General features: G+C 43.4%; 12 protein-coding genes and 1 long non-coding RNA gene across 23 annotated transcripts in view; 5 read left to right on the top strand and 8 right to left on the bottom strand.

Moving 5' to 3' along the window:
• Positions 1-4,481, bottom strand: part of LOC139573938 (keratinocyte differentiation factor 1-like) — a 6,027-nt gene extending 1,546 nt beyond the window's left edge. Inside the window, exons 1-3 of the mRNA XM_071397942.1 lie at positions 4,139-4,481; positions 2,466-3,586; positions 2,023-2,100 (exon numbers count right to left, since the gene is read on the bottom strand). Of these exons, the coding sequence (XP_071254043.1) occupies positions 2,023-2,100; positions 2,466-3,567 (1,180 nt within the window). The 5' untranslated portion in view covers positions 3,568-3,586; positions 4,139-4,481. The remainder of the gene's footprint in view (positions 1-2,022; positions 2,101-2,465; positions 3,587-4,138) is intronic.
• A 17,554-nt stretch (positions 4,482-22,035) lies between these two features.
• Positions 22,036-25,400, bottom strand: LOC139573936 (trophoblast glycoprotein-like). Its single transcript, XM_071397940.1, has 2 exons — positions 24,877-25,400; positions 22,036-24,137 (listed from the first exon to the last, which is right to left on the bottom strand). The coding sequence occupies exons 1-2, from the start codon at positions 25,134-25,136 to the stop codon at positions 23,123-23,125; spliced, it is 1,275 nt and encodes a 424-aa protein (XP_071254041.1). The 5' UTR covers positions 25,137-25,400; the 3' UTR covers positions 22,036-23,122.
• Positions 25,401-26,629: 1,229 nt separating this feature from the next.
• LOC139573937 (transmembrane protein 222-like) lies at positions 26,630-29,610 on the bottom strand. The gene is made up of 6 exons (XM_071397941.1): positions 29,375-29,610; positions 29,018-29,102; positions 28,865-28,896; positions 28,648-28,744; positions 28,276-28,406; positions 26,630-27,046 (listed from the first exon to the last, which is right to left on the bottom strand). The coding sequence occupies exons 1-6, from the start codon at positions 29,485-29,487 to the stop codon at positions 26,959-26,961; spliced, it is 546 nt and encodes a 181-aa protein (XP_071254042.1). The 5' UTR covers positions 29,488-29,610; the 3' UTR covers positions 26,630-26,958.
• A 2,041-nt stretch (positions 29,611-31,651) lies between these two features.
• On the bottom strand, positions 31,652-51,166 carry LOC139573930 (WD and tetratricopeptide repeats protein 1-like). Of its 3 annotated transcripts, XM_071397931.1 has the most exons (17): positions 51,142-51,166; positions 49,607-49,752; positions 45,344-45,481; positions 45,009-45,092; positions 44,835-44,881; positions 44,622-44,733; positions 44,338-44,525; positions 43,329-43,511; positions 42,900-42,994; positions 42,537-42,652; positions 42,260-42,332; positions 41,747-41,840; positions 41,404-41,574; positions 40,893-41,128; positions 40,466-40,634; positions 34,307-34,499; positions 31,652-33,832 (listed from the first exon to the last, which is right to left on the bottom strand). In XM_071397931.1, exons 3-17 carry the CDS (start codon positions 45,407-45,409, stop codon positions 33,629-33,631), a joined length of 2,031 nt encoding a protein of 676 aa, XP_071254032.1. In that variant the 5' UTR covers positions 45,410-45,481; positions 49,607-49,752; positions 51,142-51,166; the 3' UTR covers positions 31,652-33,628. The 3 variants fall into 3 exon arrangements, with proteins under 3 accessions (XP_071254032.1, XP_071254033.1, XP_071254031.1); XM_071397932.1 differs by lacking the exons at positions 49,607-49,752; positions 51,142-51,166 and adding an exon at positions 46,252-46,383; XM_071397930.1 differs by lacking the exons at positions 49,607-49,752; positions 51,142-51,166 and adding an exon at positions 45,968-46,241.
• LOC139573935 (uncharacterized) lies at positions 48,448-50,231 on the top strand. The gene is made up of 5 exons (XR_011674676.1): positions 48,448-48,631; positions 48,893-49,014; positions 49,097-49,151; positions 49,351-49,453; positions 49,541-50,231. It is a non-coding gene; the product is annotated as an uncharacterized lncRNA (long non-coding RNA).
• LOC139573929 (centrosomal protein of 85 kDa-like) lies at positions 50,310-62,658 on the top strand. Of its 2 annotated transcripts, XM_071397928.1 has the most exons (14): positions 50,310-50,516; positions 51,498-51,551; positions 52,071-52,202; positions 55,209-55,990; positions 56,238-56,371; positions 56,792-56,903; positions 57,032-57,211; positions 57,429-57,581; positions 57,800-57,954; positions 58,109-58,226; positions 58,382-58,432; positions 58,568-58,675; positions 59,027-59,258; positions 59,762-62,658. In XM_071397928.1, the coding sequence occupies exons 2-14, from the start codon at positions 51,503-51,505 to the stop codon at positions 59,923-59,925; spliced, it is 2,370 nt and encodes a 789-aa protein (XP_071254029.1). In that variant the 5' UTR covers positions 50,310-50,516; positions 51,498-51,502; the 3' UTR covers positions 59,926-62,658. The 2 variants fall into 2 exon arrangements, with proteins under 2 accessions (XP_071254029.1, XP_071254030.1); XM_071397929.1 differs by lacking the exons at positions 50,310-50,516; positions 51,498-51,551 and adding an exon at positions 54,182-54,419 and having other exon boundaries at positions 52,092-52,202.
• Positions 62,659-62,790: 132 nt separating this feature from the next.
• On the bottom strand, positions 62,791-82,593 carry LOC139573932 (UBX domain-containing protein 11-like). The gene is made up of 14 exons (XM_071397933.1): positions 76,841-82,593; positions 76,694-76,728; positions 76,092-76,214; positions 75,636-75,736; positions 71,280-71,334; positions 70,306-70,385; positions 69,850-69,973; positions 69,274-69,494; positions 68,880-68,957; positions 68,603-68,750; positions 68,185-68,288; positions 67,802-67,875; positions 67,517-67,666; positions 62,791-63,291 (listed from the first exon to the last, which is right to left on the bottom strand). Exons 1-14 carry the CDS (start codon positions 76,909-76,911, stop codon positions 63,153-63,155), a joined length of 1,503 nt encoding a protein of 500 aa, XP_071254034.1. The 5' UTR covers positions 76,912-82,593; the 3' UTR covers positions 62,791-63,152.
• A 129-nt stretch (positions 82,594-82,722) lies between these two features.
• Positions 82,723-95,059, top strand: LOC139573933 (uncharacterized). 3 transcript variants are annotated; one of them, XM_071397935.1, is made up of 14 exons: positions 82,723-82,854; positions 82,947-83,056; positions 84,304-84,422; positions 85,020-85,255; positions 87,459-87,582; positions 87,864-87,985; positions 88,654-88,740; positions 88,868-88,957; positions 89,530-89,618; positions 92,518-92,737; positions 92,862-92,984; positions 93,175-93,340; positions 94,161-94,249; positions 94,711-95,059. In XM_071397935.1, exons 2-14 carry the CDS (start codon positions 82,961-82,963, stop codon positions 94,797-94,799), a joined length of 1,650 nt encoding a protein of 549 aa, XP_071254036.1. In that variant the 5' UTR covers positions 82,723-82,854; positions 82,947-82,960; the 3' UTR covers positions 94,800-95,059. The 3 variants fall into 3 exon arrangements, with proteins under 3 accessions (XP_071254036.1, XP_071254035.1, XP_071254038.1); XM_071397934.1 differs by having other exon boundaries at positions 82,759-83,056; XM_071397937.1 differs by lacking the exons at positions 82,723-82,854; positions 82,947-83,056 and adding an exon at positions 83,358-83,484.
• A 131-nt stretch (positions 95,060-95,190) lies between these two features.
• LOC139573934 (uncharacterized) lies at positions 95,191-102,167 on the top strand. 2 transcript variants are annotated; one of them, XM_071397939.1, is made up of 6 exons: positions 95,191-95,545; positions 96,030-96,088; positions 96,358-96,773; positions 97,394-97,472; positions 99,519-99,662; positions 100,639-102,167. In XM_071397939.1, the coding sequence occupies exons 2-6, from the start codon at positions 96,078-96,080 to the stop codon at positions 100,658-100,660; spliced, it is 672 nt and encodes a 223-aa protein (XP_071254040.1). In that variant the 5' UTR covers positions 95,191-95,545; positions 96,030-96,077; the 3' UTR covers positions 100,661-102,167. The 2 variants fall into 2 exon arrangements, with proteins under 2 accessions (XP_071254040.1, XP_071254039.1); XM_071397938.1 differs by having other exon boundaries at positions 95,191-96,088.
• A 1,893-nt stretch (positions 102,168-104,060) lies between these two features.
• Positions 104,061-113,065, bottom strand: LOC139573928 (COP9 signalosome complex subunit 7a-like). Of its 2 annotated transcripts, none has more exons than XM_071397926.1 (8): positions 112,924-113,065; positions 111,463-111,636; positions 111,233-111,308; positions 110,129-110,217; positions 108,793-108,995; positions 108,315-108,420; positions 107,314-107,483; positions 104,061-104,621 (listed from the first exon to the last, which is right to left on the bottom strand). In XM_071397926.1, exons 1-8 carry the CDS (start codon positions 113,020-113,022, stop codon positions 104,582-104,584), a joined length of 957 nt encoding a protein of 318 aa, XP_071254027.1. In that variant the 5' UTR covers positions 113,023-113,065; the 3' UTR covers positions 104,061-104,581. The 2 variants fall into 2 exon arrangements, with proteins under 2 accessions (XP_071254027.1, XP_071254028.1); XM_071397927.1 differs by having other exon boundaries at positions 111,463-111,585; positions 112,924-113,053.
• A 6,247-nt stretch (positions 113,066-119,312) lies between these two features.
• Positions 119,313-126,417, bottom strand: LOC139573926 (CD209 antigen-like protein C). 3 transcript variants are annotated; one of them, XM_071397921.1, is made up of 6 exons: positions 126,024-126,417; positions 125,306-125,416; positions 121,422-121,553; positions 120,645-120,796; positions 120,448-120,569; positions 119,313-120,139 (listed from the first exon to the last, which is right to left on the bottom strand). In XM_071397921.1, exons 1-6 carry the CDS (start codon positions 126,106-126,108, stop codon positions 119,977-119,979), a joined length of 765 nt encoding a protein of 254 aa, XP_071254022.1. In that variant the 5' UTR covers positions 126,109-126,417; the 3' UTR covers positions 119,313-119,976. The 3 variants fall into 3 exon arrangements, with proteins under 3 accessions (XP_071254022.1, XP_071254023.1, XP_071254025.1); XM_071397922.1 differs by lacking the exon at positions 126,024-126,417 and adding an exon at positions 125,627-125,654; XM_071397924.1 differs by lacking the exon at positions 125,306-125,416 and having other exon boundaries at positions 126,024-126,256.
• An 860-nt stretch (positions 126,418-127,277) lies between these two features.
• LOC139573927 (C-type lectin domain family 4 member E-like) lies at positions 127,278-133,429 on the top strand. Its single transcript, XM_071397925.1, has 5 exons — positions 127,278-127,537; positions 127,932-128,180; positions 131,645-131,802; positions 131,923-132,044; positions 132,925-133,429. Exons 1-5 carry the CDS (start codon positions 127,513-127,515, stop codon positions 133,091-133,093), a joined length of 723 nt encoding a protein of 240 aa, XP_071254026.1. The 5' UTR covers positions 127,278-127,512; the 3' UTR covers positions 133,094-133,429.
• A 1,569-nt stretch (positions 133,430-134,998) lies between these two features.
• LOC139573925 (T-cell surface glycoprotein CD4-like) overlaps positions 134,999-139,556 on the bottom strand; it is a 17,934-nt gene continuing 13,376 nt past the window's right edge. Inside the window, exons 3-11 of one of the 2 annotated variants that reach the window (XM_071397920.1) lie at positions 139,421-139,491; positions 139,135-139,287; positions 138,585-138,740; positions 138,059-138,319; positions 137,475-137,873; positions 136,534-136,791; positions 135,867-135,973; positions 135,690-135,739; positions 134,999-135,261 (exon numbers count right to left, since the gene is read on the bottom strand). In XM_071397920.1, coding sequence (XP_071254021.1) covers positions 135,231-135,261; positions 135,690-135,739; positions 135,867-135,973; positions 136,534-136,791; positions 137,475-137,873; positions 138,059-138,319; positions 138,585-138,740; positions 139,135-139,287; positions 139,421-139,491 — 1,486 coding nt within the window. In that variant the 3' untranslated portion in view covers positions 134,999-135,230. Of the gene's footprint in view, positions 135,262-135,689; positions 135,740-135,866; positions 135,974-136,487; positions 136,792-137,474; positions 137,874-138,058; positions 138,320-138,584; positions 138,741-139,134; positions 139,288-139,420; positions 139,492-139,556 lie in introns of both variants that reach the window. The other variant, XM_071397919.1, reaches the window with a different exon arrangement.

Genomic DNA, 139,556 nt, shown 5'->3' with positions numbered 1-139,556 from the left:
CTCAGCTACCATGACTTACCGGAACAGTCAGCCCAGAGGTTAGGCCTACTACCTCTGCTGCCTGCCGCATAGAATCCATGGTTGTGTTCATCAGGGCACGCAGCTAGAAACATTTTAAAACCTTTTGCAATGGAAAATGAGCGTTTCTAACAAGTCTAGCTAGTCCTTCCCTGTTCCAGTCCGTTTTCTTCAGTTTGGTGCCTAAATGAACACTGCCCAGGACAAGTAAAGATAACCATTCCATGAGCCACAACAAGGAAACAATGTGTTATTGTTCTGAAAACATGTATTGGATCAGATATGGGAGAGTATTTCCAGCTTAGAACAATAACACTGAAATGCTACAGAACCCACCATATTGTAAATAGACGCTGGCTCAGATTCAAGTTATACAGTGCATTCGGAAAGTACCCAGACCCCTTGAATTTTTCCACTTTGTCACGTTATTCTAAAACTGATCAAATTGTTTAATTCCTCCCCTCAAATCTACACACAATACTCCATAATGACAAAACAGGTTTTTAGAAATATTTGCTAATTCATAAACAGTAATATCACATTTACAATAAGTTTTCAGATCCTTTACTCAGTTCTGTGTTGAAGCACCTTTGGCAGCAAGTCTTCTAGGGTATGACGCTGCAAGATTGGGGAATAATATCAAAATACAGATGTGCCATTCTTCTCTGCAGATCCTCTCAAGCTCTGTCAGGTTGGATGGGGAGCGTAGCTGCACAGCTATTTTCAGGTCTCTCCAGAGATGTTCGATCGGGTTCAAGTCTGGGCTCTGGCTGAACCACTCAAGGATATTCAGAGACTTGTCCCGAAGCCACTCCTGCGTTGTCTTGGCTGTGTGCTTAGGGTTGTTGTCTTGTTGGAAGTTGAACCGTTGCCCAAGTCTGAGGTCCTGAGCGCTCTGGAGCAGGTTTTCATCAAGTATCTCTCTGTACTTTGCTCTGTTCATCTTTCCCTCGATCCTGACTAGTCTCCCAGTCCCTTCCGCTGAAAAACATCCCCACAGCATGATGCTGCCACCACCATGCTTCACCGTAGGGAGGTGCCAGGTTTCCTCCTGATGGGACTCTTGGCATTCAGGCCAAAGTGTTCATTCTTGGTTTCATCAGACCAGAGAATCTTGTTTCTCATGGTCAGAATCCTTTAGGTGCCTTTCGGCAAACGCCAAGCGGGCTGTCATGTGCCTTTTACTCAGGAGTGGCTTCCGACTGGCCACTACCATAAAAGGCCTGATAGGTGGAGTATTGTAGAGATGGTTGTCCTTCTGGAGCTCTGTCAGAGTGACCATCGGGTTCTTGGTCACCTTCCCTTCTCCCGATCAGTTTGGCCGGGCGGCAAGCTGTAGGAAGAGTCCTTCCAACTCATGGCTTTGTTTTTGCTCTGACATGTACATTTCAACTGTGGGACCTTATATAGAGGTGTGTGCCCTCCCAAATCATGTCCATAGGTGGACTCCAATCAAGTTGTAGAAACATCTCAGGAATGATCAATGGAAACAGGATGCACCTGAGCTCAATTTAGAGTCAAATAGCAAACGGTCGGAATACTTGTGTAATTAATGTTTTTTTGTTTTAATACATTTCTAAAAACGTGTTTCTGCTTTGTCATTATGGGGTATTGTGTGTAGATTGATGAGGAAAAACATTGCATTTAATCAATCTTAGAATAAGGCTGTAACGTAACAAAATGTGGAAAAAAGGGAAGGGGTCTGAATACTTTCCGAATGCACTGGATCTTATACAGTACACCATCTATGGTATAGGGAAGTACAGGGTCTTGATATAGTAGTAGTCTAAATACTGTAAAATAAGCGGCAAACAATGTTACTGTACGAGCAGGTTTGGCCTAGACTAGCTAGGCTAGGGCACGTTTTCTAAAAGCATCACAGAGGAGTGCTGATCTAGGATCAGGTACCCCATGTCCTAGAAATCTCATTCATTATGATATAAAAATACTAAACTGATCCTATATCAGCCCTCCTACTGTGAATTCCTATCCAGAAGTACTTACTTATTCCACTGTAGTGCCTCATCTTCCTGGCTAGTTCGTCCGACCGTGTCAGCTCCGACACTTTCACCTCAGGCTCCACTGTGGTAAAAATGCAATGTAGTGTTACTCAAACATAGATGTATATGAATGAATAGAAAAGGGAGACTCAATGATGCCGAAGAGGTGAGACAAACACTAGCGCACCAAAAGCATTTCAGCAGAGTCATCTATGGAGACTATGATTATAGTTTTGGTATGCAACATAAACATGTGAAGTAAGAATAGGGGAAAGTGGGTGGTTAAATGGGAAAGTAATTCATTGTTGTAATTCAAAGAATTCATTGTTGGATTTTCTGACTTAAATTGAAAGACAACACTTTGTCACCCTTATTCTCTCAAGACTCTCAATACCTGAAATGCACTAGTTATTTTGAATGTATAGATGAATGTTGTAACCCTCTTACTCTCACTGCTGTTAAAGGTGTACGTCATTGTTTCATTGCCACTGTCAGGAAGGAGGGTCCCTCGGTCGTTCCTCCCGTTTGCTCGCGGCTGCTGGTGCACTGGCTCCTGGGCCTGGGAGTTTGAGTTTTTGTTCTTCTTGCCTTTGCGCGTGCTGATGCGGATGACGCCGTGCACCAGCCTGCACTCTGCCTCCCGCTGCTCCAGGTTGTAGTCCTGAGCAATGCTGCAGATCAGCTCGCTGATCTCATTGGTCTTCCTTGAGAACGACGAGTCCGATGTGCACTTGGCCAGTTGGTCGATCTGGTGCAGCGCGTAGAGCTCTAGAAGTTTCTTAGTGATGAGCGAGTCAATGTCCGTGCCGCTGTCGCTCAGGTCGTCCAGATCCAGGTCCTCCCGGGAGTAGATGGTGCTGGTGTTGCTGACGGGACGCTGGCTGTCGCCCTTGCCGCCCGTACGCGTCCGCTTGGGGCCCGACGACGAGGTGGGATAGACCACCGTCTGGCCCCCGATGCGGACGTCCTTGTAGCGGAAGCTGTCACTAGGAGGCAGATTGGAGGGCTGCTTGGAAGGCTTGATGCTGGGCTCCATAGGGATGCCGCAGGTGGGGTTGGACACGGACACGCCGTTGGGGGGGTGGGGCTGCTCAGGGTCAGCCTTGCCGGGGTGGTCCGTGGAGCTCTCGTTGTTGACAGGCAGACAGAGATCCCGGCTGCCACAGAAGCCACAGGTGAGGACACAGCAGAGGAGAGCCTTGCAGCCACTCCAGCCCATAGAGGCACAGGAGCCACATGCATTTGTGCTCTGGGGTGAGTCCGCTGAGCCAGGGATGAACCCCAGTGTCTCTGACCCCCGCCCGCTGACGTGTCGTGTTGGGGGGGTTCCTCTGCGGCATTGCTGGCCCTCAGAGTAACGGGTGTGGTCACCATTATACTGTTCCCGTGTGTTGTGGTCGGCATGGGGGTCCTTGTAGGACTCTTGGCTGGCGGTGCTGTCTCTAGAGATGGTGCGGCCCTGCTTGTAGCCGTCAGCCCTGGTGCTGTGTCCCCTGTGCTGTTTGTCGTGGCGGGACTTCTGAGGAGCCCCTGTGCTGTGGCCAGGCATGGCTCAAAGCACCCGGGACCTTTCAATATGATGGGAACAATGGAATATAAACACTTTATAGTCATATCTAAACACAGTAATTATTATGCTTACTAATCATCTCTTTTGCCAGTCACAGTCACATGAATCATTTCCTGTTGCAACAAGTAGACTATTGACGCCAAACATTGAACTAATACTCTATTTTGAGATACAGCCTATAGATAGTTGTTGTAGGCTACTTTGCAGATATATGCTTTAATCGTGCAATTGGAGAGAATGCCATAGGAAAAAGTCAAATTCTGATATCTTTCAAGTCAATCTAAATCGCGTATAAATTTGGCCTGTGGAAGTGTCACAACGACTTTGTTTTGGATACATTTTCCGTGCGTGCTCTGTCTATTTTGATCGGGAGGCTACCCAGGTATAATACCTTTGTAGGTTAATCAAAAAATTGGAAAGCTTGTTAAATATGACTTTTCAAAAAGCAAACACGTCATCTATAAGGTCACTTTATGTCGGGCTAGAGTTAAGCTTGTTCGAAATTAGGATACGCTTCTTCATACGGTGAACATTTGAGACGTTAACTTACCGCATAAATCGCTTGGGTTACTTTTGGCAACTCTTGACGCCGATAAAATTACGGAAGTCCGTAAGGAAAACGTTCTTTCTTTGGGTCGAGTTGGTGTGTATCGGTTTCTCAACTCTCCACCTGTGTTTTCTTCACAACAAAGTCAGCCGATTTCAAGACATGTAGCTAGCTACCAACCCTATCCACTGAAGACTAAGCTTCTTTTGGTAAATTCCACAGTGTTCTGTTCCTTCGTCTCCCCGTGTAGGTTATTACCTGCGGCTACAGGTAAATCCAAATTCTACAACACCCACCCAGAGGGAAGACGTGACGATCTGAAATGTTCAAAATAAAAGTCCCCCACGTAATAGTAGAACATGTCAATAAACTAATAATTGCCTAAACATGAACAATATAAATATTTAAGTGACATTTGCAATACATGTGTGTTTTAAAACATGTTCCAAGGCCAAGTAAATAGCCCCAATGCAAATCACTGTATATGGAATATTATTGGCGTGTAAAACAGACTATTCTAGGTGCCACAGTAAAAAATACTCAGTAGGGTCTGTGGAATGTAGGCTATATATGGTGTCTTTTCATGGGGCTCTGAATAATACAGAGTGTTGCTGGCCTTTTACTCCACCCATTCCATTGCCCACAATAAGAATCACTCCGCCCTCAAACTCAACTCTGGACCTCGAAGCTAGCTCCACTGCTTGTTTTCATTGTCAGGGACCGATTTAGACCTGGCACAACAGGTGGGTGCAATTAGTTATCAAGTAGAACAGAAAACCAGAGCAAAATCTAGTTCTAGGTGTCGCAATACAAATACTGTAGGGAATACTCAGTAGGGTCTGTAGAATCCATATATGGTGTCATTTCATGGGGCTCTGAATAATACGGAGTGTTACTGGACTTTTACTAAGGCCAATACACTGGCCACAATGCAAATCACTGTATATGCATTACATAAGGGCTCATAGAGAAAAAAGTATCATTTGTGCTGATGTAAAAGTGGAGTGGGGAGTACTCAGTAGGGTCTGGGCAATCTATATGTTGTATCATTTCATGGGGTACTGAATAATATGCAGTGTTGCTGGACTTTTACTGTGGTCAAACATTTTAAAATGGGTTGCCTGAACACTATGCGGTACAAATATAGCACTGTACTGGAGAAACTATTATTTGTGCCGATGTTTCATTTTTAAGTTTTTCTTTCAGTAATTGTAGTGACTTGATTTCAGCAGAATCCCAGAAGTTATTTGTGCGTTGTTCAGATGTTATGTTCCTCAACAGTGGTGTATCTACCACATCTGTTCTGAGCAGCCAAACAGCGGAGGTCGGCATTGGCTGTTAATTCCTTGTGCACCTTATATGCGGCAGTATTATAAAATTACAATGCAAGTTTCTCCCTCTATGGAGCTATAAAAAATTTTTTTTAAATATATGTCTGAAAATGTATGATGTTGAAAATGTACTACACAGTAAGGATTCTACTCTTTAATCTTTCCTGCTAATAGGCCTACCCATGAGAACGTTTTGAAATACCTACCACTTCTCTCCGAATGGATCCTCTCCCATTCATCACAAGTCAATGTAAACACATCATTATTTGGAGTGGTATGCCTGAATTTGGAGTGGTATGCCTGAATCCAAATCCAATTTGCCTCATCTGAAAAAACACATTTCAGTGTATCCTCGCTTATTTCGACATCAACCTCTCCAGTTACATGCTGCTCATCTAATTACGTTTTGTCATAGAGCTTAATATTTCCTCATCTGATAAACCTTTACCACAACTTTCTGGGTGGGTTGCACCAATATGGATTAACTCTTAAACTGGGTTAAATCAAGGTTGATCTATTAAACCTGTTGCACCAAATGTTAAAGCTAGTTTTAAATTAATCCTAGTTAAATTAAATCCTTCCTCTAATCTAAGTTTAGTTTTCACTTTAAACCTAGATCAATTTTAAGCCTGTTGCTCAATGAATTAAAAATAATATATCAACTTAGATTGGAGATTAATTCTAAACAGCCACTTGAGGTGGTTTAACCTGATAAAATGGCAGCATATCTACTGTGGAGAGTTCCTCAGAGAATAATTAGAGACAGGTTTAATCCTGTTGAGTTTTATGATAATTAACTCATTATTAGTAGGCTATTTACATGCACATTTTGTACAACAATTGAATTGGAGTTCATGATATGCCCAGACTTGGTACGGATGATGATTTTATGCAACATGCTGTAACGGGCCTGATAACGGTAAGATTGTAGTGAAGTAGCATTAACATTAGTTTTAACATGCATTATACACAGTACATTTGAAAGTGTTAAATCAACAAGTGTTAAATTTAACACTGTCAGCAAGTACATATGGTTCCTGTCACGCCCTGACCTTAGTTCCCTTTTTATGTCTCTATTTTGGTTTGGTCAGGACGTGAATTGGGGTGGGCATTCTATGTTTTGTTCTATGTTTTGTATTTCTAGGTGTTTGGCCTGGTGTGGTTCTCAATCAGAGGCAGCTGTCTATCGTTGTCTCTGATTGAGAACCATACTTAGGTAGCCTCATTCCCATCTGTGCTTGGTGGGTAATTGTATTTCTGTTTAGTGTTTGTTTCACCTTGCAGGACTGTTTCGGGTTTTCCTTTTGTTATTTTTGTATTCAGTGTTCAGTTCCTTAAAATAAATATGAACACGTATCCCGCTGCATTTTGGTCACCTTCTTCCCGGGACGATCGTTACAGTCCCACTCTACACAGAGTACAAAGTACACTGATCAAAGTGTTACATTTCTAGTGTTGATTTAACACTGAGGAGTGCAAAAAGTTAACACTCTACTATACTGGCCGGTGTTGATAAACATTTAACACTAAAAGGTAATCAACACTTTGAGTGTTATAGTGATACTTGCTAGTGTTGATCTACGATGACTCCTATTAGAGTAAAAATGTGTTTACTCTATTCAGTGTTAATGTATTTACTCTTCCCCCAAGTAAAAGGAAATTATATTTTGTAAAAGCACTTGGAATTTAACAATAAACTCAAGCAAAGCTGTTTCAACATTCAAATATGTTTATTATGACCAAACCATAAGTCTCAGCCCTGGCTTAAACTGTCATAAAGTGACAGTAGAATGTAGTCAAAAGAATCCCCTGCTCCATTTGACACGAGAAAATCAATAGGTTTGTTGGAAAATGCTGATATTTACATTAAAAACAAATATGTTTCTCACAACCTAACCATACGTAACAGCCCTGGCTTAAACTGTTATCAAGTGACAGTAGGGGGCAATGTAGTCAAAAAAATCCCTTGCTCCATATGACATGAGCAAATTTGTGGTACATGATGTAATTTACAGGAAATACCACGCATGGTGGACTTTGCTTCAAAACAACTTTAAATGCATACAAATGATCATCAAAACAAAGTTTCAAGAGCTGACCCATCCAAAAAAACATTTTCCTCTTTCTGAACAAAAGCCTTCATTTTGTAAAATACTGGCATTTCAATGACTACTTCACCATATATGACCAAATCAAGACGATATTTTGTACCATTGTGCTTTACCCATTTAACTGACAAAACATTTGTGTGCACCGAGACATTCAACTTGGCAGCAATCTCTTGGCTTTCTTTCAGGTCATTGAGCCTTGACATCTTTCCTGGACCTATAGGTAGTCTCTCCTGACTGAAAGTTTCCCAATTATATGCCATGTAATTTTGGTGTTTCTTGGCTAAGCTCATAATGACATTCTTAAAACTCTTCAGTTGCTTTTTAAAGAAATTATGTTTTGCCTTGTAGCGCATACACCGCGAGTGAAGAATGGGCCCAGTATTCCTTATACAACGGGGATAATGTATCATGAAGTGGTGTTTCGGTAACAGACTTCTATCTGGAAACAAATACTTGAAAAGCCTATGATGTTCAGCAATTAAGTGCTTCAGATAGATAGTCATGCCCTCTGTTAGTATAGAAGAAAACACAATATTTACAATTTGTAGTAGTAACAGAAGCAGCTGCCAGTATTTATCATCTTTCTCTACCAGATCACCAAATATCAATGGCAAATTACAGAGAAGACACCAAGACTGAATAGCATTTAGACCCCAATCATTGCTCCCATCATCCAATTTGACTGCAGGTGGATGATTCCTCCTCTCTGTGTAGCCATAGTTACATGAATGAACTCTACATTACACATCTTTAGCAGTCACAAAGTTGCTTGTATATACTGTAACACAAGTTTTTACCTCAAATGGTGCACCTCCTAAAATATAATGCATTATATCAACATAAAAATTGTCTGTAATATTTAAGTACTGCAGAGAGTTCAATAAGCAAGCATGCTTCACACCGTAAACATGAGGTAGTGTTACGTTTGACTGAATAGTTTGACAATTTTCTTAATTTTAAATCTGGATCAGTAAATCTATGATTAACGGTTTTTAACTATGATTAGTGACATGTTGCACCAATATAAGAGGTATTTCGTGAGTTGAAACGAAGTAGCTGGCCGATTTGACAAATGAGGCCACAAAGTTGCTGTTCATTGATAAAATATTAACAATGTAAGGTTAGAACTACGGCAACTCCATCGTGAAATGTTCTCATGGGTTGGCTGATTTGAAATAAAATCCGTTATTTGCCAGAACTAAAACCTCATTCGTTAGCTAACGTTAGCTACTGTAGCTAGCTAGTTTATTAATTAACTGAGCTAGATAGCATAAAATATTATTTATTTTTGTCATTACTTAACGTTATTTATTCATTTATTTTTGTCCGTTAGCCACCTGATCATGGCACTTCAAAAAAGTTCACAATTCTCCGCTTATGAAAAAAAATAACCCCCTTCATAACCCCTATGATGACGACGGACAACTCGACCCACCAATATTTATTTAGTAAGCATAAATAACTGGTAAAGATTAATGCCTATAATAATGCACGTTAAAACTAACGTTAATGCAACTTCACTACAATGTTACCGTTATCAGGCCCGTTACAGCATGTTGCATAACATCATCACTCGTATCAAGGCTGGGCATATCATAAACCCCAATTTAGTTGTTGTACAAAATGGGCACGTAAATAGCCTACTAATAATGAGTTAATTATCATAACACTCAACAGGATTCAACCTGTCTCTAATTATTCTCTAAGGAACTCTGTCGTTTTGGCACTGCCTTTAGCGCAAGGCAAGAGTGCATGGAAGTTGTGTATGGAATGGCAATTTATTTCACGCTAGGGTAAGCAACAAAAAAAGTGTTACGGGTTTAGTTTTTCCAACGGATATTCAACACAAAAAAAGTCAATTCATTTATTGTTTTGGAATTAATTTAACATGCAGGACGCAATGTAGGCATTACAAGAAAGGCTGTTCGACAGGCTGTTTGACACAGCCCCCTGAAAACGGAACTGTCACGGCTGTTGAATGAAGTGGACCACGGTGCAGCTTGGTGAGCGTACATTTTAACTTTATTATTATGACGCCGACAAAACAATAAACAATACAAAACAAACCGTGAAGTTTAAGGCTATGTGCCACAAACAAAGTCAACTTCCCACCAAGACAGGTGGGAAAAAGGGCTACCTAAGTATGGTTCTCTTTCAGAGACAACGATAGACAGCTGTCCCTGATTGAGAACCCTACCCTGCCAAAACATAGAAATACAAATAATAGAACGAAAGAACATAGAATAACCACCCCAAATCACACCCTAACCCAACCAAATAGAGACATAAAAAGGATCTCTAAGGTCAGGGCGTGACAGTACCCCCCCAGGTTTTGTGACTCCGGCCACAAAACCTGAACCTATAGGGGAGGGTCTGGGTGGGCATCTATCCACGGTGGCGGCTCAGGTGCGCGACGCAGACCCCGCTCCACCACTGGTGTAAGAAAAACTTTGATGCTCATATATGCTTGAAGCCAAGATAAGCCTTTATATCTATGCATTAGCCTTTAGTAACAAAAGGCAAAGCAAATGAACATTATATTACAAGTGTGTTTGCAGTATGTTGCTTCTGGCATGCCATACTAATGTTTCCACATACAGCCAAGAAAACAGGAACTGGGTCAACCGCAGAGGTCTAAGGGACTTCATCTTGTGATGACATATCTGCTGATGCCTGGAAGACACACAGACACACACACCCCACCCACGCACATTCACACTCAAACACAGAGAACCACACACACCGCATTAATACCTAATAGAGCTTCTAGGGATCCTAAGCTTATCAACATTGTGTACATGCAAGCTGTTTCGCAAATCAAAACAGACATTAAGCAAGGGATATTCAGGAACATGGCAACAACAACCTTGGGCCAATAAGCGGGGACTACGCCCGGACCAGGACCAATCCCAAGACCAGGACTCCTAGAATCAACCTACTTTTTGTATTGTATAAAACATGTATACTACCTGTTTTAGGGGCTCTCTTTTCTGACTCCCTCAGAGTTCTAAGAACAGAGCCCGTATACGCTGTACCAAATACTTTTACTCTGAATAAACTGCTGATTGTTAAACTTCAACTCCTCGTCTGAACCGATCCTTGACCGACTCGCTCACCTGAACACCTCACCTTTTATCAACACTGGCTCCCCCCACTTTGGTGGCACCTCTGGTGCGGGGACTCTCGTAGCGGGCCCCGGACTGGGCACCCTCGTAGCGGGCCCCGGACTGAGCACCCTCGTTGCGGGCCCCGGACTGGGCACCCTCGTTGCGGGCCCCGGACTGGGCACCCTCGTTGCGGGCCCCGGACTGGGCACTGTTGCTGGGGGCCCCGGACTGGGTACCGTCGCTGGGGGCCCCGGACTGGAGACCGTCGCTGGAGGCTCCGGACTGGAGACCGTCAACCGTCGCTGGAGGCTCCGGACTGGAGAAAGTCGCTGGAGGCTCCGGACTGGAGACCGTCGCTGGAGGCTCCGGACTGGAGACCGTCGACCGTCGCTGGAGGCTCCGGACTGGAGAACGTCGCTGGAGGCTCCGGACTGGAGACAGTCGCTGGAGGCTCCGGACTGGAGACAGTCGCTGGAGGCTCCGGACTGGAGACAGTCGCTGGAGGCTCCGGACTGGAGAAAGTCGCTGGAGGCTCCGGACTGGAGAAAGTCGCTGGAGAAAGTCGCTGGAGGCTCCAGTCCGGAGAAAGTCGCTGGAGGCTCCGGACTGGAGACCGCCGCAGGATGCTCCGGACTGGAGACCGTCGCTGGATGCTCCGGACTGGAGACCGTCGCTGGAGGCTCCGGACTGGAGAACGTCGCTGGAGGCTTCTTGCCATGGATCATCACTGGAGGCTTCGTGCCATGACTCCTCACTGGAGGCTTCGTGCCATGGATCATCACTGGAGGCTTCGTGCCATGGATCATCACTGGAGGCTTCATGCCATGGATCATCACTGGAGGCTTCGTGCCATGGATCATCACTGGAGGCTTCTTGCCATGGATCATCACTGGAGGAACATATTTGGTTAGTAGAACCCCAACGGAGTATTTTCCACCCAAGTTTATTTGAGACAGATAATAACGTTTTCTCTTTACCAGTGTGTGTTCTAGCAATGTCTAAAATATGAAATCACATTAATATGCTTTTGGGCCACATATTTGGCTGACAGCGACAACATAACATGCTAAAATGGTAGCTGTCCATGGTGCTGATATGTGTCTCACTGTTCAAATGTCAACATAAAGCTTCCTATGACCTGGCTTTTTGTATTTTAGGGACTGTAGTGAGTAGACTGGACCCTGGTTTTATGGACACACAATCAATCATTGTACAGTGCTATATTTGTACCGTACAGTGTCCAGGTAACCCAGTTTAAGCTGTTTGACCACAGTAAAAGTCCAGCAACACTCCATATTATTCAGAGCCCATGAAATGACACCCTATAGATTCTATTGACCCCACTGAGTATTCCCTACAGTACTTTTACTGCGGCACCTAGAATAGTTTTTGCTCTGTAAGCCAATATGTATTCCATATACAGTGATTCACATTGTGGTCACTGGAATGGGTGGAGTAAAAGTCCAGCAACACTCTGTATTTTTCAGAGCCTCGTGAAATAACACCATATATAGATTCTACAGACCCTACTGAGTCCTCCTGACCCCACTTTTACATAAGGCACAAATAATTGTTCTTCCTGTACAGTACTATATATGTACCATATAGTGTCCAGGCACCCCATTTTAAGCTGACCATAGTTCAAACTCATCTGATTTGTATTCTAGGGTCTCTGGTTAGTAAGTAGACTGGACCAATCAATAGTTTGTTCTGTACAGTGCAATTTGTTTTTTCAATACAAAGAAAATACAGTTACTTTTCTTAAACAAAATTGCATTCTTCAACAATAGTACCAGTAAATAAACTAGAATCCTACTATCAAAATAATTATATATTAAAAAAAAAAAATGTAATTGTTGATTTTTTTTACAAGTAGGCTATTATTATGTTCTTGATATTAATTTACTTAAGCTCCAACCATTTCTCAATGTGCTCCACCTTATAGTTTTCTTTATCTTATATAAAGTAGTAATTCTCTTTAGTTTTGTCTTTAGTTTTCCCCCATGTAATTATAATTTTAATTGTATGCACTATGCAAAGCTGCAAAAATATTGATTTCGTATCATACACATAGCGTTTTACCGTGGACTTTTATTTTGAAGGCAAAATCCGAAAACCGGAAGTCTAAATGCTAAATGCCATGATGCCAATCACAGAGTTTCTAAACCCAGAGGTGCAACATCGCGAGACTTCTGGGAACGCCCCAGAAACAGACCAAACAGACCAGGCCGGGGTTTGGGGTTTAAGAAGTCAATGAGAGAAGTGGAACATTCTTCCTTAGTTGTTAATAACGTCTGTACTAGTTGGACATGTTATTACTCCAACCTCGTGAAAGTGGAAAACTAACACGTTGTCATTTTTGGCAAAAACTACTTTATATCAAATGTCATGTGATGTGTATCTACACTACCGGTAAAACGTTTTTGAACACCTACTCATTCAAGGGTTTTTCTTTATTTTGACTCTTTTCTACCTTGTAAAATAATAGTGAACACATCAAAAATATGAAATAACACATATGGAATCATGTAGTAACCAAAAAAGTGTTAAACAAATCCAAATATATGTTACATTTGAGATTCTTCAAATAGCCACCCTTTGCCTTTGATGACAGCATTGCACAGTCTTGGCATTCTCTCAAACAGCTTCATGAGGTAGTCACCTGGAATGCATTTAAATTAACAGGTGTGCCTTTCCCTAAAGTTATTTTGTGGAATTTCTTTCCTTCTTAATGCGTTTGAGCAAATCATTTGTGTTGTGACAAGGTAGGGGGGTATACAGAAGATAACCCTATTTGGTAAAAGACCAAGTCCATATTACGGCAAGAACAACTCAAATAAGCAAAGAGAAACGACAGTCCATCATTACTTTAAGACATGAAGGTCAGTCAATACGGAAAAGGTCAAGAACTTTGAAAGTTTCTTCAAGTGCAGTCGCAAAAACCAACAAGCGCTATGATGAAACTGGCTCTCATGAGGACTGCCACAGGAATAGAAGACCCAGAGTTACCGCTGCTGCAGAGGATAAGTTCATTAGAGTTACCAGCCTCAGAAATTGCAGCCCAAATAAATGCTTCACAGAGTTCAAGTGACAGACACATCTCAACATCAACTGTTCAGAGGAGACCGTGTGAATCAGGCCTTCATGGTCGAATTGCTACAAAGAAACCACTAGTAAAGGACACCAACAATAAGAAGAGACTTGCGTGGGCCAAGAAACACGAGCAATGGACATCAGACCGGTGAAAATGTGTCCTTTGGTCTGGAGTCCAAATTGGAGATTTTTGGTTCCAACCGCCGTGTCTTTGTGAGACGTGGTGTGGGTGAACGGATGATCTCTGCATGTGTATTTCCCACCGTAAATCATGGAGGAGGTAGTGTTATGGTGTGGGGTTGCTTTGTGGTGACACTGTCTGTGATTTATTTAGAATTCAAGGCACACTTAACCAGAATGGCTACCACAGCATTCTGCAGTGATACGCCATCCCATCTGGTTTGGGTCTATCATTTGTTTTTCAACAGGACAATGATCCAACACGCTGCATCAGGTGACCTGGCCTCCACAATCCCCCGATCTCAATCAAATTGAGATGGTTTGGGATGAGTTGAACCGCAGGGTGAAGGAAAAGCAGCCAACAAGTGCTCAGCATATGTGGGAACTCCTTCAAGACTGTTGGAAAAGCATTCCAGGTGAAGATGGTTGAGAGAATGCCAAGATTGTGCAAAGCTGTCATCAAGGCAAAGGGTGGCTATTTGAAGAAACTCAAATATAAAATATATATTTTTATTTTTTAGATTTGTTTAACACTTTTTTGGTTACTACATGATTCCATATGTGTTACTTCGTAGTGTTGATGTCTTCACTATTATTCTACAATGTAGAAAATAGTAAAAATAAAGAAAAACCCTTGAATGAGTAGGTGTTCAAAAACTTTTGACCGGTAGTGTATGCATGAGTTTAGCTAGCCAACATCGCCATGACGTCGCCTACAAGTGTGATCAGGGATTTCTATTGGAGAAGCAGTTTTAGCCTATCTTCATACTGTACTGTCTTTGCGCTAATGAGGTGAAGTCCACAGTATGAGTCATAATACCCATAAAACCTAGCGGTCAAACAGGGAAATGGTTTCAATTGTTTTTCCACCATTCATTTTTCCCATAGGGGATTTTATAAACACTTAAAATAAGAGCTGTGTTTCCTGTAGGCTTACCATGGCGTGAAGTGTAAATCTCTCTAGGATAAGGTTACTTTTATCAATATATTTGCCTGTATTTATCCCCCAAAAATGAAATGCTAATTAGCTTCTAATGTGGCTACCATAATCTACAAATGCCATGATGATCTGGACGAGACTGCCAAATCAAGGCAACGGTAAGAATCTCTGGATTAACTATCTAAGTGTAGTAATGAATAAATTGGCAAAATTGCTTAAAAAATTTACAATTCTGTGAACTGTCTTGTGCAAGTTATAAATTAACACAATACCTGTTAGCAAAGGTGTCAGTTAGACTTGCAGGAGCTTGCAGGGATTTGTAGTTTTGCACGATGTGTACTTTGATGCTAATTAGCATTTAAGAGTCTGAGAGTAAAGAAAGCTGAAAATATTGATAAAAGTCACCTTGTCCAAGAGAGATTTGCATGGTTATCAAAACATCACACCAGAGTAAGCCTACACGAAACACACCCTAATTTTAAGCCTTTCTAAATTATTATGTTCTTGTGGTCAATTTGCAGTCTCAAATCAAATCTTATTTGTCACATGTGTTGAATACAACAGTGAAATGCTTACTTACAGGCCCTTAACCAACAATGCAGTTTTAAGAAAAATAAGTGTTAAGTAAAAAATAGATAAGTAAAGTGACTATGCATAGATAATAAACAGAGAGTAGCAGCAGCGTAAAAGAGGGGGGTGGGGGCAATGCAAATAGGCTGGGTAGCCATTTGATTAGCTGTTCAGGAGTCTAATGGCTTGGGGGTAGAAGCTGTTAAAAAGCTTTTTGGACCTAGACTTGGAGCTCCGGTACTGCTTGCCGTGCGGTAGTTACAAACATATTTGTAATTATGTTCTGGCCCCCCCGACGTTCGCTCCAGAAAAAGTCGGCCCGTGGCTGAATCTAGTTGACGATCCCTGACCTACAATATTATGTTTTTCTAAGTAGTGAGGACAGTATGGAGCAGGCAATGTAGCAAAGTAATCTTTACATGTTCTACTTTTCTTAAATGTATACTGAACAAAAATATAAATGCAACATACAACAATTTCAAAGATTTGACTGAGTTACATAAAAGGAAATCAGTCAATTTAAATAAATTCATTAGGACCAAATCTATTGATTTCACATGGCTGGGCAGGGGCGCAGCCATGGGTGAGCCTGGGAGGGCATAGGTCCACCCACTTGGGAACCAGGCCGGGCAGGGGAGCAGCCATTGGTGAGCCTGGGAGGGCATAGGTCCACCCACTTGGGAACCAGGCCGGGCAGGGGCGCAGCCATGGGTGAGCCTGGGAGGGCATAGGTCCACCCACTTGGGAACCAGGCCGGGCAGGGGAGCAGCCATTGGTGAGCCTGGGAGGGCATAGGTCCATACACTGGGGAGCCAGGCCCAACCAATCATAATTAGTTTTTCCCCACGAAAGGGCTTTATTACAGAAAAAAATACTCATCAGCACCCCCCCTCCCCATTAACAGGAATGTAAACAAATTTGTGCACAAAAATTGAGATAAATAAGCTTTTTGTGTGTATGGAACATTTCTGGGATCTTTTATTTCAGCTCATGAAACATGGGACCAACACTTTACATGTTGCGTTTATATTTTTGATCAGTATAGTTTTGTAATTGACTAAAACAAGCAGACAACAAGAAAATTGCTTTTGAAAGAGGTCAAGTTTTTGCTGTGAACCAATGGGGTAACCTAGGTGACCACAGGTTGTTTCCCCCACCGGCGGGAAGGGTCACGATGTTCTATCTAATACCGACTGAGTCTATCCCAGCTGCACTTGGATAGGGAGAAACTCATCAAAAAACACAAGAACAGACAAACTCTTCTCCTTCCTGCCATTTACCACGCAATTAATTGTACGTGCATCGACCACTCCATGAATCTTATTCCATAGAGCAAAGTCAAATTCTTCCGCTACTCCAGAAATGGCAGGTGCCCTGCTTCGAAGATCAAAGCACGACACATCATATTCATCAGTTCCAGTGAGATCCAACAGACGTTTCTTCTGATCAACAGATACACAAGAAATCAAAACAAGCCCACTTCTCGTGATTTTACTTTACCCATTGCTGTCTTCACCAGTTCCGATATTTTTTATATTTGAGTCATTTAGCAGACACTGTTATTCAAAGCAACTTAGTGGGTGGGTACATATTTGTCGTTTTTCCCCACACTCGTCCCCCATGGGAATCAAACCCACAATCCTGGCGTGGCAAGCGCCATGCTCTACCAACTGAGCCGCACGGGATCACTAAGTTGGGGTCCACACGGATCCACTAAGTTGGGGATATCTTGTTAACCCCCAAAACACATTCCTACTAGATACTATGGGGTATCTGAGGGACTAGACACATTTACCACAACAACTTTCCTCCCCTTTCCATTATTTTGGACAAAAGTCCACTCATCCTTTTTTCCACCGCCCTCATATTCAAGCTCCACATCCGTTTCCGCCATTTCGCAGTGTGTCGGCCACCAGGCGGATATCTATTCATATGACATGTTTATCATCCAGTGGTCGGCGCAATTTGCAAAGTATCTGACCAGAGATCTACTGATATGTGTAGCATCAGAGATATGGAACACCCAGTGTCACTTGAAATAAATACATTTCAGTCAAGAAATAATTAAACGTGGAAATTAAATAGAAAAATAGAAAATGCAACACAAAAATAAATAAATAGCCTCGACCGATCAATTGGAAAATAAATTCTGAAATGGAAAATAAAATACACAAATAAATAAATACATAAATTGAAGATTATACATGGAAATAGATGGTTCAATCATTTTATTAATTTCCGTTTTTATTTTATTATATTGAAGGTTTTCCTTATACTATTCCAATCATAATGCCTCAAACTATATATATTTTTTAAAGTAATTTAAAACCTAAACAATTTAGCACACATTTAAGGGCAAACAAAAAGTAGATTTTATTAGCAAAAATTGAATGTCTTATATTAGTAATCTGGATAAAATACTGTTTAGTATAAAAGGTCTTGAAATTCTGACCCTCAATAGCTCAGGGTTGTCAATTACAGTTGAAGTCGGAAGTTTACATACACTTAGGTTGGAGTCATTAAAACTCATTTTTTAACCACTCCACAAATTTCTTGTTAACAAACTATAGTTTTGGCAAGTCGGTTAGGACATCTACTTTGTGGATGACAAAAGTCGTTTTTTCCAACAATTGTTTACAGACAGATTATTTAATTTATAATTCACTGTATCGCAATTCCAGTGGGTAAAAAGTTTGCATACATTAAGTTGACTGTGCCTTTAAACAGCTTGAAAAATTCCAGAAAATGATGTCATTGCTTTAGAAGCTTCTGATAGGCTAATTGACATCATTTGAGTCAATTGGAGGTGTATTTGTGGATGTATTTCAAACGTAGTGCCTCTTTGCTTGACGTGATGGGGAAAACTAAAGAAATCAGCCAAGACCACAGAAAAAAATTTGTAGACCTCCACAAGTCTGGTTCATCCTTGGGAGCAATTTTCAATCGCCTGAAGGTACCACGTTCATCTGTACAAACAATAGTACGCAAGTATGAACACCATGGGAACACGCAGCCGTCACACCGCTCAAGAAGGAGACGCGTTCTGTCTCCTAGAGATGAACGTACTTTGGTGCGAAAAGTGCAAATCAATCCCAGAACAACAGCAAAGGACCTTGTGAAGATGCTGGAGGAAACAGGTACAAAAGTACCTATATCCACAGTAAAATGAGTCCTATATCGACATAACCTGATAGGCAGCTCAGCAAGGAAGAAGCCACTGCTCCAAAACCACCATAAAAAAGCCAGACTACGGTTTGCAACTGCACATGGGGACAAAGATCGTACTTTTTGGAGAAATGTCCTCTGGTCTGATGAAACAAAAATAGAACTGTTTGGCCATAATGACCATCATTATGTTTGGAGGAAAAAGGGGCAAGCCGAAGAACAACATCCCAACCGTAAAGCACGGGGTGGCAGCATCATGTGGGGGTCCTCTGCTGCAGGAGGGACTGGTGCACTTCACAAAATAGATGGCATCATGAGGCAGGAAAATTATGTGGATATATTGAGGCAACATCTCAAGACATCAGTCAGGAAGTTAAAGCTTGGTTGCAAATGGGTCTTTCAAATGGACAATGACCCCAAGCATACTTCCAAAGTTGTGGCAAAATGGCTTAAGGACAACAAAGTCAAGGTATTGGAGTGGCCATCACAAAGCCCTGACCTCAATCCTATAGAAAATCTGTGGGCAGAACTGAAAAAGCGCGTGTGAGCAAGGAGGCCTTACAAACCTGACTCAGTTACACCAGCTCTGTCAAGAGGAATGGGCCAAAATTCACCCAACTTATTGTGGGAAGCTTGTGGAAGGCTACCTGAAACGTTTGACCCAAGTTATACAATTTAAAGGCAATGCTACCAAATACTAATTGAGTGTATGTAAACTTCTGACCCACTGAGAATGTGATGAAAGAAATGAAAGCTGAAATAAATAATTCTCTTACTATTATTCTGACATTTCACATTCTTAAAATAAAGTGGTGATCCTAACTGACATAAGACAGGGACATTTTACTGGGATTAAATGTCAGGAATTGTGAACTCAGAAACTGAGTTGAAATGTATTTGGCTAAGGTGTATGTAAACTTCCAACTTCAACTGTATCAGTAGGTTGGTGAGTGCCTCCCCTTCTTTGTGTGGCCCCTCTTCTTTGTGGAGCAATGGGAGGTTGATGCTGGTTTGACTTCCCACTCAACTCTATTCTGCTTTTCCTGTCCACCAAACTCTGACACGTCCAATATCTTAGGAAGTGAAGAAAAACGCATGGCTTAAGTCTTGGTAGAAACCATAGCTATATATAAAGTGCAGTTTTTCATTCATCTTGTTGCCTTTCCACTGGACTTGGACGTCAATTCAATGTTAGTTCAACATAATTTCATTGGAATGACGTAGAAACAATTTTGATTGAACCAATGTGTCCCCAGTGGGTTGCTACCAAAGTATTGTGCCATCTTATGGCCTTTCAAAGACTTCCTCATACCCCCAGTGCCCTTCACATCGCTGTACCTGTAGAAGCCATCTGAAGCTGGTCAGGCCTATGCCACCCAACACACAGAAGATCTGCCCAAGCTTATGAACAGAGGCCCCAAATACACATCGTTCGGCCTCCTATTGATTTCTCCAACTTTCCTCCTCCAGACAGGTCTGCTCGATCCTGCTCTCTCCCCACTCCCAAGCTCAGTTAGTCGGGTAAGAGGTTTTCCAAACATGGCTCCAAACCTGGGTGTATTAGCATCTCTGATGGTATGGTGAGATCTTTGTCCGGTGGTGGACTGTGTCATTGTCCAGTGTTCGTAGATGTTTTTCAGAGCTGGCTGCGTGTCTATGTTGATAGGAGGGGTGCTGGCTCATTGCTTCAGGATCAAGGGGGGCATCAGGGGTTTAAAATGCCTAAACATCTGTAAAGCAAAAACACCCACCCAGATAACAATACTGACAAACTTAATTTCGGAGTCAAACTTCAAAGTAATTTGTCTATAACGAAGTACAAATTGAAAAAGCAACCTTCCCTCAGGCAATTTGTGATGTTCATTTTGTTTGATTGGACTCTTGGAATTGGGTTGTTGTGGCGCTGCAATACAGTGTCACAGAAGGCAACATGCCATCCCTTTTTATAGATATGACCATAGAATTAGTGACCTAATTATATGGTCATTTCTAACAGAGACATAGTATAGACTCATGCCAGTAGAGGGCACCCTCATACATTTGACTGATTTGACCCAAACGGGTTCGATTCCTGAAGAGTACCTTTTTTTTTTAACCCTGGCCTAAACCCACTATTGGAGCTAGTCGCACAATAATAGCCATGCCTCAGCCTAAAAGTGGCAGAACTTATGTATATTTTTCACTTTACTGCATTAAATAACTGATGTGAGTGGAGCTTGCTGGTGTAAAACGGCTGCCTGGCAAATGTAGCTGGTGTGGTGAGGTGATCTTATTCCTTGGTAAAAAGGGTGAAAAGGAACTGTTTAAACACATTCAATGTCTATATCATAGATTTCTGTTTCCAATTCAAATAAAGGTGTAATGCACCTCCAGTAGCTGAACAATCATAGAGCAAAACATGGGCTCATCAGTCACGTAAAACCATTGAAACGCTTCCAGGTCATGTTTGCTTTGAGCTTACGAACCTTTTATCTCCTCTCCTTTTTTGTGCTGACTTTCTGTAGGTTATGACCCTCTCTTCCAACAAATAATGAGTGAGCCGGGAGGAATGCGCTGGCTCTTCTGCTCCAACTGCATGTAATTAGAGGACTGGCTTTGACCTTACTCTCAGTGCATGGTTAATCTCAGTCCATTTACTGTCTTCAGTAGAGTGCATGTAGACCTTGCTGGGATTATTGATGATAGCCAGCGTTTCCAGGTGTTTTAGAAATCCTGCCCGTGCGCACAACGTCCTACTTACACCTGCATCATTTTGACAGCAACCGAGGCCTGTCACTAGTGTACCCGTGCAATACGTCACTTGCCTTGGGATGACTGTGCATATGTACTTTTAGCTGAAGATACCACTTAATAAATGACACCATTTCAAAGACGGACATGACATCCTTGAAAACATGATCATACTTTACAGGTGTGTAGCAAGCAATCAATCTGTAAAACGGTTTGCACTTTACATTACTGCAACCACGCATCAGACATCATTTTGTGCTGTCATATAATAAGATCACTAAAATATGCTTACTGAATAGATAAACTCACACACACCAGAGCCAGTAGCATTGAGGTGGAGATTAATATCTACTGTCAGTGTTGCTTTGGTCAATAGCAATCATTAGTTATAAAGTCCTGCAACTAAACTCACACACAGGATAGAGAGATGCACCGATACCTGCAGAGCCAGCAGGTGCAACTCTGACTAGCATCCTTCATCTTGTCCCACTTTCCTCCTACAGACACACTTAATCATCTCCCTTTCCCCATCCGCTCTAAGCAGGAGAATCACGCTAGCCCTACACATAGTAACAGAACTGGGCAATGGAGCAGTGGTCATTCCAACAGCTCCCTGTAGAGTTGTAAAGTTACTTCAAGACTAAATGGAAACTTACTGCATATGTGATTTGGATAACATTTTGAAAACATGTTTTTATTGAGCACCACAAAGGGGTTTTACAATTGTTTCATTTCAATTATCTTACATAACACTGGTAAGTTATGCACATGAATTTATACACCACACTAGATCCTGCTTCATCACTTCAATACCATATAACTTCTGCACTCTGGAAATATGTGCCCTTTCTTTCTTGCCCTGTCACGTCTGGTTACAAAGTCAGTTAAGGACGAAAATATGACTTCGTGCAGTGTAGAATCATTCAATCTTCCCAAAAGAGTAGACATTCAAGGTTAGTTTTGCAGTCAAGACCCTTCAGATAGGCTATATTGCTTTGGTTCCATCTAGATATGTCAATAAGACCCACAAAGTATAATATAATAATACATACAACACCAAAGACAGATAGCAACTTGGTTAAATCTATGCAAGTTAGTAAAAATGAGGCCACAGCAAGAGAGGCATCAGGGCTATGCAGGTACAACGAAGCCCGGCTGTTCACACTTAAAATAGGCTCTCCATTAAATAGCATAATTACATCACTTATGTAAGCATAAGTGCTTACTTATGCTTACTTAAGTTATGAAATTATATTCAACATATTGTACAGAAATGTATGATACAGGTAAGTCCCTCACAAATGTGTGCAGGGTTGGGCAGAAACTGATTATATGTAATCTGATTACAAAAGAAAATGTACTTTTAATCAGTTATGTTACCAGCCAAAAATATCAGATTACAGATGCTTTTGAAAAACTAGATGATTACTTTCAAATTCATAAAGGATGTTTGCTGTTTTCTCAATGACATTTAATTCAGCATTGATACAAGAACAGGTTTAAATTAGTTCCACCAGAGCAAGTCTGACCACAAGTCAGAGACCACTATGATGACACACCAAATGTGTGTGTATGGATCATTTTTGTCTAATAAGGGGAAAGTAAACCAATTTACATTAGAGTTTGGGTAATCCAAAAGTTACGTTACTGATTACAATTTGACAGGTAACTAGTAACTAACAGATTACATTTAGAAAGTAACCTACCCAACCCTGAATGCAAGTTCACTCCAGTCCAGTTCCATTCCAGGAAATGAGGAATTACAAATCCACCGAGATGGAGCCTGGTTTGAGCTGTGTGTCTGAGGGGATCTGAACTAAACAGGTGTCAGTGGGTAGCTGTGATAAGCGGTTATCTGAGGGAGCCTGTCCAAAACTACCGTTTGTCGGTGGCTTCTCTTCGACTCTGACGTCTTTTGAGAGGTATTCCCGGCGGGGGTCAGTGTCGATCTCATAGCGGTGGTGATACCCCTCCAACACTTCATGGCAGGCATCTCGCGTCTCCACCACCCACTTTTTAATACCTTGACGGTTGAGGTAGAGCACAAAGAGGAAGACCATGCCCACAAAGCCCAGCACCAGACCTAGGAGGACGTAGGAGGTCTGCAGGGAGAGGTCGCCCACCTCGTCTCTGATTCCGACCAGAGGTGGTGAAGTGGCATGGCATCCGATAACCTGGACCCCGAGCTCTCGCAGGGGCCTGTCCTGAAACTCCCAGGGTGAGGCGCAGGTCAGGGCCTCTGCATCCCCCACCTGAGCCCAGGAGCTCTTAAGCCACACAGCAAAGTCTTGGATCTCACATGTGCAGACATAGGGGTTGTGGCTCAGCAGGATGCGGGGGGCTTGCCCCAGCCTTTCCAGCTCCCCCAGAGCATCACCTCGGAACGCCCTGAAAGAGTTGCGGGTCAAGTCAAGCAGCTCCAGGCGGCGCAGGCCAAAGAAGGTGCCGTTGTAGACCGATGCTAGGGAGTTGTTACCAAGGAAGAGGTGCTGCAGGCTGGGGAGGTGGGAGAACATCCCTGGGGGTAGGAAGACCAGGCGGTTCCCGGAGAGGTCTAGGCTGAGCAACCCTCCTAGGCCTCCCCAGCGCAGTGCGGTGGTGAGATCACTCAGTGAGGTGTAGTTATAGAGGGAACGGCTAAGGTTGAGCTCCTTTAGAGGACTCCCTGGGATGTTGAGGGCTTCAGGGTGGATGAGAGTCAGATGGTTGCAGCTCATGTCCAGGGAGCGCAGGTAGGAAAGGGTAGAGAAGCTGTGGGACGCAACCTCTGTGATCCTGGGAAGACAGATGGACCATGTTTACAGTCCCCAAAACGCATATTGGACTCGGAAGTAATGTTTGCTGAATTATTGTCATGCTCAAATAGTGTATTTAAATATTTCTTAAGTTGGTGTGATGGCATTCAGGAGAACATGGAATAATACTTTTATTGTAGTTTAGAATCATAACTCAAATCTTCAGAAATGTATAGGCTAGTAAATATGCATATGTCTCAATGGTTGAAAATGTTGAATCTCTGCAACGGCAAGAACACAATTTTCTTAATTTTATTCATATATTTTTTCCCCCTGCTATTTCTCCCCAATTTTGTGATATCCAATTAGTAGTTATAGTCTTGTCCCATTTCTGAAACTCCTGTTCGGACTCGGGAGAGGCGAAGGTCGAGAGCCATGCATCCTCCAAAACACGACCCTGCCAAGCCGTACTGCTTCTTGACAGACTGCTCGCTTAACCCGGAAGCCAGCCGCACCAATGTGTCGGAGGAAACACTGTACAACTGGCAACCAGTGTCAGCTTGCAGACGCCCGGACCCCCACAAGGAGTCACTAGAGCGCGTTGGGACAAGGACATCCCAGCCGGCCAAACCCTCCCCTAACCCGGACGACGCTGGGCCAATTGTGTGCCACCTCATGGGTCTCCAGGTCATGGCTGGCTGTGACACAGCCTGGGATTGACCCCTGGTCTGTAGTGAAACATCAGAACACAATTCTCTTTGATGAGAATATTTACTCACCTATTGTTGCTCAAAATTATGGTAGTGACATTTTTCAGTTCTTGAAATGTCTCTGATCCAATTCTGAATATATTGTGTCCTGTGATGATCACATTCCTTGTGTATCCTGGAATATATTGTGGTATGGCGCGAAGGTCCTTGGAAACGCATTTCACTGTGTGCGTGCCAGCAAAGCATTGGCAGCCTGATGGACACTCCAAGCACTGGTGGGGCGCACAGAGTAGCGCACCAAAAAGTACAAGGATTACCAAATTATGCATAACTCAACAGAAACGTTATAAACTGATAAATACCAGAATATGTAGAAGGAGCAGTTGACGGTGAGTCATATTACGCCGTGTCATGCACATCAAGGAGTAAAAAAAACTCAAGACTCCGGTATAACGAGGTGTTAGCCTTTCTTTAGATGGGTGCCAAATGATAGCCCAGTGGTTTGTGTCTGCATTGAGTGAGAAGGATGTTTCGTCTGCTGAGCAAGAGGACCGGCGAATTGTTAGCTTGACTTGAAATACCGGCGCAGAATCAAGGAGAGGAACAGTGAACGTTTTTTAAAGGCACAGACACGAAAAATATTATACTACACAGAAGAGTAGACCTCTGTGGTGTCTTTGTGTGATATGATTTAACAGTTCATAAACAATGAACAAGTAGGCTATTTATATTTGTTCCAATAAATAACAACACAAAACAGATGGTAGTGCCCACGGCCCAGTACATATCATAATTTGGGCGGTGCTTATATTTGTCCTGTTACACACAAGTGTGTAATGGAAATGTTTTTTGGGTGGCATATGCCAACTCCCCTGAGACACCCGCAGGGAGTGGGGGGTCACGGCCAGGGTCGCCATTGTCCAGCGCCCCTGGAGCAATTAAGGTTAAGTGCCTTGCTGAAAGGCACAGCGACAGATTTGTTTTTCTCCTTGTGGTTCCGGTATTCGAACCCAACGTTCTAAGCTCGGGGCTACGTGCCGCCCTCACTCGGGCCGAGCTCCCTGTCATCCAGGACCTCAATAGCAGGCAGTTAATGACTCCAGACATCCAAGTCATAGACTGTTCTCTCTGCTACAATACGGAAAGCGGTACCGATGTACCAAGTCTGGAACCAACAGGACCCTGAACAGCTTCTACCCCCAAGCCATAAGACTGTTAAATAGTTCAGTTAAATAAATAACTACCCAGACTATCTGCATTGACCCAATTTTTGCATTAACTTTTTTGACTGATCACATACGCTGTTGCAACTGTTTATTATCTATCCTGTTGCCTAGCCACTTTATTCCTAGTTATATGTACATATCTACCTCAATTACCTCGTACCCCTGCACATCGACTCTGTACTGCTACCCCATAGCAAGGTTAGCGTTACGCTGTATTTATTATAACTTTTCTATATTTTCTGTCTCTCTGCATTGATGGGAAGCATTTCACTGTTAGTCTACACCTGTTGTTTACGAAGCATGACAAATACAATTTGATTTGACTTTAGTAGCCTATGGTATAGCGTATTGCCCATCATTTCTGTAATTCTATCGAATGAGTGGTCATGATTATGGACTACTGTACAGTATATTAACATTCCCAAGCATGTTGCTTCAGAGAACCTATTGCATGAAAAACGAACACTGTCTGATAAAATACAGTAAACAATTACAAAGTAAAATGATGTTGAGTGTGTATTAGCTGGGGGTCATTTAAGAGTGACGGGTGGCCCACACTGGTTAAATGGGGTTTAGGGATCAGTAAGAGAGACCAATTTGAATTTATGACCGTAGACAATATATTTACATTTAAATTATCGTCATTTAGCAGATGCTATATCAGTTCTATATCTATGGTTATGACTATCCCAAGCCAAACATTTATTGATATGACATTCCTTTCTGAATCTAGTAAAAGGAACTTCAAAACATGCCAGAACAGCTGGACATAACTGCCTTCATGAGTGTGAATATTACTACTGCACAAAGAAGTGTTCCATCGAAACGTTTATTCTTCTTCTTTCACTTTGATGATGACAACGCAGCAGGAAAATCCCTTGTATTATCTCTCCACTCCATCTCCCTCTCCGTGTCCCTTGCGTGGTCAGCGCAGGTTGAGCGTTAGGATGAAGGTGACGAGGGCTCCAGTCAACATAAGGAAGGGCAGCCAGGTCTTGAGGAACGACACACAGCTGGGGAAGGACAGAGGGAAAGAGAGAGAGCACAGTGAGAGTAGTAATGACAGTCATTAAATCCTCACATTTCAGCTGTTTGTCAAAAACACAAGGCATTTGTCATCTATACTGCCCTACAAAGGCAAAACGCAGTAACTACACTTTTTGGAGGTCAAAATTGAATTAAGACTGAAATCAGGCATTGTAGTATCTATCTATTATCAATTATGTTCCGTTTCAGAGAAAGTTTGAGTTAGAAATTTGCAGTAACTACAAAATCCAAGGAAAAACCAAGGAAAACCGCAGTAACTGAAGTTACTGCACTTTGGCTTTGTTCCACCATGTTTTGACTGCAGTTACCTACTCTGCCATACAAAGAGCAGTAACTACGCAACAGTGAAACTGAGAAAAATGGCTTTAAAGTTTATTTGCTGTCCAGACAAATATGTTGTAGGTAGATAAGTGATAATGCGCTGATGTATTATCTTATTCTGAAGTAATTGTTTATGCATATCAATGACCACTGATTTCCCTAAGTCAAATATATATATTTTTAGATCTAAACATTCTATGTGATGAAACAATCCTTACCTTATTGCAAAAGAAATGCTTGAGGGTTGCGTTTTGGCTTTTGTAGGGCAGTATATAGAGACAGGTAAGGAAGTGCAGTCGGTTAAATTTCCCAGAAGCCAGGGTAACCTTGTATCCCCCCCCCCCCCCCCCCCCCCCCGATTCAGCAGCAGGAGTGGGAGCCCCGGCAGAGTTGATGTGGTGATGAGGGGGCCACATCTAGCAATGATGAATTACACGGCGCCCCACTGCTTAAGGACGTGGTGCCCTCGGACGATAATGTGGATGCTGCACAAAGCAGTGGCCTTAGCTCCCTATGTGGGTCGGGGGAGAATAATGAGGGGGTTTCTCAACATCATATGTTTCCCCGTGTCTGGAGCTCCTCTGTCCCTCCTGCAGAGCGTTGCCTGCTGGCAGGTGCATGCTTGCTTGCTCGGTGATGCTATTTTGCATAGTTTGCTTCTGCCCATTTCATCAGCATGTCTGATTCTAGTCCTTCCACACCAGTTAGTCAAATGATCCAGAGGTACCGCACATACACATAGAGTGATTGGTCAGTCAGAATGATGCTTTGTGAGTGGCAAGTATTGTTGTACAGAAGGTTCAGTGTTCACGGTTACGACAGGAATGAGCATACTCTGTTACATACAGTACCTCTTCATTGCATGGTATCTCACCTGACATGCTTGCCATGGATAAGGGACTGCAGGCAAAGGTTGACCATGTTCCAGGACGTTCTGTTGTCGTAACGCATGAGGTTAAGGGCCAGGGCCACGTGGGAGTGGCAGTTATCACAGCAGAGGTTGTGCTACAAGAGATAGAGGAAGAAGGCTAGTCAGGTCTAACTCTAGGCGTTTTTGTCAATATCGCTACAATTGGCCTTTACAATCACTGTACAAAACATGTACATATAAATACCTTTACCCTTTACTGAAGATGTTCAATAGGCCTTTTTTGGAGAAGTTCAATAGAACCTAGGAAGGAAATATAATTCCACTACTAGACCTTTCTGTCTGTCTGTCTTATTATGACACTGTCAATGTTCATACCGGCCTGCATTTGTACTCCTCCGATGCATCGTGCACTGCCTTGTCCCAGGCAGATGAGCCAGTGCCACACACCTTATCAACATCAAGCTTCCAGTACCTGTTAAGAGACAAGCAATGCCGCAGATACCTTACTACGTAACTGCAATGCCTGCATGTCAATTTTGAGCACAATATGCCAGGCCTAGCTCCAAGCATTGAACGAACAAAGCCAACTTACTTTGTTGGTCTTCCAAAGGCCATATTATCTTCCTGAAAGGAAAGATGGGAAATTTTGAGGAACAATCGAAACAGATGGTCCGATAATAACATTAGGCTTATGCACATAAAGCTGTAGGGCTACCGTCATAGTGCATGATCTGCATATACTCACAGACACTAAGTACGATCCAGCGAAGTCTCTTATCACGCCTGCAGAAGTACAGATCCCCATGTGACCAATGAAGGGAAGCAACCACCTGAACAAAACAGAGGTACGGCACTGTATTGGGGGGTCCTGGGAATAAAGATTGCGTGTATATTATAGGGCATCTAACGGTATGGGCATTTTAATTCCAGCCCACATAGTATTTGGAAATTCACTAGCTATAATGCAAGCTAGTGATTTAAATGTCCAAAATATGTGATAGCCTACATGACCATTGATGTTTATCAACATGATCGGTCACGTAAATAGTGTCTCCATTTCGGATGGTGAGAGCAAAAGAAAACCGGAAAAGTGGCTACTCACGACAGTATTGGAATAGGTGTCCAAACGATACAATAAGGATAACGGCTGTTTTTCCGGTCTATTTTTTCGAAACCCCCGTGATAATTAATCATTATATCTATTTCGTCCGCCATCAATAATTTTGACACTGCGGTAGCCTGGCGCTGCTAAACTGACAGCGCGAAAATGCGTAGGCGCTTAAGACGGCCGCGTTCCAGACCGTCTGCAAAGCAGTCACGCACCAAATCTCACAAAGCCAGCCTGGATATTAATTAAATGCCCAATGCAGACGTTTTTATATCAATATCAAATAATTTCTTGGTAACAGTTAAGTACCTTAGATTTCCATTAAAATGGGGAAATGGCAAAAAACTACTTCTCAAAGGTCCAATGTGAAGAAGCCGAATGTGGTGGTCCTGAGCTGGCACGGTTACACGTGGTCTGCGGTTGTGAGGCCGGTTCGACATCCTGACAAATTTTATAAAACGACGTTGGAGGCAGTTTATTGTAGCGAAATGAAGATTACATTCCATGGCAACAGCTCTGGTGGATTTTCCTGAAGACTGCATGTCAATTGCATGCTCCCTTGAAATTTTAGACATCTGTAGCATTGTGTTGTGTGACAAAACTGCACATTTTAGAGTGGCCTTTTATTGTCACCAGCACATGGTGCACCTTGTCATACTTGAATAAAAGGAAATATTCCTTAATAGAAAATTACAAAAGTCCCCGAGTACAATACAACTTGAGTAAAAGTATTTGGTTTCAAATATACTGAGGTATTAAAAGTCAATGGAATTTCTAAAATGTACTTAAGAATCAAAAGTAAAAGTATAAACCCTTTCAAATTCCTTATATTGGGCAAACCAGATGGAACAATGTTCATTTTTTATTGACGCATAGCCAGGGGCACACTCCAACACACAATTTACATATGAAGCATTTGTGTTTAGTGAGGCCGCCAGATCGGAGGCAGTAGGGATGACCAGGGATGTTCACTTGATAAGTGAATTGGACCATTTTCCTGTCAAAATTAAAATAGTACTTTTGGGAGTCAGAGAAAATGTTTGGAGTAAAAAGTACATTATTTTCTTGGCTGTGTTCTTAGGCAAAATTGTGAGTGAGCCCACTCCCTTGGCTGAGAAGCAACCCCACACATGAATGGTATCAGGATGCTTTACTGTTGGCATGACACAGGACTGATGGTAGCGCTCACCTTGTCTTCTCCGGACAAGCTTTTTTCCAGATGCCCCAAACAATCGGAAAGGGGATTCATCAGAGAAAATGACTTTACCCCAGTCCTCAACAGTCCAATCCCTGTACCTTTTGCAGAATATCAGTCTGTCCCTGATGTTTTTCCTGGAGAGAAGTGGCTTCTTTGCTGCCCTTCTTGACACCAGGCCATCCTACAAAAGTCTTCACCCCACTGTGCGTGCAGATGCACTCACACCTGTCTGCTGCCATTCCTGAGCAAGCTCTGTCCTGGTGGTGCCCCGAACCCGCAGCTGAATCACCTTTAGGAGACGGTCCTGGCGTTTGCTGGACTTTCTTGGGCGCCCTGAAGCCTTCTTCACAACAATTGAACCACTCTCCTTGAAGTTCTTGATGATCCGATAAATGGTTGATTTAGGTGCAATCTTACTGGCAGCAATATCCTTGCCTGTGAAGCCCTTTTTGTGCAAAGCAATGATGACGGCACATGGTTCCTTGCAGGTAACCATGGTTGACAGAGGAAGAACAATGATTCCAAGCACCACCCTCCTTTTGAAGCTTCCAGTCTGTTATTCAACCTCAATCAGCATGACAGAGTGATCTCCAGCCTTGTCCTCGTCAACACTCACACCTGTGTTAACGAGAGAATCACTGTCAGCTGGTCCTTTGTGGCAGGGCTGAAATGCAGTGGAAATATTTTTGGGCGATTCAGTTCATTTGCATGGCAAAGTGGGACTTTGCAATTAATCATAACATTCTGGAGTATATGAAAATTGCCATCATACAAACTGAGGCAGCAGACTGTGAAAATTAATATTTGTGTTATTCTCAAAACTTTTGGCCACGACTGTAGTAAAAATTGGCTAAATAGTAAAGTACAGATACCCCAAACTACTTAATTACTTTTAAATATTTTTACTTCAGTACTTTACACCACTGCTGAATGGATAGTTGTGGATCTGTGTGTAGCCTATATTTCTGCACCTGGAACAGTGTGCAGGTGGAAAACATTAGTAATACATTCCAAATCGTCATTACCCTGGTTAAATACAGGTCGGAGGTGAAACACAAACTCAAGACAAGTGGTTCAACAATATTAGACCTCTTTTATTTTTCTCTTGCAGTAAACTTTGTCATTGGATTTTTCCCAAAGAAAAATGAAAAAAATAAAAAAATGTCTTAAATTATTTTTTAACAAAGAAATTATACATGGAAGCCTAGTGTTAGAGGACTCCATCCTTAGGTTTTCTTTGAATCCACGTCATCAGTGAGCTGGAGGTTTGCTGGTCGGCCAGAGGACCTAGAGGCTCATTGTCCAAATTTGCCCTTTACAATGTTACCTTTAGACAAAATCTCATAACCTCATAAGCAAAACTCCAACTGCAGCAGAGGACTCATGCTGGGTCCAAAGCTAAAGGAAGGGAAAAATCCCTATCCCATTCTTCCCCAAAAACTTTCTGGGGAAAGCTGAAAGTGCTCGTGTAGGGATCCTGAACCCCAAAAGACACCAAATGGATAGCGTCTATGAAATTGCCTCTATGCCATGCATGAGTGATATTAGGACTGGTGCTATTGCCCTAGGATAGTGAAACACCCTTCTCTCTTCATCACTTTCCCTCTCTCTGTTCAGAGCGTCAGTCCAACATAGGTTAACTTTCCCATAATTCCCAGGTTTTCTAGAAATACTGGTTGAAAGATTCCCGATTTCGTGCTTATTCCATCCGAATCCCGGTTATCTACCGACCGGGATATCTCGAAAAAGTGGGACATTTGTGGAAATGACCAGAATTTTGCAACCTTTAGTACAACAAAGTTCGACAGATTTTCTGACCAATCAACACCTGACTATCAATTAAATCAAACCCTTAAACGTAACCCCACACACAACCCTCCTTTAGAATTATCCGTCTCTACATCGTTATCAACAAATGACAGAGGAGCAAATGTCTAAGTGTTGGAGAAAATGTAAGGAGCTACCGCTTCAGTTTGACAGCTTTGTCTTAACCTACATAATAAAAGTAAAAGGGAAACATTTTGCATACCTGTCAATAAAATAGGCATATAGAGCCACAAGAAGAACTTCTCAACAACAGACAAAGCAAAATGCAACATGGATCCTTGGCCATTTTTTACTCTCAAAACTTAGAACAAATGCAGAGAAAAACATTATTTTTTGTTGTTGTTGCCAGACCGAGTTTAAAAGAAACAAGGTGCACAATCCTATCAACACATTTAATTTGAGTTGGAGAAACACTTCAAGACTGGGTAACACTTAAAGTCAAGACTTCTTGTGCTCTGTTCCTGTTGACCAATATTCCAAAAACTTTAAAAAAGGATTGTAAATCAAAAACTTTAAGTAGAGACTTTCAGAGCTGGAAAGGGGCTGGGTGTGACCTCTTATACTCCAATTGAAAAGCCCACTAGAGATGAAACAAAGCAACTTCCTGTGGCCTCATATCATCCTCCAATGAGGACACTGACTATTGGGGCCTCGCTTTGACCTCTAACCTCTGAGCCGTCTGCAGGCTACACTACCAGAGGCCGGGGGCTTCTGCTTGTAGTGTTTCCCTCCAACGGGCTCCTTCTTGAAGAGGGTTTAGAAGTGGTTGACTCCTAGCTCATAGTGAGAGATTGGGGAGTGATGGAGTGCTCTCCTCTTCTTTACTGTATAGGCCCAATAACCCCAGCTTTGGAGCAACGGAGGGAGAGGCCGAGGTGATGTCGTTGGCGTTCTTTAAAAAAAGGTGAAAGGTCGTCGTCGTCACCCCCGTGGAATCCCCTCGCCAAACTTGTTTCCTCCAATCCTGCCTCGGCATGTGAAAGAGGAGGGCAGTGCATAGTGCAGAGCTGTGACATGACATTCACTCAATGTTGCTTTCGTTTTAGAGGGGTGAATGAAACATTGACAAACGGAATATCGATGGTGCTTTTTCCCCCCTCCTCACAGACACACACACACAGACGTACACACACACAGACAGCCTCAGGGTTTGGGAGGGGGTAGGGGAGGAGTGCCTTGCGTCCTGCTGCCTCCATACTGTATGTGGTGTTGGGCCCGCTAGTCTAGCTGGGCCGGCACTGCACCTGGCCGTCTGAGCTGTCCTCATCGTCCGAGCCCTCTGGCCCGTGGCCGCCGAGGCCCGTGATGCGGTAACCCATGTTGAGCAGCATGACCTCCAGGGGGTCGGCATTCATACGCCGCTGGTTGGCTGCAGCGGCGCCCTCCATGTCCTCCACCACGCGCCCGTTCCCACTCTCACTCTCCGTCTGGATGACAGAGGGGAAAAGGATGGAGAGAAAGAAAGGTAAGAAAAGGGTTAACTTCTGGTGTATTGTAAAGTCAGCCTTGTTTTAAATATATATATATATTTTTTTTTTACATCAGACTACTACAAAAGGAGGCCATAGGAAAGGATAGATCATACTGCAGCCTCAATTGTGACAATCCAATAACCAGATGTACTACTGTGTTTATTTATTGCATAATCCTTGATAGTTTTTAATGCATGTATTGGCAGTAAAAAAATGTTTTGCAACAAATACATTCAATCAAAGAATCAATCATGTTAGTGATTGAATGGATTGCTTTTTAAATGCATCTACTCTATGTATAGTGTCCTTGGTGCTGAGCTGTTTTTGTACATCCTGTTTATTGCTGTATGTAGCCTACCATTCCACACATAAGAAGTTTGCTCATTGGGAAAATTAAGTTATTTGAATTTAATAATTGTTGTTAATGACCTCCGGCCTGGGGTTCCAGAGCCGCACCACAGGGTCGATGCCGCTGGTAGCCAGGAAGCAGTAACTGGGGTGAGGCTGCAGGCAGTTGACTATGGACTCGTCCCCCTGGAGGATCCGCACCAGGTTAGCAGTCTCCTTCTCCCAGATGAAAAAGGAGCCGTCGTCGGAGCCGCTCACAATGTACTGGCCTTTACTGTGGGTGGGGGGGGATTATATATACACACACTAAACAAAAATACAAACGCAACAATCCCAAAGATTTTACTGAGTTACAGAACATATAAGGAAAATCAGCCAATTTAAATAAATTAATTTGGCCCTAATCTATAGATTTCACATGACTGGGAATAGATATGCATCTGTTAAATAGATATGCATCTAAAAATAAAAATAAAGTAGGGGCGTGGATCAGAAAACCAGTCAGTATCTGGTGTGACCACCATTTGCCTCATGCAACGCGACACATCTCCTTCGTATGGTTGATCAGGCTGTTGATTGTGACCTGTGGAATATTGTCCCACTCCTCTTCAATGATTGTGCGAAGTTGCTGGATATAGGCGGCAACTGAAACAATCTGTCGTACACGTCGATCCAGAGCATCCCAAACGTGCTCAACGGGTGACATGTCTGGTGAGTATGCAGGCCATGAAGAACTGGGACATTTTCAGCTTTCAGGAATTGTGTACAGATCCTTGCAACATGTGGCCGTGCGTTATCATTCTGAAACATGAGGTGATGGCAGCGGAGGAATGGCACAATGGGCTTCAAGATCTGTGCATTCAAACTGCCATAAATAAAAATGCAATTGTATTCGTCATCCATAGCTTAAGCCTGCCCATACCATAACCCCACCTCCACTATGGGGCACTCTGTTCACAACGTTGACGTCAGCAAACCGCTTGCCCACATGACGCCATACACATGGTCAGTGCCTGGGAGGCCAGTTGGACGTACTGCCAAATTCTCAAAATCGAGAGAGCCGTCTTATGGTAGAGAAATGAACATTAGAGAAATGAACATTTTATTATCTGGCAACAGCTCTGGTGGACATTCCTGCAGTCAGCATGCCAATTGCATGCTCCATGCACATTTTAGAGTGGCCTTTTAATGTCCCCAGCACAAGGTGCACTTGTGTAATGATCATGCGGTTTAATCAGCTTCTTGATATGCCACACCTGTCAGATGGATGGACTTTCTTGGCAAAGGAGAAATGCTCACTCAGGGATGTAAATACATTTGTGCAATTTTTGGTTGTGGAGAAATACGCTTTATGTGCGTATGAAACATTTCTGGGATCTTTTATTTCAGCTCATGAAACATAGGACCAACACTTTACATGTTGCGTTTATATTTTTGAAAGGGAGAGAGTCAACTATTAAACCTTGTCATTGTTTCATACTGCACACAGGTGGCAGACATTTCCGTAACATTTCATTTGAAGGGTACTTAAATAAGGACTTCATAACGCATTCATAATCAAAACATTCATAAGCAGTACATGAGCATTCTTTCATTCTTATGTCAACTACCACAATTTGAGTTCTTCAGGAGGCACCAAAGTTTCTATAGAACAGCATCATGTGTTTTCTTTAAAAGGTCTAAAAAATGATGTTGTACACTTATATACAGTGCATATGAAAAGTATTTAGACACCTTCCCCTTTTCCATATTTTGTTACATTACAGCCTTATTCTAAAATGAATTTAAAAAAAATACAAAATCCTCAGTCTACACATAATACCCCATAAAGACAAAGCGAAATACCTTTTACATAAGTATTCAGACCCTTTGCTTATGAGACTCGAAATTTAGCTCAGGTGCATCCTGTTTCAATTGATCATCCTTGATATGCTTCTACAACTTGATCGGAGTACACCTGTGATAAATTATATTGATTGGACATGATTTAGAAAGGCACACTCATTTTGGGGAATATTCAGAGGTGGAAAGTTTCTGTGGGAATATATGGGAATTAACGGAAATATATGCAAATTAATATTAATACCATTTAAAATTTAGATGTTTTTTGCATTGGATATGTTTACCATATCATATGGAGACAGACACAAACCTTTTACCTTATCATAAGTAGACAATTGCAAATTATTAAATCCTTCCAATAGAAAAATAATAATAAATGGTTACGAATTTAACTTAAAATAAGTTGACTCTTCACATGGAATGATTTCATGGAACAACAAAAAAAGGGAATATTGAATGATCCCCAATGATCCATCACATCTCCCAAAAACTTTTCAACATACATCTGTAAAATTATAGTCTAGAACCTAAAGCTTTGGTTGTCTTCCTCTCAGGCTTCCATGTCTTCTCCCCGGACCTCCTCAATGTCCACCTCTTGAACATCAGACTCTGAGGCCTCATCTTCACTGTCACTTTCCAACCTTGTTGAGGATGGCTCTGTCAGGCTCAAAAAGCCTCACATTTTCCCGGATGGCCACCAATTTTTCAACACTTGTATTGGTCAGCCTGTTGCGTGCTTTGGTGTGTGTGTTCCCAAACAAGGACCAGTTGCCCTCTGAGGCGGCTGATGTTGGTGGGATTTGGAGGATGATGGAGGCAACAGGGGAAAGAGCCTCAGATCCACAAAGTCCCTTCCACCAGGAGGCTGATGAGATATTGGCACGACTGCCATATTGCATCTCCATCCCAAAGCCCTTACTTGGAAGTGTACTTCGCCAGACTGCCAAGAACCTTGCCCTCATCCAGGCCAAGGTGGCGAGACACGCTAGTGATGACACCATAGGCCTTGTTGATCTCTGCACCAGACAGGATGCTCTTGCCAGCATACTTGGTGTCCAACATATACGCTGCGGCGTGTATGGGCTTCAGGCAGAAGTCTTTACGCTTTCTGATGCATTTCAGAACTGCAGTTTCCTCTGCTTGGAGCAACAGTGAAGTGTGCAGGGCAGTACGGATTTCTTCTCTTAAATCTGCAAACAGAGTCTGAACATCAGACAGGGTGGCATTGTCTCCCTCAGTCCGTGCAATGGCTACTGCTATAGGTTTCAGGAGTTTCAGGCTGCTTACCACTCTCTCCCAAAATACATCATCCAGGAGGATCCTCTTGATGGGGCTGTCCATATGGGTATACTGTGATAGGGCCATTTCTTGGAGAGACTTCGTTCCCTCAAGGAGACTGTCAAACATGATGACAACACCACCCCAATGGGTGTTGCTGGGCAGCTTCAATGTGGTGCTCTTATTCTTCTCACTTTTCTTGGTGAGGTAGATTGCTGCTATAACTTGATGACCCTTCACATACCTAACCATTTCCTTGGCTCTCTTGTAGAGTGTATCCATTGTTTCCAGTGCCATGATGTCCTTGAGGAGAAGATTCAATGCACGAGCAGCACAGCCAATGGGTGTGATGTGAGGGTAGGACTCCTCCACTTTAGACCAAGCAGCCTTCATGTTCGCAGCATTGTCTGTCACCAGTGCAAATACCTTCTGTGGTCCAAGGTCATTGATGACTGCCTTCAGCTCATCTGCAATGTAGAGACCAGTGTGTCTGTTGTCCCTTGTGTCTGTGCTCTTGTAGAATACTGGTTGAGGGGTTGAGATGATGTAGTTAATTATTCCTTGCCCACGAACATTCAACCGCCAATCAGAGATGATTGCAATAAAGTCTGCTTTCTCTATGATTTGCTTGACCATCACTTGAACTCTGTTGAACTCTGCATCCAGCAAATGAGTAGATAAAGCCTGTCTGGTTGGAGGGGTGTATGCTGAGCGGAGAACATTCAGAAATCTCTTCCAATACCTGTGAGCATCAGAGGTGAACCAGTTGCATACACAGCTCAAGCAAGACATTCATAAGCATTTCTCTGACTACGTTCCTCCATTGAGTCAAAAAAACTTCTGATTCCTGTTGCTATCGATAAGGTGTCTGATTCATAATTTTCACCTCGAATAGAAGTAGAGGGACTTTTGTCAGAGGTTGCTTGTTGTGAGCGCTGAGGGAACTATATGCACTTGGCCAGATGATTCTACATCTTTGTTGCATTTTTCACATGATTTGGCACAGTATTTGCAAATGTACACCGCTTTTCCTTCTACATTAGCTGCAGTGGAATTTCTCCACACATCACATAGTGCCCGTGGCATTTTCCTGTAAAGATTATAAAAAAATGAGTAAAAAAACTAACAAACACAATTCCATGTACAGATAAATAGTTAAGCAGTTAGATTAAAAAACTCCTTTGTAAGATAAATATTTTAAAATGAAACATATGGAAACAGGTGAATTAACACTCCTCAGTTAGCAGGATCAATCAAACTAAAACCCATATGGTAGCAAAAACTAACTAGCAGAAATTTTTAACAAGTTAGAAATTATTTTAAAAAACACTGTTTTAGGCTACTATTTACTAGTTAACAAAAAATCATATAGGTCATAAAATATATTCACCCCACCCAGTATTATAATCAAAACTTACCAGAAAGCATGTAGTCCTTGGCTCAGACAGTGTAGTAGTGTGGGCTCAATAGCATCTCATTAGTGTGCAAGATCTTGAGAATCAGCTGTACACGTGATGGAAGAATGCACTGTGCATGCAGAGGGTTGCAATTCCATTGAATTGTGGATAGTTGCCTTATGGGTATCCCACAAAAAAAGGTTCACTGTTATAAGCTAACTTTTTTGATTAATTTAAGCAAAATTCCCCAAATTCACGGGCTTAACGTCCCATGGGAAAATTCCGTAAATTTACCGGAAAGTTTCTGACCCTTCACAACCGTACACACACCTGTCTATACGGTCCCACAGTTGACAGTGCATGTCAGAGCAAAAACCAAGCCATGAGGTTGAAGGAATTGTCCGTAGAGCTCCGATACAGGATTGTGTCGAGGCACAGATCTGGGGAAGGTTACCAAAAAATGTCTGCAGCATTGAATGTCTCCAAGAACACAGTGGCCTCCATCATTCTTAATTGGAACAAGTTTGGAACCACCAAGACTCTTCCTAGAGCTGGTTGCCTGGCCAAATTGAGCAATCGGGGGAGAAGGGCCTTGGTCAGGGAGGTGACCAAGAACCCGATGGTCACTCTGACAGAGCTCCAGAGTTCCTCTGTGGAGATGGGAGAACCTTCCAGAAGGACAACCATCTCCGCAGGACTCCACCAATCAGGCCTTTATGGTAGAGTGGCCAGACGGAAGCCACTCTTCAGTAAAAGGCACATGACAGCCTGCTTGCCAAAAGGCATCTAAACAAGATTCTCTGGTCTGATGAAACCAAGATTGAACACTTTGGCCTGAATGTCAAGTCTAGAGGAAATCTGGCACCATCCCTACAGTGAAGCATGGTGGTGGAAGCATCAGGGACTGGGAGACTAATCAGGATCGAGGGAAAGATGAACGGAGCAAAGTACAGAGAGATCCTTGATGAAAACCTGCTCCTGAGCACTCAGGACCTCAGACTGGGGCGAAGGTTCACTTTCCAACAGGACAACGACCCTAAGCACACAGCCAAGACAACGCAGGAGTGGCTTCGGGACAAGTCTCTGAATGTCCTTGAGTGGCCCAGCCAGAGCTCGGACTTGAACCTGATCTAACATCTCTGGAGACCTGAAAATAGCTATGCAGCTACGCTCACCATCCAACTTGACAGATCTTGAGGATCTGCAGAGAATGGTAGAAACTCCCCAAATATAGGGTTGCCAAGATTGTAGCATCATACTCAAGAAGACTTGAGGCTGTAATCACTGCCAAAGTTGCTTCAACAAAGTACTGAGTGAAGGGTCTGAATACTTATGTAAATGCGATGTTATTTTTATTTATTTTTTACATTTGCAAAAATGTCTAAACCTGTTTTTGATTGGTCATTACGGGGTATTGTGTGTAGATTGATGATGCATTTATTTATTTAAAAAAATCTATTTTAGAGTAAACCTGTAACGTAACAAAATGTGATAAAGTGAAGGGGTCTGAATACTTTCCGAATGCACTGCATCCTCCCAAAAATGTAACGGGGAAACATAACCAACGTTTTAGAACGCAGTGTCTTCTTCAGGGTTGACTATATATTAGCTAGCACCTCTACAAAATAAGTGCGCGCCGTCAGCTCATGTTTTATTTTAGGTCAACAACTAATATTAACATAGTGTTTTTAGAATGTATCAGTGTCTAAAATGCTCCACTGACCTGCCAAAGAAGTTGGCCTCCTTGATGTCTGTGGTGGTGTTACAATGACCACAGTAGCGGTGTTTGTAGTCGTAGCTGCGCTCTCTCAAGACGACCTCGTCTTCCGGGATGGACTCCTTCCTGCTGAACGTGTGGAAGCGGATTGAGCTGTTGCCCTTTTTGTCCTCAGCTACAAAACAGACACGACATGGAAATAAACCAAAAAATATCCGTACTGTATTCATTTGCACAATTGCCCTTGTGGAATACATAAGGTATTTTGAATTGAATCAACATCATATAAAAACACATATTGTAAGTCAATGTGGAAAGGTGATGGTGAAGTCAGAGGTCAGCCAAAATCACACTTTATTTGTGGGGGGAAACAGACGATTACCCAACCCAACATCACCCTTCTCATCACCCAACCCAACATCACCCTTCTCACCAGAGTCCATCTTGGAGAAGAGGGCGGCCTTGATATCCTTATCTAGGGCGTCGCAGGCGCTGCTGTGGGCTTGCTCAGGGAACTTCACCTTGAAGTCATCCAAGCACTCCAGAGCCTCGGCCACGTACTTCAGCTCAAAGAGGCAGCGTGCCAGCCGGAAGTGGGCCTTCAGGTGCCCAGGGTTGAGGGACAGGGCTTTCAGACAATCCCTCAGCGCATCATAGTGGTCACCGTCCCTGGGGGAGAGAGAGAACACATCACACACACACAACAGTAAATACCACACAGTCACACACACACACATGTACCAGCATAGTGGTAAACCGCTTTAAACGTGATGAAACAAGGACGTTATATCTGAACTCAAAGTGTTTTTGTTTTTCGTTGCGAAACATTTTGCTACAGTATGCCCTACTGAACATGACCATGTTCTGTAACCGGAGAAACACAGAAGGAGAGTAAACAAGGCTAATGGGTTAGCTCGGGCTCTAGGTCGAAAAAGCTGCCTTACCACTTGCGCTTCATGTAGGCGGCAGCGCGGTTCCCATACAGCATGGCGTTGTGGCTGGCCTCGTGGATGCCCAGACTGTAGAACTGGATGGCCTGCGTCCACTGCTGCCGCGCAAACGCCTCATTGGCCTGCTGCTTTATCCGCTCCAAGTGAGGCGGCAGCTCGCCAGAACTAGGGAAGAAAGATGAGGACGAGATGAAAAAGTGATAAGAGAGAAACTAGGGATGTCACCCCCCCGCCCCATACGGTAGTGTTTCTATAAATACACTGGGGCTAGGCTGTTGCTAAATGTAACATGTGGGTGAAAAAGAACGATTAAAATCAAACACGAGAAAAAGATTACCCAGAGAAAACTTGGCTTTCTGTGAATCGAAGTCGGCTGGCTGGCAAGTGAATTCCATTTGACACACCGTTGGTTGTCTTTCCATTCTGAACATCTGTTGGGATATCAAGATTTTAGAAATCCCCATACAGTTCTGGGCATTACAAAGTTATACTGCAGCACAGTAAAGAACATTTGCCGCAAAGTGGATGTAACTGCACCGACAGGAACATTTTTCAAAAATGCATTTTATTACATGGTTACATCATTGTCAAGTGATTGATAATGACCTTGGTGGTTGATGTCACCCTGCGAGAGAGTAATTTGTCACATAGACAATGTACCTTGATATAGATTGCTGCTGCAAGGCATTTTGAAGAATTCACTTTTTAATGCCCAGATCTGTATATAAACTATGGGCAAAGTTTCAGCGAGCAACTGCACCCCTCCATTGGTCATAAATAATACATTCTGTATATGTCATTTTAATGACCAAATACTGTAGTAAGCTTTGGGCTATTTCCATAGTTATACCTGTTATTTGGCACTTTTTGGGAAGCAGATAGGTGTACGGCTTCTGTTTGAACGTCAAGTCAAATAGATACACCTGCAGACAAGCGAAAACACAAGTTACCCTTTTGAACCAACCACAGGTAATCATGAACTTTAATGATTTGGTTTGAGAGTTAAAGTACTATGCTTGTTGGAATTCAAACCTGACAATCTGAGAAAGAGATGGATTTTTGCCTAGTGAGCTTGACCTGGAGGTTTTAACTTCTAGGACGTTTCCTCTTCTAGGAAGCAGTCTTACCTGTTCTCCTCCCATGTTAACTAGCAGCTCGGTGCCGTCGGGGCTGAAGGTGACGTAGGTGGCCACTAGGACCCTCAGGCGGTTATTGTAGTCAGGGAGCTTCACTGGCAGGTGCCCTGAGGTAACGGATCAAGGAGAAGAAGTTGGGTGAGAGGCATACAGAATCACCTTACCTGTCCCACTAGTTTAGTTCCATATAGTGCAAATGACTGTGTTATAACCCACACATTGTCCATGTGTGTTTTTACTGTTTATAATACATTGTAGATACTGTATGGGCTTCATAGAAAGTGTTCACAACAGTTTTTTTTAAAAATACATTTGGTGCAATAAGCCAAACCATACGATCCCACACACACACACCTGCGACATAATACTGCCCCGCTCCGTCTGGGATGGGCTTCTGCCTGTCGCAGAACGTGTGCACTCCTGCCGATGTGCTCTGACTCGCAGACTTCCTGTGAATGGAAGTGGAGGAGAGAAACATAAATGATTAACAAATCATGCTCCATCTGTGTATATAAGAAGTCTCAAAGCTGAGAAAATAACATCGGTATGACTGATGATAGCCCAGAGTAGTAGGGAGACACATTAGACGTTCTATCCAATAGTCGTGCATATTCCTTACGTGATATGAAATTATAACTATTCAATTAAACTCTAATTTGACAGTCAGGCAGTGAGAGCTAAATCCTAACTTCAGACTTGAGATGACTTGGACTTTCAGGTCAATGGAAACATGAGTCACATGCATCGATCTCAAGTTAGGATTCGAGCCTGACTACTACACACCTGTGGTTGTGGATCATGCGCATGTCATAGAGGCGTACAAAGGGCCCGTTGGCCCCCACTGCTAGGTAGTTATTATTTTGCGGGTTCACAGCCAAACACTTGGCCTCCACCAGCTGACCACAGTATTCCGTCAGGTCGATGAGCACTTCTGAACGCTTACTGCTCTCCCTCAGGTCATATTGCCTAAAATAGTAGTAGAAGAAAGCACATCATGAGGACATCAATCATCTCCAGAGAGTCAGAACTAAGCTCTTTAAAATATTGTTTGTTATGAATTCTACTCAAATACTAGACTTTTGCAAGGTTTAATTGCAAGGTTTAATTAAAACTGCAATTTGTGTCCAAAGCCAGCTTGCTCAAAAAGAAACTACTAACTACTATACTCTGTACGTGGGAGACATATTTTGAGGTTGTAGACTACTGGCTCGGTTAGTCAAAAACAAAAACACAAGCCACGATTGCAACATTGGCCCTTTGAGTCATAAGCAGCAAGGAGGCAGTCAGGCAGCAGGCAGTCAGGCAGTGACGTAGAGTAAAATACTAAAGCCCCCCCCCATCATTAACTTCCTGTGTCTGAGCTGACCCCCTTATGGGAACCATAGCCTGAAGCCAACCACCCATCTGCAGTAGTCCCCCAATGCCCACTGCACACCTGAGCTTTGAAGGGTAGTTAAAGGGTATTCTCTGGAGATACATTAACCTCCAAGACAGTGTGTGATGGAAGTGCTGCTGGAGGCATGTGGCCACAGAGACCCAGAGAAGAAGTCCCTGGGAGAGCCAAGGAACTGGTAGGGAACAGCTTGAGGTAAGAAAGGGGCTCATGGCATAATACTTCCATTCCAACCTTACTGTTTCATGTCATCTTTTCACCTTCGATATTCTACTACAAGCCAGTAGAAATGACATGATGCATCTGACAATGTATCTGACACAGTGTCACCTTAACCAATGAACATCTTTGGATGCGACAAGGATGCTCCAATGGTTAGCTAGCTACTGGGGCTCTGACCTGATGATGCCGTCCTCCGCAGCACTCCAGAAGGTGTTAGGCCACATGGGGGCCGTAGCAATGCGCTTGACGCGGTTGGTGTGGTCAGAGAACATGTGGATGGTCTCCTTGACCGCCACGTCGTGCACGTGAACCTTGGTGTCCGCTGCACCCGTCACGAGGATACGGTCACCTGAGTGAGGGAGAAACTGCAAGTGGGGGACGGGAAAAAGGGAGAGGATAAAATAAGAAAGAAGCTTAATTTCTACACACAGACTTTCCCATCAAGCAGTTTCTGTTTTTACCTTCACAGAGAAGATGTTTGCTGCATGCCCTGTGTGCATAGTGGTGAGCTTCTTGTGTTTGAAGGGGTCCCAGATGATGCAATGTTGGTCATCTGAGCCCGATGCCAGCAGACTACATAGAACAAGAGTAAACATTACAGATAGGCCAACATAAATGTAGAAGTGTTAAATATGGTCATTTAAATAGAACCCTGGTTTCAGCTCAGGACTTACTCTCCCTGTTCGTTCCATTCCAGGCAGTTCACACACCCAGTGTGGCCCTGTTGACACAACAGATACAGGCTGTCAGATTGGCAAAGGCATTAATGTTGTATGTGTGCAGTAACACACACACACACACACACACACACACACACACACACACACACAACAACACACACACATCACCTGCAACTCTGCCTCCAGTCCAAGTCTACTGATGAAGGGGTCTGTGACATGATACTGCCTTTGGAAGCCCAATGCTCTCTTGTCCTGCAGACATTAAGGCAAAACATCACCTGTCTCTCCCCAAAATTTCCTGTCTCACTCTATCCAACATAATTAAAGCATTTCAGTGAATAGTAGTGTTCATTATTGAATAGATTGTAATGCAGATTGCATTTCAGAGTTGTTGATTTTGCTCATGTATCCTGAAATGAAAATATGAAAATGTTCAATTCTGTGGGAATTAGTTAGGGCAGTTTGTTTATTTCATAAAAACAGGCTTAAAACATTGGACTCACCCTGATCTGCCTGTGCAGGATGTCTCTGGTGATGTTCACAGCAGACATGGCCTCACAGCAAGTCATAGAGCACGGACTAGAGGTGCAGGGTCCGAGGGTCAAAGGTCAGATGGCATCTGCACAGTCTCTGGGAATGGGCTGCAATTTGAGAAATAGAATAGAACGGACAACACACAATGAACAAATATAATTAATGTGCAAACATCGATGTTTGTTTCTCTACTAGGTACATCAGTCAATGGACACTGGAGTAATTTACACCTAAATTGATGAGGGGTTCCCAAGTGTTTGAGGTTTAAATACTGAAACATAACTGTTAGCTAACTAGAACAACAACTGGTTATATCTAAACTAGCCAAGCGGTGGTCTTCAGACAGCTATGTACACAAAATTCCTTCCTAATACTAGCCATTGCGACTGGTGATGTTTACATTAGCCAATTAACGTTAACAGTAGCTAGCTGGATTAGCTGCTGGGAAGCTAGCTACCAATAGCCAATAACAACAAGCCGTATACGCACAGTGACAGCAGTCTAGGTTGGCCTCCCAAAAATACAGACATACAGATACAGCTCCGTCATCTTAACTAGATATTTCTAGCATTCCCTAAAAAAAAGCGTTGTACCTGTGTCGTCTGGGCTTCAATTCGAAATCGTTACAAATCTTTGCCCAAGTTTCCAGATAACGATAGAGCCAGCTATCCAGCCAGTTACTGTCTGAGCTACAGTAGCTAGCTACCTGAGCTAACGTGAGATTATTTAGTCAAGAAACAGGGAATTCTCTATGCTCTAGTTCTCTATCTAGCACTTTAGCTACTCCTTACCAATGAAAGTCAAACTGTAACAAGAGCGCTACATATGACATATTTTGGTAAGAATTTACAAGTGTTGACTGTCAATGCTTACTTACATGGGTTTATCAACTGACTGAACCCTCCCACTACCCTTACGTGAAATAGCTGACGTGAACTAGCCTTTGGATATGAATTTTAGGAAGAAAATTATGAGTACACCACTCTGTGAATTGCCCCGCTGTTTTTCTTCGTCGCACGACTGTACTGTTGAGTGACAGGTCAATTCCACAAATTAAAAAGTTGCAAAAATCCTTTGCATGTTTTTTTTTTTTTCGCAAGTGGTGTAAAGTATTTAAGTAAAAATACTTTAAAGTACTACTTAAGTATTTTGGGGGGGATATTTGTACTTTACCATTTATATTTTTGACATCTTTTACTTTTACTTCACTACATTCATAATGAAAATTATGTACTTTTTACTCCATACATTTTCCCTGTCAAGCAAAAGTACTTGTTACATTTTGAATGCTTAGCAGGACAGAAAAACATCCCTGGTTATCCCTACTGCCTCTGATCTGGTGGACTGGCTAAACACAAATGCTTAATTTGTAAATGATGTTAAGTGTTTGAGTGCACCTGTCTATCTGTAAATTTTAAAAATCATGAACATTGTACATCTGGTTTGCTTAATATAAGGAATTTGACATTATTTATACTTTTACTTTTGATACTTAAGTATATTTTAGCAATTACATTTACTTTTGATACTTTAGTATATTTAAAACCAAATACTTAGACTTTTACTCAAGTAGTATTTTACTGTGTGACTTTTACTTTTCTATTAAGGTATCTTTACTTTTACTCAAGTATGAAAATTGGATACTTTATCCATGTCTGTATTTTTCTACTTATTAACCTAATGCAATATGAGATCAGCAATGACATTCAGCACTGTTTTCCTGGTGAGATGTATGAAGGAGTGTGGCCTGTGGGACAAAATAATGAATTAATAATAAATTAATCCTGAAATAATTCATAAAATAATAGATATATCCTGATACATATGTAAATGTAAATCAGGATATATAAATGTATCAAGACAGTCGTGAAGAGGTCACAACAAAGCCTATCCCCCCCTCAGGAAACTAAAAAGATTTGGCATGGGTCCTCAGATCCTCAAAAGGTTCTACAGCTGCAACATCGAGAGCATCCTGACTGGTTGCATCACTGCCTGGTACGGCAACTGCTCGGCCTCTGACCGCAAGGCACTACAGAGGGTAGTGCGTACGGCCCAGTACATCACTGGGACTAAGCTGCCTGCCATCCAGGACCTCTACAACAGGCGGTGTCAGAGGAAAGCCCTAAAAATTGTCCAAGACTCCACCCACCCCAGTCATAGAATGTTCTCTCTACTACCGCATGACAAGCGGTACCGGAGCACCAAGTCTAGGACCAAAAGGCTTCTCAACAGTTTTTACCCCCAAGCCATAAGACTCCTGAACAAGTAATCAAATGGCTACCCAGACTATTTGCATTGCCCCCCCACCAACCCCTCATTTACGCTGCTGCTACTCTCTGTTTATCATATATACATAGTCACTTTAACTATACATTCATGTACATACTACCTTAATTAGCCCGACTAACCGGTGCCCCCACACAATGACTACCTGGACTATCTGCATTGTGTCCCGCCAACACCTCTTTTACACTACTGCTACTCTCTGTTAATCATATATGCATAGTCACTTTAACCATACCTACATGTACATACTACCTAATTAGCCCGACTAACTGGTGCCTGTATATAGCCTCGCTACAGTTATTTTTCACTGTCTTTTTACTGTTGCTTTTATTTCTTTACTTATCTACTGTTCACTTAATACCTATTTTTTACTTAAAAATCACACTGTAAGTAAGCATTTCACTGTAAGGTCTACTACACCTGTTGTATTCGGCACACGTGTCAAATAAACTGATTTGATTTGAAATGGTATTTCATTACTCTCAATCATGATATCACTGTATGTCAGTGAGACTGGTCCAGTGGCATGGACAATCGTCTCATAAAGTGGAAAGCCCCTGCAGACATTCACCAGTGCTCACCGTTGTATCAACATTATGATATCAGATCAGTGCAGATGAGGAGAGGAAGCTGTTTTAGAGTATTGACTTTTTGAAATAGAGAAGCAAAGAACTCAGCTTCGCGGAAGTCACAGGTGAACCTTGCTGCTGTGCAATTAACATAACAACCAAAGAGGTAGTGCTGAATTTCCCCAAACTTCTTTGCAGCTTATATTTATTACAGCTGACGGTCTGTCTTGGTGAGGCAAAGTGTTCAGTTCACAAGCTGGAGACAGGCATCCAAGGGTAAGCACCCATTCTATGGATGTTCAACTTCTTAGAGAAATTCTGAATGTGTGATTTAACCCTTGGCAAAGCTTGGCACAGAGGCTTCTTCTACACACTCTGAAGAAGGCATAGCAGCCAAAACGCGTACGTATGTGGTTTTAATTATCCTTGTGGACATGACAAGATCATAAAGGCATTAACTTACATCAAAAATGAGGAGTGACATGGTATTTCTTCAAATATGAACATTTTATCATGAGTCATCCAAAGACTACCTTCAAAATGTTTTGTACACCTGTTTTCACCCAGGCAGCACTCTCCGCCTCCAATTCTATGATTGATTTGTTGTGCCATAAACTGAAACTTGGAACTAAGTGTGCTTTTTTCTTCTTCTGTGTATGTCAGGAAGTCAATGCCATGGTTCTGGAGACTGTGTGGAGACTATTGTCACCAGTGCAGTGGAGTCTGTGTCTTCTATCCCTTCTGCTTCCCATAGTATCAATGATATGTGCGATCCGTTCAAAAAGGTAATACTTCTTCCTGTATTATGGCCCTTTATGAGCATTTCTTTTAGGTATTGCTGACATCCTGTCTGCATTCTTCCATTAGTAGAAAGACGTCCAGGTTGTCATTGGCTGAAATGGGACCGATCTCTGGTGAAAGGGTCAGTGTACAAAATACCTGGGAATGTACCATTCACCTTACCAATTCATTTACATTACCATTGACTGTTGTTTGTGGATGTCCTGCTCCAGAAAATAGTACAACTTAATGTAAAGCTGGAATTCAAATGTATGGAATAATCAAACTGAACTGAAACCAATGGCTCCCTCTGCTGATACGTATATGATTGCTCATTGCAGCCCCCAGATTCAATTGAGGTCAGGACCAAAGAACTAAGGAAGAACATCATTGGACCAGCATCCTCAAAAAGAAAGTCAACCCTGTCCCAAAGAGAACACAGAGGTCAGAGTCAGTTGTTCATCACACTTGGAGTTGGACATATTTCCCCACATCACACTCAGCTCACTGTTTATGTTTCACTCTATGCAGGGTCTTTCCCAGGACAGGACACCCCAAGGCCGGTGAAGAAGGGTTTGAGGCAGTTGCCTCCCTTACCTGAGATGGAGAAGACCAGTGTCCGACGACACAGCAGCTACACTGGGTCCGTAGTGTATGACGTTGTCGCCACAGAGGTTTGTAATCCATGGCCCACTACAGACAACAAGGCTTCTCAACAACAGACAGCAGACGGCAGCAACCACCTGGAGGAGGTAGATGAAAAGGGGGAAGTTCCGTTCCCTGTCTATGCCGAAGTCAACAAAACCAAAGTTTGCTCGAACTCATCAAGACGTTCACCACTGTATGCCAAAGTGAACAAGACTAGCTCCCGGACTGTGAAATCTTAACTACTGTTCTGCAGTGACTGATAATAAGTCAACACTGTGACTGACATGTCCTCCAAATGCTAAATAGTCTACTGTGTTTTATGCCAAAAGTTTATTTGAGATAATTGCTTTAAATTACAAGAATTAGATTGGCAACGGATGGCAAGTGTAATCCAATAGATAACACAAGTAAAAAGTATCACTCACTCAGAGTCAAATGCATAAATTCGTTTTGTTCTTTCTGAAATGTTTATATGCGTATGTTTCTCAGGCCCACAATGCTACAAAGACACAGAAATGACTTATGTTGTAATTTACTTGAGTCTCAAGACAATAAATTACGTTTGTTTGCTCTATGTTCAATAATTCTACTGCACAATCTACCAATTCTATCATAATCAGATCAACGGACTACGCCTGACAAATGGAACGTTCCCATGTTTCCCTTCTATTTTAAAATGGGCAGGAAGCACTCTGAAGTTGCTAGCAGCTTGTAGTGTTGTTTGAGTCAAATCAGAGACGGTTAGCTAGCTAAACTCTAGAACAGCAGCTGGCAGAGGAGAACGAATTCTTGACCCGAAATTACACATGTACTAATCTCGGCACACTCAAGGAGTTCATTTTCAAGTATTGCAGAAAAGGTAGGTTTAGGTGACGAAGTTCTGTTACGCTGTCACTATGTGTTGCTAACGTTACTGATGGTTAATGTTATGTCATTAACGCAATTTAGCTAACTAACGTTGTTCGATTTTGTATTGAGCTGGCTAGCTAATATTTGCTAGGCTATACAGCCTACTAGCTTATCTAGCTAGCTTGTTTAATAAAAAGTTAAAGCACAATATACATTTAAGTTAGCTAGCCATCGACTTTATATTACAGTTGCGTTAGGTAGGTAACAGTAGGTAGTTAACTATCTAGTTAGTGTCCATGCTATTCTTTCCCCCCATTGAAGTTAACATTTTACAATGGTTAAGGTAGGGTTTAGTGTATGCACGTCCCAAGGATCCCGGATAGCACTGACCGTGTTCGGTATGTAACGTTATTTAGCTAACCAATAGACCAATATCTAACTGGCATAAGCTATATCTAGGTAGATAGAAAGCGAGATCTGTGTGGCGAACTTAATTAGAGTTAGCTAATTAGCTCTTAAATTCAGTTTAGACTCTCTCACACCCCTCCATTAAACCACTCAAGCCCCCGTTATGTAATTTCGAGGTGAGTGTTCTTGCCATCACAGTTGATCTGCGTCTGCCCAGAAATACTCACTGAAATTCCTGATGTGGCTGTGGCTCTACTTTGTAGTCTCTTGAGCAATTGCTGTGATATTATATAACAAGGGGGAGGGAAGGGCTTGTGTTTTGTTCCTTCCTATACTTTTCTCTCACTGTTCTGCACATCACATTGCTCTAGGGCTAGAACATTTGTCCACTCAAGGAACAGGTTCAGCAGGACACAACGTTTTGAAACATCCAGATATAAATATGTTATGTAGAACAAACATGCATCTCCAACATGTAGAACAAGGAGTCATGTTGGCTCTATTAATGGCATTTCTATCTGCAACTGAATGTGGCCCAGAACTTCACACAGATGTTCATATTATCACTCTCTTTTCTTGACAGATGACATGAGTGGAATGACCACCTCACAGAGATACCTGGAGTCTAAGCTGACAGGTAAAGCTTCCCAGTCTAAACAGTTTGCGCCTATATTATGACATCTTGGTCTTTGGCAGGTTTTTTCCGGCTGTTCGTGCACACTACATTTTTTTCTTGAGTCAAGTTCAAGTTTGGTAGCAAGAATTCACTTGAGAAATACTGCACCCCACAAAAGAAATGCATAACTAAGATGTCCTCGGCAAAAACGTCAAAACAAATGACAGTTTTCTTGATTTATCTTAGATTTAATAAAGACTATTTTGAGGAAGGGTTTCTGGAAATGTTGCTACGGTGGCTCAAGTGGGACAAACAACAATTTTGCCTTCTCGTTTTTTTAGTTTTTTTTTAAGCAGAGGTCTTTAGGGAGTATGAGAACACATTGTCATTTAGCCTAACCAAGTTCTGCTTGGAGCAAACAGAACCTATGTAGCTGTGCGGGCGCCTTTAGCCTCATCAAAATGAAGGGGGGGGGGGATGCTATTAGTGTCACCTTGCGGATGTTGGTTGTGCTTTTCACACATCATGTATGCGTTCCAGCTGGGTTTCCTGACATGGAGTGGCAGACGCCAGCTGTGTCTGAGAAGTTCCAGAGCCACTTTGGCCGCCGGCCTGGGACAGCGGACAGTGGGGACACGGGGCTAGGCGCCACCCCATCTGACAGCACAGAAGGTGAGAACGTTCCCCCCCTGCTCTGACTTCCTGGCGGGTACTACCACAGCACCCATGCTTATTATGCAACATGTCGTATAGCTCAGTTCTGAAACACCCCCCCACACAGCCGTACAAACTGTTCTCTATGTTCACGGTGGTGAGTAATGTTAGTTACACTGCTGATGGCTGACTAGCTCACATGTTAAATGTGTTATAAAAGTTACCTTTTTTGTTCAGATTGGCCTCTGTGAATATCAATTTGAAATGCCTTAGTTTCAGAGATGCCAGACATTCAGAGAGTTGGAAAACAATCATCAGGTGTATGAGGCGATTATCATGTTTGTTGGCCTAATCGCAAAGCTGTCGTCAGATAAGCCCAAAATCTCAAGGTATGTGTGACTCTCCGGACTTTCATTTAAGTCATTCAGCAGACTCTCTTACCCAGAGCGACTTACAGGAACAATTTGTCTGGGGGATTCGAACCAGTGGCCTTTAGGTTACTGGTCCAACACTCTTAACCGCTAGGGTACCTGCCGCCCTACCTACCATATCAACTTCAGAGCAGTCGATGTGAATGAAAAGGAGAAATCCACAGCAGGTTGCTGTTTTCTCTCTGTGACTGTTAAGTTTGGAACAAGGGGTCGGAGGTCAGCATCCTCTATGTTGTTGCGTATAGCCTATTTATAGGCAGGGTGATGTGCTCATGATCCTTGGATGCTCAGGAGATTTACGAGGGTATATTACATTCCTTTACCAGGTGGCTCTGCCAACCTAATTGGGGGGTTAGGGGGGGTGGAATGCTAGGACTGGACGGCTAAATGGAAACTCTGAATCCTTGCCCCCTTTTTCTTTGCTGAGTGATGCATGTAATGATCACAGATTAGCTGCACCCGATGGGGTTTAAATTAGAACATAATTTGGGAAGTACTAGGACTGGAGGTGTATGTACTGTCCGTATGCCCAAGTGAAGGTGAGACTGGAGTGCTTTATTGGTATGTCTGTGTGTGTTTGCCTGTGGTAAGCCTATTTGTGAGTCTCTAGTTTTTTTTTTCTTCTAATAATTGGGCGTGAGTCCATTAAACTATTGTAATAACGCCATGCCATCTGCATTCACAATTAAACACTAAAAGGAGAATTGCATTTAACGAGACGCTTCTATTTGGGCCCAACTGTCAAGCAAGCTAGTGCCGCTGATACACCCATGCTGTAACTGATAACAGTGCTTAGCAACATGAGTCTTGACCCCATCAACTCCCTTACTCCATTCTAAACCGTCAAAGGAAAGGGTCAGTGTGGACATAGTGTAGTGTCAGAGAGTTCAAAGGTCAGTCTGACAGGTCATCCTTCATGTGTTGTTTTTGGGGCCCTGGATGAAGTTGTTTGCTCTTTGAATGCACCTGATTGTATCCTACTTTCCAACTGTATTTCTATTTGTGTTACATTTATGTTTTGGTCACAGTTATTCCGGTACTGCTGGAGTAGCATATATTTGCCGAATTAGGTTTTGAGTGAGCTTATAAACCATTACCTGCTGGAGAATTAACTCTCAACTTCAATTCCACGTAGGCCTAGTTTGTTCTCCCTCAAAGCGTCAGAGCTGTTTGGACTTGTCCTAGCCAGACAGACTCATGAATCAGTCGAGCATCGAGGGCACCTGAACATTTTAATTTGAAGAATGTTTTCACTGGAAGAGCCTCTGTCTTTGCCAGTTCCTTCCCGTTGTGTGCTAACTAATTTGTTATTTTCCAATGCCTTTCCTAAGCACGGCTCTGTCCAAAATGAGACGCGCCATTTTGGGGGGGATGTTTTTAGCCTCCCTCTCATTGTTTTTAGTCTCGCTTTTGGGGTGTACTCATGTGACGTGCATGGGACGGTGGGAGAGGGCTAGGCGCTTAAATAAGCAGCCAGCACAGCTCACTCTGTAACCTGAGAGTGGGGCTATAAATACCCCTAACCTTTCCTGCCTGTGTCTGTTTGTGTGTGATTGCTCTGTACAGGGCAACCTGGCTTGGTTATTCTCTAGGACAATGTTCCCTGAAAGGAACAAGGCCTTCCTGCCTTCGACACTACACTGCTGTCAGCCTAGAACCTTCGAGCCTCCAGAAAAAAAATGCATTGGAAGGAATTCGGCAACAGCATTAAACATCTTGCTGCTGCAGCTCACCCCTTCCGCTGGGCTGTTAAAAAATGTCACGTCTAATAACACGGTTCTCCCAGTGTCGGACTGAGTGCCAGGTGAGCAGTGCTCTGTCGGTTTCTCTTTAAATAGCTGTAATGAAGTAGGGCTTGTGTATGGGGTCTGCTGTTAGCTGTCACACAGGCCTAGTTGTTGTTGTTTTTTTACTAGTTTCCAGTGCTTTAAACGCAGATGTTTCTTAATTTGAAAACTGATGTGTCTAACGGTTTCCATTTCAAAATATAGCTTTGTGGCCATTATGACACAATCAAAATGAGGTGCTTCTTTGGTGTGTAGTCTAATGATCTGAGGTTAGGCTATTTGCCTGTCTGTTCTTGCATGTGGTAAGGAGGTTCGTGAATGAATGGTCTTTTCTGTCGGCAATGAATAAAAGCAAACATGACTGTCTTGTTAAGATTTATTTGAATTACACTGCCCTTTTTAAAAATGCATTGGAATGGACCAGGGACATTCCCTAAGACGCATGTTCTAGTGGCTAAGGTCTACTTACCAGATCAGTCAGTACTAGTGGTGTCACCTGGGCCACCCACTTACCCCAGTCACGGTGATATGAAGCATACTACACACCGTCTGAAAATAGTGTGGCTGGTGTTGGGTATGTACACCATGCCAACTCTCTGTAAAGGAATCTTAAGCCAGAGATTGTTTGGAGAAAGGAATAGCTGTACTCTGTTTTCAAGGCCATTCACTGAATTCAATTCCACCTGAGCGGCAGTTTTTGTTCACCACTTCCCAGTGAAAGCAAAGTACCTTTTTATTGTTACTAAATGAATGCTGCTTCAAATTCGTGCCCAACTCTAACAGTTCCTTTCTCTTACCCCTCCCAGATTTGTGCAGTTCCAGCAGCAGCCCCTCGTTCCAGCCCATCCGCAGTCCGATTCCCATCCCCACTGCCCATGTCATGCCTTCCACGGCCGGACCACCGGCCTCCAATCCCCGGCCCTGTTCCCAGGAAGATTCCCAGGCTTCTGCCTCCTCGGGCTCCCGAACCTCCGGTGGAACCTCCAACTCGAAGTCGTCCTCCCTCTCCAAATCAGCCTCTTCACCCAACCTGGACATGGCACAAGGCGGCGCGGGGCGTGCCGACCCCACCGGGCCCAAGCCGGACTGCCTGAGCCGCTACCGCAGCCTCGTGAACGGACTAGACCACTCTCTGTTCCCCTCGGGGGACCACTCTTGCATGGATGAGGGCCAGAGGTTTGACATGCCCACCATGGAGCCCACAATGAACCAATCTGCTCTGCTGGCAGGCTATTGCCCCGACGTCCGACTCAGGCTCCAGATGACCAGTCTGGGGGAGACTCCCGAGGGCAACAGGGAGGCCTACAGGGGTGCCATGGAGCACTCGTACAAGGCTCTCCCCGAGACAAGGCCGGGGGTCCCCGGCGCTCCAGACCCCTACAGCCAGAGGAGCAGCCAGCCAGGTGGAACTGGGCCTGGGTCAGCAGGTGTGTACCCCGGCTCTCTGTATCTGCAGACCCAGGCTCTGCTGAGGGAGGCCAAGGCCTATGAACCCATGCTGCAGGAGAGATGCAGCGAGTTGCCCAGCTGGCAACAGCAGCACAAGCAGCAGCTGGAGAGTCTCCGCATGCAAGTGGAGCAGATGCAGGTGAGCTGAGCATTTGGACCAAAGAACAGCTAGCGTTGACTGACCCCATTTCACTCTGGAGTACACATGTAGTTCTCAACATTAGACCTGCTCAAAATGCCAATGTTAGGACAACGGAAAACATTTTAAGTGAGGAAAGTGGTTGAATGTTGCCAAATTTAGAGAAGATGGCCTCCTTGGTGATAAAGCTGTTCGGTGTTGTTTATAGTTGAGTCGGGCATGTCCAATACGTTGTGTGTTTGTGCAGATGATGACTGCTGGAGTGGGCCAGTACCCGGCTCTCTACTCCACCCCCTCCATGCCACCAGAGACCAGGAAGTGGGACGAGGTGATCAAAGCCAACGAGAGCATTCTGAAGGAGAAGCAGCTCGCCATAGAGAGGTACACACCTATTACCTCAGATTGAAATGGTAACCAAACTCACTCCGGCGCTGCTTGAACAAAAGAACCAGGTGCGCGACTGCGCGGTAATCCCAAGAAAGTATTCCTTACCCCAGGACACTTCAACTGGTGACTGTCCAGGAATATAAGGGAAAAAGTGCCTGCATAGATCTGTTTTTTTGGGGGGGGCAAACTGGCTTACGTTCTGGCATAGCACGCCTTCAGAGCCTTGGGTAGGCTGAAAATAAGCCCTGATCCATGAAGACGCTCCTTTAAAGTGTCCTGGGGTAAGGGATATCTAATGCCCTACCCAGAAAAGCAAAATATTTTCTATACACTTACAACGAACGGGCAGTATTGTAGTGTGTGTGTGGTATCTGACCATGTCACTGGGGTTCACTCTGGGCTGTGTTGTTGTAGACAGAAGCAGCAGATGTCTCAGCTGGAGCTGCGGGAGAGCGAGCTGCAGGTCCACGGCGCCCTGCTCGGCCGCGGCGCTCCGTACGGCGACATGTGTCTGCTCCGTCTGCAGGTGAGCTGAACACACTCGCACGTTCTTTCGCATTTTTCGTCTCTCTTATCCAGAGCCACACACAGACTTCAGGAGCTGATACTGCACGACCACGGATGACCTCGAAGTCTTTCCTGTGTGTCTTCCAGGAGGCTCAGAGGGAGAACGCCTTCCTACGGGCCCAGTTTGCAGAGCGCGGTGACTGCGCCGCCCACGAGGAGGCAGAGCGCCGCCTCGGTGCCGTGGATGCGGAGACGCGGCGTCTGAACGATGCGCTGAGGGAGACTGGCGAGAGGCACGCCGAGGAGATGAAGAAGCAGGAGGAGAGGGTGAGAAGCTGAGCGTCGGGCCACAACATCCCACTGCTACATTGATAGTCCAGTTGCTAATTATATAAACTGATTCCCTTTTCGAATTACACCACGTGACAGTTATTTCATGTGACTTAATAACTGGGTGGGTGTGTGTGGTGTTGCAGTCGGGAATTTTTCTATTTATAAAAATGTGACCGTTATTCCGTACTTGACGTTGTGTGTGTGTGTGTAGATTCGCAACCGGGACAAGCACATCAACAGCCTGAAGAAGAAGTGCCAGAAGGAGGCAGAGCAGAACCGAGAGAAGCAGCAGCGCATCGAGACTCTGGAGCGCTACCTCGCTGACCTGCCCACTATGGAGGACTACCAGGGCCAGAGCAAACAGGTGAAAACCAGCACAGACTGCATTACACACACACATACCTTAATCTCGCTCGATACAACTACGTCCTACCTCGTCAAAATGACTGGATGCTTCTACGGCCACGTCCCAGGTCGTCTTTTTATTGCTGACTGGCGATCGCGTTCACTGTCTCAGGAATCACATTAATAAGATGTAGAAATCTTCTGATATTCGCAGCGTGTGTTGTGTGCGATCTTTAGCTGAAGGAGGTGGAGCAGCGGGCGTTCCAGCTGCAGGGCCGGGTCAGAGAGCTGGAGGTGTGTCTGGAGGAAGCTCGCTCACACACCCGGGAGAAGGACACCCAGCTGGAGGAGCAGAGACGCAGGGAGAGGGAGCTGCTCACCACTGTCACCAGGTACACACACACACACACACACAGCTATACACTCATTCTGACATGATCGCATACCAGGTGTACACACGTACTCATTTTAACATGCATGCATATTTGTATAACCTACTTTGTTTGTATAATGACCTGTTTTGGTAATTAGTTTTGTGTGTGTCAGTTTACAAGAGCGGGTGCAGGAGGGCCTGGAGGACGGGGCAAGGTTACCCTCCCTGGATGTAGAGAAACTCAGAGGGGAGAACAGCAGCCTGAGAGAAGAACAGCAGAGACTTAAAAAGGCCAGTCTTTTCATCTTGTTCCTTCTTTCTTGGCCTACTTCAGCTTTTACATTGGACATTTCACCGGTACCTTACATTCTGAAATGTTGCGCTGCTTTTTGTGGTTGTCGTCTAGTGCTGGTTCTAAAACGTTCCGTTCTTCTCTCTTTCTCCAGGTCATAGAGAAGCAGCTGAGGATGATGACGAAACTGGGCACCCAGATCGTAGTACGTGATACGAATTGAATCTGTTTACACCTTGGATGATACCTCTATTAGTAACCTATATGGTCTTACTAGCCATGCCTAACCCATATCCAACCTCTGGTGTGTGTGTGTGTGTGTGTGTGTGTGTGTGTGTAGACCCTGGAGGAGCAGGTGTCTCAGGAGGAGAGCAGCTCCCATGCTCTGAGAGAGGAGGTTTGTTCTAAAGAGCAGGGTTTGCTCCAGCTCCACACAGCCATGAAGGAGGTGAGATGCTAGGACAGGACTACACCGCTACTGGAAATAATGCTCTGTTCCATGTTCTGAGTGGAATTGTCTTGAGAACCTCCAGAGCTCATGTTCTGTCCTAATGCATAAAATGATGAACTGGACAACAGGTTCAATACTTATTCATTAACCATGCACATAAGTATGGAAATTGAACCTTTGGAGTGCTGTAACTGTAAAAAAAATATATATATTTTACACGCTGTATCTATGACGATTCTCCAGCACCCAACTATTTTTAGGTGTAGGAAGAACTATGAGTTGAATATGTTGCCTATTTCTGTCATTCCTAACGGTGTGTTTTCTGTGTATTCCCAACTGTCGGCCCAGAACCAGGAACTAACGGAGCAGAACCTGACCCTCCATGAGCGTCTGGAGGACTCGGAGAAGGTGAACCTGGACCGGACGTCGTCCTCGCTGCGGCCGCCCGGGGACCGCCTCACCCAGCGTCTTCACGGGGAGATGGCCTCATGCCTCTGCGACCTGCGCTCCCTCTGCAACGTCCTGACCCAGCGGTCACAGGGCCGAGACCCCAACCTCTCGCTGCTGCTTGGCGTTTCCTGTGAGTGATGACCACCGCGCCGCTACAGGGTTTAGTATCATTTAAAGAAAAAAAAGGCTGCTGCTATTTTTCCACTTAATCAGTTGTAGCTTGAGCGATGGTAAAAGTCAAAGATGAATGTTTGATCAATTTAAGTGTTGCAGCCACAGAATACTTCCAGCTATATACATGTGTAACATGGTTCGTTTTTCAAGTGTTGTAATACGTTGTCATCATACTTCCAGGTCCTGTCACCTAATCCTGAAAATGTTTGGTTATTTAAAGGGGGGGGGGTAATATGTGTGTGTGTGTGTGTATATATATATACACACACACACAAAATTATATTAGTGTTTTTTAGGATGAATTTACTTCTGCCAGATGCCTTATGTTTTTGTGCTGAAAACCATTTGCGCTACATTTTTGCCAATTGAAGACCGTTCAAAAACTAACAGGCTACATTCTGAGAGAAAAAAAAAAAGTCACTTTCACAGTGTGTAGTAACGGTTTTTTCTTCTCCCCAGCTCCCCCGCCCATGGCAGAGCAGGTGGAGGACTGGCTGAGTCCTGAGGTCCTCCAGAGGAAGTTGACTGAAGCCCAGCAGCTGCGTCGTGATGTGGAGGAGCTCCGCACCACCATCTCAGACCGCTATGCCCAGGACATGGGAGAGAACTGCATTACCCAGTAGCCCCAGCTGCTAGCCTCTCTAAAACAGACTGAACCATCAGGCTAATGGGATCAGGCTTCCATATTGGCCTTGCTTCTTCTACTCTCTTCATTGAGTATGAACTGGAATCTCATGTTGGCCCTTTGGGGAAGGAATCCTTGATCAGGTCATGCATTTCAGTCAAAGGGCTTACGGTGGAAGAACTGTTCTCAAACCAGTGTGTTTTTTGATTTTATAAATGTTTTACTGATGCGTTTTGTCTTTGTGTTGTCAAAGATGCCCTCCGCTCTTTTTATGACACACATACAGTGGGGCAAAAAAGTATTTAGTCAGCCACCAATTGTGCAAGTTCTCCCACTTAAATAGATGAGAGAGGCCTGTAATTTTCATCATAGGTACACTTCAACTATGACAGACATAATGAGGGAAATAAATCCAGAAAATCACACTAGGATTTTTTTATGAATTTATTTGCAAATTATGGTGGAAAATAAGTATTTGGTCAATAACAAAAGTTTATCTCAATACTTTGTTATATACCCTTTGTTGGCAATGACAGAGGTGACGATACATGGCCCCATTCATTCTTTCCTTTACACGGATCAGTCGTCCTGGTCCCTTTGCAGAAAAACAGCCCCAAAGCATGATGTTTCCACCCCCATGCTTTACAGTAGGTATGGTGTTCTTTGGATGCAACTCAGCATTCTTTGTCCTCCAAACACGACGAGTTGAGTTTTTACCAAAAAGTTATATTTTGGTTTCATCTGACATTCTCCCAATCTTCTTCTGGATCATCCAAATGCTCTCTAGCAAACTTCAGACGGGCCTGGACATGTACTTGCTTAAGAAGGGGGACACGTCTGACACTGCAGGATTTGAGTCCTTGGCGGCGTAGTGTGTTACTGATGGTAGGCTTTGTTACTTTGGTCCCAGCTCTCTGCAGGTCATTCACTAGGTCCCCCCGTGTGGTTCTGGGATTTTTGCTCACCGTTCTTGTGATCATTTTGACCCCACGGGGTGAGATCTTGCGTGGAGCCCCAGATCGAGGGAGATTATCAGTGGTCTGTATGTCTTCCATTTCCTAATAATTGCTCCCACAGTTGATTTCTTCAAACCAAGCTGCTTACCTATTGCAGATTCAGTCTTCCCAGCCTGGTGCAGGTCTACAATTTTGTTTCTGGTGTCCTTTGACAGCTCTTTGGTCTTGGCCATAGTGGAGTTTGGAGTGTGACTGTTTGAGGTTGTGGACAGGTGTCTTTTATACTGATAACAAGTTCAAACAGGTGCCATTAATACAGGTAACGAGTGGAGGACAGAGGAGCCTCTTAAAGAAGAAGTTACAGGTCTGTGAGAGCCAGAAATCTTGCTTGTTTGTAGGTGACCAAATACTTATTTTCCACCATAATTTGCAAATAAATTCATTAAAAATCCTACAATGTGATTTTCTAGATTTTCTTTTCTAATTTTGTCTGTCATAGTTGAAGTGTACCTATGATGAAAATTACAGGCCTCTCATCTTTTTAAGTGGGAGAACTTGCACAATTGATGGCTGACTAAATACTTTTTTGCCCCACTGTAGATGGGGGTTGTTATCTTTTTTCAATAAATAACACTTATTATTTAAATCTTCCCTCTGGGGAAATGTTGGATGTGGTTGACAATCAACTGAAAATATTTTATTCTGTTTTTTGAGTGATTCAACGGAATGTTACTAACCCACCATTATTTAAAATGGTACATTTGTAGCATTGAAGTCTGGCGTGCGAGTGGCTGTTAACAGTGGTAGGGCTAATACTGAAAAGACATTCTGTCAGCATTATAACTGAGATATTGTTTAGATACATCTGTCCCGTCTGTACAATAGCACAGTTTTTTTTAAATCATGTTTGCAGATATCTCTCAGGTAGTGGGCTTGCTTTGATGATCAATCTGTAGATCAAAAATGTTAAGGTTCTGCGCTTTTGCTATCGTCACCAGTTAAATTTGCTAGTGTCTTTCTTTCTCAAAACTTTACTTATTTTAGTGTTTCAGCCAACAGAGCAACTCAATACATTCCTTTAAACATTGCTTCGTGGGTTGTCCTCTAAGAAGACGATATCTCCGTCACAGCTAGTTATGGGGATAACGGTCTGTGACAATGAGGACTGAAGCCATTTTACACACTCCTTAACAGTATTTGTGGTACTGGTTTGTTGGTAAGGGTCTGTTCAGTCTTACAGAGCAACATACTGTAATCTAACAGGTGAGTCCCTGTGCCTACTTTGTCCTTATACACTGTGTTCACTTTGGTGCCCATATCTGTACTAGCAAAATGTCTCTATGCCATCCGTGTGGATAGTATTATTTTATTTCCATCTAATAGCAAGAAATGTTTTGGTTTCAAATGAATAACTTAACTAATGGATGTCAGTATTTTGCCATGAAAAAAAGAGTGCGACATGACTAAACACTAACTTTCATCTAGTTTGTTTCGGTGTTCGAAGAGCAAAAAAAAGTGGTTTAATTTATTGATGGAACGTCACGTCAAATGCTTTCCTTCAGTTGACGAACATCATGACACTAAGTTGGGACAGACATTTGGATGTCTAACATTGTCTAGATGAGACTAATGTGAGTTCTCATTTGAGCTTTAACAAAGTTAGACAAACTTGCCTTATGTCAAATATTTTGCAAAAATGTAAATGTTTATATTGAATATATTTTTATCCTTTAATTCTATTTACACATTTTAGAAATAAAGTTTGTTTTCAATAAGTTGGCTTGGTGATCTCCACATGATGAATTGTAATTTACTTTGATTAAAATCCTTACATTTTAAAGGTAGAGTCAGCGATATGACGTAGATGCATAGTGGGCCACTTTTCCGCAACAACTAAGATCATTGGCGCGCCAGGCTAAACGTCTCTGCTCTTTTGGTTCCTAAGAGTGTGAAGCGAACCCATGCCCATGTACAAATACTGTGTGTGTGAGAGCGAAGTCTTGCATCTTGCTCATGCAATGTTATTTTGCGAACTCTACCTTTTTTAAGCAGTCATGGTTCAAGGTGAATTATCTACATCAATAATTATGCAAGTGCTCCTATGGAAATTAGGATTTTCCCATGTCATGATGATCCTGAAAAGGATAGTTCTGTAAGTGTTGGCACACCCTAGTGTCACATCCCTATCAGATCTGAATATACATGTTTATGAAAGTAAATGCAGTATTTTATAACCACGAGGAGAGTGACAGGGCGATTTGTTGTTCTGTCATTGAGGGACTGGCCTAGTCCTAAGCAGCAGAGCAGCATTGGGAGTGAGCCCACAGGAGAGGAGTGTCTGAGAGTCCTCATTGTAACAGCACTGTGGGAACGCACTGATGATGTCATATGCTGTGGCATCTGTCCATCTGAAATTGTGAGAGAGAGAGAGAGTTGATAGTGATGGCATAGCACAGGACTGGGCTTTCATAACATGTCAAACAGACTGGGATGTGGCTTTGTTCTGCTATGCAGATTTTTTGTCACTGATCATTTGGACAAATCGCGATTCCCATTTAGAGGAGTGGATACTTTGCTAGCCTCGTTAGTACATTTTCAAGCACGTCTCCCCCGAGAATTTAATCAAGCATCTGACGCAATTATGCCAGATATATATTTTAAATGTAAGGGGTGGATCAGCTTTAATATTGCAACTAGATTGTGACTTTTATCAATGTAATTGTCTGCATTTCCCCATTTTTTTAACATTTATTTTTATAAATAGTGCCAGTCAAAAGTTTGAACACACCTACTCATTCAAGGGTTTTTCTCTCTTTTTTACTTTGTAGAATAATAGTGAAGTCATCTAAACTATGAAATAACACATATGGAATCAAAAAGTGTTAAACGTCAAAATATATTTTAGATTCTTCAAAGTACCCTTTGCTTTGACAGCTTTGCACACACTTGGCATTCTCTCAACTAGCTTCACCTGGAATACTTTTCCAATAGTCTTGAAGGAGTTCCCACATATGCTGAGCACTTGTTGGCTGCTTATCCTTCACTCTGCGGTCCAACTCATCCCAAACCATCTCAATTTGGTTGAGGTCAGGTGATTGTGGAGGCCAGGTCATCTGATGCGTCACTCTCCTTCTTGGTCAAATTTCCCTTACACAGCCTGGAGGTGTGTTGAGTCATTGTCCTGTTGAAAAACAAGTCCTAAAAGCACGAACCAGATGGGATGGCATATCGCTGCAGAATGCTGTGGTAGCCATGCTGGTTAAGTGTGCCTTGAATTCTAAATAAATCACAGATTTATCACAGACAATGTCACCAGCAAAGCACCCCCACACTCCTCCATGCTTCATGGTGGGAACCACACAGGCAGAGATAATACGTTCACCTACTCTGTGTCTCACAAAGACACGATAGTTGAACCAAAAATCTCAAATTTGGACTCAGCAGACCAAAGGACAGATTTCTACCGGTCTAATGTCCATTGCTCGTGTTTCTTGACCCAAGCAAATCTCTTCTTATTGGTGTCCTTTTAGTAGTGGTTTCTTTGCTGCAATTTGACCATGAAGGCCTGATCCTCTGAACAGTTGATGCTGAGATGTGTCTCTTACTTGAACTCTGAAGCATTTATTTGGGCTGCAATTTCTGAGGCTGGTAACGCTAATTAACTTATCCTCTACAGCAGAGGTAACTCTGGGTCTTCCTTTCCTGTGGTGGTCATCATGAGAGCCAGTTTCATCATAGTGCTTGATGTTTTTTGCGACTGCACTTGAAGAAACGTTCAAAGTTCGTAATTTTCTTTATTGACTGACCTTCATGTCTTCAAGTAAAGATGGACTGTCATTTTTCTTTGCTTATTTGAGCTGTTTTTGCCATAATATGTACTTTTACCAAATATGGCTATCTTATGTATACACCCCACCTTGTCACAATACAACTAATTGGCTCAAATGTATTAAGAAGGAAAGAAATTCCACAAATTAACTTTCAACAAGGCACACCTGTTAATTGAAATGCATTCCAGGTGACTACCTCATGGTTTAGAGAATGCCATGAGTGTGCAAATCTGTCATAAAGGCAAAGTGTAGCTACTTTGAAGAACCTAAAATATATTTTGATTTGTTTAACACTTTTTTGGTTACTACATGATTCCATATGTGTTATTTCATAGTTTTGATGTCTTCATCATTATTCTACAATGTAGAAAATAGTACAAATAAAGAAAAACCCTTGAATGAGTAGGTGTCAACTTTTGACTGGTACTGTATATGTTATCTTATATATATATACACATACTACCGTTTAAAGTTTGGGGTCACTTAGAAATGTCCTTGTTTTATAAAAAGAAAATCATTTTTTTTGTCCATTTGAATAACATCAAATTGATCAGAAATACAGTGTAGACATTGTTAATGTTGTAAATTACTTTTGTAGCTGGAAATGGCTTTTTCTTTCCTTAATTTTTTTAATGGAATATCTACGTAGGCATACAGAGGCCCATTATCAGCATCCATCACTCCTGTGTTCCAATGGCACGATGTGTTAGCTAATCCAAGTTTCTTTTAAAAGGCAAATTGATCATTAGAAAACCCTTTCGCAATTATGTTAGCACAGCTGAAAACTGTTATGATTTAAAGAAGCAATAACACTGGCCTTTTAGACTAGTTGAGTATCTGGAGCATCAGCATTTGTGGGTTCGATTACAGATTCAAAATGGCCAGAAACTAAGAACTTTCTTCTGAAACTCATCAGTCTATTCTTGTTTTGAATACTTATTTACGTAAGTATTCAGACCCTTTGCTATGAGACTCGAAATTGAGCTCAGGTGCATCCTGTTTCCATTGATCATCCTTGATGTTTCTACAACTTGATTGGAGTCCACCTGTGGTAAATTCATTTGGTTGGACATGGTTTGGAAAGGCACACACCTGTCTATATAAGGCCCTACTGTTGACAGTGCATGTCAGGGCAAAAACCAAGCCATGAGGTCTAAGGAAATGTCCGTAGAGCTCCGAGACAGGATTGTGTCGAGGCACAGATCTGGGGAAGGGTACCAAAACATTTCTGCAGCATTGAAAGTCCCCAAGAACACAGAGGCCTCCATCATTCTTAAATGGAACAAGTTTGGAACCACCAAGACTCTTTCTAGAGCTGGCCGCCCAGCCAAACTGAGCAATCGGGGAGAAGGGCCTTGGTCAGGGAGGTGACTTAGAACCCGATGGAACTCTGGAGCTCTGTCAGACTGACCAGAGTAGAATTCCTCTATGGAGATGGGAGAACCTTCCAGAAGGAAAACCATCTCTGCAGCACTCTACCAATCAGGCCTTTTATGGTAGAGTGGCCAGACTGAAGCCACTCCTCAGTAAAAGGCACATCACAGCCCACTTGGAGTTTGCAAAAGGCACCTAAAGACTCTCAGACCATGAGAAACAAGATTCTCTGGTCTGATGAAACCAAGATTCTACTCTTTGGCCTGAATGCCAAGCGTCACTTCGAGGATACCTGGCACCATCCCTACGGTGAAGCGTGGTGGCAGCATCATGCTGTGGGGATGTTTTTCAGCGGCAGGGACTGGGAGACTAGTCAGGATCGAGGCTAAGATGAATGGGGCAAAGTACAGAGATATCCTTAATGAAAGCCTGCTCCAGAGGGCTCAGAACCTCAGACTGGGGCGAAGGTTCACCTTCCAACAGGACAACGATCCTAAGCCCACAGCCAAAACAACGCATGACTGGCTTCGGGACAAGCCTCTGAATGTGGTCCAGCCAGAGCCCGGGCTTGAACACGATCGAACATCTCTTGAGACCTAAAAATAGCTGTGCCGCAACGGTCCCCCATTCAACCTGACAAAGCTTGAGAGGATCTGCAGAGAAGAATGGGAAAAACTCCCCAAATACAGATGTGCCAAGCTTGTAGCGTCATACCCAAGAAGACTCGAGGCTGTAATCGCTGCCAAAGATGCTTCAACAAAGTACTAAGGGTCTGAATACTTATGTAAATGTTGTAATCTAGTTTTATTTCTTTTTTAAATTAGATTTTTTTATCCTGTTTTTGCTTTTTCATTATGGGGTATTGTGTATAGATTGATGAGTGAAAACAAAAACAATTTAATCCATTTTAGGATAAGGCTGTAACGTAACCAAATGTTGAAAAACTCAAGGGGTATGAATACTTTCCGAAGGCACTGTATATCTTTCTACTGTTGCAAGAATTTTGTATAATTTAAATTGAAAAACTTGTAAGTTTTGAATCTGGTGTTATTTTGTGTATCAGTTCATAAACCATGTGCAATGGAATCGGTACATCGAAAATCTCTTCCCAACTATTTTGCAATCTGTATGGCACAGCTGTCAATTTTTGGGTCCTTAAATGATATACTTTTTTTATTTATCACAATTTTTCTTTAACCTATTTTGGTCTTTAACCTATTGTGGACTTTAATGCAGGGTCGACAGACATGTTCCTTACTTTCTCCCCCTTCCATTTGCCTCTTCCATTTTTGCGGAATGCAAGATTTTAGTTCTGGGTGTCCGAGATTAACATGACCCAAAAGTCACTATGACTGAGATGAAGTACTGTGAATGTGACGGACTTCCTGGGCAAAATACTCTGCACAGCATTTTGTGGCTCCCAACCCACCTGTGCTTGTCCAGATACTGGCGCAGATGACCTATGGTCTCTGAGAAACGCATTTTCATGATGTAAGTGTGCTCGCCATCCTCTGACTTCACCCTCAGTGTGGTGACATCACGGGCCGAGTTGGGGGGATCAGTCTCGTGCAACTCCAACCTGAGTTAGAGTAGAGAGAACAGGTTCATAACCCACATTAGCAAATGTGTGTCCCTCTTCCAGGGTCTCCTCTGTCACAAGGCCCCCTAGTGGTGGAAGTGAAAGTATTGTGAATAGTTCTAGACACCTGCATACCTCTCTTTCATGGCCTGTAGCTCTGGTGTGTCTATGAGGGTCACAGCATGGCTGTTTGAAGCATCAGAAGAGCCCTAAACACAAGACACAGGCATTTACTAGCATATAGTATACGCATGTCCATCATCTACAGGTATATCATCTACAGGGGCGGCAGGTAGCCTAGTGGTTAGAGCGTTGGACTAGTAACCGGAAGGTTGCAAGATCGAATCCCCGAGCTGACAAGGTAAAAATCTGTTGTTCTGCCCCTGAACAAGGCAGTTAGCCCACTGTTCCTAGGCCGTCATTGAAAATAAGAATTTGTTCTTAACTGACTTGCCTAGTTAAATAAAGGTAAAATAAAAAATAAATATGCAGAAACATGCAACAGATCTCAGTCTCACCTGCAGACTGGCTTTCACGGAGTCCCTGATGTCAATCACTCTACCAGCCTTCACCACCACCTTGGGCAGCCTGTTCAGGAATTGGTCCATTGTCAGTTTTCTGCCTGTGGGTAAGTCAATGTTCAAGCCAGCGCAAAAGAGGCTTGGGCTGAATCTCAAGTGATATACATATAGTTGAACCAACTTCAAGTATGAAATTCAATTATTTCATTGATTCCTTGCGTCCTCTCCTCACCTCCTCAAAGAAGATCCAAGGTTTCTCCCCATCTCATGCATGTTCAGGAGGAGGCGAGGTGAGAAGACTCGAGGAATCCCAAAAAATACAATTGAGATTCCACCCCTGCAGTTGGTTCAACTAGAGTGTAAAGTGTAGCATGTGTTTTTGGAAACAAATTAAAGCGATACAGAGGGGACCGACCGGGTATCTGGGAGACGGTACAGTAGGCGTGTTCTAAGCTGTCTGTTGATTTCTCCCCCTTTGTGCATCCAACCACAGCCTGCCCCTTCCCAGGGAACTCCGCCCACGGTCGCCTCTCTTGGAACTCCTCCTCTCGCCTGTCGTGAACCTGTGTACACCAAAAGAGGACGTCCCACTACTCACCACAAAACAAACAGGAAATACATTGTCCATGTAGTCAGTTTTCCTACCGTAAGCACATTTGAAATGCACACAAAGCACACACACACACACACACCTGAAAGGGCACCCCATCTGCAAACCTGTCCTGTAGCTCAGAAGGGAAGTATCCGTCCATCAGGTCTTGCATGCACTGCTGCAAAGTCATGAGCGGCAGGATGTCAGACACATTGGACTGAGATACGAACTGAGCTTTCTGTACTTATTCTGTCTGCTACAATCTGAGAGAGAGTCAATATGTGGAAACATTGAAATCAAAGAATCTTCAGTGAAAATGTATCTAAAGTCATGCCTGGTTCAAATATCTAGTCTGTTTCAGTACCTGGTCTAGGTGTGTTGTACTCTCTCGTAATAATCATAACAGTAGCTGATTTGGTTCTGGGTGCTGAGATTATGTACTGACTAGCCAGTCGGAGTGTAGTGAGTATTCCCTACATAGTCTCTGTCTGTACCTGTGTGCTGGCTTCCTGGTAAGAGCGGAAGGGCCCATTGAACATGAAGATGCCATTGCTGTAGAGCCGTAGTGGAATGAGGTGCTGCTGGGCCAGCTGTGCCCCTCTGGACGTGACCCTGACGTAGGACTCTCCCTCCCCAGCCAGGATGTTCAACTGCTGGATGTTCTGGAGCACCAGGTCAAAGTTTATCTGGAAGTTCCTCCTGGCCACAGAGGTCTCTGCAAAACACAGGCCACCATAATAAGTGAATGCATAATTAAAGATTTTCTGTTTGAAAATCATCCAGGCATCACATGAGCACAGCTCGTGAAACTTTAACTGGTGCTTTGAAACAATGGCAGCTCCTTTGTACTGTTGGAAATTACCGTTTGAAGATGTGATTTGATTAGATTAGGTTTTACTTGGCTGCCTGTTAAGGAGGGTGTACTGTTACAGCATGTTCAGATAGAAATATATCATGTAGAAAGAATATGATTGCCTGTCAGATCGAATAGGGAATCTTAGCAGATCTATTCATTATATTTCTATCTGCAACATAAGGCTCAGCACTTAATAACTCCCTGGTTCCTTTACCTGGTTGCCACACCCTTTTCTCGGAGCTCTGGGTCTGCTCAGCTTCCTCTACTTCCTGTTGACTGGCTGTGTCGCGCTCCTCTCCGCTCCCCACCCAGATCATGCCGTAGTCGTTCAGAAACCGCTGAGTGGGAGAAAAAACCCACTGTGAGTTTCAAGAAAACTTTGCAGTGACATCAGTTAAAGAGGTGAACTAAACTATATAGAGCAGACTTCGAGATGACTCAACCACCACAACTCAACTTCTCTGTTATACTGTATGTAGAAAAGTTCAAGTCTAAATTGGACATGCACTGACTTCATAAGATATATTGTAAATCACACAGACACATGTTAGTGCTTCTATGGCTTTCAATACTGTGTGGTCCATCTATGTCTGTGCAATGTACCAAACTGATAGCTGAGGACCAAAAAAAACATTGCTCCGTCGTATCACCATGGCGATGATGGTCTTACCTCCATCTCCGATACCTGGCCCTGAAGCCTGTGGCATGTTTTTATGAGATCATCCTCTCTGCACCTATCACTGTTTTTCTCTAAAAACCACAGAAACAGAATGTTTTGGTTATCCAAACGTAACTTGTTCCATACTCTTAATATCTTTTATTTTCACTTAACAGAGATGAGAGGGAGATGACAGAGGTAGAGAACACTGTATAGGCCTACATGGGGCTGTATTTCTATAAATACATGAATACTAGGCCTACATGGGGCTGTATTTCTATAAATACATGCATACTAGGCCTACATGGGGCTGTATTTCTATAAATACATGAATACTAGGCCTACATGGGGCTGTATTTCTATAAATACATGCATACTAGGCCTACATGGGGCTGTATTTCTATAAATACATGCATACTAGGCCTACATGGGGCTGTATTTCTATAAATACATGAATACTAGGCCTACATGGGGCTATATTTCTATAAATACATGAATACTAGGCCTACATGGGGCTGTATTTCTATACATACATGCATACTAGGCCTACATGGGGCTGTATTTCTATAAATACATGCATACTAGGCCTACATGGGGCTGTATTTCTATAAATACATGCATACTAGGCCTACATGGGGCTGTATTTCTATAAATACATGAATACTAGGCCTACATGGGGCTATATTTCTATAAATACATGAATACTAGGCCTACATGGGGCTGTATTTCTATAAATACATGCATACTAGGCCTACATGGGGCTGTATTTCTATAAATACATGCATACTAGGCCTACATGGGGCTGTATTTCTATAAATACATGCATACTAGGCCTACATGGGGCTGTATTTCTATAAATACATGAATACTAGGCCTACATGGGGCTATATTTCTATAAATACATGCATACTAGGCCTACGTGTGTTGTGACTGGAGCTCTGTGGTTCCAGAACTGTAATATATATACGGTAGGCTGAAATAATTACCTGTTGACTTCTGAAGAAGCTTAATTTTCTCCTCCAGAGCTGTAATTGTTTTCTCCTTCAAATAGAAAATCACAAAATAAACATACAGTGGGGAGAACAAGTATTTGATACACTGCCGATTTTGCAGGTTTTCCTACTTACAAAGCATGTAGAGGTCTGTCATTTTTATCATAGGTACACTTCAACTGTGAGAGACGGAATCTAAAACAAAAATCCAGAAAATCACATTGTATGATTTTTAAGTAATTAATTTGCATTTTATTGCATGACATAAGTATTTGATCACCTACCAACCAGTAAGAATTCCGGCTCTCACAGACCTGTTAGTTTTTCTTTAAGAAGCCCTCCTGTTCTCCACTCATTACCTGTATTAACTGCACCTGTTTGAACTCGTTACCTGTATAAAAGACACCTGTCCACACACTCAATCAAACAGACTCCAACCTCTCCACAATGGCCAAGACCAGAGAGCTGTGTAAGGACATCAGGGATAAATTGTAGACCTGTACAAGGCTGGGATGGGCTACAGGACAATAGCCAAGCAGCTTGGTGAGAAGGCAACAACTGTTGGCACAATTATTAGAAAATGGAAGAAGTTCAAGATGACGGTCAATCACCCTCGGTCTGGGGCTCCATGCAAGATCTCACCTCGTGGGGCATCAATGATCATGAGGAATGTGAGGGATCAGCCCAGAACTACACGGCAGGACCTGGTCAATGACCTGAAGAGAGCTGGGACCACAGTCTCAAAGAAAACCATTAGTAACACACTACGCCGTCATGGATTAAAATCCTGCAGCGCACGCAAGGTCCCCCTGCTCAAGCCAGCGCATGTCCAGGCCCGTCTGAAGTTTGCCAATGACCATCTGGATGATCCAGAGGAGGAATGGGAGAAGGTCATGTGGTCTGATGAGACAAAAATAGAGCTTTTTGGTCTAAACTCCACTCGCCGTGTTTGGAGGAATAGAAGGATGAGTACAACCCCAAGACCACCATCCCAACCGTGAAGCATGGAGGTGGAAACATCATTCTTTGGGGATGCTTTTCTGCAAAGGGGACAGGACGACTGCACCGTATTGAGGGGAGGATGGATGGGGCCATGTATCGCGAGATCTTGACCAACAACCTCCTTCCCTCAGTAAGAGCATTGAAGATGGGTCGTGGCTGGGTCTTCCAGCATGACAACGACCCGAAACACACAGCCAGGGCAACTAAGGAGTGGCTCCGTAAGAAGCATCTCAAGGTCCTGGAGTGGCCTAGCCAGTCTCCAGACCTGAACCCAATAGAAAATCTTTGGAGGGAGCCGAAAGTCCGTATTGCCCAGCGACAGCCCCGAAACCTGAAGGATCTGGAGAAGGTCTGTATGGAGGAGTGGGCCAAAATCCCTGCTGCAGTGTGTGCAAACCTGGTCAAGAACTACAGGAAACGTATGATCTCTGTAATTGCAAACTAAGGTTTCTGTACCAAATATTCAGTTCTGCTTTTCTGATGTATCAAATACTTATGTCATGCAATAAAATGCAAATTAATTACTTAAAAATCATACAATGTGATTTTCTGGATTTTTGTTTTAGATTCCTTCTCTCACAGTTGAAGTGTACCTATGATAAAAATTACAGACCTCTACATGCTTTGTAAGTAGGAAAACCTGCAAAATTGTCAGTGTATCAAATACTTGTTCTCCCCACTGTAGATATGTTGTCAAGTCAATAACTTGGTCTGTACATATATCAATGTTTGGGCATGTACTTCATGCATAGAATACTAGCCGGATGTGTATAGACCACTACTGTCTGTAGTATCTGTTTTCAGTGTTGGGGAAGCTACTCTGAAAATATAGTTTACCAAGCTACCAATTACTTCACACTGGAAGAAGTTGAGCTCCAGTAAAGCTGCCTTTAAGAGAAATATAGTTTGTTTAACTGAAGCTACTTTGAAAAAGTAGTTCACTACATCAAAACTGCCTTGTAAAAAAGTATTATATCTAAGTCTGAAAAGTCATATAAATGTACTGGGTTGAAAAATATATACAATGCATTCGGAAAGTATTCAGACCCCATTACTTCTTCCACATTTTGTTACATTACAGCCTTATTCTAAAATGTATTAAATTGCTTTTTTCCCCTCAATCTACACACAATACCCCATAAAGACAAAGCAAAATTGTAGCAAATGTATTTAAAAACGTGTAACTGAAATATCACATTTACATAAGTATTCAGACCCTTTACTCAGTACTTTGTTGAAGCACCTTTGGCAGCGATTACAGCCTTGAGTCTTCTTGCGTATGACACTACAAGCTTGGCACACCTGTAGAGTTTCTCCCATTCTTCTCTGTAGATCCTCTCAAGCTCTGTCAGGTTGGATGGGGAGGGTCGCTGCACAGCTATTTTCAGGTCTCTCCAGAGATGTTCGATTGGTTTCAAGTCCGGGCTCTGGCTGGGCCACACAAGGACATTCAGAGACTTGTCCTGAAGCCACTCCTGCGATGTCTTGGCTGTGTGCTTAGGGTTGTTGTCCTGTTGGAAGGTGAACCGTTGACCCAGTCTTATGTCCTGAGCGCACACAGCATGATGCTGCCACCATCATGCTTTACCGTAGGGATGGTGCCAGGTTTCCTCCATACGTGACTCTTGGAATTCAGGCCAAATAGTTCAATCTTGGATTCAGCAGACCAAAGAATCTTGTTCCTCATGGTCTGAGAGTCCTTTAGGTGCCTTTTGGCAAACTCCAAGCGGCTGTCATGTGCCTTTGACTGAGGAGTGGCTTCAGTCTGGCCACTCTACTATAAAGGCCTGATTGGTGGAGTGTTGCAGAGATGGTTGTCCTTCTGGAAGGTTCTCCCATCTCCACAGAGGAACTCTGGAGCTCTGTCAGAGTGATCATCGGGTTCTTGGTCACCTCTCTGACCAACACCCTTCTCCCCCTACTAATAAGTTTGGCCGGGTGGCCAGCTCTAGGAAGAGTCTTGGTGGTTCCAAACTTCTTCCATTTAAGAATGACGGAGGCCACTGTGTTCTTGGGGACCTTCAATGCTGCAGATAGTTTTTGGCAACCTTCCCCAAATCTGTGCCTTGAAACAATCCTGTATCGGAGCTCTATGGACAATTCCTTCAACCTCATGGCTTTGTTTTTGCTCTGACATAACAGGATGCACCTGAGCTCAACTCATAGCAAAGGGTTTGAATACTTATGTAAATAAAGTATTTTCTGAAAACATTTCTAAAAACAATTTTTGCTTTGTCATTATGGGGTATTGTGTGTAGACCGATGAGAAAAAACAACAACAATTTAATCAATTTTAGAATATGGCTGTAACGTAACAAAATGTGGGAAAAGTCAAGTGGTCTGAATACTTTCCGAATGCACTGTACGCTGTATATTATTTTGGCGAAACATTGAATGGGTTAATTGCAGTAGTTACAGGGGCGGCTGCCACTGTTACAGTGGCGGCAGGTAGCCTAGTGGTTAGAGCGTTGGGTCAGTAACCGAAAGGTTGCTAGATCAAATCCTCGAGCTAAGGTAAAAATCTGTCGTTCTGCCCCTGAACAAGGCACTGTTCCTAGGCCGTCATTATAAATAAGAATTTGTTCTTAATTGACTTGCCTAGTTAAATAAAGGTTAAATAAAAAAAAATTGAATTACATGGCAAAAAAGTTATTAACTACTGAAAAGACTATGAATATTTGAATTTCGGTAAACAATCACCAAGCTACTGCAAAATGTAGGTAAATTACTATTTCAATGACATAGTGGAACTACTCCCAAACTGTCTATTTTCAACTCGACAGCACAACTTTGTGTTGCTGCTTGAGGAGATCTCTTATTACCTCATCATACAAACTATAATAAGTATCTTGTCATTCAAAATATGAGAAGTATCTTATACAAACTATAGTATAAGGAGTCTCTTGTCATGCAAACTATAACGAACACAGAATACTGATGCAACATTCACACATTTGGCAGATTTGTTGTTTTTGTTTTTGTTTAGAAAACCTTTATTGGCACCATTTAGCTACTGTTCATACATACTGTAGCAGAAATATGTGCAGAATTAGCACTTGTGTGACAGGCATCCTGTACGTGCAACTTCATCACCATTCGGTGGTTGAGCTTTCCTTTAAAATGCATGCTTTTGATTGGTTGTTGCGGAGGATCACAGAGGTTGATGTGGTTGAGGTCGATTTCAGATCTAACCAAAACGCTGTCTCGCTGGAGGTGTTCACAGAAGCGTTGTTACCAGTTTCTCCATTGATTGCACTGGAAGTCGCTCTGGATAAGTGTGTGCTAAATAACTCAAATGTAATGTACAATGTAATTTCTTTGTCTGAATGTGTGTGGTACTTGGCTCACCTTGTGGTCAATGTCCAGGGCTTGGGTCTTCACCTTGGTCTCCAGCAGGGTCAGCCTCTGCATCATAGAGGACATCAGCTCAAAATCACTAGGGGGTGCACCTGTAGGGTTCAGTCAGAGTTCACTAGATCAGGAAGCGTAATACCTGTATAATAAAAGCTACTGTACTGTCTTACGGTACAATGATGCATACATTTTTACTGATTCTGAGAACACTCTGTTTCAATGTTACTGTACATTATCAGAAACCCAAACTGGCTTTTTGGAAACCCACATTTGTGACCACAGTGCTGTATTAGGAAAATGAGACACATTATTTTGTGGCCAGTGCACACCACATACTAATCTAACAACCATGCATGAGATTTCCAGTGTTGTCGAAATGTGATGTGACGTTGGTTGTGGTTGTGAATATTTCAGCACAGGGTGAGTTGTAAGGACATCAAACAAACATACAACAACTGTTGCTTTTCCTTTGTTTGGCTTTTGATTTGGAAGGACAGGCAATATCAGTGGCTTGAGCCTGAGGCGTAGGGTGATTCAAAGCAGATACATCATTCAGCAGAGTAGCTTCATATTCTAAAGAAGAAGAAAAAAGACAAGAACACAAACAGAATGACCCCAGGTTTTTAAAGAGCTATATTCAGAGGCAGTACATGTACTATGATATCTCATAGTTAGACTATAGCAGGGTTCCCAATCTGACGGCCCGCGTGGGTGATTTTATTTGACCATTCAAGTTTTATGAGCATAAAAAGAATACTAAAATGTTATTTATTTTTTTGTTTTATTGTTAGTCGTAAAAGACTGTAAAAACACCAGCAAATCATCTCCAAGTTATTTTAATTTTGGAAATCTGTTCCAAAGTATTCCCATGCACAATGGAGAGATATGTGATCATATACTAACCTAAGCAAGGTCTGAAATTATTATGATTTAATAAAATATTATATCTTCTTGTGGTCAATTTGCAGTCTACAAATTATTTGTAATTATGTTCTGCCTCCTGGCCATCTGCTCAAGAAAAATATCGTTTTTGAAATACCTTAATCCCATACCTGCAAATGGATTCTCCTTGAAAGGCACTCTTGTCCTATTTGAGAAAAAATAGCAATCATCAGTAATGCAAATGAACATGGAAATCCATCTAATTGCAATTACTTTTTGTCTAGGAAGAGATCCACTTTGTTTTCTCTTGAACATACCCTTGCTGCTTCATGGGCCCAGGAAGAGGAACACGTCGGGTTTTCCTCAACATTGAAAGTGGTGAGCTCATCTCCTTACGTTCATAAAACACTTGGGGTCGATAGGATGCACAAATGGCTAGCAGACTAGTGTAGAGGTAATTTTGTGATTCAATAATGAAAGCAAAAAAAAAATAGAATATTTATGAGCACCTGGCTGACATTGACATGGTTGACATGCAAGCACATAGCAGCTAAAAACGCGAAATAAATGTCCTGAAAGTCTACACTTGGTTCAGTTAATAGGCTTAATAAACGAAATTAACTTTTATTTGTCATGCTAGGAATTTATGAATAACTTACAAGTGAATGACTCTAGATTCTGTAGGTTGGAATATTGTGCTTGCTCTTCTTTTACATCTAGAGGATTGTTTGGAGTTCGTTGCCATTGGTAACGTGGATCGTGACATTTCATTGGCTCGTTGCTGGTTCCAGAATTAAATACACCATCCTTCACACCATGAAGAACCAGCCAAAGGGATACGTTGAAATTTAAAGTGATACATTGTTATTCAAAGTATGACATTGTAATCATCCATCGACAAACCTTGATATAAATGGAATGATGTACCCAAACACTAGTCTACTTTTGTTTCAAAAGTTGTCACACACCTAGCCCTAGATCAGAACATACTATACAAAACATAACTATACATAGCATGCTATACAAAACATAACAATATATTGCAATACATTAAATAGGCTATTGGCATATATGGAAAAAATTGAAGAATACAAAAATACCCATTTGTTTCACTAGTGCCAAATATCAAAACAATTATTTGTAGGCCCTATTAAAAGTTAATTTACGCTGCTCATGACTGTAAAACAGATCTCTGTACTTGTGCCCATGCAGTCATGGTGCACACATCCCTTTCAGACCCATCATCTTCTAGCTGAAATAAACACTGATACACTTTTGCTGTTCAGAGACTCAACCCTCTTCAACTCTGGTCTGTGCCGTCTTCATCCTGCTGGTGCTGTCTGTGTTCACAGAGGCCAAGGTGAGGCATCCTTCAACCACAGAGGTCAAGGTGAGGCATCCTTCAACCACAGAGGTCAAGGTAAGAACCAAAATATGAGTATTAGTAAAGTACTAAGTAGAGATTAGCCATATTAATTGTAGAGTTCAGCAATGTAGAGGTCAGAAATTGTATACATATCATCAATAGCACTTACTTGTGATGATTCGTTTCCAGGTATTGTGTGAACGTTTAAGCAACAGCCTAAATTGTTGTGAAATGTCTAAAAAGGTCTTATTTACTTTGTCTTTCAGATGAATGGAACCACAATTCCACATGTGCTCATGTGCTAAATGCTAACGTGTCTATAGGCCTACCTGCAATAAGGGTTGTTCTTGAATTGCAGTGGCATTTGGGCGTGGCATTTTGGAAGAAATTTATTTCATTTTTCTCTATTTAAAAAAAAATTAAGATGTATTGTACATCTTCCCATTCTAAATGAACTAATATGGTAGCTTAATGCCTTTTAATAATGTTTTACTATTATGATAACTTTGTGCCACCAGCAGGAGTAGTTACACCAGTGATGGTAACTCCAATGACAACATTTTGGTAATTGAGGATTTTCTTAAATGGAGGACACAGATGTTCGAATCTAAGGTCATTAACCCTTTAAAAAGAATTTAAACTGTTTTTGTTTCATAATTTTGCTCACAGTGTAATTTTCCTACATTTAAAATGTGTAACACAAATTACACTATTTAGACACACCAAATGATAAATGGAATCCTCAAATGTATGAGATACTCAAAGGGTGTGATAATAATAATTGTATTTAATATAGACCTTTCCAGTGCAACGGATTGCAAGGTTCTTGTATATCTTTGTAATGAGGGATTTTCAAGGTGGTTACACCAATGGGAATAAAATTAGGGACACATATTATATTTGTAAAAATAATAGTTATTTTAATAGCCTGTTTTGTTTTTATTGATCTATACAAGATGTGTAATACTTTTGTTTACTTTCTAGAATTCAAAAATAATACATAGATTGACAGCTTTAAATCCCCCAAAACATGTCACTACAATTGTACTGGGTCACTACTGAGACAAGCCAATTTGTTTGGCCTAAGTACTTTCAACAATGCCTAAACATAACGTTTTGCAGTATAAAGCACTTGCAGTATGTGATAATGTATGTGATAATGATAATGTATGTGATAAACTGATAAACAGTTCAATATAAACAGAAAACATGTATGATGTGTAACTATTTGTAATTTTGAAGTGTTTTTCGTAGATGTAAATGCCACCGCAATTCAAGAACGACCCATAAAGGGTTCTTCGGCTGTCCCAGAGAACCCTGTTTGGTTCTAGGTAGAATATTATCACCAAAGGGTTCTTAAAAGGTCATACGATGGTTAGTTGGGTAAGTTTGGTTCTACATCGGTTCTACATCTGATCTACATAGAGCCAAAAAGGGTTATCATACAGGGACAGCAGAAGAAGCTTTTATGGTTCTAGGTAGCCCCTTTTCTAAGAGTGTAGAAATTCAGTTCCTTCTCTTGCTCTCTCTTTCTTCCCTCTATCTTCTCTGTAGGCAATCGGGGGCAAGCACCCTGACTCTTCCGTTTTTGCTGCAGTTGGGGCTGATGGTTGCACCTGCCTGACTTCAGACTCTGCTGTAGGACTTGGTATGCTCTCCTTGCACAAGACTCTGCAGAACTTCTGCAACAACAGTGGCAACAACATAAGAATAGCTTCAATGACTAGGCCTACTATATTTACCGGTGCTGTAGACCTAGCTGACCCGTTTCCATGATTGAACACCATGAAAGACTTAACCCAAATGATCTTGTAATAATCATACAGATACAGAAATAAAGTTGTGTATCTACACTCTTCTTGATATTTTCTTTCTCTGTCTGATAGATGGAGCCATATGCAGACTATGCCCATGACATATTGTGGGCTAGGGATAGGCTAGGCATTAGCCTTGGAAAAATTACAAAATGTTGATAGTGCCAGAAAATGCACAGCAGGACATAGAAGAGAAATGATGTCGAATGGAAAGCAATACCTCCACCTGTTTTCAAAAATGCTTTCACACATACAATGCCTATAGAAAGTCTATACCCCCTTGAACTTTTTTGGGGCATTACAAAGTGGGATTGAATTATATTTAATTGTAATTTTTTGCCATTGATCTACACAAAATACTCCATAATGTCAAAGGGAGAAGAAAATTCTACACATTTGTACAAATTAATAGAAAATGTATAACTAAACTATAGTTGTCGCATAAGTGTTTACCTCCTTCGTTTAGGCAATCCTAAATTAGTTTCGAAGTAACATTTGGGGCTACTCCCGAGTGGTGCATCTGTCTAAGGCACTGCTTGAGTGCCTTACTACAGACCCGGGTTCGATCCCAGCCTGTGTCACAACCGGCCTTGACCGGGAGTTCCATAGTCCCAGTGTTGTCCGGGTTAGGGGAGGGTTTGGCTGGGGGGGGCTTTACTTGGCTCATCGCGCTCTAGCGACTCTTTGTACCGGGCCGGGTGCCTGAAGGCTGACTTCAGTCATCAGTTGAACAGTGTTTCCTCCGACACATTCTTCTGGGTTAAGCAGCCGGGTGTTAAGGAGCGCGGTTTGGCGGGTCATGTTTCGGAGGACGCATGACTTGACCTTCGCCTCTCCCGAACCCGTTGGGGAGTTGCTGCGATGAGACAAGATCGTAATTGGATATGATGAAATTGGGGAGAAAAGTAAGTAAAATGTAACAAATCACATAAGTTATATGGACTCACTCTGTGTGAATAATAGAGGTTGACATGATTTTTGAATGACTAACCCTTCCTCTGTCCCCCATACATACAACATCTGTAAGGTCCCTCAGTCAAGTATTGAATTGCAAGCACATATTCAACTAAAAAGACCAGGGAGCTTTTCGAAAGCCTCATAAAGAAAGGCAGTGTTACGATCGTCGATGGAAGAATGGTCGGACCAAGATGCAGCGTGGTATAGGTTAATCATATTTATTAATGATAACCAGCAACAAAACAAGAAAGAGAAACCAAAGAAACGTACAGCCTTGTAGGGCTCAACAGCAACAATACAAAAACAAGATCCCACAAACTAAGGTGGAAAAAAGGCTGCCTAAGTATGATCCCCAATCAGAGACAACGATAGACAGCTGCCTCTGATTGGGAACCATACCAGGCCAACATAGAAATACAACAGATTGCCCACCCTAGTCACACCCTGACCTAACCAAATAGAGAATAAAAAGGCTCTCTAAGGTCAGGGCGTGACAGGTAGATGGGTAACAATAACGAATCAGACATGAAATATATCTTTAAGCATGGTCCAGTTAATTATTATGCTGTGGATGATGTATTAAACTACTTAGACACATCAAAGATGCAGTCTTCCTTCTGAACTGAGCTGCAGGACAGGAAATAAAATGCTTAGGGATGTCACTGTGAGGCCGTTGGTGATTTTAAAACAGCTACAGTGTTCAATGGCTGTGATGGTATAAAAATGAAGATGGATCAACAGCGTTGTAGTAACCTAATTTACAGAGTGAAGAGAATAAAACAAATATACAGAAAAAAAATATTACAAAACCTGCGTTTGAGGCAAATCCAACATAACACATCACTCAGTAACTGCCTCCTTATTTTCAAGCATGGTGGTGGCTGCATCATGGTATGTGTACGCTTGACATCGACAAAGACTGCAGAGTTTTTCAGGATGACAATAAATGTGATGGAGCTAAACACAGGCAAACTCCTAGAGAAAAACCTGCTTCAGTCTGCTTTACACCAGACTGGGAAAGGAATTCACCTTTCAACAGGACATTAACCAACAACACAAATCCAAATCTACACTGGCGTTCCTTACCAAGAAGACAGTGAATGTTCCTGAGTGGCCAAGTTACAGGTTTGACTTAAATCTGCTTGGCAAGACTTGAAAATTGCTGTCAAGCTATAATCCCCAACACCTTGACAAAGCATGAAGAATTTTGAAAATAATAAAATCGGCAAATGTGACACAATACAGGTATACAAAGCTCTTATGAGACTTACCCAGGAAGACTCACAGCTGTAATCACTGCCAAAGGTGTTTCTAACATGTATTGACTGAGGGGGTGTATACTTAATTAATCAAGGTGTTTTATTTTTCTTCCACTTTGACATTATAGAGTATTTCATGTAGATAGTTGCCAAAAAGGAGAATTAGTCTAAATCTATTTGAATCCTACTTTGTAACACAATAAAATGTGAAGAAATCCAAGGGGGGTGTAGACTTTTATAGGCACTGTCGACAGACTAGACATATAAATCATGTTTACTATGGAAGTTATTACAACTAATTATAACAAATGGTGCATATTGGCGTTACGGGTGAGCACTTATTTGTTATTGAATTAAATGACTATTTAAATGTTTTATCTCACAAACTGAATTATTGAAGACCAAGTCCTATTCTCATACACTGAATATAAATGATTATTCAGTTATAACACCAAACATTGTTAGGCTAAAACAAAAGGCACAGCAATTAAATCTTATCAAATCAGTCACTATAGGGGAGAAGTGAACGAGGGTAGAAATGAGGGAGCACATTTAATAAAAATGAAACGCTCCCTTGGTATTTGGATTTTGTAAATTAAGTTCCTCTCCATTCCACCTAGTGTCACTGTAAACCAGAGTAACGTCCGTAACCGTCCGGGAGACCAGAGAAGAAGTTAATAAAGCGCCTGTGCTTGTTTGAGATCTACTACATTGGAGTCAGACTGCGCAGAATCACTGATCTACAAAGACATCTCCTGGGAAAAACAACTGCTCGTTATGTGGTGAAGATTAGCGAATTTGCGCAGATCCTTGCTCAAACGTATCCCCTCAAACACGCTCACACAGGCTATCCACCATTGTTGTCATCAGCGATGAGACACGTCTATGGAAACGATTGACTGGACAGAGAAAGGACAGCAAACTAGTGAAACACGGTAGAAACACTTAAACATGAATGTCGCATGACCCACAAGCCTAGTGAAACATTGTAGACATAATAATCTGGAACAGTTGTTGGTGCTTGTAGAATAAGGGTTTCAGATGGGGGAGGTGAGAAAGCTCCAGAAGAAACTGAGACAGATTGAGAATCTGGAGATCAACATTTCTCAATCTCTCACTCCAGAAGAAAGAGTTAAGGTACAACACACGACTTCACTTCTAATCTTCAACCATAGTTTTAATATCAGGCGTGTCATGAGTGCACCGGTGCTTATTCCACAATCCCGAATAGATTTCCCTTGGTACTAATACTCCCGGATATGACTGTACTCGCTCCCAAGAGAGATCTTGATGTAGCACCTTAATCCTCCAATACAATCTTGCAGGTTACATTTTACATTATTACACTCTCGGTCGTGAGTGGGTTCAATTGAGGCCAACCTAGCTGGAGCACACCAAGACTGAACAGCTGATCATGAAATAACGTCACCCATGTGAGATAGAGAATAGGCTCGCTAGATCATAATCTTTAGAAATATAGTGGTAAACAACTTGCGTTCTCATTGGGTTTTGGCCGCGTTTTAGATCAACGTCATCTACACGGGCACTAATTGAATACGTCAAATGTAAGCATAACAATGATACCCTTCTCTTGTGTCGAGATGTATCACGCCTTTATAATCTTGATTTCGTGTCATTGTCATTGGGGTTTTGGCAATCTGAATCACCATGTAAAGGGTAGGGAGGGGGTTGCGTTTATAGACCTTGGATTGCTGATGCTATGAGAGGGTTTGAAGCCACCGGTCGGCCATATTGGCACTCCCTAGCAGGAGACTTCCATAGGAATGAATGGAATTCTACAGTATTTCAATTAAATGTTTCTAGGACAAAAGTACATGTATTTAAGTATTTTTGTTGTAGAGGGGACAGTAACATTAGTACTTGCAAAAAAAAATACTTTGTAGATCTTTATTTAAAAATAATTATGTTTAGCTCACATAATATCATTTGAAAGTATACATTAAGGTGCCTGTAATAGAATAATTGTGTCAAAAACGAATGTAAACATTAATAAATACATTTCTGTAGCTTCTTTTTACAATTGAGGAGTGCCAAGATTGCTGCGCGGTGGCTTCAATACCTGTCAGTCATTCGGGGTTTATATGAAACGTTGGGGGGCACATATCAATAGTCTACCGTGGTCATTTTGTCTCCTTTCCTTCATCTGCTCTGATCTGGAAACATAGTACTATAATGGATGGATGTCTACTCACTGTCTTTTATCAGTCCATCTCTTCTCAGATCAGTCCAGATGAAGGAGGAGCGACGTTGGACTATTGAGACGTACCCAGGGAGATTTCTACGGTCATGCATGTTATTATTAACCTAAATTATGGGCTCAAACAAATCTAAGCCCCCCCCCCCCCCCCCCCCTCCATCTTCAGATCTCCAGGAAGGCGGAGCTCCGCACCAGATTGGCTGAACTTCTGCTGCAGCTTTCTGGCCCCCAGCAAGCTCCGGGGATTGTGGGAGGAGGAAAACATGAGAAGATGAAAAGACAAGTGTAAGGAAAGAGAGAGAGAGAGAGGGAGGGAGAGCTAGAGAGAGATAGGGGAGATTAACATCCCTGTTCACAAGCTGTAACATTCACTTTGATGCTTTGATCTGGCTTGAGTCTAGCCGACATAGGTCAAAGTCAGTCAGTCATTCTTTCAAGGCATCCTAATGTATTGGAGTAGCAGAGGGGATAGTACGTCATGTAGCCATCACTTAGGGATTCTTTCCCCAGAGTTACGACTGGGCACACTCTCCCAGGGCTTTGAAATACCAAGGGAATACCAGGGGAAATGTCATTATCATAAAGTAGTATAAAGACACGATAATGAAAATGATAGTGATCATCTGTTAATCAAATATACAACATCAATCTGTTTTCCACGCCATGCCGACAACTGTATATTTATGCACTTTGAAATTATACTTGTAATGAAGTGCTATAGAAATGTAATAAAGGATTGTCATTATTTGTAAGCTTGCTTGTGTGTCTATGGCTTAGCCTATGCACTGTTCTGTATGTCTGTGCACATGTTTCCCTGAATGTGACTGCACTGTCAATTCACTCTTGGTGTTTGGTGTGTTCTCTTTTTTTACTCGGGCACAGTGAAGCCACCTCTGAGGCTCTTCCATCACACAGTCCCTCTGCTACCAAGATTCCCAAGGGAGAAGCAGAGCCAGCAGGCCGACAGAAGAAGACAGGCAGTCAGAAGGAGACGGTAACAAGGGGAGAGACAGGAAGAAAGGAGGAGACGGGAGGACGGAGAGAGACAGGAGCAGGGGGAGAGCAGTCAGAGCCCTGTCTAGCTGTGACCGACACAAGCCCCAAGGAAAACCAGGAAGGTGGGGTTATCTTTAAACTAGGGTTTGTTAGATTATGTCGACACATTCTCAAACTCATTGGTATCTCACAAATGTATTGTGATTGAAGGAAAGAAAATATGGAAACAGCTCGGTAGGCTCCCAGAAATTATATTACAAATAGTTAACGTTTGGATCTGTCCTTCCCTCCTGGGTTGTGTTCATTAGGGTCCACTGTGGGCACATTGTAGCAAAACGCTTCAGAACGACAAACCAAAACAACCGTTTCATGAGTTCAGATCGTACCTACCTGTTTCAGACTGTTTTCTTCTGCTTCGTGCCTACTGAACACAAGCCTGATCTGTCTGTACTGTTTGTTTCCTAGAAACAGAATTAGTTTCATGCTCTAGAGCTGACAAATACGTGTATAGTAGTTATTGATCAACTAAGGTTAGAGAAGTGTTGAGTCAACCATGGCTATTATAGTCTCTCCCAACGTCCCTGATCAGGCCTGTATTCACCAAGTGTCTCCGAATAGGCCCGCTGATCTAGTATTAGTTTAGCCTTTTAGGTCACACTGAATAAGATCGTATAGACAGATTCTAGATCAGCACCTACTCTGAGACGCTTTGTGGATACTTGCCCAGGTCCCTCCCTGTCTTATTCATTATGATATTAAAGGCAAAACGGGATCCTAGATCAGTGTCTGTTTTGACTTCCTTCCCTCATAATGCCACCCCCTTTTATGCGCGGTGTAACGATGAATAAGGTCGAGCAACCTGTCGGATCCAAGTGGAATAAAATCTTTGTTATTTTTTCCAATAGGAATATCACCGTTCTCCATGCACTGTAATTTACAAATTGATAAGAGCTATTGATAAGATCCAGGTAAAGTAAGCCGCTTAGATAAGGGGATTGTAAATATGAATAGACAATTGTTTCAGATCTATTTGAACTTCTGATCGCTGGAGACCAATGTGAAACCAGTCATATGGCAGCAAACTAAAGCATATCGACATATCAACTTCCCCACAGAGACTTTTATAGAATGAAGGCCTTATGACTTTGCTAGAATAACATTTGGAGACCCAAGCTATAGGCTTCTGTAGCCATGCGCAAATGAGAGTATAGCGCCAAACCTAGAGAGTCGATTTATGGTTTTCTAGAGTGTTTTAATTATATCTACTTTTTTTCCTGTGTGTTTTACAATTTGTATCATGTTAAATATTAGCCACTGTCAGTTATACCCACACATTTTTTTAACGGTCGCTTTAGTGTTTGTTTCCTTACATTTGGCATCATTCCATTACACAGTTAGTTCACCTTTCTTTCCTCTGTCACATTTGTGTGGTTGTTCCCTGAGGATTGCTAGTAATAGTGGATCATATTGGGCTAACGTATTGCAGGTTGCGCAGTCATTTGCGACATGTAGCCTATTGGAATCATTATGGACTGCGGACCATAAATACAGTACATGTAGCAGTTTAAACTTGGAGACTGGTGCACGGTTCACAACGGCTGGACTGTTCTCAACACAGTTCCATGATTAGTGAGGGTTATTAGGGTCGATTTGGAGGACTACTTTTCAACCCCTATTGTACACTTTTCTCACCTTTCAATAGTTCATGGATTGATTCATTGAATATGGCAACTTTCAGGAGGAATCAAACCACTGTATTTTTGATTCACCAATATATTTTTTTGCGTAAATGCTCTCCAAACCTTTAAAAAAAATATATATATTATTCATAAATGCTTTACTAAACCTAAAAAGATCAAGAGTATTTTTAAGTCGACCAATTGGTGCTGAGAAGGAGACAAATATTTGTGTACTTACATAGCTTTCTTTCATTGATCCCTCATTTTCTGAATAGTTCTCTCAATATATTCTAGTGAGTCTGTCAAACTACATTCTAATTAAAGGTACACCAAATTTAAAGGGATGGCTTTATATAAATGTACTGAAACCCCTATTGAATGAAAACTCCAGGGGAAATCTGTCGGCCATCAAGTGGAAGGGTTTTCAGCGGTTGATTTAAATGTATTCAGCGCACGCAAGGGAACCACGCCTGCAAAGCCTGTTACGCACCTGCACAAAGCCCGTTACGCACACACATCTGAATACCAACTACTGAGAAGTGCATAAGAAAGGCGTACAAGTCTGAATCTGTCCCTTTGTAAAAAAGTTCACGCAAGACTTGGGTTCTGGGTTCATGGTGATTATGATGGGTCCCTTTTTTTTCAGATGCCGAGTTTACATCTCTCAAAGCATCATGGGAGAAAGCCAAGTTTCGCTTGAGGTCGCTGGAGGGTCACAGTGACATCGTCACCTGTGTGGTTGCTGTTGACAACCTGGTGATCTCCGGCAGGTAAGTGAGTCATTCTCCGATTTAATAATAGATCGCATAACTGTGAATAATTCAATTAATTTCTTTCTCCCTCCTCCTCTCTCTGTAACTCTTGACATGCTAACTTTCTCCTCCTACACTGAGAGCCATTCTCGCCTGAACAGAGTGTTATTGTACTTGATCCTTGCCTGCTCTCACTCTCTGTCTGTCTGTCTCTCGCTGTCTCACTCTGTCTCACACTCATTTTATCTCTCTCCGTTGTTCTCTCCATCTCTCTCTCTCTCTCTATTTCTCTATCTCAGTCGAGACACAACAGTAAAGGTGTGGCACGTTCCTACGGCAACCGAGCAGCGGAATCTGGGAGGTCACACTGGTGGAGTCACCTGTCTATCTGCCCCACCGCCTGAATACTGTAGGAGACTCGGTAGGGAATGGACACACACACACACACACACACACCTATGTCTTACTATACTAACCCTAAACCTTACCCCTAATTCTAACCCTAAACCTAACCCCTAAGCCTAAAATAGCCTGTATACAAGTGAGGACCGGTTTACTATTCGTGTGAGGACTGCTGGTACTCACAAATATAGTAAAACATGTACACACACACACACACACACACACACTTATATTTCAGGCAGTGTAATTATAGTTTTAGTTCATCAGGTCAAATCCACAGAGAGAACTAGCAGCAGTAGACACTCTGAGTTACTCTCATTCTGACTGAAGGAGGGATCGTGCCACTACTTGAACTTCTCTGCCCTTTCTGTCTCTCCACCCACGCTCCCCCTCTCCATCTCACTCTCCAGGTTTTTTCTCTGATTCCATGAGCTACTTTGGCATAAGTCAGGCTTACATTACCAAGACCAGAACTCGGGAACGTATCATATTAAATCAATAACAACATGGATGATAATTATATGCGTACTGACTATGAACTGTACAATGACAACAAATAAAATGATTATTATTCCCTCCCCCCCATATTCTCTCCATCTCTTTCTTCCGTTCAACGCCCCCTTGTCTCTTCCCCTCCTTTCCCCCCCCTCTCCTCCCTACTGTCAATCTCTCTCTCTCTCTCTCTAGCCTGGGAACTGTCTCTGGGAGACAAGGAGAGGTTCATCCTGAGTGGTTCAGCGGACTCTTGTGTGAGGATCTGGGCTTTAAGCACGGGTGAGTTCACTACATACATACACAGTCTGAGCCCTACAGCTTTGTCTGGGTGAGTGCCCTGTGTGCCTACGTAATTCCATGTGGGTGTTGTGGACAATTAAATCAGTGTTCCCCTCTCTCCATCCAGGCCAGTGTGTAAAGTCCATCTACACCTTTAACGCGGTGACTGCTCTCTGCTTTGTGCCTGAAGGCGATGGCTACATCATCACTGGATCAGGTTTGCGTGGATGCAGTTTCTGCGGGGGGGGGGGGGTGTACCTATATGTTTGTGTGTCTGTGACTGTCTATGACAGACTCAGTGGATCAGGGGTAGGCAACCCTGTTCCTGGGGTGCCGCAGGTACTGAAGGATTTTGTTCCAACTAGCTAATTGATCAGTTCAGTGATTGCCTAAATTCAACACACCTGGTCTTCCATGTTGGTTAAATACAAAACATGGAAGTGCCTGCGGCACTCCAGGACCAGGGTTTCCTAACCCTGCAGTTGACAATAAGTGTTGTCAGACTGACAGAGGCAGACAAGTGAGGAGACTCAGGCTCACAGGTATTTATGCAAGACATCAGTAATGTCTGCCAGCAACTGTCAACTGTTAACCTCTCTTTCGCTCCCTCTCTCTCTCTCTCTCTTGCTCTTTACCATCCCTCCCCTCTCTCTTTTCCCATACTCTCACCCCCCCTCCATCTCTCTCACTCCATCTCGCTCTCTCTCTCTCTCCCTTCACCCCCCTCTCTCTATCAACCTCTCTCCCTCACTCACTCTTTACCCCCTCCCTCCCTCTCTCTGTCTGCAGATGGGGGTAAAGTCCAGGCCTGGAGCTGGCAAACCATGGACAACTGTCAATCAATCAACGCCCATAAGGAGGCTGTGACCTCCCTACAGGTGGCTGCCATAATCAAGAGCCAATAGTGTCACATTCTAGGCTTTTAAGCTATAGTGCTTCTGTAACTATGGTTGTGTTCAAACGGAAGAAAATGGACTGAAACTGGTCCAATAACAATTGCTAATTTCCTGCCCTAATGAACAAAAACTTGTTTTCATCAAGGCCTTGTTGAAATTAAAGCAAATATTTCCACACCTTTGCCAGATCTGTGTGTGCTTTAGCCAACTTAGTTGTTGTCACGCCAAACAAATTGGCTGAGGCAGAATCAAAAATGGCAGCCTGAAGGACCAAATATCTTGTTCCCCTTATATGCTACACACTTGTAGGCAGTGTGGAAATAAATTATTTAAAATCAATTAAGATATATAGATTCCAAAGAGGTTTAAAAGAGTATTCAGTGCTCTTTTCCTCGTTACATCCAAATATAAATACATTATATTTGCGAGGATAGAGGATCAGAAATGGACTACAGTGTCTTGCGAAAGTATTCACCCCCTTGGCATTTTTCCTATTTTGTTGCATTACAACCTGGAATTAAAATGAATATTTTGGGGGTTTGTGATTTACACAACATGCCTACCACTTTGAAGATGCAAAATATATTTTCTTGTGAAACGAACAAGAAATAAGACCAAAAAAAATGAAAACTTGAGCGTGCGTAACTATTCACCCCCCCCAATGTCCTTACTTTGTAGACCACCTTTTACAGCAATTACAGCTGCAAGTCTCTTGGGGTATGTCTCTATAAGCTTGGCACATCTAGCCCCTGGGATTTTTGCCCATTCTTCAAGGCAAAACTGCTCCAGCTCCTTCAAGTTGGATGGGTTCCGCTGGTGTACAGCGATCTTTAAGTCATACCACAGATTCTCAGTTGGATTGAGGTCTGGGCTTTGACTAGGCCGCTCCAAGACATTTAAATGTTTCCCCTTAAACCACTCGGGTGTTGCTTTAGCAGTATGCTTAGGGTCATTGTCCTGCTGGAAGGTGAACCTCCGTCCCAATCTCAAATCTCTGGAAGACTGAAACAGGTTTCCCTCAAGAATTTCCCAGTATTTAGCACCATCCATCATTCAATTCTGACCAGTTCCTCAGTCCCTGCCGATGAAAAACATCCCCACAGCGTGATGCTGCCACCACCATGCTTCACTGTGGGGTTGGTGTTCTCGCGGGGTGATGAGGTGTTGGGTTTGCTCCAGACATGGCGTTTTCCTTGATGGCTAAAAAGCTCAATTTTAGTCTCGTCTGACCAGAGTACCTTCTTCCATATTTTGGGGGAGTTTCCCACATGCCTTTTGGCGAACACCAAACGTGTTTGCTTATTTTTGTCTTTAAGCAAGGGCTTTTTTCAGGCCACTCTTCCGTAAAGCCCAGCTCTGTGGAGTGTACGGCTTGAAGTGGTCCTATGGACAGATACTCCAATCTCCGCTGTGGAGCTTTGGAGTTCCTTCATGGTTATCTGTGGTCTCTTTGTTGCCTCTGATTAATGCCCTCCTTGCCTGGTCTGTGAGTTTTGGTGGGTGGCCCTCTCTTGGCAGATTTGTTGTGCTGCCATGTTCTTTCCATTTTTTAATAATGGATTTAATGGTGCTCCGTGGGATGTTCAAAGTTTTTGATATTTTTTTATAACCCAACCCTGATCTGTACTTCTCCACAACTTTACCCTGACCTGTTTGGAGAGCTCCTTGGTCTTCATGGTGCTTGTGCTTCTTGGTCTTCGTGGTGCTGCTTGGTCTTCGTGGTGCTGCTTGGTCTTCGTGGTGCTGCTTGGTCTTCGTGGTGCTGCTTGGTCTTCGTGGTGCTGCTTGGTCTTCGTGGTGCTTCTTGGTCTTCGTGGTGCTTCTTGGTCTTCGTGGTGCTTCTTGCTTAGTGGTGTTGCAGACTCTGGGGCCTTTCAGAACAGGTGTATATATACTGAGATCTATGAGAGATCATGTGACACTTAGATTGCACACAGGTGGACTTTGTTTAATTCATTATGTGACTTCTGAAGGTAATTGGTTGCAGCAGATCTTATTTAGGGGCTTCATAGCAAAGGGGGTGAATACATATGCACGCACCACTTTTCCTTTTTTCCTTTTTTTTTTTTTTTTTTAAACAAGTTATTTTTTTCATTTCACTTCACCAATTTGGATTATTCTGTGTATGTCCATTACCTGAAATCCAAATTCAATTTAAATTACAGGTTGTAATGCAACAAAATAGGATAAACGCCAAGGGGGATGAATACTTTTGCAAGGCACTGTATACATGTTTGGGTAAAATACTTTGTAAGCTGTTTTAATACATAGTTTAAATGTCCAATGCAGCTGGTTTATCTCAATATCAAATCATTTCTTGGTAACAATGAAGTACCTTACTGTGATTGTTTTCAATTAGCAAAGAGCCAATTCTGTCTGGGAGGGGTCTGAGTGGGGGGTGGGAAACTGAAAACTAGCTGTTATTGGTAGAGAGGTTTGGAACTGTCTTTCTTATTGGTCTATTAACTAATTTGATACCAGGCATGCCAAAACGCCATCCCACCAAAACAGGCTGACATATTCGGCAGCCTTTTCAAAAAGCTCTTACACTAAAAGGGCATTATCATAATTTTGGCAATTTCACAGTATTGTTCCAACATCATAGTGTGGAAATATAAATAAAACAAGAAAATCACGTTTTTGACTGCCCTGGGCCTTTAAAACTTACATTTATGTAGTGTTACATGCTAAACACATTTAAGCCAAAGCAGTGAAAGCATCATCCCCACCTTTGTTCATTAACCATGTGAAGCCACGCACGCAAGCATGCATGCACGCACAGACACACACATGCACACACACACACACACCGTATCCATGCATTGTACTCAGCCACTGCATTCAGTCTCCATGACAACTGCCCCTTATCTATCCTCCACAGTCTCAGGGTCCCCTGGTGTTCAGCAGCTCAGCAGAGGGTGGGGTGTCTGTGTGGGAGGGGCTCTGCACCAACCGCGACCCCCTGCAGCTGTTACATCATTGGGACGCAACGGTAACGGGCTGCGGGAGTCAGGAAGGTCGTCTGACCCTCAGTCCCCGTGGTGACAGGCTCTTCGTTGCCTACGGCAGAGCCAACCTCAGGATTCTCAACTGGAGGACAGGTGAGAAGCGGTGTGTGTGCATGCGTGCACTATATAGAAGAGCCAGCTTAATGTGTTACCATGCTAGACCTTACAGATCTGTGTACTATCTGATGTTTACCGTTCCTCTGTCCAATCACCACAGGCACCGTGTCCAGGCTAACCAATCACAGCAGCATCGCTGGAGTAACAGATTGTGTACATCAGACAGGGGGACTCCTCATTGGCTCATGCTACGATTTGGTGAATGGGGAAAGCACCTTGAACTGTGAGTAAAGCTAACACAATTGGTTGTTCCCTGAATATTATGGTACAATTGCCACCCTATAGAGCCACGCTGTTCATAGAATGCATTGTTCCCTAAATGTATTTTGGTTTTCATCAACTTTTTCGATCTACTTTTCTCCTTCTTTCCCTCTCTCTCTCTCTCTCTCCTTTTCTCCTTCCATCTCTCCCAGTGTTCTCTCTACCTCAGTGCAGGTACCTGGCCTCGCTGACCTGGGCGGATGCTCCGAGAATCCTTTGCTTTGCGGCGTGGCTCACGGGCAGTGGGGGTCACCGCTGGGTCACCGGGGGTCGTGCCCTTACGGTGTGGGAGCAGCTCCCCAGCTCCGGGAAGCAGAGGTGGGCTCAACACCTTTCTCTCAGTACTCCTCTAGGTCAATGAATACTGATCTGATGTTTTAATGATTTTCAGTTTAATAGAACTCAGAAGTTCTTTATGGGTGCACCTGACAAAAAGTGCACTATTACTCATGTGCCCCTCACCTCACTTCTTCATGTACTTTACACTTAACCAATGTCAGTTGAATAATATTTTTTTGTCCGTTTTTGTAAAAGAGAGGGGTCTCCCTTCTTTTTTGTGTGTTTTTTTGTTTGTTTGTTTAACATATAGGACAGTGTAGAATAACGGAGAAGAGAGAAGAGAGTTTCTTCCGAAGTAGCGATGGAACTGGGATTTGATCCCATGCTTGTAGACTACTGACATATGAGTACCACAGTGGAAATAAGCCTTCAGGCTAGAGCAGCCTGACACCTTTTAATTATCAAATAAATTACATTTCATATTTGTGCTGAGGGGGTGGTGCTAATCACTAGACAACCCCAGGCCACAGTATAACAAGAATAATATGGGCTGTCGGTGTCTAATTGAGCAATAAGGCACGAGGGGGTGTGGTATATGGCCAATATACCACGGCTAAGGGCTGTGCTTAAGCACGACACAACGCGGAGTGCCTGGATACAGCCCTTAGTCGTGGTATATTGACCATACACCACAAACCCTAGACGTGCCTTATTGCTATTATAAACTGGTTACCAACGTAATTAGAACAGTAAAAATACATGTTTTTTAATACCTGTGGTACACTGATATACCACGGCTGTCAGCCAATCAGCATTCAGGGCTCGAACCACCCAGTTTCTAATGGTGATGTTGTCACAGGGGTGATGTCACAACGAAGCGAGACAACCGATTGGACGCCTCCCTGATGGAATCAGAGGGAGATTCCGAGGACGAGGAGGACAGTGACGGTGAGGAGGGGGGGGTGACAGCGGGCTGAAACACACACACGAGTAATATACATAGATCAGAAAAACTCAAAGCAACACGTCTCAAAGGGTTTCTACTGCAAGAAGCCATTGGTTCAAAAAGTCTCCTTTAGCTTCAGCTGTAGACAAATCTATATAAGTCAAAAAAGTAGCTGTCAGATTATATCTAAGTAACTTCAAGACTGATCGCTTTGATAAAGATATGGGCTCGATTCAATCCGAAGCGCTGAAGACCGACGCTACAGAGGGGTAGAAATGTAAAAGCGATGCATTCACGGCAAGCATGCATTCATGTCGGGCTCAATCGGAAGTGACCTATAGCGAAGGTCTTCAGCGCTACGGATTGAATCGAGCCCTAAAGATTGAACATGTCAACTTTTTAAAAGAGCATGAACTGGAAAGGGATGTTACGCGTTTAACTATGGCTCCCCACGTTACTGTAGATTACGATGATGACAAAGAAGAGAACTACACATCCCAAGATGCACCAGAGTCGGGCTCAACGTCGTGGCTTCGCTGTGTTCTCCAGTGAGAGCCAGTTTCACGCCACCCGCCACCACCAAGCCCAAGACGCTGCGCCTCACAGCATGAAGAGCAACAAAGGCGAGAGGAAGGGAGTGAGGGGGACAGAGGAGATGGATTAGAGAGGGGGGGAGTGAAGTGTGACAGATTGAGAGAGTGGCGGAGGTGGAAAGAGAGCATACGGAGAGGGAGTGAGTGCGAGCGAGAGACAGATCATTTCCCATGTAAATGTTGTCGTTTCATGTATGCAATAAAGCTGTCATACTGTGACCTTCCTGCCTCCAAATATTTCTCCTTCATATTGTGTATCCCTGTGGTGGCACCTCGTTTATTATGAACACTAGGTATTCTGTTCATCACCCCACTCAACCTGCCCTAGTGTAAATGAATGTATATTGATTGTCCTCCACCTCTGTCTCGTCTCAGTTTTTTCTAAACAGAACAGAATACTTTTTTCCTCTGCCCCCAAAACGAGAATATTAACGCCATTTTCTGTATCTTCATTATTTCCGTCCTCAGATACATTTCTTTCTTTTTTTGCCGTCCTTTTAATTGAACGAGTTAAAAGCATAATTAGCTTTTCAATCTTTCCTACAGTTTCCCTCCGTCCTCCTCCTCGCTCTCTCTCTCTCTCTCTCTCTCTCTCTCTGACTCTACATGTCTCTGTCGCTAAGGCAACCAATGCCTTTTCCTACTCGCTCTCTATATCTCCCCCTTTCTCACTGTCTCCCTCATTCCCTCTCTCTTCAGCCAGAGGTAGGCATGTTAACTGATATCTGTCTGAGTAAATGTGGTGTGCGTGCTTGTGTGACAGTGAGTTGTCTGCTGATTGGTGGGTGTGTGTGTGTGAGAGAGATAGAGCGTGTGTTCCTGTCTGTTTGACTGAGTGACAGCGGTCGTAGATATGAAGTCAATCTTTCTGGAGCTAAAAGTCGCACCATGTGGGATATTGGCCCCATGAATGCGTATGATGAATGTTTTGTGCACAGGCGTGTGCTTGCAAGTCTGATGTGCGAACTGTATAAGCATGTGGCAAAATGAAGCGCTCATTTTGGACAGCCAGGAGTGCCACTGCCCAGAAGAGAGAGAGATAGAGGGGTGTGTGTGTTTTCCTGTACTGCCGTCTATGAGTGTCTGTTTACATTTTCAATATCAGTCAGTGTCAGAAGAGAAGTGAACCCTCTCTCTCTTTCTCTCTCTTTCGCTCTTCCTCTCTTTTCTTTTTCTTCTTTCTTCCCAGAGAGAGAGATGATCGGAGGAGTTGGGGCTCAGTGAACAGAACGAAGCGATGGAGAGATGGTAAGATGGAGCGAGTGAGTGGATGTTTAGACAGACACAGAGTCAGACCCTCTGGTTGTATGCATGTTGCATGAGGAGTCCAGTTAGACAGTGGACAATGCATTTGTAGTGTTAATCGTGCTCTATTTCTCTTTCTGTCTCCCTCCTTTTCTCTCCACCTCTTTCTGCTTCTCTTTATTTCTCCCTCTGTCTCTCTCTTCTTTTCTCCTTCCTTCCTTTCTTCTCTCTCTCTCTCTCTCTCTCTCTCTCTCTCTCTCTCTCTCTCTCAGCTCCATCTCTCCTGTCAAACGACTGACCGCCCACCGCTGCCTTTTCTTCCTCCTGGTTGCCGCGGTGACGCGACCCTCAACCTGTAACCGTGACGACGAGGGCGAGGGGCAGGTGGAGGCCTTCTCAGCCCAGCTGTCCGTCACAGGACAGGTCACACCCACCCCTATTTGGTCCGTGGACTGGGGCCCCACACTAGCCCTGGAGGACGAGACGCATCACTTCCTGTCCAGCCAGGAAGCGGACCTGTACCACCATGGCCATGAAGTCCCCACAACAACCGCTGAGGCCTGGCTGCATCATCAGAGTGCACCGGGCAGCGTTTTGCCCCAGGAGCCCCTGGATCTGCTGGAGGCCCCGGACGCAGAGGGAGTGGAGAATGGAGGAAGTGAGGCAGAGGAGAGAGAGCCTGAGGAAGGTGGGCACCATAGAAATCAGTATAGATTAAAGAAAGAAAGGATTTGTGTTGGTGGGCATGAGAACAGAGTGTTTTGGAACAAAGACATCAGAAGAACTCTGAGGGCATCAAGGGAGTAACTTCAATTCCCACTGGGCTGGCTTTGTGTGGATGGATGGCTGCGTCTTGGTGGTGGAGAATGCTTAATCAAGTTTTCTGAACTCACAAAAACACACACCAAGCGATGGAATGGACGACTTCATTGGCTCATTCTCTTTTGAGTTTCTTTACAGACAGTATGGGAGTTCTCGAAAAGCAGAGCTGTGTTTTTTTCTTACATCATTGCAGTTGACCTGGGTTATATTCATAAGGCACCAAACGGAAGAGAAATGACTGAAACAGGGATGGTCTACCTGGACTTGTCCAATAAGAAACGCACATTTTTGTTTTTGGTTGCAAAACATTTCAAAACGTTTTCAGTTGCATGCTCTAATGCACATGACACTGGTTTTCTTCTATTGTGCTTCTATTGTGATTTGATTGTTCCTTCTATTGTGCTGATTTCCAACCATGTGAAAGGTAACTCCTCTGTGTGTGTGTGTGTGTGTGTGTGTGTGCGTGTGCGTGTGCGTGTTCTCCAGTGGACCCTCAGTTTTATGTCACAGTGACCATCTCCTCTCTGCTCATCCTGACTGCTGTCATCATAACAGCCAAACTCTGGTAAGAATCCCCCTCCCCCTTCTTTTTCTTTCTACCCCTTCTCTGATACATAGTTTTTATGTACATCAGGGACCTTCAACAGTGTTATTTGTTTGAACATGGGAATGGTAAAACTCGGATCTACTGTAGATAGAGGATGAAAATACCTTCCCAATGTTTAAAGGCTTTCAGAGGTTTAAGGTGACGCAATTTCAACCACTTCGGGTCTTGATAGCCATGACGCTGTGTTGCTACATGCCGGTAGCATCTAAACAGTTTGTGGGTTTTCTCTTTTGTTTTCATATCATCTTTGATGTACCATTCACCTATAAAATCAGCTGGGTGTGTGTGGTGCATACTCCAACGTGAAATGAAAACTCTGACCTCTGGGATGTAGAGGAGGGCTCGTGCTATTCGCTTCAGTTGTTTGACAATGGAGGTCTCTTCTTCCCACCTGCTCTTTCACTCTTTCACTCCTCCTATTCTCCCATTTGTCTCTCCATCTCTTTCTCTGTCTTGCCCTCTTTTTGTCTCTTTCCCCTGCTCTATTTTTCTTACCTTCTGTCACTCTTAATTTCTCTCCCTCCTTCCTGTCTCCCCTCTCTCTTTTCAACCCCCCCTCTCTCTCTCTTTCTCTCTCGTTCTCTTTCTCTCTCTCTTTCTCATCCCCATTCTTCACTTTAATTTAGCTTCATCACCTTTCAGTAATACTGGGTTCAGGTTGATCCTTGATCGTCACACAGTATTCTTATCTTCTTCCCCAGTTTCCTATTACTCCCAGCACTGCCCGGGCCAGCTCCAGATCCTCAGATAATCCCTCTGCTCACTGTGTGCCGATACACGATAAGCCCCAGCTCTCTCTGTCGCTCCCTCTCCCTCTCTCTTTTTTTTTCTTTCTCTCTCCCGCTATCTCTCTCTTTCTCTCCACTGTAGGCTGGTTGAAAGTGTGTGTGCTGGAAACAAGTGTTGTTGCAGTGGTTAATTGGAGCAACAGTATCTCTCTCTCTCTCTCTGTCTTGTGTAAGTGTGGGCTTTTGTTGCAGATTCAGTATGACTGTAAATATACATATTGGGTCAATTGTGGTGAGGAATGGGGGGGAAGGTTACAGTGGGAATGGAATAGGTGTTTGACGGATAAAAGTAGGGGATTGAATAGAGGCGAGACCGTGTAGAATTGAATAGAATTCTGTTGATTGTGATAATGGAAAAGCAATCGATGTTGGAGAACGTTTCACCGTGTGTGTGTGTGTGTGTGTGTGTGTGTGTGTGTGTGTGCGTGTGCGTGCGTACACACACATGCATGACTGGAACTGCATGTCTGTGATCTACAGTGTGTGACTGTGAAAAAGGCTTTGTTGTGTGTGAGTGCTCTAAAGAGCTCTGTGTATGGTGTACCTGTGACTCTCACTGTGCCAACAACATCATAACTCATACACGTAATTGGAATGATGTTTCCCCACATCAGCCCTGTATCCCCTTCCTCTCACGCTCTCGTTTCATCGCTCCCCCTTTCTTCCTTTTCATTTTTCCCCCCTATCGGGAAGGTAGCCTAGTGGTTAGACCATTGGGCCAGTAACCCGAAAGGTTGCTGGATCGAATCCCCGAGCTGACACGGTCAAAGTCTGTCGTTCTGCCCCTGAGCAAGGCAGTTAATCCACTGTTCCCCGGGCGCCAAACACGTGGATGTCGATTTAAGGCAGCCCCCCGCACCTCCCTGATTCAGAGGGGTTGGGTTAAATGCAGAAGACACATTTCAGTTGAAGGCATTCAGTTGTACAACTGACTAGGTATCCCCCTTTCCCTTTCTCTTTACCTCTCTCACACCCTCTGATTCCTTCACCTCTTTACCATCTTTCTTTCTCTCCCTCCCTCCCTTTCTTGCAACCTCTCTCCTCTTCTCCCTCTCGTCTGACAGCGCTTTAATGAGTCAAATGAGTGCATTAACTCTCTCTCAGAGGCGGTGTAATGTGTTCGCCGTTGCTAAATGCCTATGTCATTCCCTCTTTTCCTCTCACTCAGTCTCGCTCTCCGTCTCTCTCTTTAACTCCGTCTCTCTCTCTCTGCCAGTTACGACCGCAGCTGTTCCCAGCACCCGCCCCCGCTTTCCCGTGGCGTGGCCCCCCCCCTCTCTCTAGCCCTCCCTCGTTCCCTGGCTCTGGAGGACAGCCGGCAGACACTGCACGGCACCCCCTCCTTTACCGACAGGGAGAGGTAATGAGTCGCCTCACCAGCTCACTGGAGAGAGAGGGAGAGTTTGTGTGTATTTGTGTGGAGTTGTTAGTACATTGATTTGTGTGTGTGTGTGTGTGTGTGTGTGTGTGTGTGTGTGTGTGTGTGTGTGTGTGTGTGTGTGTGTGTGTGTGTGTGTGTGTGTGTGTGTGTGTGTGTGTGTGTGTGTGTGTGTGTGTGTGCGCTTTTGTGTCTGAATCAATTTATGTCTGCGAATGTCTGCATGCGTGGATGCATGTGTGTGTTTGTTTCTCAGTGAGTGGATGATGTGTCAAGGAGTGCATGCTCCCTCTCCATGTGTGGTGTATGAGCATCATAATGGTATATGTGCATAATTAGGCGTCAGTGTTAGTCTCTGTGGAGTACACAGGCCTGAAGTGTTATGGATGTGAGATGTATGTGTGTTTTAGAACTTCCTCTCCTATGAGTCATACAGCTCTGGAAGCAGTGAGCGCAGAATCCATGAAATGATGTCTTTATAGCCAGGGATTTAAAGTTAATTTCAATCAGGATAATTGGACTCTACTCCAGTTCTCCTCGTTTCTCCTCTCCTTCTTGTCCTTTCTACCCCCCACCCCCGCTCCAGTTCTACTTGTCTCTCTTTCTTTCCCCTACTCTAGTTTTCGTACTTTTCTTTCACCTACTCCAAATTCTCCCTACTCTGGTGTTATAAAATACTGATAACGTATTATGTTCTAATTCTAGAAGTGCTCTTTTCCCTCTCCTCCTCCCTTTTCCAGTTCTACCCTTCTTCTGTCCCTTAACCCTTTTTCCAGTTCTACCCTTCTCCTGTTCCTTAACCCTTTTCCTCTGCCCTCTCTCTCTCTCTCTCTCTCTCTCTCTCTATTCCCCTTCTTCTAGTTCAGCATATATATTCTCATCTCGCTCGCTCTCTTTCTCTATTTCCCTTACTCTAGTTCGGCACATACCATATCATATCTCTCTCTCTCTCCGTCAGGATCCCCGTGGTGAACCTCTAAGGCGGCCGCTTTTGAATTGATACACATTTCGACGGGATGCGACGGAGAACATCGACACCGCCAGAGGGTGTGCCCACCGTGGCCCACCACGTTCTTCTATTTTTCTTTGACTGTGAAAATGAAAATCAGGAAACCAGGTATCCAGCCATGGCAAAACCTACTTTTCCCTCCATCGCTTCCTCCTGAAGGAGAAAAGCCTGATCTCATCCCGTCCTTCCTGCTGCCATCCTCCTACGCCTCTTTTCTCCACTTTCCTATGGCTCTCTGTCACTGTCGACTGACCAAACCTTCTGCTCTGTTTTATATTCCGTTCTGTACTGCCCCAGGCTGTAGCAGCAACACACGTACAGCTCCCTCCACTTTTATCCTCTTTGACTAATTCACAAGCAAACAGTGTTAGATATCAATAGAACGTTTTATTCCCGCCGGTGCCAAAACCGCATAGCTATATGGGGCTGTTTGGAATATTTCATACAGCTATCTTGTGTAGCTGAACCTTGAACTATGATGAAATAGTGGACTTGGTTGTTGGAACTTAGTTGAAAGTGAAATATGTGTGTTATCTGAAACTGAAATGTAGGTGTTCAGCTAGCTGGTGAAGGGTTAAAACAATCCCCGTTTCCTAGGACTGAAGGGGGTATTTCACAAAGCTGGTTGGCAATGTTGTCGCCAGCAGCCAATGTGCTTAACACGACACGGTCCAAAAATCACTGTTTACTCCCGCTTGGAATGCAAATAGGCCCACTGCAGCTTCCACATTCGCAATGTGTTTTCTGGGTGTTTTTTATTCCCAAAATGATTCTCTTCATTTGTTCCTTTAATTTTCTCGCTTCTTTGCCGGTTCTCTTTGTTGTGCCTTTGTGAGCGTGTTATTTTGTCTCTGGAGCATGGGGATGAGCAGTGTTTATATAGTACTACTCTATATAGGGTTGTGAAATTCTGTAATTTTCCCAAAATTCCCAGGTTTTCCAGGTTTTGGGTCAAGATTCCTGGAATTAGGAGGGAAGGAAATACAGGAATTTCCCAACTGGGATTTCTGGAAAACCAGGGAATTTGCGGAAAGTTTTCCTTGTTGTATATGAAAATAGTGGTGCAAACAATGTGCAATACGTGTTTGCATATATTGCAATCAGTACAATCAAACGATACATGTGGTACAATCAATGGTGGTTGCAGGTTAACATAATGGGTATAAATGATTCAGTCCAGAATTAATGACTCATTTTTACCATCATCTGTTGTTTCTATCGAAATTCTGCGCTGACTTCAAAGCTTACACTACTGTTTACTGTAGGATATTAGGGTAATGTACCTGTCCAACTCTTCCACCAGCTTTGAGAAATGACCCTCTGGACTTCCACTACACTAGTACACATAGTGTTGTGACATCATACGTGACTCGTGTCGTTCTGCAGTCTAGTGTTCCTTGGTTCTCAGTAGCATTCCTGTAGACATGTGGTTCCACTGTATGATGGAAAAACAATAAAAACTCAACACTGGTGTTTTAGCACTGTATCCGACTGGACTTTACTGGCCAGTGGCTTTGGGTCAAGATAGAATTGACAATGTGCGAGGGCCAGCCTTACGGGAGAACAATGGATGTATCTCAACTGGCCTCCTTTCCGTCATCCGTCCTAGGTTGAAGATACCCAGGTTACGACGACCTAATAATTCCATGAGGAGACTTATGAAAAATCAACAGATTAATGGGACAGATGCTGTTGCTAACTAGCATCCCTGATCCCTTCGTTTAGAATCCTACCTCATTTATGCAAAGACATATGGGATATTATAATTATTATGTCTTAAACTTTATCTCCAACCTAGCATCTGTACTAAACTTTAGGATGAGAAGGAGAAGAGAGATTGTCATAAAAGAGACCAGGAAATACACATGGGAGCCATGTGTTCTAATTGTGTCATTCAAATCCATTAACTGCGAGTTCCATTTGGCTTCTAGTGCAGATCAGAGCCATTTATTTAGATATCAGAGCCATGTATTAAAATATAAATATATGGCACTGGTGCAGTTATACTTCCTGATCATGACAATCTCTTCTCTATTTTATCCTAGGTCAGGTAATGCTTGTCAGGTCTACACTACATCATCCTAACCTAATGTGTTTTCGAATCTGTAATAAGATACAGGAGAGCAAGCCACTTTACACTGTTGAGACATACCCATAGAAAATCCTACATTTACTGGAAGTATTAGAAGCTGCGGTGTGAGAGAGACCAGACCAAGTCTGCTGTTGCTTTTTCATTTCCTCTGGGCATTTTAATGATCAATCAAGGTAATTGATTGGCTGAAGTCCACTCCAAAGTTAACTGCTGGCTGATTATGAGTCCAACCAGCAGACACTGTAGCGCTCCGTAGTCTGTGTGTTTAAGGAAGGACACACACAGTTAGGTATACACATGCAAAGTCATATCTGAAGTTTTAGGCACACACAAAGTATCCATCTCACAGCCACGCGCACATAAACACACTTTTTTTTAACGTAACCTTTATTTAACTAGGCAAGTCAGTTAAGAACAAATTCTTATTTACGACTATGGGACTCCCAATCACGGCCGGATATGATGCAGCCAGGATTCGAACCAGGGACTGCAGTGACGCCTCTTGCAATGAGATGCAGTGCCTTAGACCACCTCGCCACCTAGGTGTACAGCTGCTAGAATTCACAGCTCCCATCTGGTAGGTACCGAGCAAACTGTGAAACAGTAAAGCTCAATCACACTGACTGAAATTAACACGGCTATTTATAGAGGGGGAGAACGAGAGAGAGACGGAAAGGGGGAGAAAAAAAAGTTGGGAGGAAATGGGGTTAAAACGGAATAGGATCATTTCCCTGTCTCTCCATCCCCCTTTTCTCTCTCTCTCTCTCTCTCTCTGTGGGTTCCATGGGAGTTAATAGCTACCATTAACGTCATGCAGGATAGGGAGAGAGGGTTTTTAGAGAAAACAGAGGGAGGCTGAGGAGAGAGAAATAAAGCGAGCGAGCGAGAAAGAGACACGGACAGGATGAACGTGAAAAATGAAATTTGGAGCGTGTGATTGGGGGGGAGGGAGGGCAGACAATTCCGACAGGCAATTTTGACGGTGAAATAGAAGCTTTGGGCAAAATATACCGATATCAAATATGAATGCCCTATGTGTGTCTGTCTGATGTGTGTATGTGGCAGAGAAAATGAGGCTGAGAGACGGAGAGTGTGTGTAACCAAGCCGACTGATCACAAGGGTAGTTCCAGCGCTCTAATATATTAGTCTCTTTGGGGATAACCTAATTAAGGGTCTGACCTAACACAGATATCCCCCTTCTGTGAGTTAACATTTAGCTAGTGATGCAACCTCCAGTTGCACTTTGAAGTATGCCCAAAAAAACAGAGACTAAATGAATAGAGGGGGTTCAATTTATTACCAACAATTAATATCCTGATTTTATACATGTCTCAACTGAATCCTCAGCAGAAAAAATACAAACAAAAAGTGTAACACAGAGTACACACATCAAATACACACATTCAGTTTCACTGCTTGTGGCTCTGCTTCTCCTGATAAAACAGACAGCAGCGAAGCTCTGCCCAGAGAAGATTATACTCTCTCTGTCCGTCTCTGTGTACATGTTAGAATGGGTTTGGGTCTGTGTATATACACAGTGCAGATAGTCCGTCTGTCTGGTTGTGTGTACACACCTATCAGAATGGGTGTCAGTCACTGCAAGTGTGTCTGTCTCACTCAGTGTCTGTATATACATATATATATACAGTGTGTGTAAATCTTAGTGTGTTGTCTGTGCATTGGTCACATTATCGGTCTATGAGTCTGTGTGGGTCTATGTGTCTGTCAACCTGTGTGTCAGTCCATCCATCTGACAGTGGATCAGTGGGGGTGTTCCGGGTCTCTCTGCATCTCTGCCTTCAGTTGGACTTGGACCAGATCTTCCCACTTCCACGGAGCCTGAGACAAAAAAAAAAAAAAACAGACAACAGTTATTACATTACCCTAAAATGATGTCTCCAACAAGCGTCCGTTTCTTCTAAAGGCCGGGTATCTCTTCACGTTGCAGCAGATAAACGCCGGTCTCTAATAGACGTAGGCGGGTATCAAAGTGGAATTTCTCGTCAAGGCAGATTGCCGCTCTGCTCCGAGGCCATTTCACACACTGCACCTCGCGCTAGATCAGTGTTTCCCAAAACTCATCAGTAAGCTTTGATTATTTGAATCCGCGGTGTAGTGCTAGGGCCAAAAAAACTGAAGATTCACCCCTTGGGGGTCCCCAGGACCGAGAAACAATACGCTAGATGATTGATCATTGCATGTCAGTGTGGGGGGGGAAAAGTCCCCTAAATCACAAAATTATTTTTTATAAATATATGAATGACTGCGGCTGGTCTAGCGTGTAAGACCACCGCCTGCAGCACACATACACCAACCCAATGTGGCTATGAATCCCGACCCGACCCCACCCTCCATCTCCCCGTCTCTGTATCCCCACTCATTTCATGCAGTCTGAATAAAATCTACAGGTAGGAGCAGACCAGCATATAATATAACAGGTAGGCCATGTTCACAGTCCCCACTTCAAACGGCTTTTAAAGGCTTACATATACACGCCTGTCTTCAATAAACAGAAGAGGGGTATGAGGAAGATGTCAGCTTGACGTTTCAACGTCAGTCATCTGTTCGCATCCTGTACAACAGGGGCAATACTACGATGCAGGCTAGATCTACTCCGGGTTTTATAAAGCTAGTCAGCTTCAGTTAGCTTCACATTCCAGCTCAGACCTTTATTCATTTTACGAAGGTGCAAGGTGGATATTGATCGTGCACCCGCCGCTTACTCGAGCTGAGTTTGTAACTGCGTGTTCATGTCGAACGGCGAACTCTTTAATAAGACAGTGCAAAAAAACGTAAATCCATGGGCCAGTCAGTGTCACATTTTCATTTGTGCCGAAATCATAATGAAAATGTACCTTGCAAATTCAGCACGCTATGGTGGGAAATAGGCTGTTAGAAGTTCCGTCTTTCTTTTATTACGTATCGGAATGCCGTCTTTGGTGTGCTTGTCAAAGAACAAGCGCCTTTTACCCACTAACGTTACTATCGATAACATATTTTGATTAAGTCGTACAAATGTTTTACTGTGCGTGCTGTTTAAAATGCATCCTGTCATTACTAAATGTGTAATGTGCTAGGTATTTTAACATAAAAAATAAAAAAAACACTTTTGATTAATAAAATATTTAAATCATTCATCTTCCTCAAATGAAGAGGATGACGACGAAATATTTACGGGGGGAGGCAATCTGATTTCATTGGTCCTTAACTCGCGGCTCAGACACTATATTCAAATAAAATGAGTTAGCCCTAGTCTGTCCCAGAGCAGGTTAGTTCTGAAGGAGTCTTTGCTATAGAAATATAGCCACATTCGTGTCACCGGTTATCCCGAGTTGAGCAGTTACCTCGCTAATTTCTCAAACCAGATTCGTAGTATAGGGCGCAGAATAATCAGTTAGCCAGCTAACTTGCCTAAATATTCTGGGGGGACTGGCTAACTCATTGAACCTGCTTTGTATTATATGCCAATTTCCCAAATCAAGCAAATCAATTCCTGGCTGTTTTAGTTCAAATGTATGATAGTTGTAACACAACACTTATGAACAAGGTCTGTTAATGATGGCCTTTGTCACCTTTAGTTCAACTCATTAAGCCACACATTATTGCAGGGATGTTTCAATTACAATGTTGGCAAACAAATTACTATATTACTGTACTACTCCTACCACGAGAAGGTGGTTTACAGTAAATACTGTGAATGCTTTTCATGTGAGGCAATCCAAATCTCCAGTTAAACTGTTTTCAGTGAATAAAGTCCAATGCCACTGAGAATCTTAAATCATTTCTACATTTTTCTTTCACTGCCAAAATGTCACCTAGTAAATTAATTATAATCACTCTTTTAACTGGAACAGAAAAACGAATGTAATAAAAAATTAAAATTTCTTTTTAACACCTGAAGCTTTTTTTATTTATATATTTTTTATTCACTTCAGTGACATTTAAAAAAATCCAGGACAGATGAGGAATTAGTGTTGTAATTGGCCCAGAAGAGAGAGGGCCACAGGTACCACTGTGAGTACCGCTACAAAGCACAGCCTCTCAGGCTAATGAAGATACGCTATGCAGACACACACACAGTCACTGTTCCCACTTCCACTGGCAGCTGGCGTTTAAATGGATGTTTGTTGTACAAACAACCAAAATATTACAGTGTTCGAGTTGAAGATGCTGCGAAATGACATGAAATGCAGTGGTTGCATAATCGATTCCGTGCCGTTTGAAATCGTCTGAAGCGATTGGAATGTTTTTGAAATACACACAAATGTTTCTTCTTGCCTCGGCTTGAACCACACCTCTGCCGTGACCCTGGAAGGACGAGGTCATAAGACACCTAGGACTGAAACAGGTATTACCTGGACTTTTTTTTTTTTTGACGCAAAATGTTTAAAAAGTGGTTTCTGATGCTTTCCCTAAAGAACATGACCCTGAGGATAGCCCACCAACATCAAATGGTAACGCCTATCCCAAAAGAATAGACACACAAACAATGAAAATATGGGATTGACCTAAGGAACATCACCTTACTTACCCTTTGACCTTTGAACTCTTCTTGCCTGGTTGCCGTGGTTCCTGAGAGGAGGCGGGGTCTCGTGGCTCGGCCGGCTGGTCTGCATCCTGATTGGATGCGGCTCCAGCGGCGGCGGGGCCGGACGACGGGGAGGCGGAGCTGGCCTTTAACGTTTTCTGGAGGTTTGACACCTGAGAGAGAAGGAAAGGTAAACTAATGAAGTTTAGGACAGAACAGAAGTGCCTGAATCAAACTAAGGCCGACTCGGAATGTACTGGGCTGTCTTGGATATTTTCTTCTCACAAGGTCCTTTCCAGCAGCTATGGTGGATGCGTAACCAGGCCAGCCCAATACAGCTTGGCTTGGCACTGGTTTGGCTCAGTAGTGTGAAAAGCTTAAGGCGTTGTTATTATTTCTAATAAGAAGAGGTTGGAGAGTAACTTCTACCTCAAGCTGGAGAAGACCGACTCGGAGGACAGAAAAGCCACCTCTGGCCTACAGCATAAATAAAGACACTGGACAGAGCTCTAAATTGGACACTGAATTAGGTCATTGAGTAATGAGTATAAGTTTTGCTTATGGCTTCACCTCTACCAGAGAGGAAGAGGAGAAGCGAGAGGGTTTACTCCAGCCAAAACCTGTCCACGAAAATAAGACAACGAAGTGAGGAATTTTTGTATTGAGATTAATGGGTGTCAAATTTAGTCAACAAAACATTTAATTGCTAATTTGCTATTGTAATGGTTAAGTTGTTTACAAATGCAATGATATAAGTGGATGCACGTGCCATTTCAGCATGTGGCAAAACTACTTTATAACAGAGTTGTGCCTGTTGTTGATACGCGTATCTGCCCTCTCATTAGCTAGAATAGACCCACCTGATCTCACCTCCTCCTGCCTGCCTTCCATCTTTGAGGACATGTATTTCCATTGTTAGAGCTGTCACTGTTATATTGACTATCTTGTCAATATAATAGATGATCTTTGACGCTACCCAGAGAAAAGTGGCTACTGGTACTAACCTCTGTCTCCACCTGAACTTTGACCTTCAGCTGGCTCTCTCTGTATTGGTTGGCTCTGGTTACCTGCTCCTCGATCCCACACAGGACCGCCTCACATCCTGAACACCTGAGAGACAGATAATTATTTAGACACAGATATGACTGATCATACTATCTATTTTTATCCCATTCTATACATAATTTATTGCATCTATCATGTCCACTGTTTTTATTTTATTGTTTTACAATTTTAATTTGTCTCATTTAGAAAGCGTATTGATCATTATTATGCATCCACTGTAAGAAATGTGTTCTATAAATAAAGTTTAACCTCGTCCTAACACCTGGGTTGGAGTCAATTCCATTTCAATTCATGATACTTCCAATTCCATTTTTTGTTGGGGGGGGGGGGTTCAGTTTACTTCCTGAATTGAAATGGAATTGACTCAAAACCCTGACACATGCACAGCTCTTTCACACACACATATCACTAACTAACCACTCCTGCAGTGTGTTTGCTATGTTGGGCAGCTCGTTGGGCCCCAGGTCTCGGCCCACGCTGCAGTCCACCTCCACCTGCTGGTTCCTCTGGTCCAGCTTGCCCTGAATGATGTCACAGTAGACCGCCTCAATCAGCAGGTCCTCCAGCTCCCGCACATTCTTCAGCTCCAGCTGCTGCAGGAGCAGGGAGTAGGGCAGGCACTGGGGGAAGAGGGTGACAGAGAATGTCAAATTCTATTATGTTGGGTCAATAGAAGTGAACAGGCACAGGGAGAGAGAGAGAGAGAGAGAGAGAGAAAGATGTTGAATTTGAGATGCTCTTTATGATGTCAGTGAGGAGGGAGTCGAGTGAGGGTGGTGGGGACAGAGGGCAAGAAAGAATGAAAACACATGAAAACATGAAATGACCCCGGGAACCAATATAACATCGCTCAGAGATATAACGATATAACATTTTAATGGGTGAATCTTTGCGTTAAGGTGTGCCCATACAGACATTCAATGTGGCACACTTATACTATGACAATATAAAAAAAATAAGACAGAAAGAGAAGGACGAGACGAGAAATGGGGGAGAGGGAGAAGGGAGAGTAATAGAGAAAGAGAGAAATGAATCAATAAATGATTTATTAAGGAGAGTGGAGAGAATGAGAGATGGGCATAAAGCAAGGTAGAAAGAGAGACGGGAGAGGGAGAAAAAATATGAAATGGGGTGGCGAGAGAGCCAATCTTAGAGTTAGATGAATAGACAACAGAGAGCAACGAATACATAAAGAGACAGCGAGCTCAACGAAGAAAGGACAGGATACTTAACACAGTATCTCAATGATTTAAATCTCAGCTGCTGTCATTCTCATCTATGTGATATCAATAAAGTTAGATCACATCACAGACAGGCTCTTAATAAAGTCCTTCACAACACAGAGTCATTTACCTTGTTAATGTGTCAAAGTTACAAAGCAAGTTGTCTCGTAACCACACTTGAGCATATCATTCAAATCAAAGTTGAGCGAATGACTTGCTATTTTTGGTACTGAAGCTTGCTGAGTATTGTTAGGACTACAATTGTAGGTAGGCTATTAGAGTCCATGGAAATACAGCACAAAATTATTATTTGACCTGCAATTCTTTAATAACAAAATAAACAGAAAAACTAGACAAGGTAAGTCCAGAGAGCGTTACCTTCAGATTAAATGGCAAACGGATGATGGCTATCGTTATATTACATATCATTGTCAACTATTTCCATAATTATAATGTGAGTGACCCACATTGAGCATACTAAAGCTAGCAGAGTAAGGAATTTAAAACCAGATGAATGGGTGGTACTCTACCTTGAGATTGGATGCCAGACTGATGATGGAGAGGTGACGGAGTTTGTTCCTCTGGGCTGGGGTCAACTCTGGGAGAGAGGCTGCCCTCTCTGAAAGAATAGCATACCACAAACAGACAAGGAAAAGAAACAGACAGCGAGAGAGCAACAGAAAGGGACACATCATGACAGGGACCTTTCATAACAGGGACACGTCATTACAAACACAGGGTTACAGGCTCTGTCCAGGCAAACTGCTGCTGCCTTTTAAATTCCACAAGGGAATACAACGAAAAATCATTTGAGTGTGTGTGTGCCTGCATATGTGGTTGCTTTAAAAAAAAAAACTTGAGTATTGACAGTTTTTCCTCTGTGCTCCATTTTGCAATTCTAAAAAGCACTATGAAAGTGAATAAGATGTGTTGACATAACAAGATTTGGATTTCTCTCTTCCGTTTTGCTCGTCTCTTATTAAGTCTTGTTACTAAATGTGTTGCTAAAGAATGACAAGTCCTTTACATATTCGTGTATTTCAAAGGATATTCAGGATTTCATTTGCCAGTTTGTGACAATGCAACCAATTACAACCAATATGAATGTCTAACAAAATGCCTGAGAGTAGTCTGTCCCTGGTTGAGTTCCAATAATCTCTCCTTCCTCCTGAAGTGTCACTATTCCCACAAATGTAAAAGCATTGGATTGGTGTTGGCAGGCTAGAGCAATGGAAGTCAACTGTTTCAGCAGGGACCCCATTTTTTCCAACCAGAATTTCTGGGGGAACCCATTTTTTCACCAGGAATGCTAGAGGGAGTTTCCATATACCCGTTATTTAATTCCAAATCCACAAAGGAAAGTGAACAAGTGCATACTTCTAGAGAAAGGAGAGGTTATTGGGGACGCAACCTCTGCCGTGCCAAACATTGTCACTTGGCTCCTCGTATAGGATCAAAATAAAGTATTGTGGTTGACTCTGTAAATTACAGGGGGCTGTGACAACCTACAACAGTGATGAGAAGCCTGGCCTGCAGGGCCGATTGGCAGGGAGAGAAATACTGCTAATAATAAAACAGCTCCAGGGATATTAGATGACTTCTTTACACAGCAGCGCTGCCTGCCTCTATCATACCTTTATAGTCACAGTAGGTTCCATAGGCGAAGAGGTTGAGTAGCTGAAACACTGGTGCGTGCGGGCCTGTCTCCAGCTTGGGGTAGAGTAGACGGGGGGTGGGGGGGGACAGATAGAGGGGGCTTGTTATGGTCTCTAGCTATACCACCTCCAGTGAGAGCTGTGCCTTGAGAATGGCTGTGACGGTGTGCTTGTTTGTGAGTGTGCTTACATGTGAGTGTGTGTGTTACCTCTCTGACGTTGGGCAACTCAAGGATGTCTGAGAACACGTAGAGGCCTGGTGTCTCCAGCAGAGAACTTATGGCCTGGGCCAACGCCAGGCCGGAGAGAGAGGGGAGCTGCTCTACCTCCATCTGAGAGAGAGCGACAGAGAGTGAGAGAGAGTGTGCAGGTGAGAGTATGAGCTAAAAAGACAGAAGGCAAACAGAAGTGAGTAGGAGAAAGACAAAATGAGGATAAGAGAAGTAATAACAGATAATGCAAGAGCGTGAGAGAAAGGGGGAAGAGAGGAAAGGAAAAAAAGAGACAGAATGTCTTGAATAAAATAGTTGGCTTTCAATGAACAGTTAATACTGCATATCTTACATTTGAGAGGCTGAACAGCTTTTTTTTAATAGCAAGACAACTTTAATAATTTATTAATGTATGCCTGTAGCTCTGTCTAACCAAAACAATCATATGAATAGCCCTTGTGGCAAGACTCCAAGTCAGTAATTCAATTTTCACTCTCATAAACTGATGTGTAGGCAAGTGTTTTGAAAATCACCCTTCTGGTCAAAGCTAGTCAGAGACACAGATTATTCTTTTACATAATTAAATGGGACTTGCTTAATATGAAATTGGCCCTACTAAAAGCACTGAGAATGTATTATTTGAGATCTAACCTATTTGTATTTGATATGCTGTGCTATTTGGTGAGAATAATAGGAAGACACAGCAGTACTTACAAATAGCCTAGCTAGCTACATTGTAGTAAACTTCCTAGGCTGGGCACTAGGACACTCCATGCCATTGTCAGATAATCATGACTTTGGACACTTGGCTACTACTTCACAATGTAGCTATTTAGGTAGCCAATCAACGTTACCCTCAACTAGTCGGCTACTATAGGCTAACCTGGGCACATTCAGTAGGGCACAATGCTGTGGAAAATATTGACTGACATGGTAAAATAAGGAATCATGTCAGATCAATTCTATCTGCATCGTTCGACCTACTAAACTTGGCCCTAGTGTGGAGTGTTTTGAGTCAAGCTTATTCAATGCTGAGTCCCAGGGCAGGGACCGATTTTCTGACTAATACTAATGTTAGCTAACGTCACAGTCATGAACAACCGATTGCATGCTAGCTTACTAGCTCTTTATGGCAAATTTTCAAGAGAAATGCTACTTAAAAACGGGCCCAAAGGAGCACAAACTAAACAGATTGCTAAAGTTTGACCAAATGCTGTAGCAAAACTAGCACATAAGCGCTAGCTTACTACAGTATGACTATGAGGAGTCATGCTAGCTGCTGCTAAAGTTACCACTACATGACTGTAAAGCGGTAACGTTAGGCCTCTTTCCTGTTTTTCGGTTATCTACCCACTCAACTCTAACGTAGCTAAGTGGTGCAAGGGCAACCGTGCGATTACCTTTATTTAAAAAACTAGTTTACAAATATGTTCAAAGAAAATAAAAGCAACAAATAACCTTATTGGTAAGCAAACTCAAGTTGATAGCCTGTCCCCCGAATCGCTCAGTTCCGCGGTCAGCGCACGTTTGACAACAAAGGAGAACATCACTGCTCATTGGACGAAACGTGAAAAGGAGGAGGGGAGTGTTTGTCTTGACTGACAATGGACTGAGCGGACCAGATGGTTGCTTTTAAAATAGTGCCATCTTGTGGCAAAATATTATCTTCTCGATGTGGATTATCGGCGATTGACATCGAACGTTATTGTGCATTACCGCCACCTACTGTACTGGAGTGTGGGCCAGAGATAGGGAGAAACTAAATAGATAACCAATTATTTGAGACTATATCTAATGACGTTCTACTCAATATACTGTTTAAACTAATCCCCTTTTCCTTCACACTAGATCTCAGCCTCTCTCATTCCCTCTGATACTACCCACACTGTAGCGATACATGCTCCACGGTCTCTGTTTCCTGGCAATAATCACATTTTCCTGTTGAATGCTTTCCTATCACATTTAAGGTCTTATTCAACCGGCTGTGTCCCACCCTTAATATTGTAAAAAAATTGCCTCCTCTCTCCTGTCCCTTCCTGCCGTCCTCCCCTCCCTGACTTTCCTCTGTACTTTAAATAAATGCCTGCCCTTAGTATCTCTATTCCACTGCTCCTGCCATCTCTGCACCATCACTGTCCATATCAGGCTTTTTGCCTATGCTTTGCTCAATAAAACTACAACATCAACATCCCAACTACAAGTGTTTGTTTAGCCAGTACATCAACTGCCTCGTTATTACCCACCCAAAGCTCATGTTCTGTATTCACTCATGTTGCCAGCATGCCTGTGAAATCCCTTTCGCAGGACGAGACACCCCATGTCCCTGTAGGTTGACCCAATAATTAATTGCCAGCTGCTGTCTCCTAATCTGCAATGGCATATCCCCCATCTCCACCTGTAGTGCAGCCACTGGGGAGGTCCGAAACGCCCCAATACATATTCTGAGTCCTCGCCCCTGTATGACATCTATCCTTTCCATTGAGGTCTGGGCTGCCGAACCATACGCTATACTCAAATCAAATTTATTGGTCACATACACATACACGTGTTTAGCAGATGTAGCGGGTGTAGCGAAATGCTTGTGCTTCTAGCTCCGACAGTGCAGTAATATCTAGCAAGTGAAATCTAACAGTTTCACAACATCTACCCAAAATACACGTACATCTTAGTAAGGAATGGATTAAGAATATAAACATATACGTCAGAGCGGCATTGGACTAAGATACAGTGATATACACTGCTCCCAAAAATAAAGGGAACACTTAAACAACACAATGTAACTCCAAGTCAATCACACTTCTGTGAAATCAAACTGTCCACTTAGGAAGCAACACTGATTGACAATAAATTTCACATGCTGTTGTGCAAATGGAATAGACAAGAGGTGGAAATTATAGGCAATTAGCAAGACACCCCCAATAAAGGAGTGGTTCTGCAGGTGGTGACCACAGGCCACTTCTCAGTTCCTATGCTTCCTGGCTGATGTTTTGGTCACTTTTGAATGCTGACGGTGCTTTCACTCTAGTGGTAGCATGAGACGGAGTCTACAACCCACACAAGTGGCTCAGGTAGTGCAGCTCATCCAGGATGGCACATCAATGCGAGCTGTGGCAAGGAGGTTTGCTGTGTCTGTCAGCGTAGTGTCCAGAGCATGGAGGCGCTACCAGGAGACAGGCCAGTACATCAGGAGACGTGGAGGAGGCCGTAGGAGGGCAACAACCCAGCAGCAGGACCGCTACCTCCGCCTTTGTGCAAGGAGGAGCACTGCCAGAGCCCTGCAAAATGACCTCCAGCAGGCCACAAATGTGCATGTGTCTGCTCAAATGGTCAGAAACAGACTCCATGAGGGTGGTATGAGGGCCCGACGTCCACAGGTGGGGGTTGTACTTACAGCCCAACACCGTGCAGGACGTTTGGCATTTGCCAGAGAACACCAAGATTGGCAAATTCGCCACTGGCGCCCTGTGCTCTTCACAGATGAAAGCAGGTTCACACGCACATGTGACAGACGTGACAGAGTCTGGAGACGCCGTGGAGAACCTTCTGCTGCCTGCAACATCCTCCAGCATGACCGGTTTGGCGGTGGGTCAGTCATGGTGTGGGGTGGCATTTCTTTGGGGGGCCGCACAGCCCTCCATGTGCTCGCCAGAGGTAGCCTGACTGCCATTAGGTACCGAGATGAGATCCTCAGACCCCTTGTGAGACCATATGCTGGTGCGGTTGGCCCTGGGTTCCTCCTAATGCAAGACAATGCTAGACCTCATGTGGCTGGAGTGTGTCAGCAGTTCCTGCAAGAGGAAGGCATTGATGCTATGGACTGGCCCGCCCGTTCCCCAGACCTGAATCCAATTGAGCACATCTGGGACATCATGTCTTGCTCCATCCACCAACGCCACGTTGCACCACAGACTGTTCAGGAGTTGGCGGATGCTTTAGTCTCGGTCTGGGAGGAGATCCCTCAGGAGACCATCCGCCACCTCATCAGGAGCATGCCCAGGCGTTGTAGGGAGGTCATACAGGCACGTGGAGGCCACACACACTACTGAGCCTCATTTTGACTTGTTCTAAGGACATTACATCAAAGTTGGATCAGCCTGTAGTGTGGTTTTCCACTTTAATTTTGAGTGTGACTCCAAATCCAGACCTCCATTGGTTGATAAATTTGATTTCCATTGATAATTTTTGTGTGATTTTGTTGTCAGCACATTCAACTATGTAAAGAAAAAAGTATTTCATAAGAATATTTCATTCATTCAGATCTAGGATGTGTTATTTTAGTGTTCCCTTAATTTTCTTGAGCAGTGTAGTATAGAATACAGCATATACATATGAGATGAGTAACGCAAGATACGGAGACATTATTCAAGTGGCTGGTGTTTAATTTCCTTAAAGTGGCCAGTGAATCCTAGTCTATGTCTATAGGCAGCAGCCTCTGGTGTGCAGGAGATGGCTGTTTAACAGTCAGTGGTGTAGTATAGAATTCAATAGGGTATATACATATGAAATGGGTGATGCAATATGTAAACAGAATTAAAAAGTGACTAAGATACCGTAGAATAGTGTGGAGTGCCGTTTATACATATGAGATGAGAAATGCTAGATACGGAACATTATTACAGTGGCTAGTGATCCATTTCTAAAAGTGGCCAGTGATTCCTAATCTATGTCTATAGGCAGCCGCCTCTGATGTGCTAGTGATGGCTGTTTAGCAGTCTGATGGCCTTGAGATAGAAGCTGTTTTTCAGTCTCCCGGTCCCAGTTTTGATGCACCTGTACTGACCTTACCTTCTGGATGATAGCGGGGTGAACAGGCAGTAGCTCGGGTGGTTGATGTCCTTGATGATCTTTTTGGCCTTCCTATGGCATCGGGGGCTGTAGGTGTCGAGGAGGGCGGGAACACCAGTCTTAACTTCAACAGTGAAGAGGCGACTCCGGGATGCTGGCCTTCCTGGCAGAGTTCCTCTCTCCAGTGTTTGTGTTCTTTTGCCCATCTTAATCTTTTATTTTCATTGGCCAGTCTGAGATATGTCTTTTTCTTTGCAACTCTGCCTAGAAGGCCAGTATCCCGGAGTCTCCTCTTCACTGTTGATGTTGAGACTGGTGTTTTGCGGGTACTATTTAATGAAGCTGCCAGTTGAGGACTTGTGAGGCGTCTGTTTCTCAAACTAGACACCCTAATGTACTTGTCCTCTTGCTCAGGTGTGCACCGGGGCCTCCCACTCCTCTTTCTATTCTGGTTAGAGCCAGTTTGCGCTGTTCTGTGAAGGCAGTAGTGTACAGCCTAGTACAAGATCTTCACTTTCTTGGCAATTTCTCACATGGAATAGCCTTCATTTCTCATAACAAGAATAAACTGACAAGTTTCAGAAGAAAGTTCCTTGTTTCTGGCCATTTGGAGCCTGTAATCGAAACAACAAATGCTGATGCCCCAGATATTCAACTAGTCTTAAGGCCAGTTTTATTGCTTCTTTAATCAGCACAACAGTTTTCAGCTGTGCTAACATAATTGCAAAAGGATTTTCTAATGATCAATTAGCCTTTTAAAATGATGAACTTGGATTAGCTAACACAACGTGCCATTTGAACACAGGAGTGATGGTTGCTGATAATGGGCCTCTGTAATGGGCCTCTTTACGATAATGGGCCTCTGTATGTAGATATTCCATAAAAAATATGCCTTTTCCAGCTACAATAGTAATTTACAACATTAACAATGTCTACACTGTATTTCTGATCAATTTGATGTTAATGGACAAAAAAATTGCTTTTCTTTCAAAAACAAGGACATTTTTAATTAATTGACCCCAAACTTTTGAACAGTTGTGTACGTGGTCCTCAATGAGAAATGCCCAGCCCCCCACTCCTTCCCCATCAGACAGCGCATCACATTTTGCACATTCTTACACTTTCACACCACTCTCTCAATGTGTTCTGCCCAGGTCAGTCTAGTGTCAAAGTATACCCCAAGGAACCTGAAGGCCCTCACCCTCTCCAAGTTTCTCCCATATAACCTCAAGCATACCTTGTCTCCCACCTTCCTCCTAGCAAAATTAAACACAGTCTGAGTTTTCTCTACAGAGAACCTGAATCACCACAATTAAAACTTCTTCAGGATCGGTGGGTCCCCTGCGGGACGGTTGGGCTAACGTAGGCTAATGCGATTAGCATGAGGTTGTAAGTAACAAGAAAAATTCCCAGGACATATACATATCTGATATTGGCAGAAAGCTTAAATTCTTGTTAATCTAACTGCAGTACAGGAGTGCCAAGTCCAGGACAAAAAGGCTTCTCAACAGTTTTTACCACCAAGCCATAAGACTCCTGAACAGGTAACCAAATGGTTACCCGGACTATTTGCATTGTGTTGGCCCGACCATCCAGTGCTCCCTCACATTGGCTAACCGGGCTATCTGCATTTTGATTTGATTTGCACTGTCCAATTTACAGTAGCTATTACAGTAAAATAATGCCATGCTATTGTTTGAGGAGAGTGCACAGTTTTGAACATGAAAAGTTATTCATATACAAATTAGGCACATTTGTGCAGTCTTGATACATCATTTTGAACAGAAATACAATGGTTCATTGGATCATTCTAAAACTTTGCACATACACTGCTGCCATCTAGTGGCCAAAATCTCAATTGCACTTGGGCTGGAATAATACATTATGGCCTTTCTCTTGCATTTCAAAGATGATGGTACAAAAAAAAAATTAAACGGTTGTTTTTTTCTTTGTATTATCTTTTACCAGATCTAATGTGTTGTATTCTCCTACATTCTTTTCACATTTCCACAAACTGCAAAGTGTTTCCTTTCAAATGGTACCAAGAATATGCATATCCTTGCTACAGGCAGTTAGATTTGGCTATGTCGTTTTAGGCGAAAATTGTGAAAAAAGGGTCCGATCCTACTGCCCACCACTCTACCTCATCAATTGCTTCCTGTACCTTCCTGACTGTGTATGGCACATTTCTTCCCATCTTTCATAAGGCCCCATCATCTCTAAATAACGACCTACCATTATCCGGCCGTACCTGAGAGTTAACATCATTGATTTTGATTGAGAACAACAGAGGACTCACTCTCCCCTGCGGTGTATCGTTATCCACCAGGTAGCTACCTGATAGAGATTTCCTCACCCTCACCAAACAGGAATTCCTTTATCCAGTTGTACGTTCTTCCTCCTCCCCCAATAATATCAATTTCTATTAACAACCCCTGCAACTACAACAGTCTCCTTGTTCACCTGAGCCTTCCCGACCTCTGCTACTAAGCAGAGCACTGGGTCCATATTTCCCCTACTCTTCCTGAACCCACTCTAATGTGGCGATAATAGCCCCCTGATCTCCAGGAAGTAAGTTAGCCTCTCCGTAAATATACGTTCCATAATCTTACATACATGTGATGTATGTAGTTGGCCGATAGTTTGTTGGCCTAGTTGGGTTCTTCCCTGGCTTCCGGATTGGTACCACTACTGCTTCCTTCCAGCTGCCTGGTAGTTTCCCCTCCTCCCACCCTCTGTTGTACAACACCAAGGCAAAATATTATGTAAGAAACAGTGTTGTCTTAAAGAAATTAAAATACGATTTCTGGATTAGAAATACCAATTAAAAACATACTTTCAGCAAATAAATGTGTTTAAATGTGTAAAAAATAAAAACATGAAAACACATTCCTTTTTCAGGCTACATCATTGAGCAATAAAACAATGGATGAGCAAAGACACAGGAGAAACCAACAGATGTTCGCCAAAGTCAATAAAAAAAATATATATTCCAGTAAAATGAAACATGCACTGGAAAAAACCCAGACACAAAACAGAAAGAGACATCAGAGGAAGAGTAATTCATTTGAAAATACAGTTTTATTGACTCTCAGGAATTAATTTTCATGGTTAGTGCAGCAACACAGAATATTTTGGAGATTTATGTACAGGTCACACACGTTAAAAAAAAGCACTCAGATTGCTCAAAAGTATCACAGCAATCAGTTTGGCAAGCAGCAGAGTTGATTAGAGCATCTACCTCCTTGATTGCAGTAACTGATTTACTAAATTGAGTCCATTCATTGAAATTCTCCTTGCAGAAGGTGCCAGATTTGCTAAATGTTTGCATCTATTATTTTGAGTAGGGAATGAACATTTCATGAAACTAGCTATACCACAAAACTATCTTTATCTCCTCTTGTCATTCTATATCTTAGCCCTTCTCTTAACCTTTCCTGTCCCGTTTTGTTTTATGGTTTCTGAAAAATACAAAGTAATATGCACACTTGGCAGTGTAGTTGAGTAAATCTGACCCATAACCTAGTTTAGTTTCCAGTTCTGACGTTTCCAGTAAGAATAATCATTTCACTTTTATAGCTCTTTTCATTGCACTAAAACATCTCAAATCGCTTGAAAGATATAAAAAGGATAAGCTATTTAAGAAAACATTGCCATCATTCATGAATGCATGGACGGTAGATCTAGATAATTGGGAAATTCATGGCTTAGTTTAAGTCCTGTGATTCAGTCTAGCCGGATGGCATCCATCTGACAAATGCGTTTGTAGATGTGGTCACACGGTACGTCAAACCAGGTCTGCGATTGGCTATCCAGGGTGGCACAGTCCTCCCCATGTGATCCTCCTGAGTGATGATTGTCAGGCTCAGAGCTATACTCATTCCAATACCTGAAAGAGAGACAGAGAGAGAGGGAAGGAGAGAGAGAGATAGAGAAAGAGAGAGACAGAAGGGTGGAGGCAGAGAAAGAGAGAGAGGGTAGGGGAGAGGGAGAGAAGTAGAAAGGCCAAAAACAAAAGGAGGGAGGCAGTTAGGGAAAGGGGTCGAAAAAGAGGAAACAAGAGAATAGAATGAAAGAAGAGGAAGAAGGAAATTACAAATTGAGAAATGGAACGAGACAGTGTAGAAAAGTAACTATTTGCCTCCCTCTCATTATAACACATGTGATATTGGATTATTTAAAATGGGATTCACATACTTATTTGTCAGTGTTGTGTTGTCCACCCATCTCCAATCCCCTTCCTTCTCTATATCTGATAGGCCAATCCAGAAGTGGTAGTCAAACCCGCCAATCCTCCGGGCCTCTTTTTCCAGAGCGTCCTTACAAGCAAACAGTTATGGTTACAACGAGGGGAATACACATACACAAACACACACACACATACACTATCTTACATGCTGTTCTTTGCTGTGCAGGATGGTAAGGTGGCTGCCCAGGGATGTACAACTGTCTCTGCTGCTCGGCCAGTCCATCTTGTCATTACTGAAGGAGTAACATTTCTCATCTACATGAATCCAGCCCTCAGGACACTCCCTACACTTCCTTACTGTGAGAAGAGGAGAGGAGAAAGACAAGAGGAGGAGAACAGGAATAGAGAGGTAAAAGAGATGAAGAGGGGAAGATGAAAAGGACAAAGAGAGACAGATGAGTGAATATGCATGGGTAATTAATGTCTTATGAATACTGTACGGTGTACACTTTAAAGTAAAACGGTAAATTATACGGTCATTTTGGGGTATTATCAACAGTATGATACTGTGAAACGTTTTACTGCAGCATACTGTAAATTGTGATGCATTGTGGGAACATTTTGTGGGCGGGGAAAGAATTGCTCTATTTTGAATGGTACTGCATTTCTGTCCCACAGAATACAGTATTGTACTGTATTCTTGGAGCACCAAAAACCTTTTGACCACTAGTAGGTGCATAGTATTGTTGTTTCTGGCTCTATTTCTGTTGCACCCTTTAGTGAGAGTGCTGTACTAACTTAACTGTACTAGTAGTAGTGCCGCATCAATTTAAAATCTAGAGTTGACAAATGCCTGTTAGTAACTGTTAACTTCATGGCAACCCCTTTACAGTGTACCATTTCTTATGTGAAATAATGTAATAGTGAATGACAGTTGTCTAAAGTATCTATCCACTCTGAGTAACACTTAGCCCCCCTTTACCTGTCTTTGAGCAGCTCTGGGCCAGTTTGGAGTAGTCATCACAGAGACGGACATAACGTCCTCGAACTGAGTTCAGCTTCAGGGTCAGAGCTGCTGTCTCCAGGGGAACACTAGGTAACGGCCTGCTAAACACTGAGAGAGAGAGAGAGAGAGAGAGAGAGAGAGAGAGAGAGAGAGAGAGAGAGAAAATTATTATTATTATAATTCAATACAAAGAATTTGAAACTATAAAAGATGAAGAAAAAATCAAATATTTATTGGGTGAAAAGCCAAAATGTGCAGTTTTGGCAGCCAAATATGTGTCCTCCTGCCACAGCCTGAGGGACAGCCAGTGAAAAATGCAAAGTAATGTTGATAATATTTCCCATTTAGCTTAGTTTTGTTTTGTCTTTCGTATCAGGTCATGTGTCTTCTCAGTCATGTTGACACTGGTCTACTACTGTTGCTTTAATGTATTGTTGTTCTGATTAATATTGTTGTTGTAGCTGTTATTAATGGTAATCCCATGTCCACTACTACTATTATTATTGCTGTTAGGCCCACCATTTATTTATATATAAATATATATATATTTTGTGTATATATACCTGCTCAAGCCAGCGCATGTCCAGGCCCGTCTGAAGTTTGCCAATGACCATCTGGATGATCCAGAGGAGGAATGGGAGCAGGTCATGTGGTCTGATGAGACAAAAATAGAGCTTTTTGGTCTAAACTCCACTCGCCGTGTTTGGAGGAAGAAGAAGGATGAGTACAACCCCAAGAATACCATCCTAACCGTGAAGCATGGAGGTGGAAACATCATTCTTTGGGGATGCTTTTCTGCAAAGGGTACAGGATGACTGCATCGTATTGAGGGGAGGATGGATGGGGCCATGTATCGCGAGATCTTGGCCAACAACCTCCTTCCCTCAGTAAGAGCATTGAAGATGGGTCGTGGCTGGGTCTTCCAGCATGACAACGACCCGAAACACACAGCCAGGGCAACTAAGGAGTGGCGCCGTAAGAAGCATCTCAAGGTCCTGGAGTGGCCTAGCCAGTCTCCAGACCTGAACCCAATAGAAAATCTTTGGAGGGAGCTGAAAGTCCGTAAAATCCAGAAAATCACATTGTATGATTTTTAAGTAATTAATTTGCATTTTATTGCATGACATAAGTATTTGATACATCAGAAAAGCAGAACTTAATATTTGGTACAGAAACCTTTGTTTGCAATTACAGAGATCATACGTTTCCTGGAGTTCTTGACCAGGTTTGCACACACTGCAGCAGGGATTTTGTCCCACTCCTCCATACAGACCTTCTCCAGATCCTTCAGGTTTCGGGGCTGTCGCTGGGCAATACGGACTTTCAGCGCCCTCCAAAGATTTTCTATTGGGTTCAGGTCTGGAGACTGGCTAGGCCACTCCAGGACCTTGAGATGCTTCTTACGGAGCCACTCCTTAGTTTCCCTGGCTGTGTGTTTCGGGTCGTTGTCATGCTGGAAGACCCAGCCACGACCCATCTTCAATGCTCTTACTGAGGGAAGGAGGTTGTTGGCCAAGATCTCGCGATACATGGCCCCATCCATCCTCCCCTCAATACGGTGCAGTCGTCCTGTCCCCTTTGCAGAAAAGCATCCCCAAAGAATGATGTTTCCACCTCCATGCTTCACGGTTGGGATGGTGTTCTTGGGGTTGTACTCATCCTTCTTCTTCCTCCAAACACGTCGAGTGGAGTTTAGACCAAAAAGCTAAATTTTTGTCTCATCAGACCACATGACCTTCTCCCATTCTTCCTCTGGATCATCCAGATGGTCATTGGCAAACTTCAGACGGGCCTGGACATGCCCTGGCTTGAGCAGGGGGACCTTGCGTGCGCTGCAGTATTTTAATCCATGACGGCATAGTGTGTTACTAATGGTTTTCTTTGAGACTGTGGTCCCAGCTCTCTTCAGGTCATTGACCAGGTCCTGCCGTGTAGTTCTGGGCTGATCCCTCACCTTCCTCATGATCATTGATGCCCCACGAGGTGAGATCTTGCATGGAGCCCCAGACCGAGGATGATTGACCGTCATCTTGAACTTCTTCCATTTTCTAATAATTGCGCCAACAGTTGTTGCCTTCTCACCAAGCTGCTTGCCTATTGTCCTGTAGCCCATCCCAGCCTTGTGCAGGTCTACAATTTTATCCCTGATGTCCTTACACAGCTCTCTGGTCTTGGCCATTGTGGAGAGGTTGGAGTCTGTTTGATTGAGTGTGTGGACAGGTGTCTTTTATACAGGTAACGAGTTCAAACAGGTGCAGTTAATACAGGTAATGAGTGGAGAACAGGAGGGCTTCTTAAAGAAAAACTAACAGGTCTGTGAGAGCCGGAATTCTTAATGGTTGGAAGGTGATCAAATACTTATGTCTTGCAATAAAATGCAAATTAATTACTTAAAAATCATACAATGTGATTTTCTGGATTTTTGTTTTAGATTCCGTCTCTCACAATTGAAGTGTACCTATGATAAAAATTACAGACCTCTACATGCTTTGTAAGTAGGAAAACCTGCAAAATCGGCAGTGTATCAAATACTTGTTCTCCCCACTGTACATATATATTTTATTTAAATTTTTCGATATGTATACTTTGACAATGTAAGTAATAATAACTTGCCATGTCAATAAAGTCAATTGAATTGAATTGAATTGAGAGAGAGAGCGAGAGACAGAGAGAGAGAGAGAGAGAGAGAGAGAGAGAGAGAGAGAGAGAGAGAGAGAGAGAGAGAGAGATTGAGAAAGATAATGAAAAAGCGGAATAGAGACCAAATTGAGAGGTCAGATTGGGACAAATTGGTGTTTCTTTAAAAATTGTGAATGCTTTCAGTCCTGACCCCTCCTGTCTCAGCCTCCAGTATTTATGCTGCAGTAGTTTAGGTGTCGGGGGGCTAGGGTCAGTCTGTTATATATGGAGTATTTCTCCTGTCTTATCCGGTGTCCTGTGTGAATTTAAGTATCATCTCTCTAATTCTCTCTCTCTTTTCTCTCTTTTTCTCTCTTTCTTTCTTTCTTTCTTTCTTCCTTTCTTTCTCTCTTTCTCTCTTTCTTTCTTTCAGTCACTCAGAGGACCTGAGCCCTAGGACCATGCCTCAGGACTACCTGGCCTGATGACTCCTTGCTGTCCCCAGTCCACCTGGCCGTGCTGCTGCTCCAGTTTCAACTGTTCTACCTGCGGCTATGGAACCCTGACCTGTTCACCGGACGTGCTACCTGTCCCAGACCTGCTGTTTTCAACTCTCTAGAGACAGCAGGAGCGGCAGAGATACTCTGAATCATCGGCTATGAAAAGCCAACTGACATTTACTCCTGAGGTGCTGACTTGTTGCACCCTCGACAACCACTGTGATTATAATTATTTGACCCTGCTGGTCATCTATGAACATTTGAACATCTTGGCCATGTTCTGTTATAATCTCCACCTGGCACAGCCAGAAGAGGACTGGCCACCCCTCATAGCCTGGTTCCTCTCTCGGTTTCTTCCTAGGTTCTGGCCTTTCTAGGGAGTTTCTCCTAGCCACCGTGCTTCTACACCTGCATTGCTTGCTGTTTGGGGTTTTAGGCTGGGTTTCTGTACAGCACTTTGTGACATCATGTAAGAAGGGCTTTATAAATACATTTGATTGATTGATTGATTGTTATAACTACTGAACATCCTGGGCTGCCAGAGACTGAGAGTCCTGGGAGGGAGCAAATTTCACAGTTCTGGACTTTTGTTCCTTTTGGATTGCACAACTGCCACAACTATCGTTACCATTCTGCATGCCAAAAAAGGCATGACGAGGAAGAGTGGGGGAGAGGGGTGGTGCTGGGTTGGAGAGAGCGAAAAAGAGACATACATACAGAGAGAGAGAGATGTTAACTCACAGAGCACGCTCAGAGCGATGTTGGCACAGATGGAGGCCAATAGACCAATCACCACAAAGAGGGCGGTCTGACCTCTGAGACACTCTGACCCCCTCTTCAGCCCCTGGGCACCTGATCGGACAGATTACAGCTCAATGCAAAGAGTGACACATTTACATTGGAGTCATTTAGCATTTAACTATAGGTACAAAAAATAACCACATATAACAGTCATTGCAAGTCAAACCTTCTTCAAAATAGCATTAATCTGTCAAATCAGTACCAGTAAGAAAAGACAAGTGCGAGTGTGACAGGGCTTTTCTTTTTTCATCTGTCATTCACCTTTCATGCTTCAGAAGTTTTTCCTGCCCAGACAAGTCCTTTGACTATGAACATTACCACTCTAATCTATCTGCAACTGCCTACAATTTTACAGTGGGCTAACATGGAACCATAACATTGTAAAAAGGTGACAATCACTTCAAAAAGATTTAAAATCATTTGTTCTAAAGGATTCCAAAGGAACAGATGATAGCCAATAAACTGAAAGACTGTCTGTAAAACTCACACTGACTATTCCCTAAAGAGACACCATGTCCTTAGAGTTATGGTCAATCTCACACTTATGCACGTACGTTAGTACGCATGCATGCACACACACACACACACACACACGCGCACACGCACACGCCCCCGCACACGCACACGCACACGCACACACACACACACACACACTTACTGTGGTTGTTTAGGATAGGCTTGTTTCCTCTGGAGGATATATCCTCAGTAAACTCGTGTAGACTGGTATAGTTCTCTACCTCCATGATTGAAGTTTCAGTTCTTCACCAGCTCTTCTCACCACAATCACTGTTTAACTTACTTATACCAACTATTGCAGAATCTCCCGACTTTGTAACTAACGGGAAATAAAGTCACTGCTGGGAAATAAAGTTTGTAATTCCAAACAGCTGAGATGGGAGTTGATTTCGCAATTCTGTTCCATCAAATTGTTTTATCAGTATTTATTGTTCTTCCTCCAGAAATTCACTGGCAGTTCTTTTAGTATTGCATCAAACCTGCTTACTCTTGGTCTCTCTCTGTCTCTGTCTCTCTCGCTCTCCTTTTGCTCTCTCTCTCTTTGTTTGGATAAATGTTGAATCTGGCCAGAAGAACTGTGTGATAGGGGGATGAGGCAGGAGAGCGTGTGAGTGTCAGTGTGTGTGTGTGTGTGTTTGAACAAAAACTCTCAAGAAATTGGAACTGAGACAAGAGTCTGGCGGGAACTGGAAGGAGGGTCCATCATACTGTGTGTGTTTGTACGGAAAGTACTGGATTTAGGAAATAACATAATCATGCTGTGAAGTAACGTTTTTGACTCTGTTTCTCGATGTGATTTGGTGTGTTAGAATCTGGCCAAAATGACTCTGTAACGTGCTAGTGAACTGGAGCCTGGGGGGACGATAGCATGCCAAGTTAAACAACTAGACATCTTACGGGAAGAGGTTGGGCAGCATGCTGTGTATGTCCTTATGTGTGTGTGTGTGTGTGTGTGTGTGTGTGTGTGTGTGTGTGTGTGTGTGTGTGTGTGTGTGTGTGTGTGTGTGTGTGTGTGTGTGTGTGTGTGTGTGTGTGTGTGTGTGTGTGTGTGTGTGTGTGTGTGTGTGTGTGTGTGTGTGTGTGTGTGTGTGTGTGTGTGTGTGTGTGTGTGTGTGTGTGTGTGTGTGTGTGTGTGTGTGTTTGCATATACACGTGGATTTGACGCAGCTGCTCATTTGTGAAAACAAAACAAGTAAACCCATGCTGTTACAGAGCGTTCGGCTTAAAGTGCAATGTCATGCTTTTGTTGTAAACCTCTCTGTCAACCTCATGAAAATGCACGGTCATGTTTAGTGACAGAGAGAGAACTTTGATCGCTCAGACCATTGGCAAATAATGTTCAAACTCTGTGACAAATCCTGTAGCGTTTGTTTGTTCACTGAGACCAGCTGGGCTCAATTCCATGACAGATTTTCTGTTATTGCACCAGATCTATTGCTTTACTTTTCCCATTCAAATCTGTCTCAGGTCCAGCAAAACGTTATTTCCACAATTTGTACTTTCCAACAAATTGCCTACACTCACAAACACACGCCGCATCGGTATATAACACCAACTCTGAGTGGAAAGAGAGACACATTCGATTTATGAATGGTTAACTGATCGTGTACCAGTGATATTACACAGGGAACATGGAGAACTACCATTCTAAGCAAGGTAAAATACACTTTCGGTCTACACCACTGTGTGTGTGTGTGTGTGTGTGTGTGTGTGTGTGTGTGTGTGTGTGTGTGTGTGTGTGTGTGTGTGTGTGTGTGTGTGTGTGTGTGTGTGTGTGTGCGTGTGCGTGCGTGCGTGCGTATGTGCGCGTGCGTATGTGTGTGTATGCGTGCGTGTTCATATTTGTGTGTATCAAATTTGGGCAAGTCACTTTGTTACAATATTTAGGTTAATTGAAATGACTTATAAAATACATCCTGTATGTAGAACTGTTGCTGGAATATGAATTATCACCTCAATTCTAGTCAGGTTAAACTGTCATCTGACTGACATGTACAGTATACTGTATAATATAACTCTGTTGCGCTCTCTCTTTGATCAATCCAATCAGGTTCCCAGGGGGGGAAGAAGTGGGCAGGACTTCTGACGTGTCAGACCATCCTCCTTGTGCTGATTAGCCTCTTGGTATCCATCAGCACCAATCAGGCAGCTGTAGAACCCCTGTCAAATGCCACTCAACCTGTGGAGACCCCTGAGGAAGAGTTGGCCTCCCTGAGGTTGAATCTGAGTACTGTGCTGCGTCGCTACAGCCGCCTACGTGATGACTATGACAGCCTGGCACAAAACTGCTCTGCCACAGGTTAGCACTAGCCAGAAAACTCTATGTACGTGTTTGAAAATAACTCCATTGCCACCAGACGGCACAGAATCACTGATGGACAAATGACTGATCTCCTAAATAACTGCTCATTATGTGATTGTGGGTAGTGCTTCTTTGTTTAAACGTATCCCATCAAATATGCTGTATACTGTATGTTCCCAGATGGTTAGGACAGGGCCAGGAGGTCACATGGTCAGGTTCATGTGATTAGTGGCCCTAATACCATTCCCCAATCTATCAAGTTCTGTAACGGCGGCCTTCCCTCTCTTCACTAGAAGAGGGGGTGAAACAGGGATCGGACCAACACGCAGCGTAGCCAGTGCTCAACATGTTTAATTAAACAAATAAACAGTGAACACGATACAAAACAAAATAACACAAGTGGCAAACCGATACAGACCTATCTGGTGCAGAACACAAACACAGAGACAGGTAACAACCACCCACAATCCCCAACACAAAACAAGCCACCTATATATGATTCTCAATCAGGGACAACGATTCACAGCTGTCTCTGGTTGAGAACCATATTAGGCTGGACACAGAAACAGACGAACTAGACACACAACATAGAATTCCCACCCAGCTCACGCCCTGACCAACACTAAACAAGCAAAACACATAAGAACTCTGGTCAGGACGTTACAGTACCCCCCCCCCCCTGAGGTGCGGACTCCGAACGCACACCTAAAACTCAAGGGGAGGGTCTGGGTGGGCCTCTGTCCGCGGTGGCGGCTCCGGCGGTGGACGAGGACACCACTCCACCACTGTCTTTGTCCCCCTCCTTAGCGTCCTTTGAGTGGCGACCCTCGCCCACGACCTTGGCCTAAGAATCCTCCCTAAGGCCCCCACATGATTTAGGAGGTAGCTCAGGACAGAGAGGTAGCTCAGGACAGAGAGGTAGCTCAGGACAGAGGGGCAACTCCGGACTGAAGGGCAGCTCCGGACAGAGAGGCAGCTCCGGACTGAAGGGCAGCTCCGGACTAATGGCAGCTCCGGGCTGAGGGGCAACTCCGGGCTGAGGGGCAACTCCGGGCTGAGGGGCAGCTCCGGGCTGAGGGGCAGCTCCGGGCTGAGGGGCAGCTCCGGACTGGAGGGCAGCTCATGACTGGAGGGCAGCTCATGACTGTAGGGCAGCTCATGACTGTAGGGCAGCTCATGACTGTAGGGCAGCTCATGACTGGAGGGCAGCTCATGACTGGAGGGCAGCTCATGACTGGAGGGCAGCTCATGACTGGAGGGCAGCTCATGACTGGAGGGCAGCTCATGACTGTAGGGCAGCTCATGACTGGAGGGCAGCTCATGACTGGAGGGCAGCTCATGACTGGAGGGCAGCTCATGACTGTATGGCAGCTCATGACTGTAAGGTGGCTCTGGCAGCTCCTGACTGGCTGGCGGCTCTGGCAGCTCCTGACTGGCTGGCGGCTCTGGCAGCTCCTGACTGGCTGGCGGCTCTGGCAGCTCCTGACTGGCTGGTGGCTCTGGCATTTCCTGACTGGCTGGCGGCTCTGGCAGCTCCTGACTGACGGACGGCTCTAGCGGCTCCTGACTGACGGGCGGCTCTGAAGGCTCGTGGCAGACGGATGGCTCAGATGGCGCTGGGCAGACGGATGGCTCAGATGGCGCTGGGCAGACGGATGGCTCAGATGGCGCTGGGCAGACGGATGGCTCAGATGGTGCTGGGCAGACGAGCAGTGCAGGCAGCTCAGACGGCGCTGGGCAGACGGATGGCTCAGACGGCGCTGGGCAGACGGATGGCTCAGACGGCTGCTGAGGCAGCACAGTAGGCCTAGTGCATGGCAGCTCAGAACTGGCGGTACTGGGCTGGAGACGACGCAGCTGCAGGCTAGTGCGTTGGGAACAGGAACAGAGCCGACTCTGGACTCTGCTGAGGTGCACTAGTAGGCCTGGTGCGTGATACCGGCACTGGTGGTACCGGGCTGAGGGCACGCACCTCAGGGCGAGTGCGGGGAGAAGGAACAGGGCTCTGAAGACGCACTGGAGATCTTGAGAGCAGGGCTGGCACCATCCGCCCTGGCTGGATCTTCACCCTAGCCCGGCAGATGTGGGGAGCTGGGATGTTGCGCACCGGGCTAGGCATACGCACCGGGGACACCGTGCGCTCCACCGCATAACACGGTGCCTGCCCGGTACGACTTCCTCTCTCTCCACTGGAAGCACGGCTGGGAGAACTATAGCGCCGAGCTGGCAGAGGACGTGCAGGGCTAGGAAGGCGCACAGGAGGCCTGGTGCGTGAGGCTGGCACAGTCTTAACCAGACGGCTAGCACGCACCTCAGGATGAGTATGGAGAGCTGTCCCCGGTGACATCAACTCCCCGACACGTTCAGTCGGGCGGATGTCGTGCCTCATGCACCAAACCAGCAAGTCCCTCATAACTCTTTCCTCCAATTCCCCCATTAACTCCTTCACTGTCTCTGCATCGCTCACCTCCAATTCCGCCCTGACCGGCTCCTTACGGTAAGCAGGGGGAGTTGGCTCAGGTCTGACTCCTGACTCTGCCACACTCCCCGTGTGCCCCCCCCAAGAAATTTTTGGGGCTGCCTCTCGGGCCTCCAGCCGCTCTGCCGTGCTAGCGCCTCATAATAGCGCCTCTCCGCCTTCGCTGCCTCCAGCTCTTCTTTGGGGCGGCGATATTCCCCTGGCTCTGCCCAGGGTCCTTTGCCGTCTAGGTCGTCCTCCCATGTCCATTTCTCCAAATAGTGTAGCCTCTCCCGCTGCTGCTGTCGCTGTTGCCCGTTGCTACGCTGCTTGGTCCGAGATTGGTGGGTGGTTCTGTAACGGCGGCCTTCCCTCTCTTCACTAGAAGAGGGGGTGAAACAGGGATCGGACCAACACGCAGCGTAGCCAGTGCTCAACATGTTTAATTAAACAAATAAACAGTGAACACGATACAAAACAAAATAACACAAGTGGCAAACCGATACAGACCTATCTGGTGCAGAACACAAACACAGAGACAGGTAACAACCACCCACAATGCCCAACACAAAACAAGACACCTATATATGATTCTCAATCAGGGACAACGATTCACAGCTGTCTCTGGTTGAGAACCATATTAGGCTGGACACAGAAACAGACGAACTAGACACACAACATAGAATTCCCACCCAGCTCACGCCCTGACCAACACTAAACAAGCAAAACACATAAGAACTCTGGTCAGGACGTTACAAGTTCTCTGAATATTTCCATAATGTATTGCAGCAACATTTTCATAAATCTAAGGACATTCCACCTTTGACACAGGACATGAACCCACAGCTGGGTATAGTAAATACTAAATCTATCATACAGTACAAAGGTAGAATTATATCCAAATCTCTTTCGTTCTCTCTCTCTCCCTCTCTCCTTTTCTCTCTCTCTTTCTGTCTTTCTTTCTTTCTCTCTCTCTCTCCCTCTCTCTCATTCTGGTTTATAGTGGTGAATTTCAAAGAGTGTCCTGAGGGATGGCTTCATGTACTGGTAAATGAAAAATGTTACTACCTCAGTAAGGACAAGATGGACTGGCCGAGCAGCAGAGACAATTGTACATCAATGGGCGGCCACCTTAGCATCCTGCACAGCAAGAACGTGCATGTAAGAAACTGTGTGTGTGTGTGTGTGTGCGTGCGTGTGCGTGTGCGTGTGCGTGCGTGCGTGTGTGTGTGCATTTGTGTGTGTGTGCTCTTCTCATCGTAACCACGTGTTTTTTTATAGGAAGCCCTGGAAAAAGAGGCAAGTAGGATTGGTGGGTTTAATAACTACTTCTGGATCGGCCTATCAGACAGAGAGGTGGAGGGGGACTGGAGATGGGTGGACAACACAACGCTCACAAATAAGTATGTGTCACGAGAATTTTCTATCCCAATGATAATAACTGACAATCAATAGCTCTGACCAATCCCCGAGATCTGTAAGACCATGGGTTTAATAATAATTAGTCAAAGACTCAGCTTATGCAAAAGGTTAGTACAGTTTATTCACGAGAACGTTCTGAAGTCCATTATACAAAGACATCCATTTTATAGCTGCGCACATACTTCCACACAAACAGTAGGTATCCTACGCACATACATACACACAAACAGTAGGTATCCTACGCACATACATACACACAAACAGTAGGTGAGTTTTATCCTTCTCCATAGTTCTCACCACTGTGTATCACTACCCAGCCGACAGTTCCATTCCCCCGAGATTAGGGGAACCTTGAGAAGTACTCCCTATGCTATCATAAGTTTCTCAGAGGCCTAGCCAGGTCGGTTCAAACACAGTTTAATTGTTCTCTTTTTTTTTCTTCGGCAAACACATACAAGTTCAAACCCTAAGCTATGCCTTGCTCAGACAGTCTGTGTTTTCCCACTATACAGATACATTGTTTACATCTAATTCTGACTAAAACTACACACATCTTCAGATTATAATTTTACGATTCTAATCAATTTCATACAATTATAAGGCTACAGAGTGGAATTATTTAATCATTATCTTTCAACATTTAAATTATTTTATCAGTATGTAGGGTCTGCAACCCATTCAACAATCTCAACAGGACACGTACAACATCGACTCAAAATATCTCAGTTGCTCAAACCTTTTTTCTCCACTATTTGTCCGCTCCTTTTTACTTTTTTTTCTGTCATCTCTCTCCCTCTCTGTGACTTCAATTCCATCCTGCCCGTCATATTTTCTCTCCCCCTACCTCCCTTTCCCCTATAGCTTCTGGAAACAGTGCAGCTTGGAGCCTGATAACAACGTCTCCGGTGGGGTTGACGGTGAGGACTGTGCGGTCCTGGAGAGTAACACTCATGCCTGGTCCGACGTGCCCTGTGACTTCACCTACCGCCGCATCTGTCAAATGGATGCCGTACCCATTACGTCCGCTTGAATCAGCGGGTGAAAGACACCGCTGACCATGAAGTTAACTTAGAGTGGCGGGGATTCAATAGAAGGCGAATTGTAGGGTTGCACTGTTGACAATGTGCATTTTAAATGCAATTTCCCCCATGTTTTAGGAAATCAAATTCAGTGTAAACGCAGTGGTAATAAAGTGTAAATTCCCTTTTAAAGTCAAATGCAATGTGCATTTCTACAACGTGCATTTGATTGAATCCCAGTCACGGTATGTATAATCAGTCAAAACAAATGAAGTGACAGTTGGTATCTACTTGTGTTGGTGTCTACCCACCACTGAAGGTATTTCAATAAAGCTGCCAATCAGTCACCCCTCAGTCACTGCTTGTTTTTTTTACTCTTGTTTAATTCAATCATTTAAACACAATCGAACATTTTATCTTACAGTCCTATAACACAACAACAATAACCCCTGTATTTTCTCTGTTACTAATTCAAACAATTCAGCAGAACTTTGGAACGAGTCTGCTCACACCACCTGAAACCGTAAGAAACTATAGTATTAAGATGCTATCCCATTCTCTTAATAAAATATTTGGTAAATAATGGACTCCAAAACAAAGTGCTATGCAATATCCACTGAGTATACCAAAAAGTGTGGAACGCCTTCCTAGTATTGAGTTGCACCCCGTCAGAACAGCCTCAGCTTGTCGTGACATGGACTCTACAAGGTGTCGAAAAGCGCTCTACAGGGATGCTGGCCCATGTTGACTCCAATGATTCCAACAGTTTGGCTGGATGTCCTTTGGGTGGTGGACCATTCTTGATATCAGTGGCGGTCGGTGCCGTTTAAGATGAGGGAGGATGATAATTTTTTTGTGAACATGGCCTAACTTCTATTACAGCATATTGGATGACTGTCATTCATATTCCATTCACCCAGTTCAATGTAACATTGATAGGCTTAGGCTACTACATGATCCTCAAATTTTCCCTGTACCCATCATGAGGTTGCTACAACAGCTCGAGATCATTTTTGTTAATCAAGGTGACAGACAGTGGCACATTCAATACCGCCTTGCACACTCTTGCCTGCATCTAGCCGATCTAAGGTGTAATCATTAGTCCAACAGTTGCAAATGAGAGTTTCTATTGGACGAATTCAAGTATGTTTATCCCCGTTTCGTTCTGTTTGCTTTCATTTAAGAAACGTTTTTCAACAGAATCAACGGAATGAATACTCCCCTGATCACACACAAACACAGTTCACTTTCATAGCAGCCACATAAAAACAGCATGATCACTCTGCGCGTTGTATATATATAACTCCTTCTCGGGACTATCTACGCGCTCTCCTCCCCTTTGCTTGTGGACTTCAGTGCACAACACATCAGCTGTCTGTGACCAGGAAAAAAAAAGAAGCTAGGAAGACAGAAGCTAGCTGTCCTCCGGCTACACCATGGTGCTAACCTACAGAGTGCTTCTGAGGCTACTGTAGACCTTCCTTTCAGAACAGTGTGTTTTAATCAACTATTTAGTGACATGAATATATTTAGTATAGTTTTATCTAAAAAGGATTTTTTTAAATGATGTTTCAATATACACTCAGGAGGATGGTCCTCCCCTTCCTCCTCTGAGGAGCCTCCACTGCGATACACACAGGAAACTGTTGACCTTGAAAAACCCAGGAGTGTTGCAGTTCTTGACACAAACCGGTGCGCCTGGCACTTACTACCAGTACCCCGTTCAAAGACACTTACATTTTGTGTCTTGCCCATTCAGCATCTGAATGGCACACGTACACAACCCATTGTGGATTTAACAAGTGACATCAATAAGGGATCATAGCTTTCACCTGGATTCACCTGGTCAGTCTATGTCATGGAAAGAGCATGTGTTCTTAATGTTTTGTAAGCTCAGTGTACAGAAAATACAAAAGTGACAGTAGCTATACATATTTATATACAGTATTTGTTCAATTGTAGCTCAATCATAGGTCATAAAGCATGACAATATACACTTGTGAAATCTATTATCAAATATCACATGAAAACCTCTTCTTTCTTGCTTCTTTTGTCCTTTTGGTTTTTCTTTTTTATCAGAATAGAATAGCTAAGACAAAATAGTAGACACATTGTCCATTGACAGGGATTCCGGTCTGTACGATATCTCTAGTTTCTGTAGAATCCTTTTGGTTTGGGGCTGTAACAGAGGAAAACAGAATGGTTCACACTGTAAATAACCATTCTCATACAGTATTTCTCAAATATGGGAGGTGCAACAGATAGCCCAAGGCAACAAAAATGTAGTTGGCAAGAGAGGCAAAAAAGTTTAGGCTTCTACCTTGAACACGCGTCACCTTGAACAACTCTGCACATTCAAGGCCAATATACAGACTTTTTGTGTGTGTGTGTGTGTGTGTGTGTGTGTGTGTGTGTGTGTGTGTGTGTGTGTGTGTGTGTGTGTGTGTGTGTGTGTGTGTGTGTGTGTGTGTGTGTGTGTGTGTGTGTGTGTGTGTGTGTGTGTGTGTGTGTGTGTGTGTGTGTGTGTGTGTGTGTGTGTGTGTGTGTGTGTGTGTGTGTGAGTGAGTGTGAGCGCGCGAGCGTGTGTTCGCAGGAAATTACACTCACTCTTTGCAGTTGCAGAATCTGCGTTTGCCACGTCTGGGCATCATCACCCGCTGAAAACCGACAGAAACACACACATGAAAGCTCAGTAACACTACCAACAAGACACAGCAAAATGTAAGAGATAGTGAGTACATTTTTAAGCTAAAATAAATATCTGATTAAATCACCAAACTGTACCTGTCTGTGGCGTCGGATGAGGATGACAGTGAGGATGAGGAGGAGGACGAAGATGACGGCTGCGGCACAGATGGTGACCAACAGCCACACGTCCATGGGGACTCGCTCTGTCCGTCAGAACAACATCAAGAGAAACAGAATCAGTATGCAAGTTCTACACTGATAACTTTACATTTACACTGATAACTTTACATTTACACTGATAACTTTACATTTACACTGATAACTTTACATTTACACTGATAACTATACAGCCTATCAAACCAATAAAGATGTTTTAACGTATGACAGTATGTGGTTTTCAATAATAGTATTATCATTTTTTCAAAATGATATATTGTATTTATGGGTAGGCTTCACTGAAATATACCTCTATGCTTATAACCACACACTGAATAGCATACCCGTAAGGTAGGTGTGCAAAGCACACACCAGAGCTTCCTTCTTTACAGGCTTATATTACTGTCTGCTATAAGTACATTGTACTTAATTACTGTAGTAGTACTGTGGTACTATACTGTTTAAAGTGCTGCAGTAAGCGTGGCCACTGGCCAGTGAGGCTAATTACACCCTAACCTCAATAGTCACAACCTAACCTCTACACACACACTGACCACGCACCCTAACCACATCCTGACCATGTCACTTCCTGTTTCTCCTTCCTCACCGATCTTCAGTGTGATCTCCACTGACGTCAGCTTGGTTTTGTTCCTCCACAATTCACACCTCCACCACCCACCATCTCCATACGTCGCTTCGGGGATGGTGAGAAGGGTGGGGTGGGGGGAGGAGCCTAAAGGGAGGAGGGATGAGTGATGTGGTGGGATCCATTTCACTTCCAGGTCAGAGGTCAGAGGCTGGCCCAGGGTACAGGTGAGGTTGACCTCCTGACCTACAAAGGCCACTGAAACTGGAGAGGTTAACACTGGACAGGAGGAGAGAGAGAGAGCAAGAGAGAGAGAGAGAGAGAGAGAGAGAGTGTGAGCGAGATCGAGACAGACAGAGAAAGAAAGAAAATTCACCTTTTTGATGTGAAAAAAAGGCAGACAGACAAAATATATCTTTTTTTACAAAAACGTGGAGAACACGTTTTTTTTATTAGTATCCATTCAGCTGGCATATTATCCTGGCAGAGAGAAACCTCATTATATTATACCCTATTAAAACAAGTGGAGCCAGACAAGTGTATTATCCACTGAATTAGACACAGGACACAATATACCGGGGACAGACTGTTCCCAATGAACGACAGAAGGAGATGAGAAAACTGTCTGGGTGCAATAAACAGAAGCATAGAAAGGGGGAATAGCATTGCCATGACGATGGTCTGGCGGGTTTGAATGACAATGAAGGGAGAAAGAGGGATAGAGGGATAGAGAGGGAGGAAGGGAAGGTTAGAGAGATGTCGGGAGGTACTGATTGAACAATTGAGCGCTGACAAATCAAAGGGATTTGCCACTCCTCACTTTGTAGGCAGAAAGAAGGGGGAAATAAGTAAGGGAAGAGTTAAAGGAGGGAGGAAGGAAGGTAGCAACAAAGTTAGGAAGTAAAGAAGGTAGGAAGGAAGGAGAAGGACATTTTTCAGGACTGCCACAAAGCTTTACTTACACTGTAGCACCTCCACACGCATTTCTCTCTTCAGGGTGTCGTCCCTCTGGAACTCCACAACGCAGGTGTACTCGCCCCTGTCCCCCACCGTCACCCCTTTCTTTGACAGGGAGAGGTTTCGATTATTCGTTTGCAGGGCTGAGACATCCAGCCTTCTCTTCTGATTGACCACCCAGGCTAATGGAGGCCCCAGGGAGAGGTTGACGAGGGTCTGGACAACCCCAGTGAGGGAGCCTGCCGCTGGGCTTGGGGTAAAGGTCCAGCGGCCTCCCTGGATGCCCTTTTCCTGGCTGTCTGACCAGGATAGAGGAAGAGGAATGGAAAAGAAACATGGCAAATGGAGAAGAGAGAGGGGGGAGACAGAGGTGTAGATAGGCTGTGGATGAGCAGGGAAGAGGTCTGAGAAGGGAAGAGAGAGTGAGAGAGTGAGAGAGAGCGAGAGAGAGGGGAGAGAGAATGAGAGACAGAGATAGGAAAGGGACAGTTTAACCTCAGTCTGAAGACATTTTACCTCTTGAGGGGAAATTATTTAATCTACAAGACCATAAACCATAATCTAGAAGATCATAAAATTTAACACTTACCTATTACAGTAACAGGGGTGTTGGCATAGGCTTCCCTGCCCTTGTATGTCACCACACAGGTCCACTCTCCATGGTCTTGGCCAGTGACCTTCATTACTGTCAGGCTGCTGTCATCTCCGATCTGGACACGCTTGTCCTCGTTCAGGTCCTGTTTCTGGGGATTAAGCCATCTTCTCTGTGTCCCCTCAACTATTTCTTTTATGTCACACTTCAGATTAAGATTCTTCCCAGCCAACAGGGGAGAGACTGGCTGTACACTCACTGAGAGAGGAGAGATGGAGAGAGAGAGGGAGAGAAATAGAGAGACAGAGAGAGAAAGAGAGAGAGAGTGCCCAAGAGAAAGAGAGGGAGAGAGAGACAGAGAGAGAGAGGAGGGGTAAACAAAGGTACATTTGTATACATGCGTGTGCAGTACTTGTTTCGCCCACATGATGGTGACAGAACACAATGTCCCATTTCCTTCCTCATCTTTCCCATAACAGACATGAGACACAGGAATCCCTTCTCTCTTTCACTCTGCACTTACCACGGGACAGTCTGAATATGGTGACTGAGGGAAATGGTGTTGGTATGAAATCTTTCAGTTCACATTTGAAGGAGTTGAAGTCCTCCAGTCTGATGTTGTTGATGATCAGGGAGAAGTCCGTCTTGGACAGAGACAGCCTGCCTTCCCACTGTGGAGCTGCATGTCAATAATCAAGTGATTAATAGTAGTAGTAGTAGTGTGAATGAGAAATGTGTCTTCTTGCTGTCTTATATTATTCCCAACCCACCTGGACACCACACAAACATATGAGAACGTGGAAGTGGCAGAGGGCTACCTGCAGAGGCGGAGCAGCAGTACCCTGAGCAGGTCATGGGTTAAGTGCTCAAGAGAACAACAGTAGTAGGCACCTGATATTCTGACGCCAGCAACCCTCAAATTGTAAGCTAGTCAAAATCAGGTAAAAAAAAATAAAAAAAATAAAATAAAATACTGCCAACTATCAGGTACTGTTTTGCTCAATATGTTTCTGGCTCAAAAAAAGGTCACGGTTGATTAAAGCTGGATACCCTCTAGCACTAATCTCACTCACCTGTCGTCTCTCGACCCTGGGCGTTGCGGAATATCATAGATTGGGTGTCCTTCCCAAAGTACCATTGTACCGACACCTTTTCTGAACCCCACTTCAATATGGGGAGTGTGACCGTCCCTCCCACCTGACCATACACCACCACATCTTCAGCCCCTGAGGGAGAACACAGAAGGCAAGATATATATATATACTTTATGTCCAAGTAGTAAGTTACCTTTACAGAAATGTATCTGTTGCTATATAATATAACCTAGAGTATAAACACTTTCCGAAAATTCTCTCTTACCTGTTGAGGAGAAGAACAAAGTAATAACGATTGAAAGGAATCCAGAAACATACTTCATTTTGTACCTTCTCCTGAAAACAAAAGAGCAACAAAAGCTGAATAAGGCGACTTGCTATAGTCATGTATTTCCTGTCAT

This window comes from Salvelinus alpinus, chromosome 4 (genome assembly GCF_045679555.1).
Source record: "Salvelinus alpinus chromosome 4, SLU_Salpinus.1, whole genome shotgun sequence".
Lineage (NCBI taxonomy): Eukaryota > Metazoa > Chordata > Actinopteri > Salmoniformes > Salmonidae > Salvelinus > Salvelinus alpinus.
Note: the sequence above shows the minus strand (reverse complement) of the source record. Positions and strands in the feature narration are given on the sequence as shown.

Coding starts and splice junctions, on each gene's coding strand:
- LOC139573936 (XM_071397940.1), bottom strand. CDS start 25,136: ATGCATAATTTGGTAATCCTTGTACTTTTTGGTGCGCTACTCTGTGCG. Junction 24,138..24,876: donor ATAATTTTGAGCAACAATAG/GTGAGTAAATAT, acceptor CTGTCTTCCCAG/GATCACAGAGGTTGCGTCCC.
- LOC139573937 (XM_071397941.1), bottom strand. CDS start 29,487: ATGGCGGACGAAATAGATATAATGATTAATTATCACGGGGGTTTCGAA. Junction 29,103..29,374: donor ACACCTATTCCAATACTGTC/GTGAGTAGCCAC, acceptor TGTTTTGTTCAG/GTGGTTGCTTCCCTTCATTG. Junction 28,407..28,647: donor AGGAGTACAAATGCAGGCCG/GTATGAACATTG, acceptor TATCTCTTGTAG/CACAACCTCTGCTGTGATAA.
- LOC139573930 (XM_071397931.1), bottom strand. CDS start 45,409: ATGACTTGCTGTGAGGCCATGTCTGCTGTGAACATCACCAGAGACATC. Junction 44,882..45,008: donor GACTGGAGGCAGAGTTGCAG/GTGATGTGTGTG, acceptor TTGTGTCAACAG/GGCCACACTGGGTGTGTGAA. Junction 42,333..42,536: donor TTAACATGGGAGGAGAACAG/GTAAGACTGCTT, acceptor GCTTGTCTGCAG/GTGTATCTATTTGACTTGAC.
- LOC139573929 (XM_071397928.1), top strand. CDS start 51,503: ATGAGTGGAATGACCACCTCACAGAGATACCTGGAGTCTAAGCTGACA. Junction 58,433..58,567: donor AACTGGGCACCCAGATCGTA/GTACGTGATACG, acceptor GTGTGTGTGTAG/ACCCTGGAGGAGCAGGTGTC. Junction 58,676..59,026: donor TCCACACAGCCATGAAGGAG/GTGAGATGCTAG, acceptor CTGTCGGCCCAG/AACCAGGAACTAACGGAGCA.
- LOC139573932 (XM_071397933.1), bottom strand. CDS start 76,911: ATGAGCTCACCACTTTCAATGTTGAGGAAAACCCGACGTGTTCCTCTT. Junction 75,737..76,091: donor AAGGAAAAGCAACAGTTGTT/GTATGTTTGTTT, acceptor TGAACCCTACAG/GTGCACCCCCTAGTGATTTT. Junction 69,495..69,849: donor GAAAAGGGTGTGGCAACCAG/GTAAAGGAACCA, acceptor TGTGTTTTGCAG/AGACCTCTGTGGCCAGGAGG.
- LOC139573933 (XM_071397935.1), top strand. CDS start 82,961: ATGGGGGAGGTGAGAAAGCTCCAGAAGAAACTGAGACAGATTGAGAAT. Junction 92,985..93,174: donor TGGGGAAAGCACCTTGAACT/GTGAGTAAAGCT, acceptor CATCTCTCCCAG/TGTTCTCTCTACCTCAGTGC. Junction 93,341..94,160: donor CCCAGCTCCGGGAAGCAGAG/GTGGGCTCAACA, acceptor ATGTTGTCACAG/GGGTGATGTCACAACGAAGC.
- LOC139573934 (XM_071397939.1), top strand. Junction 96,774..97,393: donor GGAGAGAGAGCCTGAGGAAG/GTGGGCACCATA, acceptor CGTGTTCTCCAG/TGGACCCTCAGTTTTATGTC. Junction 97,473..99,518: donor ATCATAACAGCCAAACTCTG/GTAAGAATCCCC, acceptor TCTCTCTGCCAG/TTACGACCGCAGCTGTTCCC.
- LOC139573928 (XM_071397926.1), bottom strand. CDS start 113,022: ATGAGCAGTGATGTTCTCCTTTGTTGTCAAACGTGCGCTGACCGCGGA. Junction 108,996..110,128: donor GTCTGGCATCCAATCTCAAG/GTAGAGTACCAC, acceptor CTCTTCCCCCAG/TGCCTGCCCTACTCCCTGCT. Junction 108,421..108,792: donor GCAAACACACTGCAGGAGTG/GTTAGTTAGTGA, acceptor TCTGTCTCTCAG/GTGTTCAGGATGTGAGGCGG.
- LOC139573926 (XM_071397921.1), bottom strand. CDS start 126,108: ATGGAGGTAGAGAACTATACCAGTCTACACGAGTTTACTGAGGATATA. Junction 121,554..125,305: donor CATCGCTCTGAGCGTGCTCT/GTGAGTTAACAT, acceptor TCTCTCTCTCAG/TGTTTAGCAGGCCGTTACCT. Junction 120,140..120,447: donor AACACAACACTGACAAATAA/GTATGTGAATCC, acceptor TCTCTCTTTCAG/GTATTGGAATGAGTATAGCT.
- LOC139573927 (XM_071397925.1), top strand. CDS start 127,513: ATGGAGAACTACCATTCTAAGCAAG. Junction 127,538..127,931: donor GAACTACCATTCTAAGCAAG/GTAAAATACACT, acceptor CAATCCAATCAG/GTTCCCAGGGGGGGAAGAAG. Junction 132,045..132,924: donor AACACAACGCTCACAAATAA/GTATGTGTCACG, acceptor TTTCCCCTATAG/CTTCTGGAAACAGTGCAGCT.